This window comes from Sciurus vulgaris (genome assembly GCF_902686455.1).
Source record: "Sciurus vulgaris genome assembly, chromosome: X".
Classification (NCBI taxonomy): Eukaryota; Metazoa; Chordata; class Mammalia; order Rodentia; family Sciuridae; genus Sciurus; species Sciurus vulgaris.
Genome location: NC_136471.1, coordinates 118,106,772 through 118,229,267, shown reverse-complemented (window position 1 = coordinate 118,229,267; position 122,496 = coordinate 118,106,772). Strand labels below are relative to the sequence as shown.

Here is a 122,496-nt window from a genome sequence, read left to right as displayed (position 1 = left end):
TTCAGGTCAGGAGCTGTGGAAGTACTGAATTGCCTTTCTATAGTGCTAAGAAGTGATTTAAAATATAGAGGAATGGCAGGAAGTAGAGGTGGATCCACAGGAGTCACCTGATCCTTTTTTTGTCTCTGAATATATAATTTTGGGTCCATAATACAGGGATTCTTTTCCTCCAAACAGTTACGTGGTTTTATAGCTTTGCTTATATATTCCAAAGAACTTTTGCATTGAGCAGCTGATTTGATCCTTACAGTGCCATTGAGGTGGACCACACAGGACTATCTCTACTTTTCGTATGAATCCCAAAGCAGTTAAGTGGTTTGCCAATGTGGCATGGTAAGTGAATAGAAGAACCTAAGTTGGGTCTTCTCATTCCTGGATTAGTGCTCTGAACAATATATCAGGTAATTAGCATTATCCCTTTTGAGGAATTTCTTGGCTATATTAATCCTCAAGGGTAAGCTCTAAACCAAAAATTTTCTACAATGCAAGGTAATTCCACTCGGGAGAGGTTTTCTTTTGTGTGTTTCTATTTTGGCATAGTTAGTTAGAGGAGATAATCAAATGGACTTGGCAGCTTATACCTACAAAGACAGGCAAGCTAAAATGTATAGCTCTAGGTTATATAGCTAGAGTTATTTGGACTTAATTCTATTTTTTGAATGAAATAAGTGCTCATTTACAGGCCTTTTATGCAAAGACTCCACATTTGAGAGACAATGCTTTATCTTTTGATGGACTGGATTACAGCTTCAGTTAGATTCTCTCACATATTTATAAATGTATTTCTGTTGCCATAACTTATGAACTATAACTTGGCTGGCTATCAGATTTGTGGATCACATCCTTTTCCCCTGGTTCTTTGGGGATATTACTTTATGGTTGTCTCCAGCTGATGGTGCTGAGAGGTCTTAAGTCCAGATGGAGTTTTCTTCCCCTTTTTGTAGATGGCCTGCTTGCTTGCCCTGGATACATGTGATTCTTTGTTTATCCTTGAAATTCAGTAGCTTCATTTGAATATATCTCAGAATTGATAGTTGTCTGTTGACTTTTTCTGGTACACAGTGAGCATTATATATTGACATTTCAGGCCTTACTGCATTTTGTATTGGTTTTTCTGTTCTCTTTGAGCATTTGTTGTTGTCCTGGCTCTCTGTTATCTGTCCTTCACATTTATCTTTCCTTTGATGAGTTTTACCTCTTTGTCTTCCTTCATACTGTGATTTTATTTTTCAGAAGCCTTATTCTCCATTTTACTGACTCAGCTTTCTATACTGTTTATTTTGGGCCTTGTTGCTTGTAATGTGGTTTTTGCATCTGTTAATTTTTTTATCTGTTTCTTCCCCTAGCTCATTATATTGTCCTGTTTGATTTCTTAGTTCACTTCTTGGATGAACCATTCTGTCTACATTTATCATGGTTTCTGAAATGATTCTTTATCCAGAGTGTATTTATGTGCCTTTCGTTTTATCTGTCAGACACTCCCCTGGAGTCCATGGTATGGGGTTGTGGCTTTTATTAGTTTCATTATAGACAGCTTCTTGCTCAATTTTTGGATGTGTGTGTTAGAGGCAGGAGCACTTATATAAACATGCATTTATTCTGCCATCCTTCCCAGTGGTCCAGGTGCTTAAACATTGACTTTGAAGATAATGTCCTTCATAATCTATATGTTAGTAAACAGAAGGAACCAATATTGCCAGCAGGAAAGCACCATTAACAACTTAATCAATATAAGATTTTTGTTTACTGTTCTGTGTGGAAAGATAACTTTTAACTCAGGTTCCTGTTCCATCAATTAGAGATATCAGTACCTTCTGGTTTGAAAATAGGGGACATGTGACATTTTAATGAACTCGAGAAGTTTTTGGTCATTAACAATGATTAATTAGTTAATTAAATATAATAGAATGTTTGAAACTAGCATGTAATCAGAGTTGTCAAGAGAAGCCATGAGCTCTTTTTATTAACAGATTGTAGTCGAGCTGTCTCACTGAGACAGTTAACCCTTCTAAGAGCTTTGCTATGACACAGGTTTTCTTACCTATCTTTTCAGTCAACCCATTTTTTTAATGTGGTTCATTAAGAAATAAAAAGGTGTTAAATTTAAATCAGGATTTTTTTTTTTGTTATTTATGATTAGACATTCAAATTGTTTGTAGGTCTGGGTCCTATTCCGAAAGCATATAGTTTAATGTTTCAAAAGTACGTTTGCAGGTAGATCATGGGGTAGGGTTTTATTTGGCCTGTTGATAGAATTGAAGCCTCCTTGCCTCAGTGGTCAGCATATTTCACTAGAAAACCAACAGCAAACTTTCATTACTTTCAGAGCTCCCACATAATGATCAGGGAGAACAAGTGACAGCCTTGCTGTATACAACAAACTCCACTCAAGGCAAGGCCTTCCCCTAGATCAGAGCCTTTGCCCTAGTCTGTGCTGGTGTAAAATGAAGAACTGAACACAGGTACCCTCAGGTAAGGGAGACTAATGAAGTGAGAGTGGCACACAGGGAGTCATAGGGAGAAAAACAGTGTTAAATGTTCATTTAATAATATCCAGTGTCCACTGCATGTTATAAACCATGTTATTTGTAGGTACATGACAGTGATCAAACAGAAATCCCCGCCATGTGGGCTCACATTCTAGCAGGGAAGGCAGTCTAGAAACAAAATAAGGTGAATTTATGGTTCAATTGGGAGATGAATGCTGTGGAAAAAATGAAATGAGGGACAGAACCAAAGCTTCTCAGGGTTGCTTTTATCATAGGTAGGTGTGTTCCTCAGAGGAGGAAGTGTTGGTGGTTCCTGGGGTCTCTCCTTTGTATTTATTGATCTCCATTTGGAGTGTTCATCTTCTGTGCCTGGTTCTATGCTCAGCTCTGTGGGGGACACTGTTGAGACCCTGGCATTGCAGCTTCAGGTGGATTAAGGGAACTGACCCTGTTTCAATGACTGACCCACTGGGAGCAGTGGTCAAGTTCGAAGAGCCAGCTTTTACAATCAAATTTCATCAAATGATGTGGGCTGCAGTGTCCTCATACCAAAAACATAATTACCATAAGTTCCAGATATATGTTTTAAACTTCTGAAATCATTCAGTAAAAACTTTAAAGCACCTGAATGCTGCTGCTGCAGTTAAAATAGCTGCTGGTTGGGAGAGATCCTATTTAGCATTTCCAAACTCATTTTAGAAGTGGATTAAAGAAGTATCCTAGAAGGCTTCTTTCTGAAGTCCACAGAACAGAATCAACTGTTTGCTCCCAAAAGAAGACAATAAAAAGACAATAATATTTTACTCACAGAGCTCTTGAGAAACCTGTTTTCACCTCTCTGTCTCTAAAATATGGTCATGAATTCTCTCTAATCTCTGTGATAGGGTTATGGTGGTTAGGACACAGGCTGTCACTTGATGTGTGCCACATGTGGCCCACCACTTCCCCTCAGAGGGAACATCAGAGCCATGATGGGGATTTGTAGTTTCTCACACCTGTCTGTCTTGTCTGGGATAGAGCTGAGTGACCCAGCAATAAATAGAAGGTTTAGCTGACTGGAGGAAATGGGATACAATTATTTATTCCCATAGGTAGAGCCAACTTGTCACCCTTTTAAATTTACTTGTTTTCATATGAAAAAGAACATCATGGAATATCATTTCTGAAAGTCAATAAACAAATGTCTGATAAGGTTATGTGTCTACATTAAGAGACCCCCCCCTTATCTCACATTTATTATCCTTTCAGTGTTTTAGCTAAGTCCAGAAAACATCTATACATGTGCATTCTTTGTGCAGAAAATTCTACCCAAGGTGGAAAATTGACCTCAGATCTCAACATCCTTTCCCCTTCCATTTGAGTGACTCCATAGGCACAATGCTTCCCAGTTCAAAGTGATGAAGTCAGTCTTTGATAGAGGTTTGTCTGCATGTCTCTTGAAACTGTTAAGAAGCAGTTTGATGTCTGGAGTTCCATGGTCCTGTTTGGACTATTGGAAACATTTTTTGTAGGACTTTCAAAAAGATGTTAGATAATTGAAATAGTAAATCCATGGTAATACTAGATCCAGGAAGCTTCCAGTTCTGAAAGAGTATGAACTTAACCTGAAAAATGTTTCTCTGTTCTATAAATCTCTCAGTGACATTTGGATTAATCAAGCATAATTAAATGTAGTTAGATTTTTGTCAGATTGTAGTTCAAAATAATATTCATCTATGGAGAGGGTAATATATTCTGTAGAAATTTTATTAAGCACTTTAGTTAAGCAAACACTAAGGAGAACAAAATCAACCTCAGGAAGGTTAATTACTAAAAAAACACAAAGTATAGTAGATTATGTAAATCATTTTAATTTTGAATACCATGGCTTGAGCTTTAATTTACATAGAGGTATTTTGGATTTGTTTTTCACATTCATGTTTTCCAAAAGTACAGCATTACACTTGCATTCTTTAAAAGTTTTAATCATTCTAGGATTCCATTAAGTTTGCTTAACTTTTTCCTATTATGATATCCAAAAGTGAAGAATTACAGTTGCATTCTAACTAATTATCTTAGGATTCCACTAAGTTTGTGTAAATTGTAAGAACTGTATTTTTATTTCTGAGGGTTTTAAGAGAAGTATCAGGCAAGAAAATGTATGTGAAAGCATCAGCCCATGCATGACTTTAAAATAAATGTTCATTTAAAAGAAAAATACTTAAAAAGGTAAAGCATATTAAGAGTTTAGACTGTGATTATGAAATTTTTTATTTTAGTAATTTCTTTAAAGGGAGGAGTAAAGAGATGAAATTGATTTTATATGTATATTTTTTATACTCAGAGTTGCATTTTGACTACACTTTCATGTCTCAGGGAATAGCCTTTGATAAGAATCCCATGGGAATCTCTGGAACTGTACCACAATGTGTTCAGATTTGATAGTTCTTGTCTAAATTTCAGAGCTAAAGTTTCAAAAGTATTGTCATCTCAGGAACATGAGATTTCTCAAGAAACCTAAACTTACCTTTTTTTCATAGTAAAAGACACCAACATTTTCTTTGCCTAGGAGGTAAACAGGGGTCTCTTTACGACACTTCTCTAAGATTTTCATAGAAAACCACTGTACTTTGATTTTGTTTGATAATTTGCTTCTTAACTTTTCAGTGAGGATTGTCTTTTCCATTGAAACAGACTCCTTTTGGGATAATAAACTTATACTTAAAAGAATATTCTATCAAGTAATTCTTACTTCTATAGACCTAGAAGTGGCTTGTTAATTTAAATACTCTAGATAATCTTTGCAAATGGGCCAAAACAGCACAAATGTCAAAGATCACATATGTACTAAACAATTTCCCCCCTGCAAGTTCACAAAGTAAAGAAAGATCGAGCTCTGGCATGTAGGACTGGTTTAACTGCTCTCCAATTCATCTTTGCCTTCCAAAATGGTTGAAAATGGCAAACTTAGAATGCAGTACATATTAGTAACAAAGCTACTTAATGTTTAAAATATCCTCGTTGGGCATGGTGGCATATGCCTGTAATCCCAGCAGCTTGGGAGGCTGAGGCAGGAAGATCACAAGTTCAAAGCCGGCCTCAGCAACAGTGAGGTGCTAAGCAACTCAGTTAGACTGTCCCTAAATAAAGTACAAAAAAGGACTGGGGATGTGGCTCAGTGGTTGAGTGCCCCTGCATTCAATTCCTGGTACCCCCCCCCAAAATGTAATAAAAATAAATATTAAAAAGGGCTGGAGATATGGCTCAGTGGAAGAGCATCCCTGGGTTTCATTTCCATTTATGAAAAAAAAATCTTGAGATCTTTTTGAGAGAGGGAATGAAGAATCTTAACATTCATTGCTGTTTTGGCTGTTCAGCTATGCTAGACATTAAGAAGGAAATTATAAAAATTAAATATGATTACAAGTCAAATGTGTTCACCATTTAGCCATGCTAAATGATATGTCACAAAAGGAGTTTGTGAAATCAGGATGAATATAAAATGTTACATTGTTTAAGTCATGCCATTCCTTTTTCATGAATTCTACTTTCTGGCATTGAACTTTTATAACTGCCTGAAACCTCAATCTGTATTTTAAAAGGCATGATATATTTACAGTAAGATCTGGCTTATGTGTTTATCTTTAAAAAATGCTGAGGTTACTATCCTACCCATTTAATTAGAATATTTTAGAATATTTATAGCTAAAGCCTATAACTGTAGGGATCTAAAGACTTGAGACTGCCTGCCATTGAAGAGGGACCAGGCTGACTATTTTGGGCCTCACTTGCTGAGTCCTCTCAGGAGGCAGGATTTTCCCAGCTGTTGTAACCAGCACGAAAAATAAAATAGAAGGAACCTTACAATAACCTGTATCTGCTCCCTTTTTCTTTGGATACCTGTGTAACTCTTCTTGGGGGAAAATACCACAGGAATTCCTTTGGTATCTTGTGTTTCACTTTGAAAGTTTCTGTTAGAGCTTGTGTGTAATGTTGACCAATTGTGTATATATCTACAATTTTTTAGATTAAACTAAATGAACCTTGACTCATGAGTGGATAGCCAAGGCACGGTTTACCTAGAAAATATGAAGCACTGAGTGATTTAAAAATGGCAGTAAACTGAACTGGGGATGTATCTCAGTGGTAGAGCACTTGCCTCGTTAACATACTTAAGGCCCTGGGATCAATCCCCAGCACTACAAAAGAAATTGCAATGGACTTTATTCAGTGTTGGAAGAATTGAGTTTTACTGCCCCATTCATTTCTGGTTCATTCATTGTTGCAACCTGCTTCTTTTTTCTTGTACTGTACTAGAACTGAATGCTATGCTTTAATTAGAAACTGGAGTTGTGCTTGAGTCAGTTCTGGACAACATACCACATTTTTAGAAGAATGGAAATATTGCTTTAGCATCCTGGCTAACCCTAATCTCTGTAGAGTTCTTTGGGTTAAAATCATTTGAGGTCATAATTGTTGCTTAAGACTTACATATATACCATCTGCTGCTCTTATGTTCACATACTGACAAAAGTAATGTAAGTGCTTGAAATTTAAATATTTTCCAGATTTAGAACACAACTTGTAAATGCCTACTTGAACTGAGTAAGAAAGCCATCATGGAATAAAATACACCTTTATGAACGTGTCTAATGCTACAATTAAGTGAAAAGTTCCTTGGCCAATTCTTAATAACTCCTTATAAAACTGATGTCCAAAATAAGAATGATTGCTGATTTGATAAAGGAAAAATATTAACATACATGAAATAAATGTTCATTACAATATTTGTACCCATAAGTTCAAATATGACCTGTTCCCTTTGTGCCTCTGTCAGCTTAGTTACAGTGATAAATGTACACACATATCCTGTGTTTCCAGGCAACCTTGTGGTTTGTAGAATAAAACCCAGCCCCCCAAGTTCTGTGCTGTTCTGTGGCACAGACAAATGACTTTGGATAGGGTCATTTGTCATTCCATGTACCATGGAGAAAAGTGTTTTGTTGTGACTGTTGGAAAAATGACCAGAAAAGTATATGGCTCAGATAATGTTTCCTATAAATTATGGAGCAATCTGTGGTGTCCATCATAGCCAAACTAGTCCTGGAACACATGGACAATTCTGTACGCCAATAATCGGAACAATAAAATGGTAGTTGTGATTCACAGTGTGTCAGTGTGGTGTTTAATGACTTCTTGTCTTATTCTTCTTCCACCTTACAAACTTTGTCTTCTTTCTCTGAGATTCAATATATTAATTGCTGCAGGCATCTTTAAGTTTTTGGGAATGCACAAGGATACTTACTTAAATTCTTATGATATAAGAAAACAGGTTTATTTGAATTCTCTGTAGCAGAGAACGTTGAATTCACCTTTTGGGAAACATTCTAGGAGCAAAACATAGGAACTGTGTAACAGCAGATTGTTACAGTGGTGTTTTTCAAAATGTGGTTCATGGATAGGGGAAAAGGAACCATATGTTGCCCAAACTAGGACATTTTTGAGAGTGAGAGGAGCACTATTAATCACTATGCTTTAAACTGTAAACAAGTGTAAATTGGGACTGTCCTGGGCAAAATGAAATGACCTGGTCATAGACCTCCTACTCCAGAATTAACTGAAATGCTGGTTAAATGCAGGGTCCTGAGCTCTACTGATTCAGTTTTCTGGGATGGAGGCCTAGGGTTCTATATTTAGGTGCAAACACATGCTTCCAAATAATTAAAAAGAGGTAGTTCTCCTGTTATTTAGAATGTGTCATTCTTTCACTATACATTCAGTAGCAAAGAGGTGTCTTTTTCAGTTTAATATGAAAACCACGTAATGCTATATTTATATTTGTCACTAAAAGCAAAGTTTTTGAAAATTTGAGGAAAACCTTACATTTGAGTGATTCTTTAGGAGCATTAATGTCAGAAACTTATGTTCTGTTACCAGCTGATTCGGTTAACTGTGCCTTAGTTTCCTTGTCTGTAAAATTAGGGAGTTGGACTACATGGATTCCAAGACACTTACCCATCTTGTCTTATGGTGCTCTTTTAAAACCTAAAGTAGGAAGCAATAATCAACTACGTTCATATTGTTATCTTGTCCAAAGAGTACAAAACCAGAGAATCTTGAAAGTGACTTGTGATTTTAGTCAGAATTGTTAAAATTATCCATGTATATTTTACCATAAGTCAGCTGCTGTGTTAAGACATCATTCATGACTTGGGAATGGCTTTCTTGCAGCCCTTGTTTGAAATTCATAAAGTATGAGTAAGTATGGTTTAGACTCACAGCTCAAGATCAAATAGTTCCATGAAGCTGTGCCAGGGCACTGCACTTCAGTGTATATTTTTACTTCCTTGTCCTTCATCTCAAAATCCTTACCAAATGACTTAATAATGCATGCCTACAAGTGATTATCTGCTGATATTTTCAGATGTTCACTTCATTAATAACATTGATTTACTTTGATCACATGAATAAACCATAAGGCATCACATGAAGGGGTTGCCTCTGGGAAGGGTTTCTTAGACCACTATCTGCCACTAGAACTCTGTGAAGATGAAGTGCTGTAATTTGTGCTGTCCATTATGGTTGCCATCAGTCACCTGAACAGTTTAAATGTGGCTAGTGCAACTGAGGAACTGAATTTTTAATTTCACTTTTTTAAATTAAATAGCCACATGTGGCTAGTGAATCACATTAGGGCAGTTATCTACAGTCATTTCATCAGTTGAGTTTTTAAAACTTCACCCGTTTTCACTAGTTGCTAGGCTACATACTTGATAGCAGCCATCATTTCTAAATGTTGGTCTTAAATCCTTTGTCCTCTGCCCATCAATGATACTTTGATCAACATAATCATCTCTTTGGTTAAGAAAACAACAAAATGATATTTAGACCTTTTCCTGTCATGGGCACCTGGCAGACTGATTCTCATCCCACCTTTGCTACATAAGCTGTTGATCATCCACCTCTTTGAATCCAACTATCTCAGGCTTTCTTTGTTCCCTGAGATGAAGTATTACTATAGCCTAGAGGGTCCTAACCTAGTTCCAAGGCCTAAGGTCCATGTCACATCCATCAGAGGGGCTCTTGAAGTAGCTTTTGAGTTTCCTGAGAGTTCCTAATGTGTGACAGGGCTAAAAACCACTAATAAAATCTGAATTATAGAACAGCAAACCCATCTCCTTGGCACAGAACAGGTCAAGGATCCTTGTGATTTTATTAATAGTCTGTTTAACTGTTAATGGAAAAATTTTTAAAGAAGAAAGGGCCTTGTCAGTTTAAATTTAAGGTAACTACATAGCCTGTTATGCATGTTTATGCATGTTTACTGTGCATAAAATTCTAAGCTGGGCTAATGCTACACTTACTATTCTCTGGAATTCTTGTCCAATTCGCCACACAAACATGTTTCACTTAGCACGATATTTTCCAATTCCATCCATTTACTTGCAAATGCCATAATATTAGTCTTCTTTATGGCTGAATAATATTCCATTATGTATATATCCACAGTTTCTTTATCCACTCATCTGTTGAAGGGCATCTAGATTGGTTCCACAATCTAGCTATTGTGAATTGAACTGCTGTAAACATTGATGTGGCTGTGATACTGCAGTATGCTGATTTTAATTCCTTTGGGTATAAACTGAGGGGTAAAACAAAACCAATCCCAAAAAACAAAGACCAAATGTTTTCCCTGATAAGTGGATGATGATACACAATGGGGGTGGGGGGTAAGAGAAGAATAGAGGAACTTTACACAGAAGGAACTGATAAGGGGAGGGGTGGGGGTAGGGAAAATGGTAGAATGAGATAGACATCATTACCCTATGTACTTGTATGATTACATGAATGGTATGAATCTACATCGTGTACAACCATAGAAACAAAATTAAATACCCCATTTGTGTACAATGAATCAAAATGCAGTCTGTAAAAATAAAACAATGATTTCAATAAGTGTTGGATGCAAAAGCTTTTGATAGTTCCTTATTAATAGCTTAAGATATAATAGCATAAATATTTCTAAAGTTAGAGGTAGTTATTGTCACCTTAGTGTAATAACTGGAATGGAGCTTCCTATATGGAAACTCTTCTCCTAGGGCTTTGACTGGTAATGAAATAACGGTTCATGAGGACAAATAAATGTCTCATTATTCAGGTGAGGGAGACCCATCAGGCACCCCATAATCAAAGAACCTTGAGGCTTGAAATGATCATCTCATCCACAAAACATCCTTGTCCATAGTTAAACTATTCCCTGAGAGCCCCCAGGACTGTTTGTCAAGGCTCTAAAATAAGAGATCTCAGCAATGACTTTGGTAGGTCACTTCAAGCCTTGCTGCTGTTCATGGGCCTAGATAAGAGATGACACTCAGTCTCCTCTTTTCAGCATACTCAAAGAGTGGTTTCAAATAAATAGAAAATATTTTTTAAACTTAATTTTCCTGTTTTCCCCTACTATGAATAAGAGTTAGCAATCTTTGCCTTCTGGGACAGTTAGAGCACTCCACCCCAAAGAAATTCATAAAGTAATGTAAAATTAGTTAGTAAAATAATTGTAAAATTTTATATGGTAGAATCAAAGTTTTGGTGGCCAGAAACATGAACTTTTCATTGAGAGCTCAGTAGATTCAAAGGTAGGGATACTCAGGAGAGATCTGACAGCTAGGCTATTAAACTGTAATTGGGGGCTAGGTATTGTTTCCCTTTCAATCTTTGTGTCCCCAGAACCTACAGGTTCACTCAAATATTACTGAGTACTTGAAATGGGAATGTATGGTAGGCCTTAAGTTAAAATGAAGATCAAGGGACATGACAGGAAAATAAGTTTTTCTGGAATGGAGCCTGAAGTAGCTTGATACTTGATGGCTGGAAATGAGTCCCAGTTTAAACTGACTGCAGTCAGCATCCAAAAGACCAGAAAGAGGGTAAAACAAGGGAGGAATATGAATAAACCATATCCCTGGGCTTGTTTCAGCAGGAGCGTATCCAATAATCAAAGGCTTTTATTAGCTACTTTTTTTTTTTTTTTTTTGGTACTGTGGATTGAACCCAGGGCGCTTAACCACTGTGCCACATCTCCAACCCCCCCTTTTTTTTTTTGAGACAGGGTCTCTCTAAGTTGCTTAAAGCCTTGCTATGTTGCTGAAGCTGGCCTCAAACATGCAATCCTCCTTTCTCAGCCTTCCAAGCCACTAGGATTACAGACATGTGCCACCACGCCTGGCTCCTTTTTCACTTTTTGTTTGGTATAGTCATGTATGGACTGGAGGATATACAAAGAGAACAGGAAAAGAGGACTCTTAAATTTCCTTCTATATCGGTCATGGCCCTGTGTTCATGAGTGGAATCCTCATGGACCAAATAGCATGTTTATTTGGGTCAGACATCTCTCATTGTTATCTATTCTGTGCTTCTCTTGTGGATGTCAAAAATTGAGAAACATTTAAGCAAGGTCATCTTACTAGCTATCAAGAATTTAAATGTTAAATAGGAATATTAGAAAAGTGGGAAATCAACCTATCTGCCAGAGGATAACTGTTCCTTCAACCTGGAAAAAAATTCAAGGGTTTATGATCACTCTCCTTGGACACCCTAGACAGAATAATGACTCCCAAAAATGTTCAAATCCTAATCTTCACAACCCTGGAATATGTTGTATTACAAGAGGGAATTAAGGATTCTGATAAAATTGCTGATGGACTTAAAATAGGGAGATTTTCCTAGATCATCCAGGAAAAGTGATCACAAGGGCTCTAACAAGTGGGAGAGGGAGTCAGAAAAAGGAGTGTCAAAATGATGTGAGGTAAAAAAGATTGGACTGGCCATTACTGGCATTGTAGACATTAGGGGGCCATGAGTCAAGAAAAAAAAAAAGGAAATGAATTCTCTCCTAGAGCCTCCACAAACAGGAACTGCTATCACCTGTCATCACCTTAATTTTAGTACAGTAAGACTCATTTGGACTTTTGACTTCCAGGACTATAAAATAATAAAGTTGTGTTGTCATAAGTCACTAAACTTTTCATAATTTGTTACAGCAATAAAAAACTTACACCTCTTCAACTTCTTTCATGTATTCATGGGCACTGAATATGGAAACAAATGGAAAAATCAGAGACTCAGTTGTGTTAATGTGAGTTTGTGTTCAGGCTACTAAATGGCATCTCATCAACATTTGTCTAGTGGAACATGACTACCAAACAAGAAAGGAAGACTGGTTATCTTTTCAAGGTAGGTAATGAGCCATAGCCTGCCACATACCTGATAGATGATGACAGATTTTCTCTAGCCTTGGAAATTTTAGAGTAACATGATTATTTGCAAGTATATTAAGTTGAAAAAGGTCCTTGTGGAAAGGACAGAGTACCTCCATATTCTTTCAAGTATGATTTCATCATTTCTTTTTAAATGAAAGGTTACATATCAAATATTTTTGTTGTATCTGATCATGAGAACTCTTCTCTTATGAACATAGTATGTTAACCTTGTGGATTAATTCCTTCTCCCCTACCACCCAAGAAAGATTAAGAGAAGGAGAATAAAATGGCTTATAGGGGACAGCACAAGTCAACCCTACTCTCATCAACTTTACCACTTTTGATCAACTGTAGCTGAGATTTAGCCTACATGGTGTCTTTTCTGGGATATAAATAATGCAGTACAGAAATATCCAACATATGCCCTAGTTACTATCTACAGATTTGTGTAGTTAATGGTGTTTTTAGATTTCCTGGATTATTTGTTGGTTTGTACTTGATGGTTTCTAAAACAATTTGATCACTGGGTTCACCTATATGTGTACAGATTGTCATATTCTGTCTGAAAAATGTCCTGACAGCTCCTGCTGAATACCTGGAGAAGTCTCTTAAATATTCAACTCCAATAGCCAGTGAGTACTCCAACACAATGTGTGGAAACATTTTTTGTAGTGTACCTTTTCCATGGAGTTCTGTTTATTAACAAAGGTTAATTCTCTTTGGGTCAAACATCAAAGTTCTTAAATATAAGTTTTTTCAAGCTTAGAATTCGCTGTTTTCTCCTGGAGAATATGTCTGAGGTATCAAAAAGTCAAGAAAAACCAGTAACTTTTGCTTTAAATACAGTTTGTCAAGATCATGTTTAATCTGTATTAAAAGACCAAATAATGTGGTCCACAAATAGCAGGTATTGCTTTAAAATTTATTCCCTTGATCACTACATCCCTAGCTTTATTTATTTTAGAATCCAGGCTAATATTAGAGCTAGTCATTTTCAAGAGCTAAACCCCTCCAGATGGACTTAATGGAAGCTCCTAAATTCAGTGAGGGGAATAAGCACACTGTTCCGAACATCAACATCTGCCTTCACTATTGACATTTGGGCATGATTTAGGACTTCCACCTCCATCTGCCTGTCTCCAGCTGATCAAAGGTTTATTCCCACAATAGAAAAGTATTAAAAATGACCACCTCCCAAAGTCTATGTACACTTGAAAAGCATTCCATTAAGTGGCAAAGTAGGAAAGGTAAATGGAACCTGAGAGTCTTTTGTCTTGATGCTCCAAGTATGGAAGTGAGATCACCAGTGATGCTGGTTGTGGAGGCCCCAGGGGACTGGAGAACCACCTCTCCAGCTTCCTACTCAATGAGAGGTAAGCACTTTCTCCTGGTCATGCAGAGACAGCATGATAACTTAAAGAAGCTTGGGGGAAATGCATGTTGCTTCACAGCCAAAGGAGACTTCAGAAACCATTTCCTCCAACCCTCTCATTTTACAAAAGTAGATAGAGAACAGAGAAGTGAAGTGATTGGCCAAGTTCACCAAACAAGTGAGTAGTAAGACTAACAATTCAGGTTCCTGACTGGGCTCACCACATGACTTCCCCTCCAGGTGGCTCTGTTCCTAAGTTCACCATTTTTTTTTTTTTCTCTTTCCACATTCTTTAATGGGTGCATTACTAACTTAGCTTTTAAATCAAGATGTGGGACATTCGGCATCTTCAAGACTTGGCCCTGTTCTGCACAGTGCAGAGTCAGATCCTTCCCAGTGCTGGGGCCACTGCTAGGCAGAGCCAACCAGTGCTCCAATGCCTGTATTTTTCCACATTGAACTAGAACTTCTAAATAGGAACACACAACAGCACGCTCAAGAAACAGGCAAAAGTGCAATTCTGCATCCCTTTATTTATAAACAAGTTGGAAATGCTGTATTTGGGAGCAGGAGTGGGGATGGAGAAGGGGTATGGGGAAGGGTACTGATTCCAGTAGTTCACATTATTCAGCACCAGAGCAAATGCTTGGGCATAAGGTTGGGCTTTAACCCAGACAAGTCATCATCGTCTTCTTGTCTTATATGTACAGCAGAGTCTTAAGTATGTATGCTCTTCTTATGGCTTTGTCCCCAGACACATTGCAGTGACACAACAAAAAACTAGAGAGGCATCTAGAGAAATGGAGAATTGCAAATGCCTCGTAAGCTATTTTTTAAAACCAGACAGCCAGGACTAATGCTGCATGAATGCCTGAGAAACAGGCACATCTCTGCTAGTTAGGGGCTCATCTGATTCAGCTGAGCCAGTGATGCCATTTTTGCATCTCTCCCTGGGGTATGACTGGGTGCCAAAATAAGTCCTAAAGATGGAGAGAAAACAAATCTATGCTCTTCCTGTTCCCCTCCCCTTCAAGGATGAAATACAGCATATAGGAACCTAAAACATGGAGAAAGTTCCAAATTCCCCAGCTGTGTCTTCTACCCAGAGCAAGTCAGAAGCCAGGCTCCATCTTTCTTGTTCCTCATGAGGCTGGCTCCCCTTTGCCTTTGTAAGGTCCTGACACACAGGAGTTTGCTTGCCAGAAACAGGCCTTTCAGTGTGACTATGGCGTTACAATTCCACCCTTTAGCTGAAGGAAGGATCAAAATTTGATTTCACGGTTCCTGTTAGGAGGATGTGGAAGTGCTGAAATGTGAAAGGCAGAGAGGCAGAGCCCCACCTGCCACCACCTGTGCTGCAAGCATATCCATTGACCTTGGAGGTATGTAATAGGAACGCTTCCTCCTTTGCCTGTTATGGGTCAAATTAACCTTGGAAAGGGAACAGAAAATACTGACCCTCCCATTGTCACCTTTCTTCAGTTCCATTTTCTCCCATCTTCATAAACTGCCCCATCCACAATCCTAAATTGCTCTCTTGTAGCTCTTTTCAGTCTAAAGTTTCCTTCCCTTTCTACAGCAAAACAATTTATTTCCTTGCTTTTTATAACTTCTGCTTACCTCACCACGTTTGTAGCATACTTCATATATTTCCTACTCCAGCCTTAACTTGCTCTTGGTCATGACTGTTGACTGGATGACCCAAACAACGGGCAACTCCAGCTCCTGGGTGCAGGGCAAGTGAGGGTAGGGGCTGGGAGAGACTGAGAAATGGCCAAAAAACAACAAAGGTTGGATTGCAGAAATGTCCCCATTCCTTTATCAGTAGACTTGTGGTCTTAGGAAGGTGGGGAGGTGTTGTTAGAGGTTAGGAGGATGAGATTTAGAACCTATTTATGGGTTGTTGGGGCCTGTCCCTGCAATATCCCAGATATTGGTCATTTCCCATAACTGGAAACTATGGTGGCACTATCTGATGAATCACATATGTGGCACCTGTCAGTATGCTGTATAAGGCCTGCAAATTTATAGTCAGGCTGGTTTATCAACCACATACTGTTTGCTCCAGAGCAGGACTCAGGTAGAAATGGATCTTTCCACCCTGGGTCATGGAGTCAGAGGATTAAAAGACCTCCCCAAGAGAGTTTAACCTACAAAATGAGGTTCTGAAATGATTTAAGAGAGTGAATGTTCATTATCCTCCTTCTCTCTCTCTAGGAGCCTCTTTCCTCATTCGCACCTTATTTCTCTTTTCTTGCCCAGCTGGTCCCTTGTCCTTTCACTGCTACAAGTATCAGTTGAGTGAAATGACAGGCATACAATACATGCACTGTGATCTCTGGGTGCATGGTGGAAGGCAGAGGCCAAATGGACAAAAAAGGAAGAAAGGAGCCCTTGCCGCTCTCTGTAGAGCTATGCTCTGGGAGGGCCTTGACTGCAAAAAGAACTTTACTTTTCAAAGGCCAAGGTCCTGCTAGCCCTCTGTCTTGCTTGAGTGCTTTACAGAGTTCTGGAGAAAATCAGGAACAAGGAAGTCCCAAGCCAGCTTAGCAGCATAATTTTGCTTTCCAACAAACACCACTAGTCTCCAGGTGGGCAGGGAGGTAGTTTGACCCCAATACAAAGGGGAAAGACACGCCACCTTCCTTCATCAGTTGCCCCCAAAAGGATGGTTCCCAAGGCCTCTGAAAAGGGATGCTTCTGTCACAAGAGGTGCTGGGCTGCACCCACATGTTGCTGGTTGGGGCCTCTGCTCAGATCCCAGCTCTGCCTGACATTACCAGGATAACTGGGCAATATCTACATCTGTCCAAGAGTTTGGTTCTAAACCTTGATTCTACCTGCTCATTTCCTACATGTGATAGGAGCAGTAACTTCAGACAACTCTACAGGAATCTTAAAGAGTCTTCATCCCATTTAACAAAGCTATGGCCAGAGATAACTAGCCTATTCAAAGAACTAGCCCACTGTTCTTTGCAAAACTCTTCAGAGCCTGCCTTCACCCAAAAATGTTATGGGAGGCCATGAGAACAGTAATTTCCTGGTTGGAACAAAACATTTCTACAAGAATCTGGTATTAGCTCTTGACAAAGTGCCTAAGTCACAAGGGAACCAGATGGTTCTTTAGATAAGGATTTCAGCAGGCTATTAGGGTGGAGAGCAGGAGAGGAGTATATCATAAAATGCCACCACCACATATTCATATTGCATATGGTATACACCCTGGGGTGGCATATTTGGAGCATACACAGAACAGATACGTGCAGGTAGCACCCCCTATCAGTATACTATGTGTTTGGTACATCAAACTGTTACTTGAGGTCTATGAAACTGTTAACTGGTCAGAAATGGGAAGAGCCATTCCATAGTAGCATCCTTTAAGGAGAAGCTTCGAGAGATGTTTCTCATCTGCCAAACTCGGAGCCAAAGCAAAGCAGCTCCTCTTTTTTTTTTTTATACAGGATGTTTTTCCTTGTTGCAGTTTCCACCGATTAAGGTAATTTCTGGAAAACAATAAAGTCACACCAATAATGAGAAAGTACAGCCAGGAGCACATCAGGACTTAGGTGGAGTTCTCCTTGCCAACACTGTCCTCTGAATGAGACATTAGAGTTCACACTAGATCACCTTTTTTATCTGACCCAAAGCGAGGTTTGGCTCTGAGCCATGGTCCTGGCACTGGAAAGAGTTGATGTGTTGCCACATCTGGTCTTAGTGGCTGCACTGAGAAGTCTGGAATTTGTTTTTAACATGACTATTTCAGAAGCGCTTTTCACCTCTGTTGGAAACAAATTTATTCTGGCAGAGCTTGGGTGGTAAGAGGCAACGTGCAAGGCCCTTTGAAGAGCCAGAGTAGCAGGTTGAGGAAACAGCCACTTCCAATGGGTGGTTTACTTGATAGGGATCGGGGTACGGATCAAAGCAGAAGTCACCTACTCAGTGCAATTCTCCCTGGGGCGCTCTGCTCCTTTCTTTAGCAAGGTTAAAGTAGAGTGATTCTAGAGGATGCTAAGAAGGTTTATGGAGGTTCTCTGACTGGAAACTTCCATGCGGAGCCCAGCTGGGCTGCATGGAGGATGAGGGAGAACAGGTCAACCTTCCCTTAGCAGAGCTCAGGGCCTCCCTACTGAGCTGCAGCTCCAGTGACTCTTCCCCTTCAAACACCACCCAGGCATCCCCATTGCCCCTCCCGCTCCTGTGTGGTGTGGCTCTTGCCTGGCAGCCACCTTTACTTTTCATCCTCATCCCCCTCACTCATGCTGCTGATGGAGGCTGAGGCTGCTTTGGGCGAGGAGGGAGGTGAGGTTTTGATCGGAAGCCACGAGAAGGTGGGCGACGGGGAGCGGGAAGGGGACCGACTCCTGGTTGGGCTGCTCACAGGGCTCTGCTTGGGTGATAAGGCTTGTAACATCCGGCTACTCCTCTCCTGGAACATCTGCTTCTAGAGAGAAATTTGAGAGAAGGCATCTGTTAATGTAGCAATCTCAGGTGGCAGCGAAACAAAAAGGAAAGGCAGGAAGGAAAGCCACCACCCCAAAACACCTGTGCCAGCATCACAGACTTTTACTACATTCTACGTTGCCAAAGACCATGAGTGGTAAGGCATTGACTAAAATTCTGAGACAAAGAGATGCTGATACATAAGATTACGATCACTGCTGGTTCTTGGAGTTCTTTCTTTACTTCAGTCTACACAGTTTAACTGAGTATCTATTATTTGCCAGGCAAACAGCAATGTCCTATGTATTGGAGGAGCAGGGTAAAATAAAACAAATATCTCAGTCTTCATGAACTTGAGGAAGAATGCCACAATAAACAAAATATTTGGCATGTCAGATGGAACCATGGTCTGTGAGAATAATGAGTGAGGATACAAATAGGAGTAGGGGTGGGGGGCTGCATTTGCAAATGGGGTGCTCAGGGAAGGCCTCCCTGAAAAACATGTTATTTGAGCAAAGACCTGAAAAAGATGAGAGAGGGACTCCATGAATGGAAATCAGGCAGAGAGCACCAAGAATGAAGAGCAAGCAGGCCCTGCAGTTGCAGTGCGGTCTGCTGAGTGTAACAGGACAAGGAAGGGAGTTAGGGGACCACCAGAGAAGTAGCAGAGAGCCGTTCTGCTAAGAGTGTTAGCAGCCATTGTGGGAACTCGTATCTTTCACTGTGAGAACCACAAGACATGTTCAAGGGGAGGAGGAAGGTCATCATGGCAGCAGTAGAGAGAGCTAGTGGGAGAGGAGTGTGGGAGACATTGGGGGATATTAGGTCAGTGAAATAACAGGGTATTGTTTTATGTAGGGCCTTCTCTGAAGAGAAGAAAAACCTTTAGAGAGTTCTGAGTAAAGGAATAACAAAATTTGCCTTTGTTTTCTGAGAACCAATCTGGCTGCTGTGGTGAGCACACACTGTAGTGAAGGAAAGGCAGGAGCAGTAAGACCAATGGGAACAGACCATTCCGATAAGAATCCAAGGTTATATGGCACCTAGCCCAGGGTGATGGTGGTAATGATGGTGAGAAAAGGTTGGATTCCCAGTATATTTTTTCCATATTTTCATTAAGGTATATTTATCTCACCTTTCTCATGTACAGTTCTGTGAGTTCTGACAAACACAGTTGTGAGACCACCACCATGATCAAGGTGTAGAAGAGTTCCATCAGCCCCCAAATCCCCTCATGATGTGGTAGGCCTCTCTCCCCACCTCTGGCAACCTGTTTTCTGGTTCTACAGTTTTACCTTTTCCAGAATGTCATCAAAATGGAATCCTAGTCCAGACCACAGTCGGTGGTCTGGCTATATTTTGAAGGTAAAGTCAACAGGACTCACTGACAGTATGATGAACACAGGAAGGTAAGAAATCAAGTGATTCCAGTTTCTGGAAAATGGCACTGCTATTCACTGGGGTAGAGAAGAGTGTGGGGTGGGAGTAGGTTTTGGCAGTAAAATTGGTTTTCTAAACTGGGACCTCAGGTGACTGTTGCCAGGTGCTTTTGGAAATGAGTCCTTCCCTGACACTGTCCTTCAGCTTTCTGGGAAGCCCAGTCCTAACCCTGAGTTCCTCCCTGCCAGGCCTCCGGGTACTGGCAGGCTACTTGGCCTCCTACCCTTTGATTAATGCTCACCCTCCCTTCCCCCCAGTAGCTCCATTCCACCACCTTCTGAGTGCTCTGCCTATGGTGGCTGGGGTCTTTTGATTGCTCATAGTTGACCTTGACCCCCAGAAGCTCAGTCCAATATTTTCATCCTAAACTAGTGCTGAAAGCCAATTTTTCTATAGATTGAGTATCCTTTATCTAATGCATGAAACAAGAAATGGATTGGATTTTGAATTTTTAAAATTTTGGAATATTTGCATATATATATAATGAGATATCTTGGGGATGGGACCCAAGTCTAAACACAAAGTTCATTTATGTTTCACATACACCTTATACACCTAGCCTACAGTTAATTTTACATGATACTTTCATGCATCTGTGTTTTGCCTGTGAACAGTCATATTAGGTCAGGTATGGAATTTTTCACTTCTGCATCTAATCAATGCTCAATAAATTTCAGATTTGGGGACCTTTCAGATTTTGTGTTTTCAGATTAAGGATGCTCAACCAATATTAGCCATTTTAGATTTTGCTTATCATTTGGATTATTCTATTTTATAATTATGAACACCCTCTCATACAGCCTGGGTGCTGCACAAGAGAAAGGGGAAGCAGAAGACAAGAATAAAGCAGGTGGCCATGTCTGAGCTGGTTCTTTGATAATGTACAGGAAAAAGGGTTAGAGTTGGGGATAGGTTTGTGGGGGCTGGTGGAGAGAGGACCAGCTTTCCAAGCAGAGGACCCAAAGTAGAGAGTACTAAGTGAAATTTGCTTGGCATGTCTAGAATGTACGGGGTGGCAATAGCCTGGGCTTAGAGCTCCAGAAGGAGGCTGGACTGCCTCCCTAAGATCCCTGGGAAGATTTTAGTCAAGGGAGGGCTATGATCAGATTTGTTCTTTAGAAATATCTTTGGGTTTAAATATAAAAGAAATCGTAAGGGAAAAGATTGAAAGAAACCATGAAGAAAAAGGTCAAGTTTAAAACTTTGGTACTTAAAAAAATACCATGAAATAAGATGAAAGGCAATGGAAAAATAGGGGGAAATTTTTGCAACATTTAACTTCAGGGGCTGGGGATTTGGCTTAATGGTAGAGTGCTTGCTTAACATGCATGCAACCTTGGGTTCAATCCCCAGCACCATAAATAAATAAATATTATAGATCCTGATATATAAATAGAGATCATAAATTAAAAAGAAGGTAAAAACTATAATAAAAAAGGAGCTTGGGATATTCCATATTGCAATTCACACAAAAAATTTATAAATGAACTAAGCATGTTTAGAATCACTGATAATCTAACAGATGCAAATGATTGTAAGGAGAGAGTTTTTTGTATATTGGATTGCTAACTTTCTTCAAAAAATTGCAATGGCTAGTGTTGATGGATGAGTGTACAGGAAAAGTAGGAGGACAACACAGTAGCACCTTTCTCGGGGGTATTTGGCAATAGGTACAAAAGCTATTTTTTCTTTCCTGAGGAGATAATCAGAGATGTATGTATGTGAATATTTATTGTTTATATGAATATTTATTGCAGTGTCAGACAAAACTGCAAACATGGGCTCAGTGGTAGGGTACCCACCCAGTGTGTACAAGGGCCTGGGTTCCATTCCCAGCACTGTGAAAAAACAAGCAAAACAAAACTCATACAACTCCAAGATGATATACTAAGCAGCTGGGGAAAGTCAGGTTCTTAAAAAGTATTTAATATGAAAAAAATGTTCATGGGCAATTGTAACATGAAAAGATTTTAGAATATGTTCTACATGATTTAAATGTTACACAAGTAATGTATATAATGCAGAAGGGCAATGGGACTACAAGTGATTTTTAGTCTCCTTTTAGTCTTTATTTTCTAATAATTCTTTGATGAATACGGTTGACTCTTCATGTCTGTGAGTTCAACGTCTATGGATTCAACCAACTACAGACCAAAAATTGCACTTGTGCCAAACATGTACAGATGTTTCTCTTGTTATTTTTCATTAAACAATATAGTATAAGATATATGTATGTAGCATTTACATTGTATTAGTATTATAAGTATTCTAGAGATGATTTAAAGTATACAGGAGGATTGTACAGGTTATATACAAATATTATACCAGTTTATATAAGGGACTTGAACATCTGCAGATTTCAGTATTCAAGGGAAGTCCTACAACCAATCCCCTGCAGATACCAAGGGTTGGCTGTATATTAATTTTATGATCATAAAAAAAAAGTATATGGTAGGAGGGAGGTGAGGAGTGATACTGGCCAATTTATATTGTTATATTGTGTGCATACATAAATATGTAACAACAAATCATTATGTACAACTATAATGCATCAATAAAAATGTGGAAAGAAAACAAAACAAATCATCAAAAAGTATATGGTAGGAATAAAGAAATATAACTCAGATGTCTTGGGTAGGGAGATCAAGCAGAAGGGCAGACACTGCAATAATGATGTAGGTGAGAAAATATTAAGACCTCAGGCACATCATCAATTCTTTCAGGTACTCATTTTTCCTTCCTAAGCTCTAGCCCATTACTTCTTAGAGTCTCAGGTTTCCTGTAGCAAACATAAAAGAGATGACTTGCTGATCACTAAAATCCTTTCCAGATTTAAAATTCCACATGCTTATGAATACACCAATTATTTACCTTCCATTAAGGGCATTGATAATTCTGCCCAAAGACATCCAACTCCCCTCAAAAATCAAATAGAAAAAAATAGTGCAGTACAACAGCATTACCTTAGATTAAGCCCATTTATGAGACAAAATCAAATGCCAAAAGGATCTGGTGGCCTATTATTAACAGCAACATTAAAAAAATCCTTGAACTTCTAGTAAGCACTTTAAAATATGTGTTTTTATTACTGTAATCTTTAAGTATATTTTTAGTGGCAGCCATTAGCCCTCCTGCTGTTAATGGATTGTCACCATTTCCATTAGAAACCCACTTTCTAAGAAATCTACCTCTTGTCTACTCTAGTTTGAATCAGACTCATAAATGAGAATATTCTGCCTAAGGGAATGAAGGAATTTGAATCCTTAATGATAAACAATGGTGTCACACTTCATAAAATGTGATATCCATGCAAAACAACTCCAGGCCTAGATTTGCAGCCTCTCTGATCTGTTTCTGGTACATTTTGAAGGGTGGTTCCCCTGCAAAGGAGCTGAATTAAATCAGGTCAGGAGACAGTTTGTAATGAGCTTCCTGGGAAGAAAAGCACTTTAGAAATATAACAAATAATGAAGACCATGGCATGGCATTTTCAAAGAGAAAAGGTATTTAAATTCAGTCTTTTACTGTATTAAGAAGTTTCCATTTATAAATTTTCCCCAAGAAAATAATCCCATTTATAGTCCTGTCCATATGAAAGTAATTTTCTATTTCCCTCCTACAAAGTTTTCCCTTTTAAGAAGTACTTAACATCTAGTGAGGCAATAAATGTCTTGACAAATGCCTTTAAAGGTTTCAGTATTTCAGATATATTCTAGCATGTCTGCTAGAAATGAAAAATATCGTAGTATGATTGGTTTGAACCTCTGCTAAGCAAGATCAAACTCAAGGAGAGAGAGGGATGGTGTTTCAGTTCTGACCAAATTGATAAACAATGACATCATCAACACTAACCCTTACACAGTGTCTGATGTGCATCTGGGTACCAGGTACCATTATAAGGGCTTTAAAGTGTGAACCAGTTTAATCCTCCCAACAACCCTAGCAGGCAGCTAAGCTTACTTTCCCCATTTACAGATGCTGTTACTGAGGCCTGGAGATGCAAAGGTACTTGCCCAAGACCACCCAGCCAGGAACTGAGTCCATGCTCATGACTACCTCTCTTGTACTTAGCCACTTTCACAGTAAGAAGCTTTTCACATTTACTTACATTTTACTTGTACATTTGTTTAAAGACAATTTTGTTTAAAATTATCCCATTTTTTGTTTAAAAATCCCAAGTGGGAAATCTATCTCAGATACACAGACTTCATTTTATATCTCCTTTCACAAAATCAAAACAATCTTTGAAATTAGCAGTGCCTAAAATGAAGATGGCTATTATAAAAAATGAAACAAAACAGTAAGTGTTGGTGAGGATATGGAGAAATTAGAACCCTTGTGCATTGTTAGTGGGAATATAAAATAGTACAGCCAAAATGGAAAACAGTATGGGATTTCCTCAAGAAATTAAACATAGAATTACCATATAATCCAGCAATTCAATTTCCATATATATACCCAAGAGAATTGAAAGCAGGGACCCAGACACATGCACATAGCACCAATGTCCATACTAGCATTATCTACCATTGCCAAAAGGTGGCAACAACCAAAATCCATCAACAGAAGAATAGATATACAAGATGTGGTACATACAAACATATAACAGAATATTACTCAACCTTTGGAAAGCTATGACATGGATGAACCTTGAAGATGTTGTATGAAGTAAAATAAACCAGACACAAAATGACAAAAACTGTATGATTCTACTGATATCAAAGTGTATACCTAAAGTACACAAATTCATGAGACAGAAAGTAGAATGATGTTTGTCAGGGGCTAGAGGGGAGTTGTTTAAAATGTAGAGTGTTTTTGTTTCTGTTTGGGATGATGAAAAAGCTTTGGAGATGGATGGTGGTGATGGTTGCACAATAATGTGAAGGTACTATACACTTAAAAGCATTAAAACGGAAATATTTATGTTTTGTATACATATTTGCCATGATTTTTAAAATTAGCAATGGTCCTCCCATTATGTAAATCTGTTCTTTGAAAAAATGGACACACAGTCCACTTTATTAAAAGGTAATCTCATAGGGCTGGGGTTGTGGCTCGGTGGTGGATCACTTGCCTAGCATGTGTGAAGCACTGGGTTCAATTCTCAGCACCGCATATAAATAAATAAATAAAATAGAGGTCCATATTGTAAAAAAAAATATTTTTTAAAAAAATATTTTTAAAAAAGGTAATCTCATATATCAGACGGTGCCTGCCTACTTGGTTGGCATAGGATCTATCCAATTGATTGGTCTGGGACAAGAAGAGTTTACTGATCTAAGATGAACTAAAAACTTGCACCTAGGGCTGGGGTCGTAACTCAGTGGTAGAGCACTTGCCTGGCATGTGTGAGGTACTGGGTTGGATTCTCAGCACCACATAAAAATAAATAAATAAAATAAAGGTCCATGAACAGCTAAAAGAATATTGGAAAAAAAAAAAAAAACAAAACAAAAAACCTTGCACCTGGCTTAAGAATATTCTCTCTTAGTCCTCAAGGAAATAATCTGTATTTGCATGGTAAACTCAAATAGAGTCACTTCATTTTAAACAGGAATGAATTCTGTTTTCAGAGTTAATGAAGCAATGGGGCAGGTCATTCAAAATAATGCATAATGTTTCTAAAAACAGCATATGTGGCAAGGTGCTAATATTTCAAAAGAATGTGTCTTCTCTTAGAAGTTGGATACTTCAAACAAAAACAACAAAGTTTTGCTAGGAAGACCCTACCCCTAAATCAAACCCTAGGTCAACATCTCCTGACCTAGGTTCCTTGACCCTCAGTACTAAGTAATACTTTGGAAAGTACTACTACAGCATCACTTCCAACATGGTAACAAAGCTTCAAAATTAATCTTCTTTAAAGACCCTTCCTTGAGATGGTCTGTCTTTCAAAAACACACCCACCTAAGAGAGGTAATACTGTGTCTCTGTTGGAAAGGTGCTATAGTTTGGGTTTGGAATGACCCCCAAAGGTCCACTTGTTAAAGGCTTGGTCTTCCGCTCATAGCACTACTGGGAGGTGGTGGAAACTTTAAAAAAAAATGAGGCCTAGTGGGAGGTCTTCCTGTCACTGGGAGGAATCCTCAAAGGAAATTCTGAGACCCCCTCTCTTCTTCTTTCCCTTCACTTCCCAGCTGCCATGAAGTGAGCAGCTTCCTCTATCACATACTGCTATGATGTACTGTTTCAGCACAGACCCAGAAACAATGGGACCAATCAACCATGGACTGAAGCCTCCAAAAACTGAGAGCCAAAATAAACCTTTCCTCTTTTAAAGTTGATTTTGTTGTTGTAACACAAAGCTGACTAACACAGAAGGCTTCCCTTTGTCACTCTGGCTGGGTTATAGGCTACCTTCTGAGTATGAGTCAAGACTACTTAGAATAAGCAAGCTGGGTGTAGCAGTACATGCCTGTAATCCCAGAGCTCAGGAAGCTGATGAAAGGAGGATCTCAAGTTTGAGGCCAACCTTGGCAATTTAGTGAGACCCTGTCTCAAAATTTAAAAAATTAAATAAATAAATAAATAAATAAGAAGGGCTAGGGGTCTAACTCAGTGGTAATGTCCCTGGGTTTAATTCCTAGTACTGGGAAGGAGGAGGAGGAAGAGGAGGCGGTTGCACATGCCTGTAATTCCAGCTACTTGGGAGTCTGAGGAAGGAGGATTGCAAGTTCCAGGCCAGTCTCAGCAACTTAGCAAGGCCCTCAGCAACTTAGTGAGACCCTGTCTCAAAAATAAAAAGGGTTGGGAATGTGGCTCAGTGGTAAAGTGCCCCTGGGTTCAATCCCCAGTAGAAGAAGGGGAAGGGGAAGGGAAAGAGGAAGAAGAGAAAGAAGAGGAAGAAAAAGAAGAGGAGGAGGAGGAGAATCAAGCAAAAATAGTTGAATAAGTAGAGTGATGAGACTGAAAAACAGTAGCTTGTACTCTCATAATTCACCAATGAAACTGAATAAGTGGCAAAGATAATCCATTATAGCATTTAAGACATCCATGGATTGCTTGCTTTAAATTCTCAAAAGCCATTGTGGCTGACAGCCTCCAAGATGACCCCCAATGTTTCCACTTCGTGCTATTCACATCCTTATGCAGTGTCTTCCCACAATGGATAAGGAGCAAATTCAAATATTCCTTGGAGTCAGGTGGGCAGCATAAATGTGTGAGTCAGGTTGGGGGAGGGGGAGAAACCATGGGGAATGATGTGGCCATAGAAAAGCAGAGAAGTTCATGCCCTCTCGAAAAGAAACTGTAAAATATCGTTGAGGGCCAAGAAAACCAATTCTGCTTATTGAATTTGATCCACCAAATACAAAGTTTTAATCCAGCACCATTAGCAATGAAAAGCTAATGGTATGGAAGATTCACACCTCATCATATTCTTTGTAGATGCTGGAAGGTTCTGTGAATGGGTCTTCCTCACACATCTATTCAATCATATGTCCATTCAATCCAGAAACATTTATGGAGTACCCATTATAAGCTACATACTATGCATACTGATCCTGTTGTACCAAATTTTGTACTTTAAATCCTTGTATTTTGTGCCTTTCCAAGTTTGGGTAATTTGTATCAATACTGTATTTGCAGGTAATGCAGATCTTCTAGTTTAAGAAATGAGTTCCAGTCCCAAATCCACAAATAAAGAATTATTATAATAATAGCATATTCATGAAAAGCAAATTACTTATCTTGGCGTTTAACATCCTTGTAACTATTTCCGTACTTTTAATGTCAACAGGAAAAAAGTAATGTCTAAGTCTGGCTGATACAGTAAATTAACGTTAATAACAGTTTTGACACTAATAGCAAGTTTGAAAAAGAAAAACCTCCAGTCTCTAAGCTGGGTTTCATTTCTTAAAAATCACCTCAGCTCACTGTCACCAGACTCCCCAAGAACAATTCCAGCTACTATTTTGCCTTCACTGGATGCTTGAAAAGACTAGGGCCATAAAGTTGCTACAAAATTATATCCTTTTCCTGCCTTTGCTCACCTCAGGTGGAGAAAACATCCACCCCTTGTATTACAATATGAGGGCTTCTCAGCAGATACACATTTCTGAATCCCTGTAAGCAAATGAATACCTATATGGTTTCATTAAAAAACCACTAGCTATTCCTTCAGAGTCTGAAAGTTAGTTGTGAAAATGTGGTAAGGTATGCACGAGATTAAATAAGAAATTTCAGACTTCATGTTATAGAGATCAGAGAACAGTCTTCACTTTGCCTATCTTTGTGTTCCTCCATAGTGCTGTGCACAGACAAAAACATTAATAAATGTCATGAATTAAATTGTCTGAACTGAAAATTTTAACAGGCCTGAAGAAAATGGAAAGGAACCCAACACCTGGCTCTTCCACTCTTGCCAGCTCTTTCTAGAAGTTATTAAAAGCTCAAACAGCCCTTGCATAGTTTCCACCTCTCCCCACTCAAACTCAGACAAATAGGTAGGATAAGGTTAGCCTATAACATTCACCTCTGTAATCACTTAGAGGCTACTAGGTTTTAAGCAAGCCATCTCTTCCCAAACATTGTTCTTTTTCTATTATTAATTGAGTGTTTTACTTTTAGATAATCCTATAATGAATGAGCTCAAATGAGCAGAGGCAGCAGTGACAACCCATCAATAAAATAATTAAGTCAATGTGGATTTCATTAGAGACTTCTCATATCATAATAGGAAATCTAGGCTACTTAAAATCAGGGAAAGCAAGAGGAATCATGTATTTTTGTTTTGTTTTACAAGGAAAGTCAGCATTAAAAGTATTTGTTTCATAGAACCCCCCTCAGTTCTGCTGACTATGCCAGTTATTTACTCAGGAAGGGCAAGCATTGTAGAAATACCAGTGGAAACCTAGGTGATTTCCAGAATATTCTTTTTTCCCTTTCCATAGTTTTCATTCAAAGTTGTCCATAGAATTTAGGCAAGAAGATGATTTACATTTTTTTCTCAGTTTATGGCTTCAGTCTCTAAGATTTTGTGACTTATCCTAACCCTTGTATGCCATGAAAAAATAAGAGTCAGGTCATGATAGGCACAGCTACAGGGCAAAATTCTACTTCTTCTCTCTTCCTTTCTTCCAAAAGAGAAAGGAGAAAGGTTCCTGACAATGAAAGGTAACCAAGGCAGCTACACTTCTTTTACATTCTCCTCCTCAAAACATAAATGCCTCTGGTAGATCCAAGAGCCAATGGCCTTGGCTTGCAACACAAGCTCCATGCCACCAATGATTGGTTTACCCTTAATCCCAAGCTTTACATCATCTCCAACTGAGAGATTGGGATGAGCTACTAAACTCTGCAATAATTGACATTCAGTGATTACTGAATGGCTAGTAAGCTCTGGACAAGAAAGAGAAAGAGACCAGGCCTGGCTTTGGGTGCTACTATATACCATATTGAGGAGTAAAGCCATAACTCAATAAGGAAGTAACATGGTCTTAAAGTCATTTGGGTTGATGCCCAAGCAGAGGTCACATAGTGGTCTGAGATAAGGGAAGCACTTGTGTGGCTCCATGGAAAGGAAGATAAACTGAAAACACTCATTCCTGTGGGACCATGTGAAATAATTACATACCCATGCTCCATCAGGTCCGAACAGTTCTAGGAAGTTGCCAATGAATTCCCTTGACTTTTCTTCCCACTTTTGAATTAGATCATGACTCTTTTCTTCCACTCTGTTAACAAATTCCTTTGACCTTTCCTCCACATTCTTGACCTTTTCTTTCATCTTGTCCACCTGGTTCTGGAAACGGTACTTCTTTTCCTGAACACAATTTATAGAAGAAAGAAGTGGATTTATCCAAGAGGGCATGAGAGAGATCACACTAATGGTAACATTTTATGTCAACTTGTGTTTGTTCCTAACATTAAGAGTCAGGATGTTGCCATTTCCCAAGGGCTAGATTGACAGGAAGGGCAATTCTTGTAAGAAAGTCATTTGTCATTAATCTATTTGGATATGTAAAGGGAAGTAAAAGTCATTTTAATATTTTCATTCTGTTAAATGTCTATGAGCTAAATTCACTTATATAAGAGAAGAATAAAAAATATACAGTTGCCCTTTATTGGGCAAATATCTCACCCAATTCTTCTGGGACTTAGACAAAAGTACAAGTTGTGTACAGAATGTTTTTCTGGTTAGGTAGGACATTGTTAAAACCAAAATTACTTGTCATAAGTGGACCATTTACTGAGTTTTTGAACCTGTGTTATACTGAAATTTTCATTGTAATGATATTTTCCAGTAAGTTAGTTGGACTGCATCACTTTCCTTGGTGATGAAGAAAGTTTTTGTTCTGATAGCTTCTCTGAACCTTGGATTTTGTTCTTAGGGAATTTATGCAGCAGTTTTGTCTACCTATATGCCTGGAAGCCACTGTGTGTTTCGCAAGTCATACATCACCTCTAAACCTGTTTTCTAATCTGTAAAATGGTGGTAATAATCCTCCCTACCTCACAGGGTCGCTGTGAAAATTAGGTAAGACACCGCATATAAGTGCTTGACACATGCCTGGCATTTTGGAAATTCTCCATATGCATTGGCTGTTTCACTGGGATTAAGTGGCACTGGCATTTATCTGTTATCTCATAAACATGATATCAAAACAATGAAAATAACATGAGGCAAACAGTCTTCCCCCATAAAATCATGATATGTTTTCCACTTAAAGGGTAATAAGATATATATATATATATATTTTTTTTTTAATGTGTGGAACTCAAATTCATTTTGTATTTCAGAATTTTCTGAAACACCTTGAATATTGTGAAACTGATACAGATCTTCCTTGGATCCCTGACTTAGATCTTCCAAACCTTACTGCAGCCTCAGGGAGAGGAATGAGCTATGTAAATGTCACCACTTAGTAATATATATACACATATATGCTGTGGGAAGTCATTCAGTCTTTTTTGACTTACTGCGTGAACTTAGGTGAGTTGCTCAACTTCTCTGGGCCTCTGTTTCCTCAACCCTGTGTTGGATAAGGTCATTATACCCAATGTTGTAGGCTTATCATGAGGAGTAAATTAAATAATCCAGGTAAAACACTCAGATGGGCACATGATATGCTCTTAAGACATTTTAACTGTTGTTTTTATAACATTCTCTTCCACAGTTCATTTTGCACAGAAAATGGTTACTATGTACAGCTCTCAGGGGCAGCATGGGGAGCACTGGGCTAGAAGTCATGATACTGGGAGCTGCTGCGGCCTCCACCTCTCCCTTATTTGAGGGATGTTGGCCAGGTTCCCTCTCTGGGTTCTGCTTTCTTCATCTCTGAATCAAGGGACTTAGACTTAATGACTGGCCCCCGTCAGGTCCCTGCCACTTCTGAGGTTCTGTGATTCATCTACACGCCCATCCAACACATTCAATTTCATCTCTGAGCTGCGGCCAGGTTTGTTGTCACAGAAAGGCAGGGAGTGCATCCACACTGTCTGCACGGTTCCTTGAGCTAAGTGGCTTATCTAAAGACCATTTAAAGAGAGTGAGCAATAACTTTTGGAAATGGCTTGCCATGCTTGGATGGTTGACTGAATTCAATTTAAAAGAACAGACAGTTTAATTTATTGAAATAACCAGGGCTTTATTCTCTGTAAGATACCAAATAATCACTTTGACTGAATTCTTTTCAGCCACTTGTTCTGGTGCCACCCAAACCCGACATTTTCCATTTTGTTGCCCGGCTTGTGCGAAGCAACAAAGCTGGACTCCCAACACTCTCTGCCTCAGGAGGACAATTAATAATCACTGATTTACAATTAATGAACCTCTCCTAGTTTGAAGGTACCAATGATCAATTATGTAGATGCTGGATAATTATGTCTGCACGTGATGACAAGTACCTAGTATGGAGTTTTTAATTTTTTTTTTGTACTGAGGATTGAAACCAGGGGCATTTTACTTCTGAGCCACATCCCCAGCCCTTTTTATTTTTTATTTTGAGACAGGGTCTCGCTAAGTTGCTGAGGCTGACTTTGAACTTGTGATCCTCCTGCTTCAGCCTCCCAAGTAGCTGGGATTACAGGCATTCACCACCTGGTATAAGCACATGGTTTTCAAGACAAATCACTCTTTCAAAGTATAGTATCTATTTGTGGGAGTTGAAATTATGTATGTATGAGGACTCTCATTTTCATCAAAGGTATCAGCTCCTTGGAGGCCAGGCAAATATAGTTGTCCAGACTCACTAACATCACCTCCAGCCATGGGGCTGCCCTTTTGCTTTGTAACAGCTTGTTTTGCTTGTTTTAAAGATTGTTTTAATAGTTGCTCTATTATTAAACTAACAACACCTCTGTGGGAACAATACAGTAGAAATACAAAAGGAAGTCAAGGACTTTAGACTTTATTTAAGCAGCTGTAATTTCTCTGGACAATAAAAAATGGTTGTTAAGGTTTCTAATGAGCAGGTGTAAGCCCTAAAGAAAATGAAAAATTTTAAGTGTTAAAACAAGACAGCATTTTCTCTGGGCTTAGCATTTCATTGTCTCCCCTTGCCCTCCTTCTTTTCCTTTGAGCAGAAGACAAATCTTGCCTTTTACAAGGGGAAGGTTTCCCAGAAACCCTTTATGCAGGTCTGAAAACTTAAGAGGGAGGTTGTGGTGAGGGAAGGGAAGTGAGGAAACTCTTTAATGAAATGTGAAGCTCACTACCTGTTTCTTGTTAACTTATATTACCCCTTTGGAAATTGGTTTCCTCATCTGTAAAATGGGGATAAAAACACATCATTGGGTTGTGATGTGGAGTAAATGGAACAATAAATGCAAAGCATTTTTTTTTTCAGTACCAGAAATTGAATCGAGGGGCACTTAACCTCTGAGCTACATCCCCAGCCCTTTTCATTTTTTATTTTGAGACAGAATCTCACTAAATGGTTGATGCTGGCCTAAAACTTGTGTTTCTCCTGTCTCAGCCTCCCTGAGTCACTGGGATTACAGGCATGTCCCACAGCACCCAGCTAATACAAAACATTAAGAACACTGCATGGCACATAGTAACCACTTGGTACATGGCAGCAGTGGTAGCAGTGAAGGTGTGATGTGGTGGTCCTCAGGGGACATGGAGGGGCATGCTTACATTTATAAAGCTGACATTCAGTTCCTTGGCTGTGTACCCTCTCTGAAGGTTGCGTCGGGCATACACATCATAGTCCCGGACAATTCTGGTGATGATGTCTGATGTTGAGATGCCTTCTGTTCTCTGGGTGGGAACAAACATTCCTGTTCAAATAGGAAAGGAGATAAAACTAAGATCAGTTTGGTTGACCCATTTCCTTTCATAGTCCTCCTTTCCAGGACAAAGTTGGAACTCTTAGCTATGCCAGGAAGGCCTTCAGGTCTGGCCCCAGATCTTCCAGCCTTAGTTCCAAACACTTGCCCCCTACCATAAACCCTGTGGAGTCATCTCAGTCCTGTTCACAGGGTGCACCATGCACTCATCTGGCTCCTGATGTTAACTCATGCTGAGCCCATCCTTTCTGCCTTGGATACCACTTCCCTACTCATATCAACTACAGAGCTTCTCCTCATCCTGCATGGCCCAGCTTCAAGTTTCTACCTCTGGGAAGTCTTTTCTGATATCACCAGGCAGGATCCATAACATTTCGGACATAAACACATCTTCTGTTAACACAGGGATTTTTAATATTTGACTCTGCAAAGAAACGACATTTCAAAGGTGCAGATTATGCCTTGTCATTGCATCCCCAGCACCCAGCTCAGTGCCTCTGTGTCTAGCACATGAAATGTGCCCAATAAATGCAAATCAAATGAGTAAGTGAATGAAGAATAACTGAGTCAATGAATTAGTCATATCACAGCAACTCCTGCTCTTCCAGGGAAGTCTATGTCACATTATACTGAAGGAAACGAGGAGAAAGTATACTGCTTTTGTTATCTCTGATCTAAAAACATGTCTGTGCAGGTCTGGATGATTTTATCTAAGAGTCTACTCTGCATGGAAGTTTTACCACACAAAGGTCCTCATCTGGAATATGTGGGACTGAGTAAAATAAACACACAGGGTGCCAAGATCTAATAGTTCTATTAGATTTTTTTAAAGTCTTCAAAGATATGTTTGGGCATGCCAAACAATACAGGGTATAAAGAGGTCATAAATATTAATATAGAAGTGGATTCATGCTCAAAATTCTGTTGTCAACTGAAATGATATGTTGGCAACTGGGATGTTTCTACCCAATATCATTATAACCACTTAGACACATCACTCATGGGACAGCATGATAGAGCCTGGGGAAAAAGGTAGTGGGTTCTCAGTTTACAGGATTGGGCAAGTCACTCAAACCCTATGAAGGCAAGTTACTTAACCTTAGTCTTCTTAACTGAGAAATAGGGTAGCCGGACAGAGTGACCTGAGACTCATTTGTGCCTTTTCTCTTGCCCTCAGTCCCCATAGCTGATCAATTTCCAATCACCAACCCATTTCTCAAAAGTTTTCCTAATTCACCCGCTTTTCTCCATCCTTATCCTCAACAAAATCAATACAATCTTGTTCAAAGATCACAGCAAGAGCCTCAAAAGCAGTCTCCATTGGTATCCTTTGTGTGTGTGTGGTGCTATGGATGAAACCCAGGGTTTTATGCATATGAGACAAGTGATCTACCACTAAGTGACATCCCACTTCAACTCACTTAACACGATCTACAAGGTTGTTATTATTATTATTATTATTATTATTATTATTATTTTGCAGTACTGAGGATTAAACCCAGGGGCACTTTACCACTGATCTACATGCCCAGTCCTTTTTATTTTGAGACAGGATCTCAATAAGTTGCTTAGGGCCTCACTAAGTTCCTGAGGCCAGCCTGGAACTTGCAATCCTCCTGCTTCAGTCTTCTGAGCTGCTGGGATTATAGGTGTGCACCACTGTGCCTGGCTCAGTGATCTTTCTAAAGTGGTGAGACTGGCTTTGAACTTGGGATCCTCCTGCCTCAGCCTCCTGAGTTGCTGGAATTACAGGTGTGTACCACTGTGCCCATCTTGAAGTGAGCTTTCTAAATCTGCCTACTCAGATCCCTTTATTGACTTTCTACTGTCCTCTGAATTTAGAGCCAGATCCTTAATTTGGTTCTGAAGCAGTTTGCATGATTTCTTCCTTGTGCTTCTTTCCAGCCTCGTCTCAGACCCTCTCCCCTTCACTGCCTAAACTAAGGCCCCTGTGCTGCATTACTGCAGATTTTGTTCTTATTGTATTCTGTGGAGCTGGAAAATACATGAACATGCCTAGCCATACTGGACTTCGGTGTTCTGAAAATGTTGGCTCTCCTCCCCTTCCTCTGTCACAAACACAATCTATCTGGTTAATTCCTGGTCATCCTTTGGGTTTCAATTCTGGTGTTACTTCCTCAAGGAAATCCCTCAACCCCCAGACCAGGTCTTTTTGTTTGTTTTTCCCCGCCACGTGCCACTGCTCTTTGTCTTCAAGTACTGCAAGATTTTTATAGAACACCTTGTTCAGTAACTATTTTCTCCACCTGCCTAGAAGATGCATGAAAGAAGAAACTCTTTTATGTTCTCAGCACTGGGTGGCAAGCAGACATAGGAACATTGTCAAATGAATGACTAGATGAATATTGATCTCTCAGTGACCTGGTTCACCCTGAATTTTTCATCCTTGTAAACACAACTAGGATGTTCCTTCTAGAACTTTCTTTTGATGTCATCTGTTGGTCGTGCTGCTAATGTTAGGAATGGAATATTTAGTTTTTCATGTACCTTGGCTCAGTGGACTGAGTTAGGGTTTACCACTAGGTGAAAAACTTTATCATCTTCTAGGGGAGTGGAATCAAAAACAGAAAACTAAATGGAAGGCAGAGAGTGCAAATATCTAAACACATGGGCATAAATAGCACTCCAATGACCCAAGTGTGTAGGGTGCTCTGGTGAGTGGAGGAACTGTGAGTGGTCTCAAGCTGGTGGTGGTGGGGTGCTGGAACAACATCCCTACCTTGGTGGGAGCAGTGGAAAAAATTCTGTTGAGAAATCCATCCCATCTTTCAGCAGGCAGATATTTCACCCACACCCCAGCCTGCTGCGATGTTAAGAGGACTCTCTAGCTATGAACAGATTTTAGCAAGTGATTTAGACATTGGTGACATGAGCTCACCCTTTCTTTGAAGCCAGAAGGTGAAGTGTCTAGTTGAGTAACCAAAAGTAGGTTTGGGGTTGGGGAGAGATTTGCTTTGGGTGGTTGGGAGGTAGGTCTCTGAAAGAAGCCAAGCCCTCTGCTGACATAATGAGGCACCCGGCTTCCTCCAAATCCTAATTATTGCTCTGCTAAAAATATTCAGTAATGAGCATGATCAGAGAACCTTTTTTGTCATGCTTTTTAGAACTGCAGTGTTTGGTTATGGAGTTATTTTAAGAAGCAGCAAAGCACATGTTAATGAAGGAAATTTTCAACAGTAGTAGGCAATATTAGAATGATGATGAGTAATGTGGACCTTACAGTCTATTTCATTTCAGCTCCATGGTTTCATCCAGCCTTGCTAGAGGATTTTGATATGTAGTTCTGACAAGCAGAGTGTTGTAAAGCTTAATTCATGCTCTTGATATCTCAGGCTTCATTTAAAGTGATTTTTTACTTTCAAAACAAACCACAATTAGAGTGTAAAAGTCAAATGTGGATGCTCAGGCCATTTCTGAGCATCTTTATCTCACAATGAACTCTGGTCCTCTCTACCTAGGCTCCAAATAGATCTATACTGTGACTCTCCCTCCTGGAAAGCAGCCAACCGAGCAGAATAATGGACCAGAAGGAAAAAATCTTCATGTACATGACATGTCATACAGAATCTTAGGGCCCAGAACAAGTAAAATACCACCTGACTATTTAATTTGGAAAAGGAATTGTGGTGGATTAAAGATGGCCATAATTCCCTTTCCCTTGAATTTGGGTTGGCTCGGGTGACTTGCTTGTACTGTATAGAAAGGTATGTGACGCTGTGTGATTTCCAATGCTAGGTCAGAGGAAGCCTGTGGCTTCTATCCAGAGTGCTTGTGCTCTAGATAGTTCCTCCCAGTTACCATGCTGTGAGAAGCCCAAGCAATATGGAGATACCAAGTTTAGGTACTCCAATGACAAACATGACTGAGCTCCCTGTTGACAGCCAGCATCCAAGGCCAGCCGTTAAGTGTGCAAGCTCGGAGCCCCAGCCCAATAAGATTTCAGAGGACTGCAGCCCCTTCCAATATCAGACTACAACTATGTGAGAGGCCCAAGCAAGAAGCACCCAGCTGAGTCCCTATTAAAATCCTGCCCACAAAATCAAGAGCAAAATAAAGTGACTCTTTCAAGCCACTAAATTTGGGAGTCATGTTGTTACACAACAATAGGGATGCTGGATTGCTAGAGTTAGAAAAATGTTGGACTTGTTCTTACACACAGTCAATTGGAACTCAGCGTTGATTTTATTCCCTAAAATCAGGAAAGCAACTTATTCTTCACTCACTAGAGGTCACTCACTGCAAAAGAAAACCCGCACCTAATGCTTATTCCTATATTACAAGGTAGCTGAGTAACCCCAGGAAACAGTGATTCAGTTAGCCTCGGGGGATATGTGACTGGACCCCAACCTCTAGTCTAGATCCAAGTAGCTCTAAATAAGGTCTACAGTCCTGCAGCATTTAGCAACATGTGAGCTCATTAGAAATGGGAATCTCAGGCCCCACCAGACTTCCTGAATTCAAATCTGAATTTTCACAAGATCCTACGGATGATGTGTAGGCATTTGAAAAACAGAGGTCTATACCAGGTCCTTATGGGGATTTTAGGGAAGGAGCACCTGACTCATGGCTCAGATCTTAGGAAAACTTAAAAAGTCTTCAGTCACCCTATGTCATAAAATCCATCTTCATGTAACTGACAGTGTCTTCTCCCCTTCTCCCCACACTGTGTTTCCCAGCTTCTCAATGCCTTCCAAGTTTGAAGTGTAAATAATTTCCTTTTTTGGAACTCCTTACAAATAAGATTAGGACTTAAGAATGTCGGTTCTCCCATGCTTATCCAATGCTCCTGAACCCTGAGAAAAACCCTTACTAAGAGGATGGTACAAGCCTGACTGGGAGTGACATGGATCTTCCCCAATTGGCCAAAAGAGTGGGAACAAGCCAGAACACCATTGTGGAGAATAAGTACATTCTATGTAGCAGAATAATTTCCTGAACTATTATTCAATGTCATTTTCGCTTCTGGTATCATGTCTGTCCTGAGGCCCTGTTCTCACTGACACTAAGACCTCTATCATTTCAACAGAAGGTAGATATCGCTGAGATTACAAGAGAAAGTGTTCAGCCTTTGACTTCTACTCAGGCTGTTTTTAAGGCTCACTGGAAAAAAAGAAGAGTTAATAAAGGCAAGTACAAAAAGAGTTTTCTAAATCCCAAAAATGTTCCTGGAATTATTAAGGACCAGAGGCTGAGCAGACTCAGGCTATGGAATGTTTTACCATAAGCCCTGAAGTGGGAAAGTCATGAAATTAACAAAGGGGTGGTTTTAACCATTTTATGATTTTAATCTGATGAGCCCTAAAATCAAGCCTCAGACCTGAGCCTGAGTACTTTGGTGCTCAGGTTAACTCTTATATAAATGCTTAAATGGTGTCTGTGCTGTGACTGAGCCTTAGCACATGTTAACAGAGGCCGATTGGGAGACTCTTGATATTCCAATGTACTGTATAGCTATGCTGCAGTCCTAGGGCAGATGTCTCTTCTTGCACCTGATTAGTTGGTGTGGTGGACAGGTGAGCACAGGGCAATACCTCACCTGCTTCCTTTATATGCTTGTAAACATCATCAGAGCCAGCAGAAGAATATGGAATATCATCATGAGCCACAAAGTCAATCTGTTGGAGACAAGAGTAACATTACCAATGGAATGGATGTGCATGTCTGAAGATTTGGGATCTGGTGACTCCAAAGTGCCTTTTTTAAAACTTAGAGCTTTATGGTTATACATAGTAGTTGGGTTCACCTTGACAAACACATACATGCATGGAAATGAATTTCAGTCTATAATTCCCCCTTTTTCTTCCCTTTCTTCCCTCCCATCCTTCCTCTCCTCTCCCAGTCTCCTTCCTCTACTAGACTTCCTTTCACTCATCTATTAATTTTTATTGAAAATGCCTTTTTGAAATAGGGCAATAATGTTACATTTATAGTGCAGATCTGAATCCTTGACTGAGAGTTTTACAACTGTCACCATTTCCTTGAGATAACATGAACTGAAAGAATAAATGTTTGTTTCCCCTACTTTGCTGACAGTAGGTTTCTACCTCTGACAGTAGGTTTTCTTGATCTTCTTTTGCCTCTAAACTTTCTCCTTTAGAGAACTCATACATTTCTCAGACTTTAATAATTCTTGCTATGAAAAGGAACCCAAATCTCCATTTCCTGTCCCAGTGAGACCATAGTCCCTCACACTTAGGTCACATTTTATATCATGAAAATGAACTTATCTCTTTTCTTATTTGATCCTCATAACCTTGCGAAGTGGGTAGTGCATATAGTACTACTTCAGTTAGGATATAAGGTGCTGAAATGAGATAATTTCTTAGATATGTCCAAAGTCACACAGCTGATTAGTGGTTTAGAAATGGGGGTGGGCAGCCAGGGAACAAGGCCAGGCTTTCTTAACTTCCACTACAGCCTATTCTCTTTTTTCACTTCTTGCTGTCACTTAAAAATCAACCTGTTCTGAATTTAATTCATCTTCCTGAAAACTGGTGCCCACTTCCAATGGCACCTCCATTTTCTGTTTTCCTTTACCAAAACCTTGGAATTGACCTTCATTCCCTACTTCCTTCACTTTCCATAGCACATGCACATACATGCAAGTGCTTGTGCCCATCACTTCCTCTATATTGATATCATAACAAATCCAGGGTCCTGTCACCTAGATTACTGACACCAACTTGTATCTGGACCTCCTCAATGTAGTTACAAGGGGTGTCATCCTTAAACAGAATTTCCTTCTGGTCTTTGTCTTGCCTGCTAATCTTCATCCCTGTTTCCTACTACATCCAGCAAACACTCTTTGCACAGCTTTCAAAGTCTTTTACAACAAGGCTTTACTCCATTTTGAGAGGTAGTTTAGAGTAGTATTTTAAATTGCTGGGCTATGAGTCTTGTCCTACCACTTGCTAGCTATACCACTACCAGGTTGGCAGGAAGGATTCAATCAGTATTTCTCAACCTCAGTATTAGTGACATTGGGGACCGGATAACTTTTTGGTGTGGAAGACTGTCCTGTGCATTGAAGGATGCTTAGCAGCATCCCATGCCTTTACCCACTAGATGCCAGTAGCACCCTCTAGCTATCACAACCAAAACTATTTCCAGACATTGCCATGTGGAGAATTACTGGATTAAATGATATAAATATGTAACTATGCCTAAAAATAATAACTGGCACATAGAAAGTACTCAATAAATCATTATTATTGTTATTAATTATATTCTCAGTACTCAAACTTAGTTCCTCCTCTCCAATGTATAATAATAACTTCTTGGGGTAGTCATGAGATTGAATTGAATTCATATAATAACAAAGTCTTTAGCAGAGTGCTGGGCACAAGGTAAATAAATGGCAGCCATCGTTATCATTATTAGTATCTCCTATAATGCCTATCACATGTTGAATATACAATAGATGCTTAGTAAAAATGTGGCAGTGATTACTGGAAGTCAATCATATTGTAGTTTTTCCCTTTTCTTTTCATTCTCACTAGGAAATTGTCTCCTTTGCTATTACCCATGCACATTTATCACTGTTCTCTATTCTCTTCTGCATTGTGAATTTAAAAATAGAAAAGAAAATTCTTAGAACAGCTTAATCTTATTTTTTTGTACTGCTTATGAGAGGAAAGAATAGCTCCTAATGTGGGGCTGGTAGGGAGATATAGCACATAATTTGATGCAGATCAAAAGAATTTCTCATGTTTTCAACTAATAAAAATCTTATGTCAGTAGGAATCTTAGGGTTGCAAAATCAGAAATAGAAAGCTCTTTCCTTAAAGGCTGGCCCCTGACCTGGATAAGATGTGTGTTCATTTGTTCCACATAAAAGGATGCCTGTGAATCTGCAAGCAATAATGATGGCAGTCATGGTGATGAGGATGACACCCTTGCAGCTCTTGCTACAGACCAGCCAGGTTTCCAAGCGCTTAACTTACATTATCTCCTGAAGTCCTCAACATAGATTCCAGGAAGAAGATACCACTGTCACCCTATTTTATAGATAAGGTAAGTGAGTAGCATGGTTAAATATCTTGTTCAAGGTGGCACAGTTAGGAGAAGAGAGAGGCAGCATTGGACCTGGGTGGTCCAGCTCTAGAACCTATACTCAAGGAATTAAGAAGACAGCGGTCCTCACGATCAGGTAGAAGACAAGTGCTACATCAGGTGACACCACATGACAGCTTCCAAAGTTACCTCTTTTAGAAAGTGGAAGAGTTTGGGGGGCTTCTGCATCCTCTGATGTAGAACCAGACTCCCTAATCTTGTTACTTAAAGAACATGGGAGAATGAGAAGTACCTTGTGTTTTTCCAGAAATTCTGGTGTGAGAGTCCACGGAGCGTCTCTGATGACTTCATCCACGTAGCGACAGTGTCTGAGAGCTTCATACCTCTCTGCTTCATTCATCACAGTGAAACCTTTGAATTTGTGGGTGAGATCATCACTGCAAACTGAAACAGTCAAATATATTAAATACTGTTACCAGCTGCCCTGGTGCAAACATGGTTTCCTTAGCAAGACAAAAGGAGCACAGGCTGACTAGGTGCTTGGCATAATTGAACACAGCTTTTTTACAGGAACAAAGGATCAGGAGAGTTAAGCAAACTTAAATCCATGGGAATTCAGAATTTCATTTCAGTGCTAATTACAAGTACATTCTCCACTGAGGCTTTTGTTAAAATTATTCTCCACTTACCCAATGTGATTTTCATATCTTTTTATCTCCCTATCCCACCCTTCAGTGAAAATTACCATTCAGAAATAAAATGACCAGATGAACAGAGAAAGGAGAGAGAAGTCAAGAAATCTGAATTATAGAAGGTGTGAAAAATCAGTTCCAATTCTTTTATTAGATTGTTCATACTTAAGTAACCCAAGTGTGATCCCTCCCAACACACTTCTATTCCTTGGATGGAGGTCCACTCATTACACATCAGCCCATACAATCAATCAAGAGGAGAAAGTCATAAAATAGAAGGTCTGATTCAACAGAGTTCACCCTTCCCATATCACTTATCCATTCTGGATCTCAGGTTCCTGAACCCTCAAATGAGAATACTAATATATTTACTATCAGCCTTAGAAGAGTTTTTGAGGATTTACATTAATGTGTTTTGAAATAATCTGAAAAATTAAAAAAAATTCACTATTCTATCTTTTGGTTAGCCAAGAAAACTTTCCTAATGTTTGCTACATACCAGGAAGAAATGCCACCATGGGTACAGTCCCCATTTGCACAGATCCTGGCGAGGGTCTTGCTGCAACCAGTCAGAACTACCCTGACTGGTCCTTGTAATGAGATTTATCTCTTTTGTGTGTACATTTATTATGTACATACAATAAATTCTCTAATGTTAAGTGCACAAGAAGTGGTTTACGAACAAAAATATGATCATTTTCATGCCTAGAACCTGTTTCATGCCTAGAACCAAAGCTGGCCACAAAATAAGTACAGTCCATAGCAACATTCAGCATCCTTGGAAACCCTCCTTTTGTAGCCCCTTCCTATACCCCACATCCAAACCATCAGCAAAATTACTAGATCTACCTTCAAAGGAGAAAGGGGAGAAGTTGATGAAAGGGTACAAAGTTTTAGACTGGAGGAATAAGTTTCATTGATCTAGTGGACTGCATGGTGACCACAGTCAATAATATATTATATTATATTATTGACTATATATAATATATTAATATAATATATATAATATATATTATATTATTGACTATAATTATATAGTCAATAATAATGTACTATATATTTTTAAATGGCTAAAGTAGATTTTTAACATTCTCACCACAAAAAATGATAAATTGGTGAGGTAATAGATACATTAATTAACTTGATCAAATATTTCTCTAATGATTGAAACATCACATTGTACCCCATAAATACACACAATTATTATCTGTCAATAATAGTCATGTGTTGCTTAATGACAGGGAAAAGTTCTGAGAAATGCATCATTAGTTGACTTCATTGTTGTATGAAGATCATGGAGTGTACTTACACAGACATAGATGGTATAATAGGTCCATCACTCAATATAGCCTCTTGATGTAATCAATAGACACAGTAAACATTAAATGAATGCATCTACTACTGGCAAACCTAGCATATTATTTACAGTAAACGTTTTAAAAATAAGTACACTCTAAATTAACAACAAAAAGTATAGCATCATAAACACATGAACCAGAAGCATAGGTGTTCCTTATCATTATCCATATTATGTACTGTACATAATTGTATGTGCTATACTTATGTCTTATGACACAGGGTCTCAATATGTTGCCAAGACTGACCTCAAACTTGCCATCATCCTGCCTCAGCTTACCAAGTATCTGCAACTACAGGTACACACCACTACACCTGGCTTATACTACACTTTTATATGACTGGTGGAGCAGTGGGTTTATTGACACCAGCAGCACCATAAACATGTGAGTAATGTGTTGCACTGTCACATTCTGATGGCTTAAACATCACTAGGCAATTGGAATTTTTCAACTCCATTATAATCTCATGGGACCACCTTTATATATGTGGTCCACTGCTGACTGAAATGTCCTAGTGTGGCACATGAGTTAAAAAATCATTTTTAAAAGTACACCTGGAATCTAAGTTCTTCTCACCACCTTCACTGCTCCCATTGTGGTCCACTCACTTTTATGGATTAATACCAGGGCCTCTTAACTGGTTCCAGTTTTGCTCATCCCCAACAGCCTATTCTCATCCAGAAAACGCCCATTAAAACCTGTCAGATTATGTCTTTTCATATTCAGAACCCTCCCCATCCCCCTCAGAGTAAATGCCAAAGCCCTATAATGGCCTACGGACCCCCTATAAGACCCAGAACTCTGCTCACTCCTTGCCTCTCTGACCTATCCCCTATTGCATCCCAGCCCCCAGCCTCCTCACTGTTTCCTGCAGCCACTATGATGCTTCTCCTCAGGGTAGGGTTTTGTACTTCCTGTTTCCCAAACCTGGAATGGTTGTGCTCCAAATACCCATAGCCTCACTTCCTCTCCTCCCTCAAGTCTTCCTCTGACACCCTATTCTAAGTTACAATCAAATCACTTCCTGCCATCGCACTGGCAGTCATACAACTGTCTTATTTAATTTTATTGTTGGTATTCTCTTCTAAAATGCAAGATCACTGGGGGTAAGGGACTTTCGGCCATTTCATTTTCTGATGGAACAGTACCTGGCCTCTAGTAGGCTCTTAACAAATACTTGATAAATGAATTAATGGTGCCTGATGCATATAGATGCTCAATAAATGTTCATTTTTATTAAAAATAATAGATGTATATTCATCACAGGTACATTTCAACAACATACATGCGAATAAGAGACTAATGCATCTCCGAATATATGTGTGTGTGTATATATATATATATATATTCACAGATATTAAAAATATCAGAAAATAAACAATGTTTATCACCTATAAATATTTTCTGAGATATCTTATTGTAGTAGTTTACATTACCAAAACAACACCAACCATGTGGCTGGCTCAAAAACTTTGATGAGTATCAGAATCACCTAAAGAGCTGGTTAAATACAAATGTATGTGGGTTCTGCTCTTTGACAGTTTGATTCAGTGGGTCTGTAGTGGAACCAAAGCAGCTCTGTTTTTCACAAGCTTCAGAGATGATACTGATGCCCACTATATGTGCAAACCCCTGAGAAATATTATGAACAATTTGAGTAAAGAGACTTGTCTGTCTTTGAATCATTCATCATGCCCAGAGGCAGGAGGCAATGGGGGAGGACGGAAGACAGGGTCATAATGACCATGTATTGATTCACTAATTGTATCAACATTTGTCTCCATAAATAGGAATTATTAGTGGATGGGTCACCCTATACAACTTTAAAAAACTGATCTAGGATTTATTAGACGTTCTTTTGGAACTTTATTAAAATACAAAATCAAGAATCATACTGAGGGCCTGCAGTTGTACCTCAGTGGTAGAGTTCTTGCTTGGCAAGTGTGAGACACTGGGTTTGATCCTCAGCACCACATGAAAATAAATAAATCGTGTCCATCTACAACTAAAAAAAGTTTTTAAAAGAATCATACTGAGCACAAAAGGGATTTCAGATCCATCAATATTCTATCTCAAACAGCACAAAACTAGGCTAGATGATATCTTCCCCCCTTTTTGAAACTGCACCTGAGCAATTTAGTATAACTTCTGCATGACCAAGATAATGGCCTCCTGATAGATCACAAAGAAAACAAACATCCTGTTTATGCCAATACAGGGCTCTATTTTCATATCCCAGGAGTGACCTCAAGAAGCAGCTGAACATGCTGACCAGTTATTGTCTAAACATTAATTACACCCAAAGCAGCACTGTTGTTCTTGAGTCTTGGCAAATGCACTCTGACAACCAGATGGAGAACTGTGAGCAGTGGTATTCCATGGATGAATTCATTGAGCTCTCTGGGAGCTCATGCTGCAACTAACCTATCCTGGCAGCTCACTGCGCTCAAAATGAAATACCCTGCAGGAGAGAAAAAATAGCATAGGGGTTGAACTTTAGAGTCAACAGATTTGGATTCCAATCCCAGCTCTACTACTTATTACTTGCAAAGTTATTCAAACTCTCCAAACCTCAGTTGCCTAATCTTTGAATGTGGTGAAGTTTTGAGAATCAAATTTGATAAACCACATGAGCAGAAAGTAATGCTCGATTATGTTAGCCATTTATTAACAGTAGTAGTAATGCAGGATCATTTATAGGAATATTCCTTTGGGTTTTGTGTTGTCTTTTCCCTGTCCCAGCTCCACACAGGTGTCCAGACCTCTTGGTACAAACTCCCTTGCAGAATTTGTAAAGTTCAAGTTACTGGTAGACAGCCTGTCTTCTTGGCAGCTGCTTTTTACAAAAAAAAAAGCTCCTTGGAGGAATTCTATAAGGAAGAACACCAGAGAGAGAAGATTCCTCCATACAGGGAGGAAAAGACCAATTGACTGTGAATTCTACAAGCAGCAGGGGCCAGTGGCAGAGCCTCAAGGGGGATGAGGACTTGAGGCCCTAAGCATCGGAGCTCCCACTTGGGCACAGACCACATGTGCCTCACTTGCAACGGATCTGCTTTCTGCTATTAATTATGTGGGCTTGGACAATGAGGGCAGTGCTAAAAGTGTACTGAGTTGAAGACTAGAAGCTCCTTTCCTTTTTTTTTGCAAACATTTTGGACATTTGTTGATTCTGGGGAGTTAAAGAGAACCCAATAAAAACTGCAATTGGGTTTCTCACTAGTCATGCAAAATGGAATCTGAGAAATTTTTTTACTGTTTTTTGCTCGTTTGCAATACAGGGGTTCAAGCCCAGGGCCTCCTCCCTGCTAAGCAGGTAGTCTACCACTGAGCTACACACCCAGCTGTATTTCAATTAAAATACAATAAAGTATAAACCCAAGCTAGTGGAGTAATATTTACATCAACTATAGTAGCAGTAGTAATATATCTATTGCTCCTATTTTTATTCCCCTCCTATGATGCAGAGGTAGATGCTTGGTGATTCTCATCCTTTAAAAATATTTTTAGGGGGAGAAAAAACTGCTATAAATTGTAATTTCTTGACCTGTTTTCAAATAACATGAATTTTTAAATTAAAATGAAGAAAAAAGTAGTTTACAAGTGGATCATTTCATTTCATTAAAATAATACTAATAAGGTAAGCTTGCACAGAAAAAATTTCAAATCATTACTGGCAATTTGCTCAAAAATTGTAAATTCAGGCATTTTAATCTTAGTGTGAAATCATGACAATTGTGGTGTCTATTACTGCCTAAGGTTGAGAAGTATAGTTCCTACAGTTATCCCAGTTTCTGATCTTTTGATAAATTATTTCTGATAACTACTAGTATTTCCACCAAATACCTGTCCATGTACTTGCCCCAACCAGAGTGGCTTCTTAGGGCAAAGCCTTCACTCTACCCAGGGGAGAGTACAGATTCCTACAGTGAACCTACCTGTAAATATAAGGGGTACTACAATTGACATGGCAGGCTCTTTTGACTCACTGTAAGCATTTTTATTTGTTAACTACACACATAATATCAAGAGCCAGCCTTTCAACTGACAACACAGTATACCTATTCTTCAAGGGCTCTCTGAATGTCCTCAGTATACAATTGTCTGCCATTAAATTGGTTTGTGATAATCCAGAAAGATAATCTAAGGCAAAGGTCCCCTCAAGCTAGGGTAAATATACCAGGGACATGCCAAGATTTTCAGGAGGTAGTCAAACACACAGTTTTAAAAGAATCAGTGTCTGGAACCTCAACTTCTAATAGCACCCTTCCCTAAAGCTAATGGGTCTGAAAAAGTCTATATCCAAAATCACTCTTACCTCATTTCATAAAAGAGAAGTGCCATCTAAACCTTACTATGTTGCATTTCAAGGGGCAAGGGGTTTCATCCTCAGGCCAAACCAAATGGAAAGCTCATTCAATGACTCTTTGAAGTACCATGAACCTATAAAAGTTTCCTGTATTTCCCTCTCATGTACATACTTCTGTTACAGGTGAAATCTGGTGTTAGAAACTGAATCTGGAAGAATGGCGAATAATGCAAATTTTGACCTAACAACTTTGCTTCCTCTTCTCCCATCTATTATCAGAAAACACATGGAAATTTAGGGATAAGGCCCAGGAGGAATTCAAAGCAAAAGGAGCACTGGAAAGAAATATTGAATGCTAAAAATGGCTTTTTCATGTAGTTAAGGGTAAGCATTTTTCCAGCTATTCTCAACACTCATATTGAATCCTAAAAATGGCTTTTCTCTTGTAGTTAAGAGTAAGCATTTTTTCCAGCTATTCACTTCAAAATCACTTTAATAAGCCAAAGCTGTATAAGCTGGTACTGCCGCTTCTCAGAAATGTAACTGGAATATTTTCTGGAATTATCAAATTTTTAAAGATACACTGGAATAAATGTATGAGCAAAACATTAACATGATTTTTCCAGATTTCATATATGCATTATTTAAAAAGGAAGTTAAAAACCTATTTTATAAATTCACATTATAAAATATTCCATTTACAGATAATCTTTATTCTATTTCATTTTCTATTTCCTTATAACAAAAAAAAAATTACATACTTCCAGAGCAATTACTTTTAGTAGGTTTTTTCCTTTCCATCTTTAAATACATAGGGAAAATTTAATCATGATGTCTAACAAAGATAGTTATTTCTGATTTTTATATTTGATTTTATGTAATTATTCCCCAAAGTCAAATACAAGAATTTGTTACACACACACATACACACATACCAATAATTAGAGAAGGAACAGCATACCTTTAAAAAATTGTTTCTCTCCTTATTAATGCCATACGATTTTTTTCTATAAATTACATTCCATTACTACAAATTAAGTACATTGATTTATTGTCTCATTTATAATTTATTATATTAGATCTACAATATTTTAATCTTAACTCATTCTATTGCATATAATCCATTCTATAATTTATTTCTCAGTGGTTTTTATAAAGTTTCTTGAAATACATTAATACATTTGATTTAAGACATTTTCTTGGTTTCTGGTAGTTTTGATCATGAGGACTACTTTTACCAATTAGGTTAGAAAATATGCTCTGAAAATTTAGTAAGCTAAAACTGTAGCCCCAAAGTTTTCCCTTTTAATTTTGCTTTGAGACAGGGTCTAAGTTTCTCAGACTGGCCTGAAACTTTCAATCCACCTGCCTCAACCTCCTGAGTAGCTGGGATTGCAGGCATGCACCACCATGCCTGACATCCCTGATTTTTTTTTAAGCAAATGATAAAATTAATTGTTTCAAAAATTTTTGGACTGATGCACAAGGCCCTGGGTTCAATCTCAGCGCACACACACACACACACACACACACACACACACACACATACACACACACACAATACTAGCTTGGTAATGGTGTAATGAAATTACCAGTATTTCCATTCTCTGAACCCTTTCTGCATAGATCTGGTTAAATAAGTTGCTTTCAAGTAAAAGAGTAATGGTTATAATTAAGAGTCATTTGATAAGTCTTGATATAGCCTTTTGTTATTATTCCCAGAAAGGGAAAAAGCAAATGATTCTAATAGCTTTAACAATTCCTTTTGCAGATCAGGTCATTTCCAATTCATTGCTTGCAACAAATTTGAAGGAGGTTCTTAGCAAATAGTCACTTGATAAATTACATTGGGTGACAAAATAATAATAATAATAATAAATTATTTTTGTGGGGTTTTTTTGGGCCAGTAACTCTGAAGGAATTCAAAGAATTGAGTGGCATCACTATAACAAACTCATCCCATTCTGATCTACACAGCTGTGTGAACCAAATATTTCAGTACATACATGTATAACAAGGAAAATAGGAATAAAATTTATGCTAAACACTGTCTCATTCTAGCAATAATTATATTTATTCACAGGTACATCCACATATAAAGAGATCCTACTCATCTCATTAAAAGACAAATTTAAGGACCTGGGGATATAGCTCAGTTGGTAGAGTGCTTGCCTTGCAAGCACAAGGCCCTGGGTTCAATTCCCAGCACTGAAAAAAAAAAGAGAGAGAGAGAGACAAATTTATGCTGATCAAATTTATGTTCATTTTTAATAATTATTTATTAAAAGGTATAATGCAGTATTTTGGTTAGTTGTATGCTAATTTATATACATAATTCTGTTTCAGAGAATATGATAGAGTGATCACTAAAAGATTTCAAGCAGTAAAGCACCCAATTAGGAAAAATTATAGGACAGAAAAGAAAGAATATATAAATGTGAGGAGAAAAAAAATTTGTAAAATATTTGAAAGTTTAAAAAGAGCTTGATATAGTTTGTGAATGTATAATGGTGCATTTCAAAGTTTCATATGTTTTAAATGCCACTGGTACATACAAGTGATTAGGAAACAATTTTGTCTTAAAATGTGAAAATTGATCACACTACTGGTGTGACTGTACCATATTCATTCAGAGGAAGGAGAAGTCGTGCTCTATTTGTGTACAGTGTGTCTAAATGTATTATACTGTCATGTATAACTAATTAGAACAAATCTGAAAAAGATAAAAATTTAAAAAACAATACCTTGTAAATCTGCCATGATCAAAACAATATTACTGTCATACAAAACAGGTGTATAGATCAATAGAACAGAGCAAAGAGGCCAGAAATAACCCCACATGTTATCAACAAGTATTTGACAAAGGTGCCAGGAATAAGCAATGGGGATAGGATAATCTCTTTAATAAATGGTGTTGGGGAAACTGAATATCCACATGCAAGAGAATGAAATTGGACCCTTATCTTACATGATACACAAAATTAACTTGAAATTAAAGTCTTATGTAGAACACCTGAAAAAATAAAATATTGACATTGGACTTCTAGTTTCTGGTCTGGCATGTAAGAAGCTTGGACATTATCACTCCATTCTAACAACAAGTGAAAAGGAGAATCAACTGAAAAATCAAAAACTCTTCATAGATTTGTCAGAGAAATTATGTCACAGGGTAAACTGTTGCCCCCAACATTGGAGAGAGAGACAGACAGACAGATAAAGAGAATCACGATTTACTGGAGCATAAACCCACCAGCAGAAACCTCTGAGGGATCTGGTGCAGGGGAGGAAAATTTAAACTGACAAATTGCTGGGGGCTCACTGTGGACAAGTGTGAGTCTAAAACTCCAGGAATGCAGAAAACTTTCACTGTGATCCACACCAAGCCATCTCCAAGCTTAAGTTGCCAAAACCCAAACACAGCAGAGGTCTCCCCAGGTTTCTGGTAGCCTAGGACCAGCCTCCAGGTGTCCATGCTCAATCAAGAAAGTTTTCCACTCAGGACGATGGGAAGCAAACAAGAGTTGGGTTTCTGCCCATTTTGGATATTCTCTGCATGATTTGTTCATTAACTGCTGCCTTTCACCCTCTCTTCCTTCTGAAAGGACTCCATTCATTAGCCACATGATCAGCACCCTTAGCAAAATCTGCAGAAGAGTTCCTCTTAAATATACAAAGAGCTGTTTTAAAATTTGCAGAAGATACCAAAATACTTTTAAAAAATAGTGTTACCAGCACTGTTTTTTTCTTACAGTAGAAGTTTCAAGATGGATGGTGAAAAAAATTAAATAAATAAATAAAGGTGGATGGTGTCCACTTTATACAGTGCCACAAAAACTGATCATAGTGAATGGACATGCCGCTTCCAGAAGCTACAGAAGTGAGACAAAAGTCTCCTAGTCAGGTACTATCCCTTTTGCCCAAATTGAAATAGGTAGGCCCTCCAGGGGAGGAAAATTTCTATCTACATCTAACCATCCTTCTCTTTCCATAAACTTGGAAAGTAAGTCAATCCCTTCATTATGAACCAAGATTACTTAGATACATAAATCTCCATTTCTTTAACACACTGAAAAAGATTCAACTAATTAGGGCTATCTTAAGCTATTATTGTTAGCACAATACTGTCCTAAGTGCTATCTTTGGGTCACACAAAGGAAATAGACAGTGACCTTGTTTGCCCTTAATCATCCTAAACCTCTTCAACCTCTTTTCCAAGATTTTAAATCAGAATAATATTGCTTTTCTCTTAATCATGCCTCTGGATCATACCCCAAATACCATTTGAAAGGTATTAGTGGAAATCGCAAAGCAGCTACCCTTAGTGGTATTATTAATCTGTCTCTCTGAGGATCAATGGTACACAATCTCATGATGTAAATTTCCCTATGGTTTTTAAAATGTCATTTTAAATTTCAGGCAGTGAACAAGTGAGCCAGTATGGGATGAATTGGAAGCATTAACAATGTCAGATTTTACTTACGGAACTCTGAAAGGGGCCCTTTTCTGGAAGCATATTATAAAGGAGTTTTCTGGGCAAAGAGAAAATGCACTTCTTACCTCCCACCAACAAGTAGCTGTTGGGAAACAGTGTTTTTGCTTGCATAAGTGCCCTTGCGTGACCTGAGTGAAAGAGGTCAAATATTCCATCTGCATATACTCTGACAGGCCTGTCAACTGTGGAAGAAAGAAAACACTGTTAACAGAACTGCAGAATAAGGAATTCCAGTTACCTTCTATTAGGATAGTACCATAAGAAGGTTTACTTAGATAAGATGCAATCTCTATGAACCATCAATTTCATATTAGTGCATGAAATTGATTTTAAATACAGGTTCTTCTAAAGACATCAAAGCGAAACAAAAACAAAATTAAGATCAAACAAGAACACACATTGTTAGCCAACAGGAAAGACAAACACAGAGCACTGGGGAGTTCTCTTGACTCAGAGTGAAATCTAGATGTCTGAGCTGGCAGAGTCGGCCTGGCAGGAACATCAAGACATGAGTAACTGAGGAGCTCAATGGAAAGGACAAATGACTATGTCCTTGAGTCTGGCAGTCTTGAATGAAGACTACAAATCCTGTTTCAAAGGCAAAGCTGTGCTGGAGTCTGTTCATACTGCTCAAACACTTTTCTTCCCAACTTCAAGTCTCATTGGTAATCTGAAGTGAGACATAGTAAGGGTGTTTTCATTGTAGAAATTGGCAAATGCGACAAATCAGGGCTTATTTCCCTCTGAAGGTCCAGTTGTTAAACATGTTCCAGAATATCATTGCGCAAAGTAACTCCCTAACCTTTTTGGTATCATAAGAGATGGGACCCTATGCCCCCAAATGGAGGGGAGTCAGGGATAAGTGTTGCATATAAGGATGGTGCTTGGAGGTAAGCAATCAACACTATAGTCCTTCATGGTCCTACAGGACATTTGCTCAGCCAGGCCAAAGACCTATCCCCTTCAAGTCAGAAGGGGGAGTTTAGGGGTTCCATTAATTTGGTGGATGAAGCAAGTCACACATCCTGCTAGTCTGGAAGATGCCTGTTACATTTGTTGAAAGTTTTATCTGTTTGCAACTTTTACACCCTTCTCTACTCTCAACAAGCGAACTAGAAAGTGAAAATCCAAGAAGATCCAAAAATAGATAACAGGAGAAAGAAGTAGTTTCTCATAACAAAGTACTATGGTCCAAAGCACATCTGTCACCTCTTCTCCATGGTTACATATACCATAGAGACATTTTATTATCTAAGAAGGAAAGAGATCTATGTGATCACAACAATGCTTCCCCCGAAACTCCCCAGTACTGCGGATGGAACATGGGGCTTTGCACACACAAGGCAAGTGCTCTATCACTGAGTTATACCCCAACCGCACAATGGGTTTTTAAAAAGAGGAATATGAGAAGTCAGGTGTAGTGGCATGCACCTATAGTTCCAGCTACTTGAGAGGCTGAGACAGGAGGACTCCAACTCAAAAAAAAAAAAAAAAAAAAAAGAAAGAAAGAAAGAAAGAAAAGAAAGAAAAAGAAAATGAAAGGAAAAATAGGACCATGAGAACTTATTTTTCCTAATATTAACATTGTACCTATTAACCAACCTCTCACACTTCCTCCACTTCCTACCCTCCCGTCTCTGGTAATCACTATTCTACTCACTAAACAATTTGATTTTATTACCCAATATATACATGAATCAAAATGTCACACTGTACCTCATAAGTATGTACAATTGTATTCAGTAAAAAAGATAAAATATAGAAAAACAGAACATGAGGATTATCAGTTAAATATGGTGAACTGAACATGTACATTTATCTCTACCTCCTCCCCAAACACCAAAACAAATACAAATAAAAGAGTTTAAAAGGTATCATTTTGCAGGACTCAGTGGCACATGCCTGTAATCCCAGCAACTCAGGAGGTTGAGGCAAGAGGATCACAAGTTTGAGGCCAGTCTCAGCAACTTAATGAGACCCTCAGAAACTCAAGACCCAGTCTTAAAATAATGACTAGGAATGTAGCTGAGTGGTAGTGTGCTTGTCTAGCATGTGTGAGGCCCTGGGCTCCATCCCCAGTTTGGTGAGGGGGAAGGCATAATTTTCACCAAGGTAAGAGAGAACAAGGAAGACAGTGACAATGAATGAAAGATGTCAAAAACATTTTGTAGTCAGTTGTCAAGCGTTGAGTGCCTACAGGAAATAAGAATTAGAGGTGGGCAAGAAAGGAAAGGGAATGCTGATTTTACTTATAAACCTAAGTGTCCTACTGACTTTTAAAAATAAATGCATGTATTATATTGATATTATAAATGAATTTTTTATTATAATTATTAACACATTAATTGTAAAAATTAATGGAATTCACTGATATTCCATACATGCATATACTGTACCTTGATCATATCCATTCACCCTTTTACCTTCATCCTTTCCTTCCTCCCTATCCCCTTTCCAGTCCCTAGTAATCCTCTTCTACTTTCAGATTGTCTTTTTGTTTGCTTGTTTGTGAGAAAACATACTTGTCTTTCTTTGAATGCTTTAAAAAGAAAGAAATCAGTGGAAACCTCTATTGAATGATCTTTAGAACTTAGATTTCAAATAGTGATTATTTCTTGATGCAATTCAACTGCATTAATTTAGAAACAAATAAATGTTACATTAATAGATTCAGATGGTACAATGTTTTTAATAAATTTCTCTAATAAAATATCTAGATATTTATGTCAGATTAGGAACTGCAACTGTTTTCAATTTTACACTATTTTGAACAAACAGAATTGCCTTCACAGGATCATACTCTATTCTAAATAAAGCACAGTAAACAGAAAATGCTTCAAAATAACAAACTGTCTAATGAGAGATCCTTGGTTTCAATGCTTTTATTCAATTTGAATTCAATTGAGAAAATTTGTTTTAAGATATAAACCCCATGGGACAGCAGATGGCAGTTTTGTAGAACTTTTTGTTAATGATTCAGAGGTGATCAGGATAAATGAATTCAGGAAGCAGGGAAGAAAGAAAAGAAAGATGACATAATTATGGGGAAGAAGGATGTTTCGTAAATTTGAGAGTATTTGCAGAGTTGATTTTGCAGTAAGTTCACTTTTTTAAAAATTGTAATGTTTCAGCAATTTCTAGACTGTGAGAAGCTCTGTGAGACCAAAAACAACAAGAGAACCTGGTGTCTTTATCTCTTCAAAAATTAAACTTCAAGGGATCAAAAGGGGGGAGAGAGACAGAGACAGAGAAGGAAAGAAGACCTGCAGATTAAAATTTAAAAGACATATCAATATCAACTTATTGTAATGTGTGGACATTACTCTTTCTTGTTCACACACCATCCATCCTTCAGTTCAAAGCCTGAGCATGTTTTCACTGAGCTCCATGATCATAGACTGAGGACCATGCCTCACAGAGCAGCCCCTTGTGATGGACAAAGCAGAGGTTTGAGGTGAAAAGGACTCAAAGTTGAATCCCAGTTCTACCCAGTTGGGACATTTAACAAGTTACTTTTCAGTTATTTAAGTCTCATTTGCCTCCTCTGCAGAAAGGACAAAGTCATAAACACCTCACATCGTTTTTATAAAGATTAAATGAGATGGAGTACAACAGATGTAAAATAAGTTCTGCTTCCTTTTCTTTTCCCCAGAAAAGTAAGGTCTTTTTATGCTTGGACCTGAAGCTCATTATTTAACTTGAGGTCAAATCTGTTTTCTTCATAGCCACCTTGTTATGGATTGGATCTTAAATGTCTCCCACAATCTCATGTGTTGAAGTCTTGGTCCCCAGCTGATGGCAGTATTGGGAGATGGTGGAAACTTTAGGAGGCTGGGCCCAGTTGGAGGAAATTAGGTAATTAGGGACATGCCCTTGAAGGATATATTGGGACTTCAGCCCTTTCCTTTCACTTTTTCTTGTTTCCTGTCCACCATGATATGAGCAATTTTGCTCCACCATATGCTCCCTGTCATGATGTTCAGCTTTGCCATAGGCCTGAAGCAACAGGGCCAAGTGACCATGCAGTGAAACCTCAGAAACTGTGAGTCAAAATAAATCTTTCCTCCTTTTAAGTTGTTTAACTCAAGTGTTTTATGACAGAAGCAGAAAGCTAATACACACCTGGACTTTCATTTGGCATCCCTTGGATTTATTGCTGGGTCAGACCAACTTAAGAATTATCTGGGCTCTTTGTTAAAAATGTAGATGCCCAGATCCTGTCCCTGATTTGAGGTTTTGGTGCGGGTGGGGAATAGAGCATGGATTCTACTCTAACAAGCTAACCAGGTGATTCTTGACACATTAAAGTCTGCTCTGAGTTACCTCCCCAAGTCTCTGGTTGCCCTTTTCAAAAGAAGCTCATGAAAAAGCTTACTAACTCTGTTCATCCTCTTCCTCACTTCACTCTTTTCAAGGCTATTCTTAAAGAAGAAGCAGAGTGTCATGGTTAAGAGGTTAAGCTCTAACAAAAATAGGTTTGAGATATCAAATAGCTTTACCACTTAGAAGTGGTTCTCCAAGTGTGCTCTGAGAGTGGCAGTATCACCCAGGAACTTGTTAGAGCAGCAACTCTTGAGCCTCACCCCATTTGAATGGAATCAGAAACTAGGGGTTGGGCCCAGCCATCTGTGGTTATTTTTAAATTTTTTGGTACCAGGGATTGAATCCAGTGGTGCTTACCACTGAGCCACACCACAAGCCCTTTTTATTTTTTTTATTTTGAGACAAGATCTCACTGAGTTGCTTAGGGCCTTGCTAAGTTGCTGAATCTGGCTTTGAACTTGGAATCCTCCTGCCTCTGCCTCTGGAGTCTTGGGGATTACAGGCATGCAATCCACTGTGCCCAGTAGCTATCTGTGTTTTAACAAATACTCCAGGTGATTCTGATGCAGACTCAAGTGTTAGAATCACTGCCACATAGTAGCTGATAAATTTAGGCAGTTTCACAACTTCTCTAAGCCTTCATTTCTTTATCTGTAACATACTAAGTCCTAGCTGTATAGAACTATGATAGTTAAATTGCATGATACACATAAAGACCTTAGTACATAGTAAGGATTTAATAAATATCCATTATTGTTGTTAAGCAAATTGTCCTTTGTCCCATGTATTCTTCTAAGTTTAGATTGGTTGTTTTTGGCAAAGGCAAGTAAAAAATAAGTTATGTTATCGTAACTGGGTCAAAACTTACCTGCTCAACTAGTTTTATTTTTTACTTATCCCAATCAACTTGAATTACACATTTATTCTCATAGACCTCTCTATCTCTGTGTCTTAATTGTTTTGGTTCCATCCTTCTGGGAATACTTTTGCCATTTCTGCCCACACAGTTCAAATCTTATCAACTCCATTTTTCTCCCTCACAGACATCTTGCCTGACCACTCCAGGCCAAATAAATTTGCCCTTTTCTCAACTGTCAGTCATCATATGTGTTGCAGGAGTTAGCCCCTAAGCACATGCAAGCATGCTACTTGTGGTTTTTGTTTCATATCTAATTGTCTTGTCTCTTTAATTATCATGAAAACCTTGGGAGACAAATGATATTTTATATTTTTAAATCTCTTCACTATTCATTCTCTGGTATAGCCTAAAGAAAGAATGAAAGAATGAACGAATGTCTATACCAGAGCCCAGTCTTTTTAAGGCATGATTGATTTTTTTAAAATGCTGACTTTTAAGAATAGTAATAATTATAGTAGCTTAGGTTCATAAAAGCCTTCATGGTTAAAAAAATGCTTTGGACCAGATGTGGTGGAACCTGGTATAGGAGGATGGCAAGTTGGAGGTCAGCCTCAGCAACTTAGCAAGATCCTGTCTCAAAATAAAAAAAGGGGCTGAGGACACAGCTCAGTGGTAGAGCACCTGAGGGTTCAATCCCCAGTACTGAAAAAAAAAATGCTTTGGTACTTTTAACTGAATTTAACTATCACAAAACCCTTGGAGAGCAGGTATTATTGTACCCATTTTGCACATGAGGAAACAGACTCATATCTCTCATGACTTGCCCATGGTGTTGAACTAGTAAATGGCAGAGTTGGGGCTCAAATTCATGCATTAGGCTGCATCTTTTACTTGGATAGTTTGATTGGTCTAGGTTACCAATGGTAACATTTACCCTTCTTGCACTGTGCTATAATCTTTAAATTCAACTCTAATTAAAAACAAGCAATGCTCAAATAATGATGGGGCTTTATGATAATTTAACTATCAAGACAGAACCCATTTGAGGAACAAGAACAGCCTCACCTGGTGTTCCTAAGCGGGCCTGAGCAATGGTCAGTTTTTCATGGGGTGCTTGGCACTGGCAGCTGGTTTCATCTGCAAATGGGGCAGGTGCAGTCAGGGTCTAGAAGGGAAAAAACAAAACAAAGGGAACACAGTCTCACAAGTTTTCCTTCAGCACCATCTTCCCCTGAAGTTGACTACACAGGTATGAATAAGAAGTAGAATGTATCTGCTAAGCCTCTCAGAGAAATATTGTACTGCTAGAAATAAAGATGGTATTGTCATGACCTCCCCGCTGCTTTCTTTTTTACTGATGCTTCAGAAATAATAGCTTTTCAGTGTCTACCATCTGCCAGGTACCAGATGAGCTACTCTGGATCCGTACTCTCTTTTAGGCTTCACAACACCCTATGATGGAGGCACACTTCTATAATGCAGGATAAATACAATGACTATTTCACAGAAAAGGCAACTGAGGCTCAGCAGGTTTAATAAAGATGCTAAGTCAAGCCCTTGGAAAGGCCTAATGCCCAGCTTTGAGCATTTCCCAAGCAATGAGGGCAGTCTTCAAACATTTAGACTCACCCACACCCCGGGTACTCGGCTGAAAGGAGCATCATACTCGGAAGCGTGGCACGACATCTCCTTTATTTCACAGGCCAGCCTGGCCAATCATAAACTCTGACGTCTCTTCAGTGCAAAGACCAAAGCCGTTATCTGTGCTCTGGGAGGGCCTAAATACACAGCAATTCTGGCGGGCTGCAGATAACTGTTACTGTGGTAGCTTTGCCAGCCACCAATGGCTGGAGGCCCCGCCCCAGGCAGCTTAGGCTGGAGCTCTGGGGAATGCTATGAGAAAGATGTAGTCACTTGGAAGCCTGCCCAGGAAGTGGCCCTGCATTTTTTAGTCAGCCTCTTAAAATGAAAATCTCACTCTCTCCAGACAGGGGAAGACAAAGAAGGCGGTGTTTTTGTAAACAGGGTAGATGCAATCCAGAGTTGTCCTTTTGTAATCTTTGAACTATGTCATAACCACAGTCAGCACTACATCATCTTTGGTCATTTTTAAGCTCAAGTTGACTAGTCACTGTAAACAGTAGTCATACTGCTGCATGAATAGTTTCTTAGAGATGGAGACAGGTGTTCCTTAAGTTGGGAAGATTCAACTGAAGAAGGATCCCTACATTTTCTAAAAAATTTTTTATTGATGTATGCTAATTATACCTAATAGTGGAATTCATTTTGATATATTCATACATGCATATAACATAATTTGATCAATTTCATTCCCTAGTTCCTCCCCTTTCTCTTCCCTCCTTTTCTCCCTGATTCCCTTCCTCTACCCTGCTGGGCTCTCTTCTATTTTCTGAAGATTTCATTTTTCCTTTTTTTCTCAATAGCTTCCACATATGAGAGGAGAAAGAATCCACACACTTGAACAGAAACTGAAACCCACTTCTGCCATTCATTTATTCAATCATTCATTCATTCAAATACAAATCAGGCACTGTCTTAGAATCTGAGGCTAGAAGGGGGGATAAGACCAGTCCCTGCCCTCAAGAAGCCCCTATTCTCTGCATTGACTAGAATGGATCTATGTCCCGGCCCCATCCCCTCTCCCCATTGTAATGCCTTCCACCCTAGAAATGGGAGTCCTACCCCAGTTTTGTTTGGAGACCTTCCAGTTGCCTGAGACTTTAACCCACACCCTCTTTCAGGGCTCTGGAAGCAAACCAAACCTTGGGACAAAGATTCAGAAAGCTTGAGTCCACTGTTGATTCTTTTTCAGACTTATTAAGGTGACCTTGTGGGCCGTGGTGGATCAGTATAGCATTTGTAATGTGGCAAAGGGGTATAGTGACAAGAGTAGGAACTCTGTGCCTGCAAAACCAGGGTTCAAACCCCTTTGCAGCACTTATTGGCTATGTGTTTTAACTTGGCTCTTCTGGTAAAAAGGAACTGACACCCACTAAAGTTAGCCCAAGGGATGTGGGATTTATTTTAAAGCTACCCTGTCACAGAAACTATGGAAAAAGAAGAAAGGAGCAGAGTGTGGCCCCAGAATGCCAAGTGTTCTGTACCGACCTGGTTGTTCCCCAAACATGATTCTTTCTATTCCATTTCCATTCACCCTATATCCTTCCACCCCACTGAAGTGTTTGCTTCCCTTCCATTCCCCATAACTTCAGCTTGATGATGGCTTATCATGGCCTTCTCAGCCTCCCTTCAGAACACTCATTTGTCAACTTCTGATTGTGTCTTTCAGCTCCTGCTACCAACTTATTGCTTCTTTCTATGTTGCCTGATTCAAATTCCTAAGGCAGGGCTGGGGGTAGGGCTCAGTATAGAGCCTTTGCCTAGCATGTGAAAGGCCCTGGGTTCCATTCCTGGCATCACACAGACATACAAAATAAGATCCTAAGGCAGATTTTGACTAGCCAAGCTCATCTTTTCACATCAGACCATAACCAGGATGAGCTGGAGTTGGAAGGTGAACACCCTATAGACCAACAGCAGTGGCAAGGAAAGTCATGAGTGGCCTATTACCACTTTAGCAGAAGCTTTGGGACAAGACAAGTCTTTCACTTTGTGTGCTCTTAGCTTATTGGAACTCAGCTTAATCTGCAAAATGGGTAACTATCTTATAGGGTTATTATGAAAAACAGATAATATGTATAACATACTTGATACTCAATAAATTATTATTGATACCATTACTCATTCTTATACAATACTACATATTTTGATATAATAATAGCATAGTTCTCCATAGGAACAAGTAAATTGACTTATGAATGGACTTATAGTACATGATCTAAATGGGCAAATCAGTTGACAAATGAAACTAGCTTACATTAAAGATGCATTACCCTTTAATATACATGGACAGTGAAACTTCTTCACATGATCTAAAATAAATTACTATTTGGAGAGCTTTTACACTCTAGTTACAAAGTTTATTAAAGAGATGAGGGTTGCCATTTTCTAAGAAAGGTGTATTCTAGAGGGTGTGAAATCTGATAATTAAATCAGAGATAGATAAATTTGTAAAGCAACAATAATTACTCAAAGGTTAGGAAACGGTTTATGTACACTATGTATTTTGGTCCTAATTATTTTGCCCTAGCAGTAAGAAAAAGGGGGAATTGAACTGAAGAAACACTCAAGATTCTTAGACAATTAGAATGGAGAGAACTCAAAAAGGAGATACAGAAATTCCTGATAGAGAAGAGGATCCCGAACAATTAAGTGAAGAAATAAACACATGACATATTTGTACCTAGGTTTGGTGAAGCAGATCAGGTGACTCACACATAGTAACTGGCAAGCCTCAGCTTAGATTCTAAATTACCCAGATCATGTTTAATTGATGCTAGATGTTTTGAGGGTAGATAAATGGGAGAAAAAATAAGAAAGGAAGAAACAGAATTCTGGGACAGTAATCTTCCAAATTGAAGAGTAACCCTTTTAGAATGGGAGAAGGTATTAGTTTGAAAAGATATGTTCAATTTTCAATATTTTCATATTTGGAACAAAAGTCCTACTCTTCTCAACATGCAAATCATAGACACTAAGCCACTGAACTATTGGGGATCATCAGAGAATAGATAATTTCCACCTAGAGAGCCATATCCTAAATTAAGAGTCTGGGGAGGCTCATGATATTATTGCTAAGCAGAAAAGAGTGAGGATTTTAAAGAAGCCCAGTACCCTGGACCACACATGTACAAAGGTCTTGCAAGACCACAGACTTGGAGCTAGCTCATAATAAAACTTTTTTCTACCTAATATGTTGCTCATTCATCATGCATGTTCTGCTTTTGTAAACTGCACCATAGTACTACACAGAAGACATATTCCCAGCAGGTTTTCTAAAAGGAAAGATGTTATATGTTGGACATTTCATTTGCAGAATCTCTTTAATTGGACATTTAATTGGACAAATATTTCCTTAAAAGCTATGAGGTAATATATAAAATATACAATGCAAATATTACTTGAGTGTAAAACATGACTGGTAGGATCTATACTTACAAAATGTGCATTATTGACTGAAAATTGGACTGATTAAACTCTAGAACCATAAACTGAGAGCTACCAAAAAAACACACAAAATCTCATTCCTCAGTCTCATACTAAAGTTTGTTATTTACTCATCTCTGAACATAATTGCTAAGACTGATTTAATTTGGGATCAGAATGTTTTAATCTTTTTGGAGATAAAGAAAAATAGATCTTACAGCTTTCTGTAGGTCTGACACATATGAATCACTGGATTCTTTGTCATTGATTATGTAGAATCTCACATTAGACAGCTGGAATGAAGTCCTCACCAACAGACTTCAATGGAGTGGAAGAAAAAGAGGTCCAGAACATGGCTCAACACCACAAAGTATCCATTTTTCATTTAGTTAAGTATGGTATGCACATGTTATAAAGTAATTGGCATCATTAAAATAGTAAGACAAGGCTGGGGATGTAGCTCTGTGGTAGAGCACTTACCCAGCATATATGAGGCACTGGGTTCAATCCCTAGCACTGCAAAAAAAGGAAAAATAGTAAGACAGGTATGTACGTACTAACAGGGAATGATTTCATCGCAAAAAGCAGGTCATAAAACAATATGTATATATGTTAATAGTATGATGCCATTTATGATGAAAAGAGAGGGAGAAATGGGCAACAGTGGCTAGTGCCTATAATCCCAGCTGCTTGGGAATCTGAGGCAGGAGGAGCACAAGTTCCAGGCCAGCCTGAGCAATTTAGTGTGGCTCCGTCTCAAAATTTAAAAATTTAAAATAGGTCTGGGACTGTAGATCAGTGGTGTAGCACTTGCCTAATTTGCTTGAGGCCCTGAATTTGGTCTCTAGTACCACTAAATACTGTTTTAAAAGGCCAGTATGTCTGGAGAAAGTGAGCAAAGGGAAATGTAGTATGTGATATAGCCAGAGATAAGGCAGGGAGGAAGTTGGTAGGAAGCACATGGGTAAGGTGCTTTTAGAACACTACAAGCACTGATTTTCACTCCAGGGAGATGGGAACTGTTAGAGAGTTTTGAAGAAGCCATGATCTGATCTGACTTAGCTTTAACAGGACCACTTGGCTGATATGTTGATAATAAACAGTAAAAGGGTAAAGGTATAAATGAGAAAACCATTGAGGTGTCTGATGTAATACTCAGGCAAAAGAAAACAGGCTGGAGTGATAGTTGAGGTCAGATTTGGGGTTGGGTGTATGGCTTAGTGGTAGAGTGCTTACCTAGCATGCACAAAGCCTTAGGTTCTATCCCACAAACACATGCGCGCACACACACACACAAAGTGGTCAGACTCTGGATAGATTTGGTATAAATAAAATTTGGAAGGGATTGATGGAGAATGTGAAAGAATGAGAAGAGTCAAAATAATTCCAAATTAAATGGCCTAAAGAACTGGAAAAAACTATTGCCATTCCCTAGTATGGGGAAAACACTGGAAGAGTAGGTCTGGGGTGCAAGGAACAGGGATGGAAAGATCAAGAATTCTGTTCTCTCTGATTTGATTTGACATACCTACTAGAGCTCCACATGTAGATGTCTGGTAAACAGTTGAATAAATAAGTCTGGAGTTTGGGAGAGAGTACTAAGCTAGAGATATAGGTTTAGAAGCTGACACAATGTTTAAAGGATTAGACTCAATTTGCTCATTCAGCTAAGGGTATAAGTGCATGTAGAAGAGAGGTCAAGGTTGTCAAATGAGCAGACAATATGTGTTTATGCTCAGGCTCTCCCCACTGTTATAGAAGCTCCAAGAAACAAGGACTTGTTCTGTCGTGTTCATTGCTGTATCTCTACCCACTAGAGTGGTATCTGGCACATAGAAGGTTCATCAATATTTTTGAATGAGAACTAGAGAGAGAATAATTATTGATAAAGACAAAAAGACTTTAAACAAGAAAATCTATGTATTTATCAATGTTTCATTGATTTTTTCTTATCTTCATAATATATATTATAGAAAACTTGGGAAGATTAAGAAATAAAACAGAAGTTACCAATAATTCTACTTCCCAGAGATAGCTATTGCTAATACTTTTTATATTTAATTTCAGTCTTTCTGATATGTCATATATACATATCAACAACTCTGGAATCTTACTGCATAGGCAATTTTTCAATCAATATATCAAGATTATTTTATCACATCATTTAAATAGTTTTTAACCTCCCTAATTTTGAGAGCTATAGAACATTCCACTGAAGAGAAAAATCATAATATGAATTCTTTATTTTTGAATATTAAAATATTTATATTTTACTAATAACATTCTAAACATAATTCTGAACCTCTGATTATTTTCCTAAGATAGATGTTTAGGAGCTGAATTACTTAGATCAGGAATGTTTAAACATAAACATTTGAAGAACGTTTTAAAATGTATTGGTAAATTACCTTCTACAAAAGCTTTATCATTTATACTCACATTACAATGTATGAATGTACCGATCTTGCTGTCATCTCACTAGCATTGAGTATTATCTTTGTCGATTTTATAGACCAAAAAATGGTATCATGCTGTTTCAATTTGCATTATTTTGATTACAAGAAAGATTGAACATTTTCAAATGTTTATTAGTCATATGTATTTTCTTCTGAGAATAATCTGTCCTTTGCCCACTTTTCTATTGTTGAGAATAAGTATTTTGACGTTTGTTAAAAGCAAAACAATAGCACAGTTAAAAAGTTACCTGAAATATCCTTTTTTAACATATTTTCCAACTTTATTTAGAGTTCCTTTAGAAGAAATCCATCTTTTAAATCAGTGTGTAAACACCAACATCTAGGACAGCTTAATAATTAACTGCCCTTCTGGAGATCAGAATCAGAATTTTTATTATGCTCTGCGATACAGGCTTCCTTAAAACACTGACCACCTAAGCCAGGTGTGGTGGCGCATACCTTTAATCCCAGCTACTCGAGGGACTGAGTCAGGAGGATCACAAGTCCATGGCCAACCTCAGCAACTTAGCGAGACCCTGTCTCAAAATGAAAAATAAAATGGGCTGGGGACATAGCTCAGTGGCAGTGGTAGAGTACCCCTGGGTTCGGTCCCCAGAACCACCACCACCAAAACAACAACAAAAAAAAAACATAAAAACAAAACACTGACCCCTCATAAACTGCAACTCCCTCCCATGGGGCTACCTTTAGAAACCCAGGGCAGTGAATCGCAAATAACCACATACTTTTTAACATCTTTGAAGTTAGGAGGGGTCTTAACAATAAATATTGTCTTAAAGTCAGTGTTGACCAATTTTTTACATTGTCACACCTCTGAAATGGAAGTGCAGTTTACAATGAATAGCACCTTAGATTTATGAAATGCATAGACACTATTACTAAAATAAAATAATCTTTGTCTAGAGATAAGAAATTCCATACCTTAAATCACTTTTTCCTTTGGCAGTTTTACTTAAGGAGTTTATAATGAACATCAACAACAATCATGTATCCCCCTAACCCCTAAAACTTGAGGTGACTTAAAAATAATAAAATTTGAAAGTTTAAATAGTTGCAAGATCTCAGGTAAAGGAGGAAATATTGTTTGTTTGTTTGTTTTTCTTAAGAGGTGAAATGAGCACACTGGGATTCATAACATGGTTTTCAACATTTTATAGATGGACTACAAAAATGGCTTTAACTCCCAGCAGTCATAGTAAAGAGGGGAATAAATTCAATATTATCCATAAGTGAAAACGAAGGAAAGCTATCAAGAAAAAGCACAGCATTTCTTGATGCCAAGTTCTGGAAGAAATTCCTCCTGTGGTACCACCTTAAAGGATATACAGGTGATATATTCAACAACCATATATTCAATGACAGCCCCCTGATAAAGACAGTTTGGGTTTTTCTGCTTGTCTTTATAGTGACCTCCATGCAAGGCAGAACCCAGAACCAAAATCAATTCAGAAAAACTTTTCTTAAAGGATCCAAACATGCCAGCTGAAAATTCAGTTCTTTCTGATGGCTGAATCCAAGGGCTGGATTTAGAATATCTAGACCAGTATTTTCTAATATGGGATGAGCAAGACAATTCACTAAAGAGCAAAGTCTGTGCTTACATTTGTATTTCATGTCAAAAATCAAGAAAGGAAGCATTATTAATATCTAGTTCTGGGGCTGGGTTGCGGCTCAGTGGTAGAGTGCTAATCTAGCATGTGTGAGGCCCTGGGTTCAATTCTCAGCACCACATTAAAATAAAATAAAGATATTGTGTTAACCTACAACTAAAAAATAAATATTTAAAAAATATCTAGTTCTAATACATTTATACTGGTGTCCCATCTCTGTTACTACAAAATGTACAAGATGTCCCAATGGGACAGTACAAGTTGGGTGGCCTGGATTGCCTGATATTTTCATTTGTTTCAGTTTATTGCAATATGTTACAATTTACCTGGACCTTGATAAATTTCTTTGTGGATTATATCATCTAGTTTGAACAAAACCAACACTCACAAGATCAGCAGGTGGCTTAAAATAGTTCCCGCAATGAAATAAGGAAGCAAAAGATAATTCAAGCACAAGTGAACTGTAAGAAAATGGTAAAGCTGACCCTTCTACTTCCTGTATGAGTTCTGCATCAGCCACATTATCAGGTATGAACAATGACCATTTAATCTGAGCTGACAAGACAAGTGAATCAAAATTATCACACAGAAGACTATTAGAAATACCTGCTGCCATTGGCATTAAACTTCACCTTCAGGGATGGGAATGTGTCTCAGTGGTGGAGCACTTGCTTAGCATGCATGAGGCACTGGGTTCAATCCCACCACCCAAAAAGGTCTATCACCTTGACTATATATATTAGCTAACTATAGTATGAAGTTATTATAATTATCATGATATTCTAAAATGAAGCATCCAAAACATGAAGACAAACCTCCATGATTTTTTTCACACTTCAAATCAGATGATACTCAATCCAGTAATTTACAGAGTACTGTTACATGTAATGATAAATGTTTAGAAGACTTTTCTGAGCTTCCCACAATTCAATAGAGAAAAAACCAAAGTCCCATACCATTGTGAAAACACCTGGTCTTCATCCTACAGTAGAATTGACTGCTCTAATGTTTTGAAAAAGTCAAACTCTAATGCAGCCCTTTGTCAGATAATATATTTAGAAGATATACAGAAAACATTGCTGAAGACTGGAAGAAACAAGCATTAGAACAAATTATGGAATATAGGATGTTTGTATAGTCAGATGGAAGTACAGATATTTCTAACATGTCTCGGTTTGAAGTATTTGCTAGATTTTTAATAATAAAACACCCTTTTTTCCTGAACCACTAAAAGAAAGATGTTCCAAGGAAGATAGATATATCGTGCAAAATGGATGATTTCTTTAACACTTTAACAAAAATAATTTGGGGGGGAATTATGTATTTATCAATGAGGTGATTGCTTTGCCCTTTGACCCCCTGATCTCCTACCTACTTAAGAAATAACTTTTCTGTCTTCTTTTCATGATCCTTCCTCTATCGGCTCTCTAAATGTTCTTCCTCAAGGTTCCATCCTGGAAGATTGTGAGGTAAAATAGATTAATTAAACCAAATTTCATGTAGAGACAGGCAGATATAGGGAGGAGTCTAATAACTTTAATTATAGCTCTTCTATTTTTCCCCCTCCATGAACCTGATAGGTAGGTTCAGGATCAGTTACTTTCAAGAATCAGCCCTGTGGTAGGATTATTCTGAGACACTCTTGCTAGCTAATCATTTCCATCCATTCCCTTCTGAGTCCAGAAACTGACTGCAAGACCAGACCATTATTAGAAAAAGCATAAAAGTTGGGGACCATGGATTTTAATTCACAGATTATATGAATAGAACCGGACTGGTCCTAGAAATAAGGCAAATTTAGTTCAAGGGCTCACCTAGGCTCTCGCTGGGGCTTGGATATAATGGTCCCTAAAAGGGCTGAGCACAGTGAAGTTCTGTTAGTAGCCAAGAGCTATAACTTGAGATGGGTTCTGATACCACTCTTAGAGTGTTAAATATTAGATCACCAGAATTCTTTGGAAATGGGAAATATTTGGTAGAATGTATTATTTCTCCATTACTATGGTCTGGATATCTTCAAACTTTGTACTGAAGAATAACATACATACAGAAAAGTACACATGTCCCAAGTGTGTGACTCAATGAACTTTCACAAGCTGATTACATGCAGCATCCAGATCAAGTAACTGACTACTGCCAGCCTGTTTCATATGCCCCTTCCTCTATTGCTGACTTCTAACATTATAGAAGAGTTCTGCCTCTTTTATATTTTGTAGAAGTGAAACTGGGTATATTATTTCTGATTTCTTTTATCCAATATTGTTTGTGAGATTCAGTCACAGTCCTGCAGGTGATTACATGTTCTTCATTCTCATCATGAATATACTACATGTTGTATGAATATACTACAATTTGTCTATTCCTCCACTTCTGGGCATTTGGATAGGTTCCAGCTTGGGGTGATAATGAATAAAGGTTACTAAAAACATCCTAATATCCTAATATTGGTTTTTAGTGGCCATTATAAAAATTTCCTAGGAGTGGAACTGCTGAGTCAAAAACATTTACTTTGAATTTCTAGTGGTACTATAAAGAGCCTGGACACCCAATTTATTTCTTTTCCTTGTCCTAAGAGCAGAAGATATGACATGGCAGGGCTAAGTACAGCCTAGCTCTAAGTACCTGCAGGTACATCTTACTTCCAAATCACCTGGGGGTTTGAGCAGGTAGGTGACTCTTCACTCACTGATGTTTAAGAACTGTATGTAGTACAAATGAGATTTTAGAAGTCAGATCTGATTCTAAATCTCAGTTTAATCAGTTAATATCTGGTCTTTGGGAAATTATTCTTGATTTTCTTATAACATGGGGTATAGTAATTCTCATTGCATGGGTATCCAGCCTGTTTAAATGGGATAACACACACAGAGCATTCAACAAAGTGTCCAACACACTGCACACTATGATTGGTTGTTCCATTTCCCCCACATAGAAAACGCATGAGATCTCTAGCCTTGGGACCTAGCATAGAACAATTACCTTATAACTAAACAATTTGAACGTACAATAAAATTTATTATTATGTGACTGTGCCTACAGTCAATATTAGGCACACTAGAGATGAAGCACAGAAGTCTACGTGTGCCAGGAATGGGTTTTTGACATCATTTTGTTGGCAATAAGCTGTACACATCGTTCATGATGTTTCTATTAACCTATTATTGCTGTTGTTATTTTTCTTAAATGCCAGTTTAAATAACCCTTGGCGTCCTTTTTACACTGATGTCAGGTTCAGCATGCATGAATTACCTAGTGGAAAACAAAAACACCAAGTCAAAGACTTTGGCGGGAGGAAGGAGATTATATGAAAATGAATCCTGCTCAATAGGCTAGCCTTGTGCAGCCCTGCACATTATTATACAGGCACACACTACTAGGGCTTGCTGCTTTATTTTCTAATCACTGTGTTTTCAAGTCTGCCTTCAAGATTGTTGAGTGCTAAACTGTCTTTTTATCCCCAAGCAAGGTCAGCTTCCCCAGCCTCCCATACAACCCAGTTCATGCTGGGATAAAGAGGAAGGTAGGAATGTTAAAACAATAATACTATGGTCTGAGGCCACAACGGGTAATCAGACCCTAGCAAGGTAGAGGCTGTTACCTGGAAGATTACTGGAAGAAAATAGGCCTAGCCTGCTATGACTTAGTTTGTTCCTACCTTCCTTGCTTTCTCCTTTTCATCCTGCTCCTAGTGATCAGACAGAATAACTTTTTCTGCATTTATTTCCCTAAGGGTCACTGAGAAACTTTGTGCATGGCACAAGCTAAAGATGCAAGAGTTTCAAGACTATAGTCTGACCCACTGCCAGGCTTTAATCTCAAATATTAAGCTTAATTGGACAGCACCTGTTAAGAAAGTTTCCACTAGTTCAGTGTCACTGCCACACCTCAAAGAAAGCCCAATGTTTCAAACTTCAGTATAATGAAATAGATAAATTAGAAAGTTATTGTTCACATTAAGAAAAAATTCAATATAGGTTTCTTTAAACAATGAATATTATAACATTCCAAATACATTTGAGAATATGTTCAACATTTTTGAGAATGTAACTGAAGAATAAAGTGGAGGATAGCAGAAGTGGTTTATATAACATTAATACAAGACTCCGAAGTATTTTGTGAACATTTGTCATTCATATTTAGCCAATGTCTTACCATAAGATCACTCAACCTATTTTTACCCCAAATGAATAAAACCAAAAGAAGGTGAGAAGTGGGGTAGTCCTGACTTTATTTTTAAACAATACAGGGAATTGAACCCAAGGGTGCTCTATCATTGAGCTACAGTCCCAGCCCTTTTAATTTTTTTTTTTTTTTGAGATGGGGTCTTGCTAAGTTACCCAGGCTGGCCTTGAGCTTGTGATCCTTTTGTCTCAGTATCCCGAATGTCTGGGATCACAGGTGTGCACCACCACATGTGTACTCCTGACTTTGATAGGAGCATCAGGATAAACAGAGAACACTACAGTGGACCATGTTCCATGATGATGGAAGTCAGAATCACAGCCTAAGAACTAGAGATCATCTAATTCATTGTGGGTTATAAGATTGGGGTTCACAGAAGAAAAGTGATTTGCCTAAGTCCACACAATAATTCAATGACAAAACTGAGATTAGAATGAGACTACAGGAGCCAGCAAGTAGAGACGAAGGTACAATATATTTGTTTCACCAGCTCCTGGCTCTTTCATGGTAGGCCAGTCCAATTCTCCATGGTCAGTTCTAGATTTGCCTTGATGTGAGTTGATGTGGAATCCCACAGGTCACAAAGAAGCAGATCAATTTGCTCTCGTCACTACACATCCAATCAGGAATCAACCCAGCCTTTCCACTTTTTCATATTTCTAGACTGCTGGCCTCTGAAAAGGAAATATGGAGCTGGACTCAACTTTCTAGGCTATCCCAGAATTAACTCTGCACCTGCCAGAACTAAATCACCATGACTTTGCCTTCACATTTACAGATAAAATGGAAGTCATTAGATAAAAGGGTACATCATTTTTTAGTCCCCTTCCTTTTATTACTTTTTCTTACCCAAACCATTCTTGCCTGCATCACACAGTGGGAAAGGTATCATTTTCCCTGCCTGAAGTCTATCCTTCCACATATGCACTGGAGCCCAATCCCTCCAGCATATGGGGCACTCCCTGCATCAGTTGTCCTCATCACCTTCACCCTATCCCTCTCTACTGGTCCTTTCTCATTTTATTTCGGTTAAAGTTACTATCACCTTAAAAGAATGAGCCAGCTAGGCACAGTGGAACACACCTCTAATCCCAGTTACTCAGGAGGGTGAGGCAAGAGGATTCCAAGTTTGAAGCCAGCCTCAGTAATTTAGTGAGACTGTCTCAAAAAAAAAAAAAATAGGACTTGGGATATAGCTCAGTGGTAAAGCACTTGCCTAGCATGCTTGAGGTCCTAGGTTTAATACCAGTACCACAATATAAATAAATAAATTAATTAAATAAAAAGACCGGGGTTGTAACTCAGTTGTAGAACACTTCCCTACTACTCATGAGGCTGTGGGTTAAACCCCAAGTACTACAAAAAATGCCAACCAAGAGTTTTGGCATCTTGGATGAAGGGAAGGAAGGAAGAAGGGGAAAAAACTAGATGCTCTTGACCCTAAACTTAATTTTCTCCATTTCTTGGCACTATACATTCTATTTGCTTCCCATTCAGTTAAGTTTCCACTCCCCTACCTCTTAGAGTCTCTTCAACCTACTGCCATCTGGTCCCTACTCCTACTACTTCACTGAAACACCATCGCTGACTTTTTTCTAAATCAAATCTGAAATTCTTCCTTATTTCTTCTCATTTGACTTTCTGCTGCATTTGCTTCTTTGGACATTCTCTCCATGGAACTTACCCTGCCCTTGGTTCCCTGATCTCCCAGCCATTTGAGAAATACCTCTCTCTCTTCTTTTCATGATCCTTCCTCTATCGGCTCTTTAAATGGTCTTCCTCGGAGTTCCATCCTGGAAAGATTCTGGGATAAAGTAGATTAATTTAACCAGATTTCATGTAGAGATAGGCAGATATAAGGAAGATTCTAAAAGCTTTAATTACAGCTCTTCTATTTCCCCCCTCTAAGAATCTGATAGAATAACTCACAGTCAGTTACTTTCTAGAATTAGCCCCTGTAGTAGAATTATCTGGAGGCATTCTTCCTGCCAAACATTTCAATCCACTTCCCTTTCAGTCCAGAAAGTGATTCAGTTTCAGTTTCATATCCATGTGCTCCATGCTGATGTCTCCCAAATTTACATCTCTGGAGTTCCAGAACAAAATATTAACTAGACACCTGTAAGTGGAAGTCTCCATGGTATTTCCAACATAGCACTCAAAAACCCTTCTCTCATAATCCTTCCATTTCAGTGATGGTACCCACTCACTGAAACTGGAAAACTGAGTCTTCACTGACCATGACCCATTCTCAGACTCAGTTATCAAGTCCTGGATCATTTACCTCCTTAATGCCTCCCATATTCATTCAGTTCTCTTCTCCCACTGCCCCGACATAACTTCAAACTTATTAACTCTCATTTAGATTACTCTAACAGCTTCCTAATTGACACAAATTAGGATAACATAGAAAAGTTATGAGTGTAAAATATGAAATAAGTGATGTTTGGTTTTACTTATGACTACATATATGTATATGTGTATTGTACAACATGAAAAGCATTTGTTGTTTTTGTTCCTCAGAATTCATCCTGCACAGGACTGGGCAGGCAGATGACTAGGAATTCCTCTACAGGCTCATGTGGCCACTGAGCACTTGACACTGGCTAGTCTCATTTGAAATGTATTGCAAGTAAAATAAACACACTGGATTTCAGACTCAGTATGAGGAAGAGAATGTAAAATATCTCCATTTTTGTACTGATTGCATGTTGACATGATAATATTTGGGATATTTTGCATTAAATAAGATACATTATTAAACTCAAATTTCACCTTTTTTTTTTTTTTTACTTTTTAAACTGTGGCTACTAGAAAATTTTAAATTACATATGTGGCTCCAGTGGCATTTCTATTACATAGCACTGCTGTAGAAGAAGTTGGAATGTGCCACCTATAATAGAGACTTAAGAGCCCCTCAAAAATAGATTGTTTCCATGTCCCAAAATGTTTTGGGTCAGAATATTTTCTTCAGATGGAGTGACTTAACTTGGGGATCAGGTTAAAAGATCCCTCCCTGCTGGGAAGTACTTCTGCTCAGTGGATAAAATACAGTTTTTAAGAAAGTCCAATATATTAAAACCAAACTTACAAAAAGGCTCTCTTAAGGGATCTCAGCATCCTGGCATGTTTCCACATAACAAACTACTGTCTTCTACTAAGTGGAAATGATCTTTAAGGGCAGGGACTGTGAATTCTCTTTTATATCTTCCCACAGCACCTTGCTGTGCCTGGAAGTTGTTAACCATCTGGCTGACTGTGGATCCTGTCGGTAGGGGTTGGTAGGCAACAGTTTACTGTTACCTTCTAAAGCTTTGCATTATGGAATACTTAACATTCTCTCACTGCCTGAATGATGACATGTGTACCTTTTGATTTCTATATGCTCAAACACAAAAGTAAAACAAATTACCCATCTTATATTTGAATTAGGTTTATTTCTTCCACATGAAGTTTACCATTAGGCAAATGGAGTTATGGAGGGATAGTGAAGACAAATTTAAAAGAATGGAAGAAACTGATTCATTGATCCCATGCTCAATACACCTGACTATTATCAATCTGTAAGAAATGGATGTTGCATCTGAAGAGACCAACAGAAAGATGTCTAATAATAACCTTGGGAAGAATTCCAGTTGACCACAGTAAATGCCCAAAGAAGCTCATGTTTGTTTATTTTCACTAACACAACACATTGAAAACGTCTCACTTGCAAAATGTATGCTGCTCTGAGTGGCTAAATAGATGATGATACTAGTAAAGGAAGCTACTAATGTCTGGAAATCCAACCATCTTTTTGAGTACTACTGGTGAGCAGCCTACATCCCAACTGACATAATGCACCTTCTGCAAGACAGCAGTCTCTTGGCACTGCTCCACTTTGAAGTGAAGCCCAAAATGAACTCCTGCTAACGTGGCATATTGAACCAGCCCTTTTTTATTTCTAAGGCCTTCTCTGTTGATCCGTGGCACATTTATCTTCATGGAAGTGACAATTTCAGGCTAGAATTACAACTTCCTTCTGATGGAAGAATGCACCCCTTGAAGAACCTGACCAAGGTCATTAACCAAATTCTCAAGCAGTCAGCTTTCAGGATGGCTAGGCCTTATTAGAAAGGGTTTATGGAACACCTGCTCAGCTCAGAGGTTTTGTCTGGGTATAATTAGGGCTGGGGAGATAGGACAGTTCTTGCCCACAAGGAGTCCTTATCCCTCAGGAGTTAGGTTACATCATATCACTCAAGGACACTCAGTTTCTCTTCTTGACAAGCTTATGAGTCACCTTGCTTCCTGTTCAAGCAGGAAAGTATTGAACAGAAAACCAGTCAGATATTAAGAATATGCATTATAACAATGGAAAGAAGAGTTTTCAGAGACACCTCAAGCCAGAACACCATGGTAAGGAGGTAAGAGTAATAAGATTGCATAACTATTCATGTACAACCAGAGAAATGAAAGTTGTACCCCATTTGTGTACAATGAAAATCAAAATAATAATTTTAAAAAGATTGTTACTAAAATGTAGGCTCTATCATAAAACTTAAATGATTTTCTGTTTCTACTTTTCTAATGTGTGTATGTGTGTGTGTGGCACTGGGTATGGAACCCTGTGTATGCTAGGCAAGCATTCTACCACTGAGCCACATTCCTAGCCCTTTTTATTTTTTATTTTGAGACCATGTCTGGTGAAGTTACCCAGTCTGATCCCAGGCTGAACCTCCTGCGTCAGCCTCCCAAGTGGCTAAAATTAGTCATGTGCCACCATACCTGGTCTTTTCTAATGTCTTTAACAGTGTTATTTTATCCTATTTTCCCTTCTCCTTTCTTGTAAGGTACCTGGGAAAATACATATATTCCATTCTCAAAAATTTCCCTTTGAAATATGATTCAATTTTATCCTCAATATCACCAATGTGCTATTTACATGGATCTAAAATATAGAATGCTTTAAAGCCTTTTTCACTCAGGGATGGTGGCTTTCTTCATTTCAACAACTTGGAGAGGAAAACTGATGTCTGAAAGGAAATCTAAGTGTGGAGTTTCATTCCTAAGCAGTTCCTCTCAAATTCTTCATGCAGTTTACAAAGTTAGTTAAGCAACTCAGTATCATACCTGTTGATAGCTATGGATGGTATGACCCACGTGTGATTAGGGGAAATATGCTTGGGTATCAGGAGAAATACAGAATTAATAGAATTTGAAAGATGAAGATACTAGCAAAGCTACAAGATCAACAGAAACTCTTAAAACCCACAAGACTAATTTCTCATTTTCACGTGCCATACACTGTCAACAAACTTTGAAATATTGAGCATGTGCCTTAGTTATTAAAGTAAAATCATTAGCAAAGGATACTTGGGTTATCATGTGTAAATCTAAAGTTAAAATATAACCAACCTTACAGTGATCAAAGTTTGATAACAAGAGCAAAGGTGCTTTAATAATTAAGTAGCTATTTATAAATTGGTTACAAGCCCCTATTTAAACAGAAGGAATTTCTGCAACCCACAATGATGCACAATGTGGAAAATTCTGATCAAAAGTAGATCAAAGCAATTGTTTCAATTTCTGTACATCTGTATCACACCTGATCTTGTGTGTGCATGCACGCGTTCTCTCTCTCTCTCTCTCTCTCTCTTTCTCTCTCTCTCTCATACTCATTCACACACTCACTTACTCTTACTTTCAACCAGAACAGCCAAAAAGATGGGAAGGGAATGTATCTCAACAGAGTTTTTTAGGGCTGGGGATGTAGCTCAGTGCTAGAGCATGCACAAGTCCCTTGGTTTGATTCCCAGTACTGGGGATAGGGATGTGGTGGGTGGAAAGCAGTGTCTTATAAGGGGAAAGATCTAAAGACCTTGTGGATTCAATTCCTAGCTCTGCTCCTTCAAAGCAATATGACCTTTGGTAAAGTCACTTACTTTCTCTGAACCTGTTTCCCTATTTCTAAAATGGATGGGAGGTGTGGGCATAAACTGCAGCCTTATGTGGTTCTTATGAGTTACCACCTGGGATGAGCTGTCAAAAGTGAAAGTGGAAAGCAACTTGAACTTTCTTCCCTTGATTTCCTCTGCCAATCTCTTTCAGGTAGAAGCAACCAAGGAGCAGAATAATTAAGTGAAAAAGGAAGAAAAAGTAGACACACAAGGCTGAAATGATACACAAAATGGAACCACCTCCCTCTCCCTCACCCTTTATCTCTGAAAGGTTTGAGATCCAAATCTGAAAACAGTTTATTTAAAAGTACATTCTGGGTGATCTTGCAACATAATTTTAGTAGCCATCTTTTTCCAATGCCAAATCATGAGTTGTTTGTTGGCTCCAAGGAATCCCTCAGTAACAAACTTATTGGGATAATTTATACCCCATAAGAACATGAATGCTACATTGTGTATGTCATCCAGTAACTATCTAAAGGGCTAGGAAGCAGTTAATATTAAAATTCCCTAAGAAAATATTTCAAAAATTAGAAATGTAACAAAAGTCCACAGGGCTCTAATACAACTTGGTTTTACTGCTTTTTAGGAAGTAGTTCTAAACTGTCTTTGAACCCTTATTAACCCTTAAGAAATGACAATTCCAAGATGGGTTAGCTTCGAAATCTGTAAGCCCTTATTTTGGGGTTTCATAGAAAATGCTACACCACACAACCCTTAAGAAATGAAACAACAACAAAACTCTTCCCCAGGGTCAAACTTCACAGCCAATCAAAATATTGCACCTTTTAACTGGAGAGAAAATGATAAAGGATAGATATAGTGTGCCTCTTGGACTTGGGGGCTCAAAGGGAGATTTCCCCAAGTTCCACAAGACTTCAAGCCACAGAAAACTCGCCACTTATTTGATGTTTTTGATTCCTTGAGCACACATGCTGAGGTGGTTGAGAAGGAACTTCCACATCTACTTAAGGGATCATGACCGGTGCCGGAAGAGGGACTCATCAAATTTGAGATACTGGTTACTGAGATGGACGGAAGCTCTGAGTGCCCCGTTTCCACACTTTCATTATTAAAGGCATGCAGCCCCATTCTAAATAAATGTAGCTTCCCCAGGTTTCCACTATGTGAATAGAAACCCTCACCGTACACTCCAGAAATCTTTACAATTCATTTTAAATGCCTGTTATTTCTAAATACAATGTGAAGGGACCCCTATTTATTTACTTTTTATTTTTCAAACGAATGAGGGGAAGTTTTGCCTCCATGTCGCTTTCATTTTTCCAAAATTGGCATCAGGCACAAAGATGAGTTGAGTACCGAATCATTCCTGAGCTAGAATTTAGAACTTAACAAGGGACTTGTTCCAAGCTTTGCGTAGAGAAAACCATTTTAAATTTGCACTATAGGTTTTTTACCTCCAGACGAGAATACACTCAAAAGGAAAAAGGCCATCCCCTCCTCCCAAAGCACAAAAACACAGCATATCCCAAGCAGCCCGTTTTCTACCCAGCCAATACAATAATGCTTTGTAAGCTGAGAGCAGCACCCGGTATAGAAGCTAAGTATAAACAGCTGAGAAGGATTAGGCGGTAGCTCCATTCTCATTTACATGAAAATCCTCTAAGCATCGTTTTCCTCGCTGGCTGCGGGCGCATAAGGAACTCTTTTGTGCCATAGCCACGCATACATTTGCATCCTTTGTCTTTACTTACCAGTCGAGGCTGTGGGCATGTGTGCTCTATTTCCTCCATGGTTTCTGAGGGAGGCTCATTGGAAAGGGATTTTGGGATACCTGTTTCTGACTCAGCATCAGTGGTAAGTACTGGCATGGCCAGCGAATGCTCCCTCCAGCTCTACACCCTCTGGTAGTCGCCTCCCAAGCAGAGAATGTTTTCTTTGTCACGTATTTTTTTCTTCCCTACCCATCCCCCTCCTTCCCTTCTTTCTCTCTTCCCTGGGGGAAGTAAAGAGGTTGCCCCCCTCGCCCGCCCCTTTCTTTCTCCGAGAAGCGAAGAGGCAAGGCCTCAGTTTATCACTATAACAACCAGAAGGCACTGGAGCGGCTGGTGCGGGATACAGTATCCTCATTTGCATGGAGCGCGCTGGTTGGCTACTGTCATCATAGTACCACTCCAGCGGGGAGCGGCCAGGTCCCATTGGCTGGCCAGCCTTACCCACGGGGCCGAACTTGCCGCTTTTGTTTCTTCTATTTAATTCAACTGCAAAGGTCTCGGTCTAGATTGGGCAAGGGACCGGGCTGCACTACCCAGATAAGATAAAACCGCTTCCTGAGGGGCCTAGGACGCCTCAAGAAAGAACATAGCAGACCTTCACTTAAAAAGGGACCAGGTCCCTGGCGTGTTATGATGTGCTATCGCCACAGTATTTGCCAAATAGAAGTCACCCTGAGGACATGGCCACTTTTGAGTCCAAATTCACGGTGCCAACTGCCAGCTGGCTTCCAAGGACCTCTCAGGGAATTTACTGTGGGCACCTGAATGTTCACCCCCTGGACTGCTCGCAACAGATACAGGAGTAGATCCCGTATAGTCTGATGTATCCCTGGAGTCTATCCCTGGGGCTGCCCTAGGATCAACTTTGAAGAAGGTAGATTGTCATTGACAGCCTGCCTGCCACTTCTGGTCACCCTCACCAACTGCTTCCTGTCAGCCACACTTGCTGTTGTTTGCCCTTGAATATACTGCTCCATGTGTTGGTCTATTATCCCTCTACTCCCATTTTATCAGTCCTATTTCCTAAGTACTCTGTTCTTAGCCAAATGCTCATGCCACTCAGAGAAGTATCCCAGAAGGAATGTTAAAAATGATGTGCCTGAAAGTTTAAATTGTCTGGGAATATTCACATTTCAAAAGGAGTTTTCTGAAGATACACACTCAAAGGAAAGAACTTACAAAGGTATTTGTTCTAGTGAAATGTCATACATTCAATATTAACAAAAGTTATAATCACTAGCATTTATTAAGCACAAGCACAGAGTGCTAAGTCTTTCACTTAGATCTTGCTTAATCTTCACAAGAACCCAAAGAAGTTGATCCTATTATTATCCCCATTTTACAGGTGAGGAAATTGCAACTTAGCATAATGACTCAGGGTCTCAAAGCTCCTAAGTAATGGAGCTGGCATTTGAAAGATGGGGTGGGGGAGCAGGGTTGCAGCAGGTATAGTAGAAAAAGAACCCAGGAAGGAGTCCTCTTAAGACAAGTCCCTAGGCTTTTAAATGTTTCATTTTTATCTGTAGTTGTGGTTTTTATCCAAGTGTGATCCAAGACCAGGAGCACATCAGCACCATCAGGGAACTTATTAGAAATACTAATTATTGACCCCACACCAGACTCCAGACCAGATTCAGTAGGTCTAGGGTGCAGCTGGATTTTGCAGTTTTAATAAATGCCTGGGTGATGCTAATGCTCCAGATCTAGGGACAATACTTTGAGAAACAGTATTCCAAAGAATGCTATAAAAGTACCAACCCTTCTTCTCTCATAGAATTGTGGGAGATCAAATGAGGTATCGTGTGAATACTTTGTCAATTAGAATGAGCAATGCTAAAGTAAAAGGACATTTTTGTTATTCCTCAAATAAACAAAGAAGAAGAAAATGAATATTGCATCAAAGAATTATATAGTTTTACAGTTATAGATCCTCCCACATTGTCAGGGTGTTGTCACCTGATAGTATATTGTCTATGCTCAAGAAAACTTCAGTGATGCAATAATTACAGGGATGTTTGGGTCATCTGAAGAAGGATCACTTTCTTTTTACTTTATCTGCCCTTCTAGAAACACAAAATACCTCAAGCTGCAGGTTTGGCTTTAAGGAGCTAATCAACATGGAAGGGCCAGGCCCTGCATTATATTTGAGAGCCCCATTTCCATCCATGCTGGATGATGGGAGAGTGAGATTGTCATTCTAATCTCAATATTTTCTTTGCCTTAGAGCAGTGATTCTTAGAGGGTGGTCCTCTAAGGAGCAGTAGCATCCCTGGCAACTTGTCAGAAAAATTTCATTCTCCATCCTAGACCAACTGAATCAGAAACTGAGGCAGTAGAGCCCAGAAACCTGGACTTTCACAAAAGTTCTCAGTTTGGGACACATTCTGATATACACTAGAAGTTTGAGAACCACTACTTTGGAATCATATATTTACCAAGGAAAACACCTCGCTTATTGTATTCTGGGTCGCTGAGCTTCCACTGAGTTTGGTTCTTAATTGGTCTTCTGATTCCCTCTCTTGAAGACTTACCTCTTCACCTGTTTACTTAGCTGAGTTCTGATGTCTAGCTGAGTCCTCTGAACCCTTCTTCTCCCAGAGCCTGGCCCGTGACCTTATGCCCCCAGCCTTTTGTGTCTTAAAATGGACAGATGTTCTCTTCTCTCCTCCTCATCTTCCCCTGTCCCATCAAACCAAGAGGCTACTTCTGCCTAGGATGAGTACCTTCATCACATCACTCATGTTAGATCCTTATTCATCCCAAGTCCTTGAATTTCTCAATTTGGACTTCTAACCACCCCAAAGGTCAGCCCTATAACTAATTGCAGAAGCATTAATCCTACTCTAGCCTAGTCTTTGATTCCTTCTGTCCCTCTCCCAGCAACCCAGTGGTTGAATCCCAGCATGTCTTGCAATCCTAATAGCAGAAGTAGACTCTTTCAGGCACCTCTCTGAGAAGGATCCTTACTAGATCCACCCACTTTGGAGCCCAGTCTTGGCTGATACTACTACCTGATTCAGGAATGTCTTAATACTTGAAAGGGTTATTTAACTTGGAAATCTTGTAATAATATCAAGACAATTAGCTGAGAATGGTCACTTAATTTCACACTGTGGAACTGCATATTCCACAACCCTCCAGGGGTTATAGTAGGGTAACTATAATGGGATAGCAGGAAAGCGTTTATTGGAGTGATGGAATTGTCCTGTGTTCTGATTATGATAATAGTTACATAAAACTGAATGTCTATATTAACATAATTAAAAACTCCACAGAGGCTGGGCATAGTGGTAGTGGCACACGCCTGTAATCCCAGTAACTTGGGAGGCTAAGGCAGGAGGATTGAGAGTTCAAAGCCAGCCTCAGCAACTTAGTGAGGCCCTAAGGAACTCAGTGAAACCCTGCCTCTAAATAAAATATAAAAATGGGCTGGGGATGTGGCTCAGTGGTCAAGTGCCCCTGGGTTTAATCTCTCATAAAAAAAGAAAAGAAAAAGAAAAGACAGAAAAGAAAAAGAAACTCCTAGGAGGACATTTGTCAGCATATGCTAGCAGCCCTTAAAATATTCATTGCCTTTTGTCCTAGGGATTCTACTTAGGAACTTATCCCAAAAGGATTGTTTCTTATGGGATTATGAAGGATTTTTGTTTTCTATTTTTTTCTATCTATAAAAGTATTACCCTCCTTCCAAAAGGCATAAAGGGCTGAGTATTTGGAGGGGAGGAGGCAGGACTGGCTAGCAAGTGAGCAAATAGAAAGGTGCATGTATCTCAGTGAGAGGAAACAAGAAAACTGAAGTGGAGGAACAAAGCTGTGGTAGAGACCTATCTCCAGTTAGCAGGAGTGTGTTGCAGTCAGGCTGCTCAGAAAATCTGCAGAGAATGCTTGGAAACAGTGCTCCTGAGTCCTGTAATCTCTCCAAGTAGGGCATGCCTTCTGTGAGACCTTGCTACATCAGTGTTGCCCTAGCAGGCACCATCATTATTGTTTCTGCAATTTGAGTACCTTTTACATTTTTAGCATTATGATAGGTACTTACCACCTGTTGCCCCCCACAACACTTGATCATGTAAGTGTAGTTGCCCCACTTTGCAAATGCAGACACTGAGCCATAAAGACCTTTACTTCAGCTTAGAAGAGATCTACATTATAGATGTATCATTATCCCACCAGTGGTCTTCATATTAAAATAAAATTGTTGAAAATACCACTCCCAAAGATCTGCAGAGGAGAACTAAAATCTCTTGGGGGCAGATGCTGTCTGAACCTTGTCCAAATCCCCTCAGGCCTTACTATTGCAGGCAACACCTGGCCCATTGCCAGCTGCCAGCACCTGCATCTCTTTGCCTGAGGGCTTTCCCTGACCTTTAGAGACCCATGCCCTCCCTACATCACAGCAGAGGTAGAGCTGAAGAGCACCCCTAAGAGTTCTCAGCCTATGACTCAGTTTATGAATACCTCTGTTACCCTCCTCAAGCAAGTTGCATGTTCTACTACCAAATTGCCCAGTGGGTTTAAGTTCCAATTGCCATGCAGTAGCTTGCTTGACAGTGCACCTTATACTGGATGTCTTCTTGTCCTTGCCTTACTTGCCCACATTCCTGTGGGTGTTTCCTGGGATCGCCTACCAAATACACTACTTGAACTCAAATCCTTCCCTTGGGGTCTACCTCTGGGTCCTCTCAGACTAAGAGGCTATTTCAGTGCCCCATCATAAGGTTCTAATTTTGAGGATTTAACCCAGGGGTACTTTACCATTAGGCTCCATCTGCAGCCCCCTTTATTTTTTGAGACAGTCTCATTAAGTTGGTTAGGGCCTTGTTAAATTCTTGAGGCTGTCCTCAAACTTGTGATTCTCCTGTCTCAGCCTCCTGAGCCACTGGGATTATAGGTATGTGCCATGGCACCTGGCTCTAATGTTTTTTTATGGTAAAATACCTTTCATATCCTCATTACTTGTGGATAAAAGTGAATCATAAGGCAATCTATAAATATGTTTTAGTCCTTTGTTTTAAAAAATGCATTAATTTTAAGCTTTTCTTTAAAAATTCTATTTTCTAATCTTTAATCACACAGCTGGATATTTTATATACATTGTTTTAAAATGTTAGGACAATTCTACTGAAAATTTAAAATTATTTAGCTATAATTTTTATGCCATTACCAATACCATACTGCTCTTAATATTTATTAAGAAGGCCGCATGTAAAACTTTCAACCCTAATCCTTCCCTAATATCACTCCTGATTCCACTATTTCTTCTACTTTTCATTTTTTTCTCATTATCTGAAGTTTACGAAACAAGGAAGATGGAAAGTACAGGGTAAAGTTGACAGAAGAATTTAAGATTTCCTGGAAACCATTATTCTTAGAAACCTCTTAAGGAATTTCGTTACTTTTACATCTTTTAAAATTTTTAATTTTTTGAAACACATCTCCTGTACTCCAGATGTGGCTTAAGGTTAGGGTCTAAGACCTGATAGTGTGAGCTAGGCATGGTAATGTGCACCTGTAGTTCAGCTCCTTGGGTGGCCAAAACAAGAGGATCACTTGAGCCCAAGAGATAAAGACCAGCCTTGGCAATATGTAGCAAGATACCATCTCAAGAAAAAAAAATTTGACAGTCTGAAAAAATCTTCATCACACCAAGTAATGAAACTTGTGCATATATCCTTTTCATTCAGTCTAGGGAAATTATGGTAATAAAAATATTTTGCAATGGAAAGCATTTCACCTCTCATGTTAAATTATATCAGATTATCATACTGAGATTGCCAAATTTTAATAATTTTCAAACAATAAAATGACTTGGCTGATGTCACACAGTGAATAATATAAGAATCACCTGAATCCAAGCCTCCTGAATCAAAGCTGAACACTTTTCCACCATACTGTACTGCCGCACTATTTGATATAGTTAGATTTGCTTTATTAACCTGGTTATTAACTCATATACTTCTCACCATCCACTATTGCCCCCTCCCCTCTTTTCTTTCAAGTTCATGTAACTTGAAGTACTCTTCACTGTTATTCATTTAGTTCATTTTAAATCTGTGCATTCATGCATGTATCTGGATTCACTATAGGTGCCTGCATTTACTTATGACAGAAAAACTAACAAAGCAGCATTGATATATTCATCAGTGGATCAAGAACTGGGCTGATACAGGGCCATGACCCATAAAGGCCATTAGGGGAAAAAGTAATGGTGAGATATAACGGAGCGTCAAGACTTTTTTTTTTGGAAGAAAATAAGATGGAAAGTGTTTTTATTTAATTCTTAAATGTATTTTCTTTTTTCTCCACCTTTTATAATCACCAATAAAATTGACCTTTGCTCATTCATTTGACCAAGATTTATCAATTCCAAGCACAGTTGTAAGATGCTGGGGAGAAACTGAACGGATCCAACAAACCTGCATAAATGAAAATATGACTAACAAAATATCATCTTATGTCAAATATTTTATATATTTGACATAAGAAAGATAAGCAATAAGGAGGTCCCAAATTCTTAGCACTCAAGGATGCCATACCATGATGGTTGTACCTGTGTTTGAGAAGGTATTTAAAAATGTGTTTTTAATCAAAATGAGATGTAGTTATCTAAATGTTGATGATAAAATGGTTATAAATATATTTTGTTTTGCTGTAGCAAAACAGATATGATGGCAGAGGGATTTTCTGGCATAAATTAAAGTTGCCCTTAGCTGGAATAAATCAGTCTAACTGACATTAGCAGCTGTGTAGTCAGTAAAGAATTATTGTTGCTATTACTTGGTGGTATTTATAAACACTTTTATTTTCTAAGTGCTTTACAATCACTTATTGTCTAATTAATATCTAATCATCTGTTTACAAGTAATAATCACACATGTAGTGCAGTTTAATCAAAACTTCAAATGCAGCCACCATCATACTCAAGAATGCTGTGTAAATTTTGGTTCCTCCTTCATGGGGTTTGGATCTAGACATATGTCAAACTCGTAATACAACAGAAAAAAAATGGATAAAGATTTCTATTTGTATTTGAGCATTCTTTGAATTCACAACATGCCAAATATACTATCTAATGTCAGTGGATAAGAAAGACTGTAGGTGATTTTTAACAATAGCTTGATCTCATACATATATTAAATTACTTAACCCACAGAATTGGGTGATAAATGTACAAGACCAGGCACCAAGTTAACATTGAAACAGATAGTGACAATCACTCTTACAGTGAATTTAATGAAAAAAGACCAAATGTACCAAAAGTGGTTCAAGGACCTTCAGAGGTTAATAATCTAACCAGGTTCAAGTCCAAACCAAGGTATGACCAGCATGAACACCTGCCAGTCTTAATTATTCAACATAAATGGATATACTGCTGTCGCCCTTCAGTATCCCCAGGTGTTAATCTATAAGCAATTACAGGAATCATGAAAGGATTTTTGAAGCAAGTGAATGATATGCATATTAATCCAGGTTTTTCCCCTAGGGTGAATTTTCTTACAAGTTGCTGAGTCAGAGTCCTTGCCTTTCTAAAGCTTTTGGTACATGCTTTTTTATAAATTTTAAAATTTTATTTGTTCTTCCAGAATGGTTAACCACATTTACACCTGTTCATATACTGTTAAAAAATTATTTCTTGGTTATTGATCTGCCATATCCAGTTTTATTCCTTCTTGCTGAACCACCAGGCTCAGTTTCCTAACACTGCAGCAAATACTGCAGGGTCCTGAGGATTTTGCCTGGAGCCTTTCAAATGTGATACAAATGAGTTTCATTGGCCAGTTGAATAATGAAGACTGTCTGATGCCAGGATGGATGCATTTATTCACAATTAAGATATTATTACAATGCTTAGATTTTGTACTAATAGATTTTGAAGATCTGGTCTACAAAGTGACTCTTCATTTTGTAAAACCTGCACTCAGAATCTTTGAATGCTCAGAGAGATTTGGTTTAATATTCCGTACTAGGTTCATATGACTGCTGTAACCATTGATTACAAAGTTAGTGTATGAAAGCAACAAATATTTATTATCATTATGTGTAGACCAGGGTCAGAAGTCTGAAATGGGTCTCAGTGAGCTAAAATCAATGTATTGGCACAATTGCATTTCTTCTGGAGGAGCTAAGGGAGAATCCATTTCCCTTCCAGCTTCTAGAGGCTGCCTGCATTACTTGACTCATGGCCCATTTTCTTCCATCTCCAAAACCAGCAATTGCATCATTTTAGCCTCTGCTTCAGTAGTCTCATCTTCTAAGTCTTCTATTTCCCTCTTTCATTTAAAAGGACCCTTGCGATTACATTAGGCCCCCTGGATAATCTCACCTCAAGATCTTTAACTGAATAACATCTGTAAAGCCCTTTTAGCTATGTAAAGTAACATATTGACAACTTTGGGACCATTAACATTAACAGACATCTTTGAGAGGTCATTATTCCACCTACCACACCTTTCTTAGCATGAGCTAGACCTCCAGATATTCTGAACAATAGATTGTCTATGATTTTAATACTTAGTAATTTATGAAACCCTACTCTGTGTCAAATACAGGCATTATGCACAGTTTGCAGATAACAAGCAGTACTTAGGGACATTAAATAATTTGCCCAAGGTCACAGAGATGGTAAGTAACAGCCAAGTTTCCAGTTCAGGACTGTGGGACTTCAAAGTCCAGGTACAATGCCTGCTGCCTCTGTATCTCAACACTTTCAATGCTCTGATCATTTTGCTCTCTGGATAGCCTTCATGTTGAAAACTTTTTATTTAGTTTGTTTGACATTTAATGATACAACCTAGCTAGATGAAACCTTTTATTAAGGCCCTATAAATTTAATATTTATCTCAATCAGTAGATGCCAGAACAGAATGTCATCACAAAACACACTTAAGAAGATGCCAGGGATGGGGATGTACCAGTGTTGGAGTGCTTATCTAGCATGCCTGAGGCCCTGGGTTCCATCCCCAACAGAAAAAAAATGATGCTTTCACATTCTTTAATCTTTCAAAAAGTAGCATTGATGGATTCTTCCTCTGCAATACACCTGAAGTGGATTCACTATGTCACCTTCTCTGTGACATGTACATCTCTGAATAATAATGGGTGGTGTTGGCAAGAAATGATCTTTTCAAAACTCCACAAGTATATCAAATACCGTATTTTTTTAAGTGGTGCTGGGAATGGAACCCAGGGTCTTGCACATGCTAGGCAAGCACTCTATCACCGAGCTATAGCCCCAGGCTTTTCTGTTTTATTTTTGAGGTGGGCGGTACCTGGGATTGAACTCAGGGGCACTTGACCACTGAGCCACATCCCCAGCCCTATTTTGTGTTTTGTTGAGAGACAAGGTCTCACCGAGTTGCTTAGCACCTCGCTTTTGCTGGGGCTGGCTTTGAACTCACAATCCTCCTACCTCAGCCTCCCAAGCCACCAGGATTACAGGCATGCACCACAATACCCGGCTTATCCCCAGCCTTTTTAATTTTGTTTGGAGACAGTGTCTCAATAAGTTGTCCAGGCTGGGGCTGGGGAGATAGCTCAGCTGGTAGAGTGCTTGCCTTGCAAGCACAAGGCCCTGAGTTCGATCCCCAGTACTGAAAAAAAAAAAAAAAAAAAAAAAAAAAAAAAAAAACTTGTCCAGGCTGGCCTCAAATTTGAGATCCTCCTGCCTCAGCCCCCAATTAGCTGTGATTATAGGCATGCACTGGGCCAGGCCTAAATATCCTATTTTTGAAAAAAGAGAGTCTAATACTTAAGGGCTCTGATATCATGTCTTAATGAAGTATCTTATTGTCTTCACTCCCTATGTTTGTCAACCTTGGTTGTACATTAGAATTACCTGGGGAGCTTTCAATATTACTGAGTCTTGGTTGCTACATCTTAGAGATTCTGGTCTAATTGACCTGGGGTGCAGCATCCAGACTTTTAAAAGTTTAGAACCATTGAGGTAAAGCAGAGATGAGAGACTGTATTAACATATGGATTTTGACCCCCAAACAAGGTTTTCATTCAAGACTCTATTTTGTTTGCATCAAGAGAAGCCCTATTAGTGTATGTGTCCCAGAAACTGGTTATGTAAAAACCTTCAATATGTCCAAATACAATCCTTTTACATGCCTAGTCTACTAAAGTGCCAGATGTGAGGCTATGTCAAATGGCTCACCCAATGGTGCTTGAGAGTGATACAGTCAATGGGCTTCCAGAGAAACCCATCCTTGTACAATAAAATATTCTCTTAAGTAAGCAAGACAGCATGAGATAAGCATAACTTCAAAGAAAAATAATACTTTAGGCAAAATGGTTTGAATAAACATATACCACCCTCAACCATACAAACTCAAAATGAGCAAAACCATGAGCAGTCCCTAGCACATGTAATATTATCATTGCTCAAAACACATTTGGAATAAGTCTTTTGAAATTTCCATCATTACAACTCATCAATAGCTGAGAATCAGTTATTATATAATCATATCTAAATTTTTTAATCCAAAGAGGTATTAAGAAGATTTATCAGAAACCTCTCAAACATTCACTGACTTATAGTTGATTAAAAAATATCAAACACATCTCCCCCAAGATGATTATGCCTCTAGTGATAGCCAATAAGAACAGAGGGTGGCCTATTACGGTGGGAGATTCTTAAAGGGTTAGGGATAATTCCTGTGACCCTGTCTTTAAGTGGAAAGCATTAGGTACCCAAAATCAGGCTCTGAAGTCAATTGTAGAGCAAAGATTCTAGAACTTTAAGTGCATAAAAATCACCTGTGGCATTTGTCAACCACAGTTTTCTGAGCCCCAAAGGTTCCAACTCAGTAAGACAAGTAAGGTTCATCAATTTGAATTTTGATCAAGTTCACAGTTGTTGCCTGTGGTTCACACTTTAATATCATTGTAAAGAAATTATGAAAATATAGTAGTACAGGGGCTTCCCAGGTGATACTGTGAAGATAACAATACTTATGTGCATATATATTTTTTTAATTATATAAATTGTCAAAAGGATTTATGAGCCATCTTGAAGAGATTCCTGCCAAAGATGGAAAGTTTAAGTATCAATAAGGATAAGAACTGCAATGGATTGAAGTCCATTAGATATGTTTGAGTCCATGAGTTCACAGTACTCTTGTGGGTGGTAACCCCTAAAACTTTGTCTACCTTGGAGGGTTCTAGAAAACAAATGCATTACTTTGAAAACTGGAAACTACAGAGAAGGGATCAGGCATTCATCTTACGTTTCCTATACAAACTGTCCAAATAGGAGTATCTCAGAATGAATAATTAAGAATGTAAGAAAGTAATGAAGAACATAATGAATTATCCCTGCTTCCTAACCCCCAATGAATGATTAGATCTAGGCAATGAGCATTAACCGCTAATAAGATGACATAAAGGCAACCCTAAATATTTTGAACTTCTGCACTATGTATGAAATAATATTTGAAGTAAATAGAACCTGGCTTTGATCCCACCTCTTGATCTGAGACCAATTTACAGAAAGTACAGAAGGGATAAAAGATATGTTAACACAATGGGGAAGCAATCAGCAAAATCCAAATTGCAAGAAACTCTATAGAACAAATTTTGTTTCTTCAACCAAAAAAATTTGCAAGAAATCTATGGGTTGAGATCTAAAAACCATCAATTAGTCACAATGTGTAGAGTATGTTATTAATATCCCAATTCAAAAAACTATAGGGCTAGGGAGATAGCTCAGCTGGTAGAGTGCTTGCCTTGCAAGCACAAGGCCCTGAGTGCGATCCCCAGTACCGCAAAAAAAAAAAAAGAAAAGAAAAAACTATAAAAAATACCATTTGGGAGGCAATTAGAAATCTGAACAATTTCTGGATGCATGAAGAAATTGTTAATTTTGGGGGCATGATAATGACACTATGTTTATATTTTCAAATTTTTAGAAGTATATACTGTAGTTGGGCACAGTGGTGCACACCTTCAATCCTGGGAATTTGAGAGGCTGAGACAGAAGGACTGTGAGTTCAAGGTCAGTTTCAGCAACTTAGCAAGACCCTGTCTCAAAATAAAAAGGACTGACCGGGCATGGTGGGGCACACCTGTAATCCCAGTGACTTAGGAGGCTGAGGCAGGAGGATCTCAAGTTCAGGACCAGCCTCAGCAACTTAGTGAGGCCCTAAGCAACTTAGTGAGACCCTGTCTCAAAATTAAACAATAACGGTTAGGGATTTGGCTCAGTGGTTAAGTACCCCTAGGCTCAATCCCTGTACCAAAATAAATACATAAAAATTAAAAGGACCAGGGATGTAGTTCAGTGGTAGCCTGCCCCTTGGTTCAATCCCTAGTACTGAAAAAAGGTATATGCTGTAATACTTGCACACGAAATATATTGTGTGGATGTGAGGAGTGGATATAGCTCTAGATCAGTGGTCCTCAATTGGGTGCAGTTTTGCCCCAAGATAAATTTAGTGATGTTTGGAGACATTTTTGATTTTACAATTTGCAGGATTGAGCTATAGGCATCCAGTCTGTGAAGGCCATAGATGTTGCTAAGCATCCTATGATGCACAGGGCACTCTTCCACTATAGGGGAATGGCCTTATCTGGCCCTCTGATGACTTTGGGTCATGCAGGCAGAGGCTTAAGGTGCAGCTCATGTGAGCCCTGGAGAATGATTTGTGATCCCCTGGCACAGGAGAGGATGGGAGGCCTGAGAGGAGTTGCTTTAGGGCCATTTCTCACACACTTCCTTATCTTCCTTGAAATGCTTTTGTGAGGTGGTTTCTAATCACCCCTTACATTCTGTTGGGAGAGGGGGCTTCCTACCCTGGCCCTCTTCATATAGAGCTGTAGATAGAAATCCACTTAGTTGCAGCCTGCAATGGGCTCCTGAGCAATGAGTGTGGGAGTCATCTGATCCATTTTCTTTCAGTGTTATCTTTTTCAGTGTATGAGAAAAGGACCATGAGAAACTGACAGCAGTAGCTACTGTTTCTTTTGCTGTCTATGTAAGTAATAAACTGACTGAATCTAAAAGTGTCTCATTGTACTTTTGCCAGTCAAATCAGTCAGAACTTGGCCTGGTCTGGCCTTGTGTGTGTGCATGACACACATAACAAACAATTATCCTGCCCAAAATGTCAATAATGTTGAGATTGAGAAGCTCTTGCTGAAGCAAAATTGATCATGAGTTGATCACTGTTAATGTGAGGTAGGTAGGAAGTATGTGAATAGTACAAATGGGAATATATCATTTTGTCTAATTTTGTATCAGTCTGAAACTCTCCATAAGAAAAATTATATTAATAGAAAGAAACATTCTATTTAAAAAAGAAAGAAAGAAAAAGTGGTCGCCTTGGTTTAGTTTCTGGCACTCTAAGTATGTAAACTCAGGCAACGTGCATAAATGCACAAACATTGATGTCAGGCTTCTAGCTCCACTACAAAATTAAAAACTGTGTCCTTGAGCATATATCTTAACCTCTTTTAGCCTCAGTTTCCTTCACAATAAAATAAGGCTAATAATGCACCTAAGGATTTTGTGGGGTTAAATATAAGTAAAGTGCCTTGAATAAATACTTTCATTAGATCTTCCTTTGTTCTTTTTGTTTGCTACTTTTCAATATGGAAATGTAATGAGACCCTTCTGTTATCCGGATAAGTCATTTTGATCCACTCAATTTCTTTTCAAATAATTCCCTGAAAAGTATAGGTGTCATTGGTATGAGGTTTTGTTCCCAGGGTTTTTATTTTATTTTATTTTAGGTACTGGAGTTTGAACCTGGGGCACTTTGCCTCTGAGCTACATTCCCAGCTCCCTTTAAAAAATTGTTTTTGAGATAGGGTCTCAGTAAGTTGCTGAGGGTCTTGCTAATTTACTGAGGCTGGCCTCAAACTTGGAACTGTCCTGTTTCAGCCTTCTGAGCCACTGGGATTACAGGTGTGTGTTACCTAATCCTGGTTTTTTCTGAGGGTTTCAAATAGCAAACCCTAGAAGGCCCCAAAGGACAGGGAGTGAGAAGGAAGGTAGTAAATTCAGTAGTTTACAATACTGGTGATTTTGCCCCACAGGAGACATTTCAAAATGTCTGGAGACATTTTTGCTTGTCACAACTTGGAGGGGGCAGTACTGGTATCTAATGGTTAGAGATCAGGAATGCTGTTAAGCATCCTACCATGCACAGGACAGCCCCACAACAAAAAAAATCGTCTAATCCAAAATATTAGTAGTAGCAAGGTTGAGAAACCCTAGGGTAAGGTGACCAAAATTCCTTGATGAAGTTTTTCCTGGGTAATTAACTTTGCCTTTCTTTGTTCTTCTTACCCAACACATACAGGTTATTAAAAGCATGCTCAGGAGAAATCATTCAAAATGTGATTACTCTAACTCTGAGGTCCTAATTTATTATTCATTTCTTTATGAAGAAAAAAATCTGTGTTCTGATTTTATTGCCTTTGAGTTTCAAATACCAAACTCCAAGCTTGCACTGATTACCTTCTTAATTAATAGACTGTGAAGGCAGGGCATCTCTTTATTAACTAGTGAAAAGTACCATCTCCTGACAGCTCTGCAGTCTTTGTTCCCAACTATGGGGAGGATTGGGATAAAGCAGATTCAGACACTGCCCCCCAAATGGATTATATTTCTCTTGTTAAAATAGCCCAGTTCCATTTAGATGATGCCTGCCTGCTGTCATTATTTAATAGAAACCACTATGAGTAATTTGCCCTCCATTCCCTTTCTGAAGTCAGGGAACTTGAAGTCAAAACCACAGTGTTGTTGGACTGGGGATGTAGCTCAGTGGTAGAGCACCTGCCTAGCATATGTGAAGTCCTGGGTTCAATCCCCAGTGTCCAAAAACAAAACAAAACAAACAACTCCACAGTGCTATGTGGACTGAAGGAAAGAGTTTAATGGTGATAATTGTGTATTCAGTCGGCAAACCATAGAGTAAGGCCATTTCTATAAGGCATATTGTGTTTTGGAGGTAGTAAAGTAAAATATTTGAGAAGGTAATGGGGGGAAATGGGAAAAAATTCTACAGAAGTGGAATGGCTTAAGTATCTAAGATGTGGTACTTGTTTCTTTATTTCTTTCACCACACCCCACCCCTTTTATGAAAACTGCTTCACCCCACAGCCCAGAAAAATTGTGTTGGACACATGATTAAGAGAATCAAGCTGGGCATTGTGGCATGTGCCTCTATTCCCAGCTACTTGGGAGATTGAAGTCAGAAGATTGTTTGAGTTCAGAAGTTTAAGACCAACCTGGGCAGCATAGTGAGACCTGGTCTCAAAAGAGGGAGAGAGTCAAGTCACTGCCTTTTCAGTGGCTTCTCAGATCTTCATATTCATTTATTCATTAATATGAACTAAGAGTGGGCTGCAGTGGCACATACCAGCAACTCAAGAGGCTGAGGCAGGAGGATCTCAAGTTTGAGGTCAGCTTGGGCAACTTAGAGAGACCCTGTGTCAAAATAATTTTTTAAAAAATGGGTTGGGGATGCAGCTCACAGAGATAGAATGCTCCTGGATTTAATCCCCAGTATCACATGCACACAAAAACAATAAGAAATAATAGTTGGACACTAAATGGGTCAAGAGCTGACCTGTAGGCAGAGCATTAGAATAAATGGAGTGATGTCCCTTCTGAGGGCTTCTTAAAACTGCCCTGATTCCTGTTTTTGATGAGGCATGATTTTCAGTTTTCTGTGGATTCTATAATAAAATCCTTTGCATTCTCCACCCCACAATCACCCTTCTGAAAGAGCTTAGTGAGCACCATTCCTTTAAACCATGAAGACTGTGTCTGAGATAGATATATACACGTCTCCACTAAAAGATGAGACTAGCATGAAAAATGAAATCAAGAGCTTGCCTAATTTGTACTTCTTACCTAGGAAGATCAAGTGATGATATTCTGCCCCGAAGACCAGGTCACAGTGAACCTTCCCTTCTCAGAAACCAAATCAATCTAGATATACCACACTCCTGATTGTCTCATATATGGTCTTGTAACTCCTTTGTTTTGTTATGTTGAACTATGGTTTAGTTCATAATACCAAACTTATTCTCACTTGTACTTTGAGAGTTATCCCTTACATGGTCACTTAATTCACTGATCAGATTTGGGAAGGGCAGTTCAGACACACAGGATTATTCACTTGTTTACATTTTTACATTATCTTCAACCCACTCAGACTGGCTTCTGCCTTCTCTACTCCACTAAAACTGAGTTATGTTTCTGTGTGTTTCTAAGTTTCTCAGAAGGGTCATTTATGGCAGTGATTCTTGACTAAAAGAGATTTCCCCACAACCACCACAAGAGTTATTTTGCAATGTCTAGAGACAGTTTTGATTACTATGTGGGTGTTGCTACTGGTATCTGGTGAATAGAGGTCAGGGATGCTACTAAACATCCCTGACATGCTCATGACAGTCCCCACAAGGAATTATCCAGCTGAAAATGTCAGTAATGATGAGCTTGAAAAATCCTGCTTCAGGACCAAGATGGGTCTTTTAGATAAATGACACAAGTCAAAATAAGCAAAGGATTTAAGTAGACATTTCTCCAAAGAAGGTGTACAAATGGCCAATAATCAAATGAAAATGCCCATCATTAGCCATTAGGGAAATGCAAATCAAAACCACAGTAAGATGATATTTCACACCTGCTAGGACATTTTTTAAACCTGAAAAATAACTGGGCACTGTGGCTTATACCCATAATCCCACCAACTCAGGAGACTAAGGCAGGAGGATCATAAGTTCAAGGTCAGCCTCAGCAATTTAGCAAGGCCCTAAGCAACTTATAAAGATCCTGTCTCAAAAAATGATGAGGGCTACGATGTAGCCCACTGGTAAAGTGCCCTGTATGTTCAATCCCCAGTACAAAACCAAACAAACAAACCCTGTAAAATAACAAGTATTGGTGAGGATATGGAAAAATTGGAACTCTCATGGATTGCTGGAGGGAATGTAAAACAGCGCGGCCTTTTTGGAAACAGTTTGTCACTTCCTCAAAAAGTTAAAAATAGAGTTACCATTAGACCTAATAATTCCATTCCTAGCTTTACACCAAGAGAATTGAAAACATATGTCAACAAAAAAGATTTGTATTGAATGTCATAAGAAGCATTATTCACAATAAAAAGTGGAAACAACCCAAATGTCCATCAACTAATGAATGGAGAAACAAATTGTGTTATATCCACACAATGGAATGTTATTTGGCCATAAGTGGGAACTAAGTACTGATACATGCTACAACATGGATGAATCTTAAAATCATATGTTAAGTCAAAGAAGCCAGACACAAAAGACTGCATATTACATAATTGTACTTAATATGAAATTGTTACTGAACCAGGTCATTTTACTTAGCATGAAGTATGCCAATCTATGAAACAAAGAGTTTTACAAAAAATAGTTAATTCACAAGGCAACTAATTGTGAAAAGCCAAAAGACCCAAGTCTCAAATCTACCCACCAAGGTTTGGGCTTGGGGATATTTATGTTTTGAGGCATGATAAAAGGGGAATGGAGATTATCTAAGAGCAGGTCAAATGAGTTAAGCCTAGAGGGTTCATTCAGGTTTTCCCTTGATTTCAAAACATCCAGAATGGGCAAATACATATAACAGAGAGTAGATTAGTGGCTTACCTGCTGCTGGGGGCATGGGAGGAGGTGTGTGAGGAGTGACTACTAGTGGGTATGGGATTTCTTCTATGGGATGTTGACAATGGTCTAAAATTAAATTGTGGTGAAGTTTGTATAACCCCATTAATATACTAAAAATATTGACTTGTATACTTTAAATGTGAATTGTATCTTTTAATTGTGTCTTATTTTAAGAAGCTAAATTGTTTTAAAATGAAAAGACACAATTATGTGACCTTTAAAAATTGCTGTTGAATTGTTTTTTGAGGTCAAGACAACTTCAAAAGTTAGAGGATGAAATTGGAAAAAGTCTAGGATTCTATATGCAGAGTATTTTGAAAGCATCTTTAAGTTTTCATTCCAATTAGAATAAACCAAAACCAGAAATAATAGGCACTATGTTTTTGTATGCCTAATGAATAAAGACAATACCAAGAGAGCTGAGGGTGTAGTTCAGTGGTAGACTGTTTGACTAGCAATGCACAAGGTCCTGAGTTCAATCTCCAGTATTAGAAAAAAAGGAAAGAAGAGCTAACAGAGCTTTAATCAGTGGTCCAATCAAAAGATTGGCAAATTAATAATATTTTATATTTAAATAAGATGTTTAATGTATGTATTTATCATTTTTAAATGAGTTTCTATTATAACCATTCTATTTTTTAATGAAAAACAAAAAATCCTTCAAAACTTTTATTAATTCCCCATTTTTTGTACCAGGGATTGCACCGACAGGCACTCAACCACTGAGCCATATACTCAGCCCTTTTTATTTATTACTTTGAGATAAGGTCTTGCTAAGTTGCTGAGGCTGACTTTGAACTTGTAATTCTCCTGCCTCAACCTTCCAAGACACTGGGATTACAGGTGTCCACTATGGTGCCCAGTTTAATTTTCCATTTTTTTTTATCTTGAATTATTTGTGATATTGAAGAAAGTACTTCAATTGACACCCTCAGATAAAGGTGTAGCAGCCACAAGAGAAAGAATTTAGATAATATATACAAATCCTAACCATCTCTTTGATGGGTCTAGCTCCTGCCCCTCTGGGTAAGCTGAGGAAAAGTTGTAAAAGGTGAGCCTGCCATCTATTATATCTCTGAGACAGTCCTTCCCGCTATTAAATATCATAAACCTATAGCAATCCTAGAAGACTTGCAGGGATTGAGGAGGAGAGCGTTGTAAATGTTGATCACAACATCTTTGTTACTAGTGCTAATGGTAATGTCAATCAATTTAGAGTCTGGGGTCAGGTTGAGGTCAGTCCACCTAACATTGAATCATGCTTCAAAGGCTAGACTGAAACCCGTTCATTCTCCTAGATGACCTGGAAATAACCCTAGATGGACAAACTCAGGACTCCCTGGACAAGAAAGATACAGAATAAACTATGATTTAAATTCCATTCACTCATTCAACAAACATTTACTAAGCACACTCGGGAGCCATGCATCCAAGATGAAAGAGAGTTTTCATTTTCAAGAACATCTAGAACAAGAATATATATGTAGAACAAACTCTTAAAGATTGATTTTGGGGTAGCAGATGTAGCTCCGTGGTACAGCACATGTTTAGCATGCAGGAAGGCTTGAGTTCCATCCCCAGCACCAAAACACAAACAAAACAAAGTGTGCTCCAATGAAAAAAATTAAAAGATTGATATTTTTAGTGAGTACGATGGTACTATTAAAATTCTAATCATGTGGGTCTTTGCTTTCAAAAGAAATTATCATTTAAATTCCTCTGTGCTTTTATTTATGACTTAAATCAATGGAACTAAGAAAAACAGATTTGAAACATTATTTTTCTCTTGGGCCTGGACCATACTTTCCAATTTTTAAAATTCTTTATCTCCTTCTCTCTCTGAGGTATATGGGGGTGTGATTTGTCATTCACAGAAAGACAGAGAATTTTAAAATGTTCTAATACCTGGGGCAGGATGTGCTTCACCTGTCCATATTCAGAGGGAAAAATGTCAGAAGAGAAACCTCTGACAGTGATCATATATTTGCTAATTGAGTTAAGAGGACATGTGACCCTTTAGAAAGACACAAAGACTATGTTGAGTTAGCTGAAGTCTGTGCAAATCCAAGCCTGTTCCTGTAATATTAGGGTTCGTGTGCAGGAATTAGATGAGAGGAAAGAAGGTCTAATGGTGTTTTGGAACAAAAAGTAAAAATGTAGCTACTTTTCCTTTAGGTGGTTTTTAAAAATGCTCAGCTTCATAAATCTGGAGGGTTCTAAGTTGTTCAATTCCTTCCAAACAAAGTCTTAAGTATTTAATGCATATTTACATTGTTTCTATTCATTTTTCTTTCTCTGATTATGGCCCACAGGCTAGAAATTTTCCCTATGGAAGACAAGGAAGCAACAAAACATGTTCTTTGAAGCTCACGGCTAAAACTGAGGAGTCAGGTTTTATTTTTGCTAAAAATGCATTAATATTTAGTATGATGGATCTCAGTAGGCTGTAAGAAACCACCTCAGCTAAGGATTTAGACATATAAGTGCCAGTCCGGGAGTGTAGCTCAGTGGTAAAGTGCTTGCTTAGTATACACAAGATCATGGGTTTGATCCCCAGCACTGCAAACAAACAAAACTATAAGTATCATTCTTCCCTAAACAAGTCAAAATTCTCTCTTCCATCATGTTTATTACCTACAACCAGCACAGTACTAGCAAGTGCACTCAACATGGTGTTTTAGGACTGATGGAGCTAATTGATGAGTGGTTCCTTGGGCATGTTTGCTGCCTATCTCTCCCCTCTGAAGAAGTTGGCAGATGTAGTTTCCAAATCCATAGGCCAGATCACACTCTCCTCCCCCTCACCTGAATGCCCAGAAGTCATCTTTTTCTCACAAATGGAAAGCCCTTATCTTACCATGAAGACTTGGCAGCAAAGATTGGTAAAGGAAGAAGAAAAAATGGGAGAGTGTTTTCCATTTGATTCATGTATTCTCTGTAGAAAATCAGAGTCCACTTTAGTAAATGGTATCTTGAAAGAACTGTGTCCATCAACAGATATTTAGCCAATCTTTGCTACGTGCCAGGTGCTATCCTGGGTCCACAGGAGCACCCCTTCCAAGGAATCACAGAATATAGAGGGAGAAGTGAGGGCTTTGGAATTAGATATTAAGCTAGTCAAAATTTCAATGTGGAAGTATGTTGTGCTACCAATTTCTATATGATCCAAAGGAAGAGAAGAAAGAAGGGAAATCAATAGCATAAAGTGATTTTACATAGAATTTAGAAATAAAAGGGTTACTAGAAATAAGTAGGCTAGCCACATTATTTCCTACAAGGGCACCTTAGGGGATCCCTGTTTTAATGAATAAATAAAAATGATATGTAATTATCATATCAATTGCTTGCATCTAAGTGAGTGCTTCTGGAGTTATTTGATGGTGCTTAAAAATCTTTGGTCTCTGAAGTGCATTTAACATTCTCCTTGACTCTTATCTATATTATTAATTTGCAGACCAAAGTTAACTTGTACTATGCAAATGAGGAGATTTTAAATGAATGAGATTTTAATATAAGATTTTAAATCTATATTATTTGTAACAAAACTGCAATATATTTTGAGGACATGTGTCAACATATCTAAAAGAGATATTATGATTTTGAACAGTATTATTTAAAAGAACTTGCCATGATTATGGAACATTTTGTAATTGCACTGTCCAAATGAGGTAGTCACTAGACATGGGTAGCTATTGAGCACTTGAAATGTGGCTAGTGTGACTGAGGAAATTAATTTCAAATTTTGTTTAATTTAAATTTAAATTTAAATAGACATATGTGGTTAGAGCCCACCTTATTTGACAGCACAGGTTTAAAGAAAGAGTGAAACTGAATTTGAGGAACCTGAATTTCAGCTCTACCTTGGACAATTTACTTAACTCCTGGGAGCTCCAATTTTCTCACTTGAAAATGAGATTATGAATAATATCGACTTCATAGGACTTAGGGCAAGAGGAATTGGAATGATGTTTGGGCATTCTGTTTTTCCAAATAAGTGCTAACCAAATGTAAACATGTGAAAAGTAAATAACCAACTTTCTAACTTAAAAGTAGTTTCCAGTCTCAGAAAGTTCTAAGATATTATTAAATTCATAGTTATCCTCACTTTTCATATACAATATTTAATGATGCTTGCAACTGTTGGCTGATAAGCAACCCATTAGCAATAACCAGAAATGATCATGTGTCAGCGTGGGGTAACAGTGCATGATGTACAAAAATGCCAACAGAAGTTAAATTTATAAAAGTTGCGATCACCTGTGTGAGAAAAGCACAGTACATTGAGAACTGAGAAACATGATAAAAATGTTAGTGCAATCCCTTCTTTAGTATTGTTACATTTAACAATATAATCCATTTAGATTGCCCACAGAGGTTAAATAAACCCATTTCATTTAACTGGGAGGAACTCAGCCACAAATTAGCAAAATAGAACAGTAGCTAGGAGCTTGAGCCCTTCCAGTGAATGTAATCACATGAAGTAAGGTATAGAATGTACTTAGAACAGGGCACGCCACAGAAGGACTAAAAATGCTATTGGGTGATCATGAAATTGGAAGCCTTTGTCTATTTTTCAGTTTATAAACAGTATGAGGGTACAGAGTGGTATTTGTACAGATTTGATTCTACGTGACTCCAACATGGAAAGATCATCTTGATTTTCCATATCTGCACTAGTTGAGAACTGAATTTAGTTGTTTTAATACCATTTCAAATCTATTTTTTGAATGAAGCATGAATCGATTAAATGCCTCCTGATTCTCCCATCAACTGAATAGAATAAATGATAAAATGGTGGGATAAAATTGACCAAATTATGCTACATACATATATGAACATGCCACAGTGAATTTCACCTTTATGTATATTTATATGGCACAAATTAAAATAACAATAAATAGAAGGAAGACCGGAAGAGTGGAGGAAAGGGAACAGGAGGAGGAAAGAGGATAGGGAAAAAGGAAGCACTGGAGACTGAAATGAAGCAGATTATATTCCATGCATGTATGATTATGTCAAAATGAACCCCACTGTTACATATAACTATAATGCACTAATAAAAAACATTAAACATAAACCCATACACCTTCAATATGCAAATTTCTCCAAAGTCAAGATAACTATGAGGGCTATGTGGAAAGGGAAACAACTAGGGAAAATGGTCTACCAGTCATTAAGTGTTCACTGGATGTGGACCTAGATTACTTTCTGAAGCCTATGGTGCTTAAGCCAGTTATCCATGTCCATTTCAAAGGACAATGGGAAAGTTTTGAAGGAGTTCTGGGACAGGAAAGAGTAGGACCATGTTGTAAGGTTTGAGAAACCCCTTTCAGGTTAATGGAGTAAAAGTTGTTTCACTGTTAACCAGAGAAATCATGCCATTGCTGGGAAAACTGCCTTTGGTCCTAAATTTCTTTACATTATCTGGATTCCTTCTTAAAATTTTGTCCTACTTCCCACACTTTCTCCATCTAGGACTCATTTTATTTAACAAAGTTATCCTTCAAACCCATGTTCCTATTGGCAGTCCCCAAAATTAAAGACCACATGAGATGACCTCATTTATATGGTAGTTAAACAGCATGGAACTGTCATGTATAATTAAAAAGAACAAATAAAATTTTAAAAAAGAACTTTGGAACATTTCTATTACAATTTATCATTTTATAGGATAATGAAAATTTTGTTAAAACATTTCTTTTAATGTCCTCCCACAGCATCATTCTTTGCCTTGAACTACCTATATTTCCTCATATTTATTTGATGATTTGACTTTATTTTTGGTTTTGGTGCTGGGATTGAACCCAGGGCTTCATGTATGCTAAGCACACACTCTTACCACAGAGCTACACTCCCAGACCCTGAAGTTTTTTTAAGAAAGTGAGTCTGTGCCAGTTGTCTAACTCTATCCAGGGAACTTACACATTCTGTAAGGGGATAAAGAAATATTAGCCACATTTTGTTTTTCTTTTTTATCACCTTAATAAGATGGAGAGGATATAATTCCATTTTTAGTGTGACTCTATTAATTAGCACAGGTCTGTTACACTGGCAGATACAGAAGACTTAACTCTGAACCAACTTTGATATCAAAGGCAAAAATCAATAAGAAAACATCTTTATTACCTTGCGCCAGAGTTTGGGAGTGCAATTGTTCCTGGTGTCCTCTTCCATGGTGCATTCCTGGCCCACCATGTCTACTCCTGACCTCTTTCCCTTTTCTCTAGGATCCTCTTCCCTTTTAAGTTCTTTTGAATCACTGAGTGAAATTTTTGTTTTTCTGGACTTACCCAGAGCACTTGACCAAAGAGGTCAAGCCAGCTGTGTATGCTCGGCACTTAAAGATGAGCTCAGAGGAACTAGGAATGTCCAGTTATTGAATAAGCAGAGATTCAAGTTGCTCGGCACTCTTGCTTTATTTACCACAAGCCTCCTCTTGTCCCCTCTGGACTGTTGTTCATTGACAATCGCTGTGCTCTGGACTGGTGCTATGATGGCCTGTTGTGTGGGGACAGGCAGGTTGTGGTGAAAGCTGCAGTTGTGAAAAAGGCCATTGTTTAATCTACCCTGTCCCTCGCTGGAGCTATGGCAACAAATTCCGTTGGTGAATTAACTATGTCATTGTGTGCTGGCTCAACTGATTATGCTCTTGGAATGACAAACATTTTCTTTTTTTTTTCCAAGATAAAAAAGTAGTCAAAACCTTGAAGTGTTAATATAAAACTCAGCACTTTAAGTATAAAATAAAGATGGAGAAAATAAATCACTCAAATGTACTTTAATTGATTCTAATAAGCATTTTTATTCCTTCCAAGGAGTTATTCTAAGCACCATTGATAATGAATTTGTGCATTTTAACGATGTGGAGTCTTCATAATTTCTGTTAGGATAATGTCCCCTCAGATAACTCTGGGTGTATGAAAAGAACTCTTTAAATATGCATGTGCTCCAGCCTTTCTGAGAAAAAGATTCATTTAAAATCTAGCTGCACTAAAGTGCTATGGTGCTGATCATCACCTCTGTTCAGAATGAAGACATATGTGTACCTAAATTCATCTTAGCTAAGTAAAGATTTCCTTGGTCTCATCCCAGTAGGAAAAGTCTCAGTAATTTTTGTCTATATTCTAATCTCCAGGACAATAAAATATGCTCTGATTGGTTAATGAATACTCTTTAGGCTTTCTGTCCATCCATTCATCCTGTGCTATCTCTGACCAAGTGTCTTGCCAATTGCTAGGGTAGTTCTGTTAGTAGATCCACTATGAGTTTCCTAGTGGGGTAGAATGTAGTATGCCACTTTGGTAAGCTGTAAACACGTTTTCCAGGATCCCCTTCCCTTAAAGCTCTGTGGGTTAGCCTTGGCAAAAAGAGGAATTTGCATAAGAATTGGAAGGCAGGAGTGAAGCAGGAGTCCTTACTTCCCTAAGGTTGCTGTGGTAAGGCATGGTGACAGGTGTATGTGACACTGAGTCCCAGCTTGTCCTCATTCTCATTGAGTCCAGATTTTCTTTCTAATTGCTGATCCTCTTGACCAATAGCAGTCATTGTCCTACCACTGGACACTTGGCTGCAGGCCTAGAGGTAGGAGTAACTCTCCACAGGTCTCCCCATTGGTTTCCTCTTCCACTTGGGTAGCTGGATGTTCTGAGCTTCTCATTTTGATGGTGGGTGCTTTCTCCCATCCTCCAACTTCCTCCTAGTCTTCCATTCCCCCATCCCTCTTTCAACAGTGCCAGGACTAATTCCTATGTTAAATACCTTCTTCTACAGCTCATAGTGCTTCCATGTTGGAACTTGGACTGATAGGCTTAGTTTCCTTATAATATAAGAACTATTAGGAGATAATCCTTAAGCAGGGGCCAGGAGGGAGAGTTGAGAGAGAAATAGGAAGAAAACCTGATGGAACTTGAGTTTAAAATCATGAGTAGTCCAAGGAAATGAATGTTCTATTTGTATGGGATCTTTCCTCACAGTTCCCTATAGCTCTCCCCTATTTTCAGATATAAGCAGACACTTCTTCCTTCTTCCCTCCTTCATCCTCATTCTTATGCCCTTCAGAGGGTGGGGTTGGCCATCAGAGGTAAGCCACACACCAGAGTGGGTCCTAGATAGTGAACTAAAAAAAGGCCTAACTCCTAGGTATATTATTTTCTCCAGAGTGATCCACTGGATCCATTGAAATGATAAACCAACTCCATGCAGCACAGATAAATCAACTTAAATTAAGTTTCTCTGAAACTAACTGAAGCCTGATTCAGTCAACTGGAAAAATCATCCACATTTAGGTTGTCCCTAAGTGTCTGTGGGAATTGTTCCAGGACCTCCCTCAGATACTGAAATCTACAGATGCTTAAGTCCCTCTTGTAAAATGGTGTAGTATTTGCACATAACCTATGTACATTCTCCAATACACTTTAAACAATCTCCAGATGACTTATAATTTCTAATACAATGTAAATGCTATGTAAATAGTTGTTATACTGTATTGTTTAGGGAATAATGACAAGAAAAAATGTCTGTACATGTTATGTTCAGTACAAATGCAAGCCTTGTAGTCATAATTACATTTTCTATCCACAGCTGGTTGAATCCATGAATGTAGAACAAATGAATATACGGAGCCAACTATATTTGCATTGGTTTGTTCCTTTTAGTAACGGAAAATCATTCTTGTGTCATAAAGGCCCAAAGGTTCACAACAGAGGCCTGTTTTGAAATCATCTCCTATTGTCATCTCTTAGCATTACAGTGTGTTTGATCATATTTCCAAGTTTCTTGACTCACATCCAAAAGAAGAATCCTAGCCAATCTATTCTCTTGGTTAACTCCTGCTTAGAATAGGTGATTTTTTTTCCTTAGGAGCATGATAGAAGTGAACAGATAGATTTTGATTAATTATGACTACAAAGCAAATGGAGGGAGCGGGGCAAGAATGGAGGAAGGAAGCACTGTATAGAAGGAAAAGACGGGTGGGAGGGGTGGGGGGGAAGGGAAAAAATAACAGAATGAATCAAACAACATTACTCTATGTAAATTTATGATTACACAAATGGTATGCCTTTACGCCATGTACAAACAGAGAAACAACATGTATTCCATTTGTTTACAATAAAATAAAAAGAAAAAAAAAAGTAAATGGAATGGGGGCAGGAAAATGCCAACTCATTCATTTCTACAATGATTCTGAATGTCTCTATCTGGACCTACTTCTAATATTTGTAGGGTCAAAGCAAGAATATAAATGAAGGCTAATATATCTTGGGTCTAGATATTTAAAAGTTCAAAATCATGCTAACAGAATGTACACACGAGTGTGTATGTATTCCATATCCATAACTAAGCAAATATACCTTATAATTGACAGGAGGACAAGTGGCTTGGAATTTCTTGCTGGAAAGGTGGGGAGGCAGGAGCCAGAACACTTTATCTATCCTACACCACAGGGTAGAGCCAGCCCAGATAGCCAGGTTTTTTTTTCAATCCCCCTGTAAAAAGTCCCTGCTTGGGGGCTGGGGAGATAGCTCAGTTGGTAGAGTGCTTGTCTTGCAAGCACAAGGCCCTGGGTTCGATCCCCAGCACTGCAAAAAAAAAAAAAAAAAAAAAAAAAAAAAAGTCCCTGCTCAACCACCCCTTGTGTCTAGGGATGTTCAATTCTGCTGTAGTAAGGTAGTCTGTCATCAAAAGTCTGATCACCTCTAAATATGTGAACAATATGATTGTTCAAATCTTAAGTAGTTGAGAAATTTTGTACTGAGGTAAAATAATCCACCCCTAGCACAGTTCCTGGTACATAGTATTTGCTTTAAAATGATTATTAAAAATAAATGAATCCCTGCAATGTTTTGTAGGTGCACCTCATCATTTGTCATGCATTTGTTGGTTAGCTGGGGTGTGGAAACCCTGTGACTGATGACTTCATTCAGGGCTGCTCTGGATTAATGTAATACTGAGATGAAGCCAGGCAACAGATGAGGAAAAAAGTGATTACGTGTGAATTCCACCCCTAACTTTTTGCTTTACCTGATCTAGAACTAGCTATGAACAGTTCTGAAGAAGGAATGCAAAGTATGGACTTTGCATTTCCAAAATCTGTATTAGAATCATAATCTATCCTCATGATGTCAAGATATGTCCAAATTCAAGAGTAGAAGGTAAGTATATTTGCGTATTATTGTTTCTGTTGAATTTATTGTGAATCTTGTGCCAAGTCTGAAACAAGGTGAAAATTGAAGGAAACTTTTCTAAATTTATTTTTTTGTTAGAGCATTATAATCTTACATAATATTTGGGTTCCTTCTGATAAAATTATACATACAAGGAATTTGATTTCAATCCCCATCTCCTGCTTTCCTCCCAACCCCTTCTCCCTTTTCTCCCTCCTCTACTGATCTTCCTTTCACTCCTTCACTTATTCATTTTTGATTGGTACTTTCTACATACACAAAAAGGTGAAATTCCCTTTGGTACATTTATATACATATATGTTAGATTCATTCCATATTTCTTTCCCTTTCCCTTCCTTCCATCTTGTTCTCCTACTTCTACTTCACTGATCTTCCCTTTATCTTTATGAAAATGAAGGCAATTATGACAGTACCCACTTTCATGGAAATTATAAATCAGTAAATGAGTGCTACTAAGCAGATTAGTCCCCTGAATTAAAAATAAATTTTATAACCCCCAACTCATCACTCTGTTTTCCCCCTTACCCTGCTTGGTTTTACTTCATAATACCCACCACCAAGGCATATATTATCTTTACTGGTTTATTATTTCCCAGCAGAATGGAAGCAGAGGAACTTTGCTTCAATGCTGATATCTCCAGTGCCTAGACCAGTTCCTTATACATACTAAGTGATCAATAAACATTTTGTTAATAAACATAATTTGGTGTTGAAATTATTCTATTTTCCTCTGGTTCAATATGGCTTTGGGTGGACAGGAGAACAGGGCAAGGAAAAGCAATCTGATCTGACAGTGGCAGCCATTTTTTTCCCTGAAAGAATGAAATTAATAATGCTGAGGATGGTGTTAGGATCTGGAGAACCATTGATGTCAAAGAAAAACATGTACTGAGAAATTGTACAGAGCAAAGACCTGTGAAATTTATTAACTTTCATTTTAGGCACACAGTAGTTTCAGTATAGCAACTAGGTAAAACAACTCAGTTACAAGCAAATGAATGTCTTTCAAGTTTGTTGATCCACCATTAACAATACTCCTCTAAGCTGTTAGAGGGATAATGCAAGTAATTTTTTTCCTTTCCCTCACATCAAAACAATTATTTTAATGGATCACTGAGGTTTTGCAGACATTTTTCACTAAGAAAAATTGTCTACTTAGTGTGGGACTGATTTGGGGAAAAACTGGACAGGATACATATTGGAATTGCCTCTATATCTTTCTCATGGCTTTTTGCTGTTTTTCAGCAGCACTTGCATGGTGAAAGATTTTGCTGCTTGATCCAAGAACCTAACTTATATCTTTCTCACTTTCCCTTCCCTCCTCTCCATTCTCTGACTTGCCAAGGCAAAAGAGAGTCTTTAAGTTCAAATGTAATTCCCAAAGTTATTTTTTGGAAAAGCTACAAATTAAAGAATTTCTGAGAACTTCTCCACCTCTGAATGTCCGTTTCTGGACAATGTGACTGCATCTCTTTGTGATTATAAGAGAAACACATTCAGATGTCCTATGCCATCATGAGGGACAGACCCTGACCAGATGTCAAATCTGTTTATGCCTTGATCTTAGACTTCCCAGGCTCTAGAACTGTGAGAAATAAAATTCTGTTGTTTACAAATTACTCAGTTTAAGGGATTTTGTCATAAGCAGTCCCAATTGACGGAGGTATTCCCAAATTAGTCTATAAATTTAATGTGATCCCATTCAAAATTCCTGCAAGCATTTTTGGAGAAATGGGCTTGTTCCAAGAATTATATGAAAGTACAAAAACCCAGATTAGCCAAAAAATTTTGAAAAGAAGAACAGTGTTGAAAACTCAGACTCTCTGATTTTAAGAATTACATAAACCTTCAGTAGTCAAGACAGTGTGGAATTACCACAGTATAGACATAGAGGTAAACTGAACAAAATAAAGAATTTGGAAATAGACTCATACATGTAAGTGGTGGTGTTATTTTCAACTAAAGTGCCAAGGTAACTCCAGGGTAAAAATATTGCTTTTTCAAAGAATGGTGCTATTCATAATACCATTATTCACAATAACCAAGAGCAACTGAAGTATATTGATGGATGAATGGATAAACCAAATGTGGTATATACATACAATGGAATATTATTCAATCTTAAAAAGGAAAGAAAATTCTGACATATGCTACAACATGGATTAACCTTTAGAACATAAGGCTAGGTGAAAAGGTAAATATATAGGGTTCCTAGAATAATCAAATTTACAGACAAAAAGTAGAATGGTGGTTGCCAGGGGTTAGAGAGAGGGGGAATGGGGAATTGTGGTTTAATAGGTATAGAGAATCTGTTTGGTAAGAGGAAAAGTATTCTGGAGATTGGTTGCATAACAATGTACACTCACTTAATGCCATTGAACTGTGCACTTAAAAATGGACATGAGGAGCTGGGCAAAGTGGTACATACCTGTAATCTCAGGTATGTGGGAGACTGAGGCAGAAGGATTGCAAGTTCAAGGCCAACCTCAGCAATTTAGTGAGGCCCTAAGTAACTTGGCAAGATCCTGTCTCAAAATAAAAACAAAAATGTACATAATGGTAATTTTTAATTGATACTTTTCCAGAATTAAATATAGAAATGAAATAATGATGCAAGAACAATCTATATGCTCCTGCTTAAGGGGTCAGTCTCCTTGTGTGTTGATGTGTCTGCAAGGCTTTGCTGTTCCTGTAAAGGGTAGAGCAATCAGTGGAAACTTCTAAGTACTAATTCAGGGGGGCTGAAACAGAATGCTTATCCCTGCAAATTTTGCTCGGACTCAAAGGGGGCCAAGATAGGTTAAGTAAATTTTGGGCTAATAAACCTTGTATTACCCACTTTTAGATGAACACTCCTTAAATGACTAACATGCCTATATGCAGAGCTGAGCAGATCACAGAGTTTAAGGTAATAGAGGAGACAGATACAAAATAAATGCAGAGATGCCAAGCTTTATCCTGTATTTAACTACCCATGGGGCATGTGCAAGCCTAAGTAAAGAGTCACTGCTTTTAGCAAAGACAGCTTCTCTAAGTCCCTGTTATGGGCAAAAGAAATATTTAAGTAATAATTGTTAAGAATTTTCCAAATAGCATATCATTAACATGACAGTCACAAAATCACAGATCCAGGAATCTCCAACAACACCAAGCAAGATAAATACCAAACCTAAACAAAACAAAACAAAAAAACGACTAGTAATAACATATGCCAACTGCAGCAAATCAAAGACAAAGTGAAAATCTTGAAGGAAGCTGGGGGGGGGGGGAGAAAAACCTTATAGAAGAACGAAGATAAGAATTATAGTGGACTTACTAGAAACCATAGAAGCAAGAGGAGAGTATAGAGTGAAATCTTTAAAGTGTTGAAAGAAAAAAAACCCACCATCCTCAAGTTCTACAACCAGTGAAATTAAACTTCCAAAGGGAAGAAAGAATATGTGACTGAGAATAATGTATAGAATTGAAGAAATGCAAGATTCTTTTTACTTGCTTAAAATGAAAACAACAAGTGGAAATCCTAATGTGATTCTTGGTAATGGTCAGAATGCTCTTGACTTCCATTATTCTGATTTTGATAATACATAAAGACTAGAGAACAAAGGATGTTGAGTAAAAAATTGTGTAAATTTGTTTTCAGTCCCATTACCATGGATATGTATTGTTATGCTTTTAAGGTTTATTTGTTTATAATTTGTCATTTTGATTTTTATAACCTTTTGTGGAATTTTGAAATATTGATATAATAAAAATGTTACTCAACTATGAAAGTTCTTTTTATTATTCTTAGTTCTATTTAGATCCTGTCCATCTATTTAATATCAAAAGACTGAGACCTTTAGCGATTGCTGTTTTTTTTTTCAGTGTTTTAGATAATTATCATGTTTGAGTGATAATCCTCCATTAGGAATTTAAATGCTGCTTATAGTGCATTTATGGTTGTTTTCTTTTAAAATGCTGCTTTGAAATCTTCTCATTATATACCTGGTCTTAAAAAAATAATGCTGCTGAAGCAACAACAACAACAACAAAAAAAAAAAGCGAAGGAGTAATAAAGACTTTCCTAGACAAAACCTGAGAGAATTCATTGCCAACAGACTTCCCCTGCAAGAAATGTTAAAAGCAGTTGTTCAAGCAGAAGGAAAATTAGATAGGCAGAAATTGGGGTCTACATAAAGAAAAGAAGCACATTTGAGAAAGAATAACTGAAGGTAAAATTAAATCTATTTGTATTATTCTTTGTTGATCTAAAAGATAATTGTTTAAAACAAAATAGTAACTATGTATTAGTTGGTAATAGCACAAGGATAAATTTAATGAATGATAGCTATGTAACAGGGAAGGAAGGGAGGAATTGGGGGTATTCACTTACATGGTGCCTGCACAATAGTGTTATTTGGCAGTGGACTTAGATTGTTTTAAAATGCATATTGTAAACCCTAGGGTAAACACTAAAAAAGTTAAAAAAAATAGAAGTGATATGTCAAGAGAGGAGATAAAATGGCACCATATGAACTGCTCCATTGAAGCCAAAAAGTAGAAAAAAGAAACAGAACAAAAGCACCAAATAGGAAACAGTGGCAAATGGTAAAAAAAAAAAAAAAAAAAAAAAAAAAAATCACACAAAAAGATCCTCAATATTATTAGTCATCAGAGAAGTGCAAGTTAATACTCACAATGAGTATATATCCACCAGGATGAAAATTAAAATAAAAACTGATGGGCTGGGGATGTAGTCAATGGTAGAGTGTTTGCAAATAAACAAAGCAAACAAATTATAAACTAACAGTTCTGCAGAGAAATCTATGAGGAACTCTTGTACATTGCTGGTGGGAATGTAAAGTGGCTCAACCATCTTGGAAAAGCTTGGCAGTTTATTTTAAAATTAAACATATACTTACTATATGACTCAGCAATTTCACTCTTAAGTATTTATCCAGGAGAAATGGAAACTGTCTCTCTGAAGATGTGTGCACAAAATTATAGAAACAGAGAACAGGTTAAGCCTGGTGCACTGGCACACCTCTGTAATCCCAGCAACTCAGGAGGCTGAGGCAGGAGGATTGCAAGTTTGAGACTATTCCCAGCAACTTAGGGAGATACTATCTAAAAATAAATACATAAATAAAAAGGGCTGTGGATGTGGCTCACTGGTAAAGCACTCCTGGGTTCAATCCCCAGTACCAAAAAAAAAAAAAAAAAGGAAGGGAATGGAGAACAGGTTAGTTGTTGTCAGTGGCTAAGGATAGAGGTAAGGAGCAAGGGGGAAGCAGATAGGCCTGAATAAATGCAATATGAGGAATCCTTAGTGATAAAAATATCCTATATCTTGATTACATAAATGTTATTGTCAGTGGCTAAGGATAGAGGTGAGGAGCAAGGGGGAAGCAGATAGGCCTGAATAAAGGCAATATGAGGAATCCTTAGTGATAAAAATCTTGATTATCTATATCTTGATTACATAAATGTTAATATCCTAGTTGTGGCTGAGGTTGTGGTTCAGTGGGTAGAGCACTTGCCTAGCACTGGGTTTGAGTCTCAGCACCACATAAATGAATAAGACATCCTAGTGTGATGCAATACTATAGTTGCACAAGATGTAACCCTTGGGAGACCCTGGGTAAAGTATATACATATTTGTGACCACAACTTGTTTGTCTGAATATTTATGTACCAGGTAAAGGATACATGTTTTTTTTTTCTGTATTAATTTTTACAACTGTATACAAACTTACAATTATCTAAAAATAACATTTTAAAATGTAAGAAACAAAATATACATATAAAATACAATTTTGATAAAAATGCTTAGGAACAGGCCCATTGTATCAAAAAGGTACAGTTTTAACAGTAAGTTATTAAGTGTAGCTTAACCATTAATTATTGATGTCAATGGAGGAAAATGAAAGTAAAGATCAATCAAGACATAATTTTCTTGTAGCACTAAGGATAATTTATACATGTCTCTGTGGGCATTAGATTCATACACACAAACAAAACTTTTCAGCAGATTTACCTAAGAAATTTTGACTGAGGAGTCAGTCGACCTCTCTCACTTGACTATTCCTGAACTATTAATGAGTGTTTGGGTAAATTTGATTCACTGGTGAAATTATTTAATATGTAGTTAAAAATTAAGGGAAATGTAAGTTGTCTTTACTGTTGAAGGAACAGGGAAGATAATATGATAAAGCAACAAGTAATGACTGCTTGAACTAAATATAATTTCCCAATTTCCTAAACCCAAACCACAGAAATCCTGTCAGACTATGATTTCTTTTGGTGACAGATGCTTAACAAGAAGAATGGGATCTTTTGCATTATTTCTAGTAAAGCTAGTGCTGACCTGAAATTTAAAAAATTTAGGTAACCCAGATAGCATTCAATTCATACAAAGCCATAATACCTATAAGATAGAGGTGGGAGATGAGCCCTCTTTTCTCAAGGGAAGAGGTATGTCCAAGCAATTTTGACAATATATAGTTTGAATATTTCTGTCCAAGTTAGCCATTCTGTCAAAAGTTTAGCAATGCCTCATCTAGACTACATGTTCTCAACTTTGGTTGCAAATTGATATCTCATCCTCAAAGATTCTGGTTTAATAGGTCTGGGGAACTACTGGGCATTTGGAATTTTAAAGAATTACTCAGATATTCTAATTTACATCCAAGAGCTGAGAACCACTGCTTTATAGAACATTGGCTAGATGTAAATTATGAAACCCTCATGCTGCCATTCTCTGCTGAATTCACTATTGACCAATTTATATGATCAATGCTTTAACTCATAATTCTTAACTTCTTTCTAATAACTTTGATACCTCCTAGATGAGTTCCAGTTTTCCATTCCTGTTCAAAATGCTAGTTTAGAGGGTTCTGAAGTATGTAGCTCTTTGTGGGCAGGTTTTAGTCACAATGACAATACATATTTATGCTGTGAGTCATGGCTCAGTTATCACAAGGGGTCTGCTTATAGGTCAATAATTCATATTAGATTACTTGAGAGCAGGGATCTAACATTGCTCTCTAGGAGGGAAGGACTAAAGACATTCTGCACTAGTGGGTCTGAGGAAAGGATACAGATGCATTGATCTGGATGGCTAAAATAATAAAATAAATAAAATAAAAGTGGGACTCAAAGATGGTTAGTTCTCACTGAATTCTTGGCTTAATCAGTACTCTTAAGATATACATATAGGTGTCTTTGTTTTTATTATTTGCTAATTAATTGATTTTCATGGCTATCCTAAGAAAATGAAATTTTCTGTCCAGAAGCCACTAAGGCTGTGTGGGTTAGAATTCAAATCATTCAAGAATATGCTTCTAAATACAATGTTTCATATTCTAGTCTCCAGGATTAAGTCTCAGAGGGTATAATAAGCAACAACATATCTACTTGACTGGGACACATTAAATTGCTATTCGTTTTTCTGGAATCAGATAATAGCTGAATTATTACTAACAGATATGAGATGGAATAGTTTATGAAGTGGAAAGATTAATAGCTAATTTTAGTATGTCTCCCTACTTCTCTCAATTTAATAGATCTAGAAGACCATACCTTACAAAATGATTTTTTTGTCTGAAAAGAATGAATGAATACAAATGTCAAAGTCACTTTTTAATGAATGAATACTCTGAGAGACAAGACAGAGATGTACTCATGAAGGTCAAGCCTACCCAGGAAGGTTCCCTGGGTAGAGAATGTATATCTGTGGATTGTGGTCTGGAAGTGCCAGGTTCTTATTATTGTAGGGAAGCCTTCTTAGGGTCACCTTTCTTGGTCTTCACAGTTCAGGGTCTTGTCCTTAGTGTTGTGGGTATTGTCAGGATTCCTTCAGAGCACCCAGAGACGGTCTTTTGGGGACAGTTCTACTTGACACTTGATTTAAACCCCTAACAGCCATTTTATTTTCATTTTTTATACTAGGGATTGAACCCAGGGGCGCTAAACCACTGAGCCACATCCCTAGCCCTTTTTATTTTGTATTTTGAGACAGGGTCTAGCTAAGTTGCTGAGGGCCTTGCTAAATTGTTGAGGCTGGCCTTGAACTTGCAATCCTCCTGCCTCAACCTCCTGAGCTGCTGGGATTACAGCAGCCATAATAGACATTTTAACTAGAATAGGCATTTATTAATTGATTGTGGGGCCCATCATAGTCTAAATGCTGCAACTGCAATACTTTCATCCTGTTTAGCATTTTTCTGCCCTAGTTTTAAGCTTCTGCAATACTAACCAGGAGATTTCTTGGTGAGCCTGGCATGAGAATAAAGCAAATAAATAGAATGGTGTGTCAGCCAGGAATATTATTTACAAGCAACAGTAATTAACTTCTGGCTTGAGAAAAGAGGAGGAAGAGAAGAGGAAGAGAGGGAGGAGAAGGAGGCTGAGGAGGAGGAGGAAAATAAGTTTGTGAGGGAATATCAGATAGCTCACAAAATCACTTGGAATCTAGGGGAACCAGGTTGAAGTGGGCAGACACAAAGGGAGACTCTAAGTTGAAATCATGGATAAAATCTCATCTCTGAGGCACCTGGCAAATGGTATCCTTACCATTTCTGCCATTGCATGTGTTCTGGATGCTGGCCTTTGCAGTGACCCTGAAGACTTTGTTGCCCACAAGGAAGTGGGAAAGTACTGCCAACACAAAGAAATTCCCCTATTTTTGTGCCACTAGCTCCAAAATTAAAATCTCTTGTGGAAGTGAACTATAAGACATGTTCGTGCAGGGTAGCTGGGACAAAAATATTTTCAGTTTGTAGTTATAGTTAGGTCACCCTCCCTCAAAACTCAGAATGTGGGAAATTCCCCAGACATAGGAAGGGGGCATTAGGTATTAGGCAGCTAAAATAATGACAGGTATCCACTATGAATTGATTAAGGGGTTATTTGTCATCAACATCAGGAAAACCTAATGTGTATATGTATGTGTGTACTTATGTATGTATGTACATCTATTTAGAGATTATATCTAAGGAACAAGTAGTTTGCTTTTCTTCCCCATGTCTCTCCCTTGAGCAATGTTAGATTCATTTGATTTTTAGGGTGTTATCCTGTCTTACCTTACAGGTGATATGGAGTCCACTCTTAAACCAAAGTTTCTCTTTTGTTGTGTGTTGATTCATTTAGTCTCAGCCTCAGAATTGTTGTTTTAAGCAAATAACTTAAACAAGCACCTTGAAGATCACACAGCATAGGCACCACATGAACATAGGATGGCAAATGCCATCCAGAGAGGTGTGTTTTGTCCAGGAACAGTGAGATGCATCATAGGTTGTGCTAGTGAGAAGGCCTACACACTGTCATTACACCTTTTATAGGCAAGTAAGGTAAGAAGAGGGATCTTGCAACTTAGGTGGAAGGGGAAATTGAGCTTGGGCACTGCCAGCTGTCAAGGAGAGTTGCATATCTTTTCCTATCACTTGGATGCTTTGTGGGATGTTGAGGGCATATGCAACCCCTGTCACTGCTTGCCTATTTTCAGCTAGTAGACAATCCTCTCGCCATATCTGCATGTAAAGAACATTACCTAGTTACCTAGTTGAGCTAAGAACCTTTACATGGCCACGAAGTTGATTTTGACAATACAGCCAAAGACAGACTCAGGGATCAGACTCATACTAACAAACTCACAGATACTGACACCAAAATGCTAATTTATTGATTTGCAATGAGAAATATACCTGATAAGTATGCCAGAGTATAATCCAGTTGACTGTTTCTTTCCCTCTGTTTTTTGTTTGTTTGTTTGTTTGTTTTTGATACCAGGAATCGAAACCAGGGGTGCTTAGCCACTGAGCCACATCCCCAGCCCTTTTTATTTCTTATTCTGAGACAGGGTCTTGCTGAGTTGCTTAAGGCCTTGCTAAGTTGCTGAGACTAACTTTCAACTTGTGATCCTCCTGCCTCAGCCTCCCAAGCTGCTGGAATTACAGGCATACACCACCATGCCTGGCTGTTTCTTTTCCTCTGTAGAAACAAAATCTAGTTTACAAAAGGAAGATTGCTTGAGGAGTAGAAAATATTTGTTTTCGCTCACCATATTAACCCTAGGGTTTTGAGTACTGCCAGAAAGAGAGTAGGCACTCAATAAACATTTGAGAATGAGTGCTATGAAGGTTGTTCATATGGTCTTAACTGTTGCTGACATTGAGATGAGATAGACACTCATTTACCAGAAACAGAGAAGTTATATGATGGAAAAAAATGTCAGTTTTGGTGTTAGACAAATAAGAAGATAGATTTCCCCATCTGCTACTTACTTTACTGAGTTGCAATTAGTAAAGTAAGTAAAGTAAAAGTAAAATAAGTATAATTTACATAATTAGGTGTGGTTACATATAAAACCCCCAGTTTCTTTGAATATGTTCAATGTTTAGTTCTCTGTCATGGAAAGACTGGCGGTAGGCAGCTTAGGGATGGTGTAATGGCTTTGCAACATTACAGACCTACATTTTTACAATTCTGTTCCACCATCTCAGTGTGTGATTTTCATTTTTATAGTTATATCATGATTCGAGATTGAAGCTGGAGCTTCAGTCATCACATAAGTGTTGCAAGAAGAAACATACAGAAAAGGCAAAATGGTAAAACAGAATCCCCTTGCAGACATACCAGGTTTCTTTAAATAGTTTTCCTCCAAGTCCCTCACAACACTACCAATTACATTTTGTGGGCCAGAAATTTGTCATATAGCTAAACCTTGTTGCAAAGAAGGCTGGGAAATGTGGTCTTTTCCTTCTTCTGCCAATGTGCCCAGTTGAAAACCCACATTCTATTACTAGGAGAAAAGGGGGAAATGGCTGTATGGATAAATAACTTGACATACTTACCTCACATGATTGGTAGGAAATTCAGTATAGGTAAGGCACCAACATGCTCCAAAAAATTGATCATAGCCAAATATGTTGACTGAAAGAAGTTTCTGCCAGTTGATACACTTGATTAGTTTAACTATCATGTCCCTTTGGTTCTATTGACACCAATACCCTCATGAAGTGAAAAGAATAATACCTATTTATTAAATGCTTTTTAGTTGTGGGCTTCATAATGACACTGTACACGTATTATTTCAATTAAATTTCACAATAGCTCCTTAGGTAAGTATAAACATTTTATAAAGGAAGAGCCTGAGGTCTCAGTAATCAGCACAAGTTTACAAAGAAGTAGAATTCTAAGGGCTGGGGTTGTAGCTCAGTGGCAGAGCGCATGCCTAGCACATGCAAGGCACTGGGTTTGATTCTCAGCACTGCATATAAATAAATAGAAGAAAGGTTCATTGCCAACTTAAAAAAATTTAAACAAAAGAAGTAGAATTCTTTATTTCAATACATGCAGAAAAAGCATTTGATAAAATACAGCACCCCTTCATGCTCAAAACACTAGAAAAAATAGGGATAGTGGGAACATTCCTTAACATTGTAAAGGCCATTTATGCTAAGCCCATGGCTAATATCATTCTAAATGGTGAAAAACTGAAAGCATTCCCCCTAAAAACTGGAACAAGGCAGGGATGCCCTCTTTCACCACTTCTATTCAACATCGTTCTTGAGACTCTAGCCAGAGCAATTAGACAGACCAAAGAAATTAAAGGGATACGAATTGGAAAAGAAGAACTCAAACTATCCCTGTTCGCTGATGACATGATTATATATTTAGAGGAACCTGGAAATTCCACCAGAAAACTCTTAGAACTCATAAGTGAATTCAGTAAAGTAGCAGGTTACAAGATCAATGCTCATAAATCCAATGCATTTTTATACATAAGTGATGAATCTTCAGAAAGAGAAATTAGGAAAACTACCCCATTCACAATAGCCTCGAAAAAAATAAAATACTTGGGAATCAATCTCACAAAAGAGGTGAAAGACCTCTACAATGAGAACTATACAACACTAAAGAAAGAAATTAAAGAACACCTTAGAAGATGGAAAGATCTTCCATGTTCTTGGATAGGAAGAATTAATATTGTCAAAATGGCCATGCTACCTAAAGTGCTATACAAATTCAATGCAATTCCAATTAAAATCCCAATGATGTACCTTACAGAAATAGAGCAAGCAATTATGAAATTCATCTGGAAGAATAAGAAACCCAGAATAGCTAAAGCAATCCTTAGCAGGAAGAGTGAAACAGGGGGTATTGCAATACCAGATCTTCAACTCTACTACAAAGCAATAGTAACAAAAACGGCATGGTATTGGTACCAAAATAGAAAGGTACAGAATAGAGGACACGGACACAAACCCAAATAAATACAATTTTCTCATACTAGACAAAGGGGCCAAAAATATGCAATGGAGAAAAGATAGCCTCTTCAACAAATGGTGCTGGGAGAATTGGAAATCCATATGCAACAGAATGAAACGAAACCCATATCTCTCACCATGCACGAAACTAAACTCAAAATGGATTAAGGACCTTGGAATCAGACCAGAGACCCTGCAGATTATAGAAGAAAAAGTAGGTCCAGATCTTCAACATGTCGGCTTAGGTAGGACCAGACTTCCTTAACAGGACTCCCATAGCACAAGAAATAAAAGCAAGAATCAATAACTGGGATAGATTCAAACTAAAAAGCTTTCTCTCAGCAAAGGAAACTATCAGCAATGCGAAGAAAGAGCCTACAGAGTGGGAGAATATCTTTGCCAATCATACTTCAGATAGAGCACTAATCTCCAGAATCTATAAAGAACTCAAAAAACTCTACTCCAAGAATTCAAATAATCCAGTGGACAAATGGGCTAAGGAAATGAATAGACACTTCACAGAAGAAGATCTACAAGCAATCAACAAACATATGGAAAAATGTTCAACATCTCTAGTAATAAGAGAAATGCAAATCAAAACCACCCTAAGATTCCATCTCACCCCAATTAGAATGGCGATTATCAAGAATATGAGCAACAACAGGTGTTGGCGAGGATGTGGGGAGAAAGGTACACTCATACATTGCTGGTGGGGCTGCAAATTAGTGCAGCCACTCTGGAAAGCAGTGTGGAGATTCCTTAGAAAACTTGGAATGGACCCTCCATTTGACCCAGCTATCCCACTCCTTGGCCTATACCCAAAGGACTTAAAATCAGCATACTACAGAGATACAGCCACAGCAATGTTCATAGCTGCTCAATTCACAATAGCCAGACTGTGGAACCAACCTAGATGCCCTTCAATTGATGAGTGGATAAAGAAACTGTGGTATATATATACAATGGAATATTACTCAGCCATAAAGAATGATAAAATTATGGCATTTGCAGGCAAATGGATGAAATTGGAGAATATCATGCTAAGTGAGATAAGCCAATCTCAAAAAGCCAAAGGACGAATGATATCGCTAATAAGTGGATGATGACACATAATGGGGGGAGGGAAGGGTTAGTGTTAGGGTTAGAGTTAGGGTTAGGGAGGGGGGCAAGTATGGAGGAAGGAAGCACTGTATAGAGGGAAAAGAGGGGTGGGAGGGGTGGGGGAAGGGAAAAAATAACAGAATGAATCAAACAACATTGCTCTATGTAAATTTATGATTACACAAATGGTATGCCTTTACGCCATGTACAAACAGAGAAACAACATGTATCCCATTTGTTTACAATAAAAAAAAAAGTAGAATTCTAAGAGTCAACCCCCAAGTCTGACTCTAGCTGATGCTTTAATCCTTCCAAAATAATATTAAAGAGAACAAAATATAAACAATACTTTAAACAGTAATTCTACAATCTCAGAAAAATAAAGTCCATTTTGCATATTGAATACACGTAACTATTCAATATATTGCTGCAATTAAATGAGCATATATCATTTTTGCTCTCTGCTGTTTTCACTTTATGAAATATTATAAACACTTTTCAGGTTTTGCATTTTCCTAATTATTTTCTTTTTGAAATCACATCTTTAAACCACTGCTCTGGAGTGGAATTTAGATCCCAAAATTTTGCTAATAGAAATGGCAGCTATTAAAATCTTTGCATTTCTTTTCATCTTTATTATTTCTTACTAAACTTTTACATGTGAGTTGGGCATGGTGGTACATGCCTATAATCCCAGCTACATAGGAGGCTGAGACAGGAGAATTACAAATTGGAGGCCAGCCTGGGCTATTTAGAAAGACCTGCCTCAATATAAAATAAAAAGGGCTGGGGATGTAGCTCAGTGGTAGAGTGCTTGCCTAGCATGCACAACGCTTGAATTCAATTCTTATTACAAGTGGAAATACTGGCTTATAAGATATAACCATGCTTATGGTACTTGTCACATTGCAATATCATGTTCCAAAAGATTGTACCAATTTACACTGCTACCTGTAATATAGAAGCAGTACACACTGCATATTACCAGCAGTGGATAGTGTTTATATAAAGAGCTATAGATACAGTTAAAAAGGCCAAATTATATTGTTATATTGTGTACATGTACAAATATGTAACAAGAAATCCCATCACTAAGTACAACTGTAATGCACTAATTAAAAATGTAGAAAAAAGTCAAGACCAGGCACATAAGAATTTTGAATGGGGTTTAAAATATTTTGTAGGTTATGTTATGGACTGAATATGTATCAGAAGGAGAAACGGAGTAAACACAGGTTTATTGGGTATTAAGTAATGTTACTACCATCATTTAAACAAAATGGTCACCACATGAAGAAGGGATCGACAAGCATGTGGGTAAAAGTGTAGGGGAAATATTACAAATGTGCAGTAAGCATTATTTAATAAAATATATCTATTGGAAAAAGAAAAAAATGAGACGCATATATTGCATGCATTGTACCACACACAAAAATCTAATGACCTTTTTGTTTTTATCTTTCATAACATTTAACTCCTGGAGGAGTCCAGGCAAGATGCTTTGTAAGTCGTCCTGCAGTTTCCATCTGTAGGTTGTCCTATACTTTGAATAGGTCTGATTGTTTCTTCATGTTTAGATTCAGCTAGACAGTTGTGTGTGGTGTGTGTTTTGTTTTTGCAAGAACACCATATAAGTGCTGTTGTTCTGTTCTCGAGTGCACCACATTGGGATGAGGTCAGACTGCTGCTTCTTTTGGTCATTTGGTTAAGATGATGCATAGATTTTTTTTTTTTTTTTTTGGTACCAGGGACTGAACCCAGGGGCGCCTACACACTGCGCCACATCCCTATCCCTTTTTTAAAAACAATTCGAGACAAAGACTCGCTAAGTTGCTCAGGTCCTTGCTAACTTGTTCAGGGTGCCTTTGAAATCACGATTCTCCTGCCTAAGCCTCCCAAGTCACTGGGATCACAGGCGTGCACCACTGAGCCCGGCGGTGCATATGCCTTTAAATTGCGACACACACACACACACACACTTCACACCCCGAGTCAAAGTATCAGGCAAAACTCAGAGTGCGCACCAGGAGGCAGTCGTTTTCCGGGTTTTGGGGCGGGGTACGAGGGGGACTGTCCAACCACCTTCTTGCCCGCCCGCGCCTCTTCGCCCAGAAAATTATTTCTCAGAACCAGAGAGCCCCTACTCCCACGCGCCCAAATCTTTTCCCAATAGCTTGCGTGCGCCTGCGCAGATTCTCCGCCAAGCTCCTTTTCAGAGCCCGACCGCTTCTTTCTCCAGCTCTCTTCCGGTCTCTTCCCTGCTCGATTTTCCCTAAGGGGTCATCACAGGGCGCCAAACGCGCGCCCGCGGAAAGGCCCGGGGCGGGGCGCGGCGCGGTGCCGCACGTCAGTGGCCTTCCGGGCGGAAGTCCGTAGCCTCCCAAGCCTCTGATTGGCTTTCAGGCTGGCGCCTATCTCGGCCCCCGCGCCAGTTTCGGGCTGGTTGGCGCGGAATCGGGAGACTGCGGGACCATGGCGCCTGTGCACGGCGACGACTGCGAACTGGGGGCAAGCGGTGAGGGATGACTCCGCGCTCAGGGCACTGGTTGGGAGTATGGGGACAGCAGCATGATTGCGTATGGTGGTGGTGGTGGTGGTGTCTCTGCTTTATTTCTTCTGAAGGAGGCGCGTGCCGGGTTCGCCCTGCTGGTCTGCTTGTGCTCAGACCTTAGTGGTTCAGGGCGGGGGCCCTTCGGGTGTCAGACTTGGCATCCTTGCAGGCCGGCTTGCAAATCCGAGCCACCCACTGCAGGGTTTTCTGTTTCGGAGACTGTCACATCTCTGTCAGTGAGTCCCCCCGTACTCGCTTGCCTTTTTTTATTTCCTTTGGTAAGTCGTACCCACGTGCTGGGAACAACTTCAGCAAGACTGAGCTCGGTGGGGCACTGGCCTAACCGAGAGTATTTCATTTCTCCCACTCCCAAAGTATCCGCTTGAGGACCAAGACAGAACGTATGTGCCTTCCCCTTTCTAGGAACTCCCAGGAAAATTGTTACACTTTGTAACTAGGCAGGAAAGAAAAGC

The 122,496-nt window shown here is 38.5% G+C and overlaps 2 protein-coding genes across 5 annotated transcripts in view; one reads left to right on the top strand and one right to left on the bottom strand.

Moving 5' to 3' along the window:
• Positions 1–17,444: 17,444 nt before the first annotated feature.
• PCYT1B (phosphate cytidylyltransferase 1B, choline) lies at positions 17,445–102,210 on the bottom strand. Of its 4 annotated transcripts, none has more exons than XM_079125069.1 (8): positions 102,066–102,210; positions 58,345–58,444; positions 52,163–52,279; positions 41,539–41,690; positions 38,770–38,848; positions 33,061–33,203; positions 29,554–29,742; positions 17,445–18,540 (listed from the first exon to the last, which is right to left on the bottom strand). In XM_079125069.1, exons 1-8 carry the CDS (start codon positions 102,132–102,134, stop codon positions 18,328–18,330), a joined length of 1,062 nt encoding a protein of 353 aa, XP_078981195.1. In that variant the 5' UTR covers positions 102,135–102,210; the 3' UTR covers positions 17,445–18,327. The 4 variants fall into 4 exon arrangements, with proteins under 4 accessions (XP_078981195.1, XP_078981193.1, XP_078981194.1 ...); XM_079125067.1 differs by lacking the exon at positions 102,066–102,210 and adding an exon at positions 78,270–78,501; XM_079125068.1 differs by lacking the exon at positions 102,066–102,210 and adding an exon at positions 78,270–78,501 and having other exon boundaries at positions 17,445–18,537.
• A 19,601-nt stretch (positions 102,211–121,811) lies between these two features.
• The window catches only part of POLA1 (DNA polymerase alpha 1, catalytic subunit), a 288,381-nt gene continuing 287,696 nt past the window's right edge, over positions 121,812–122,496 (top strand). Inside the window, exon 1 of the mRNA XM_079122812.1 lies at positions 121,812–121,987. Within this exon, the coding sequence (XP_078978938.1) occupies positions 121,945–121,987 (43 nt within the window). The 5' untranslated portion in view covers positions 121,812–121,944. The remainder of the gene's footprint in view (positions 121,988–122,496) is intronic.

Excerpts from the sequence above, each read along its gene's own strand:
- PCYT1B (XM_079125067.1), bottom strand. The coding sequence starts at position 78,386 with ATGCCAGTACTTACCACTGATGCTGAGTCAGAAACAGGTATCCCAAAA. Across the intron at positions 38,849-41,538 it reads AATTTCTGGAAAAACACAAG|ATTGACTTTGTGGCTCATGA; the intron begins GTACTTCTCATT and ends TGTCTCCAACAG. Across the intron at positions 18,541-29,553 it reads TCGGACCTGATGGAGCATGG|AAGCAGATGTTCCAGGAGAG; the intron begins GTATGTAATTAT and ends ATTTCTCTCTAG.